Source organism: Felis catus, chromosome C1 (assembly GCF_018350175.1).
Source record: "Felis catus isolate Fca126 chromosome C1, F.catus_Fca126_mat1.0, whole genome shotgun sequence".
In the NCBI taxonomy this organism is placed as follows: domain Eukaryota; kingdom Metazoa; phylum Chordata; class Mammalia; order Carnivora; family Felidae; genus Felis; species Felis catus.
The window spans coordinates 114,538,904-114,683,082 of NC_058375.1; positions in this window are offsets into that span (position 1 = coordinate 114,538,904).

Consider the following 144,179-nt stretch of genomic DNA (forward strand, 5'->3'; position numbering starts at 1 on the left):
CTGTGCAATTTAGAAAAAAATATTTTCAGGGTTTCGTATATGTATAGTGATACAGACATTTTGACTGTGTTTTTTCTGTATAGCTCCATTTTAATCTTTATTTTCTTTATAAGTCACATCAGTCACTATCTACTAAGTGTCTTCTCTAGTCTAGCCCTGTATGAGGAACTGCACATACTCAGTTAATTAGGGATAACTGTGATTTTGAGGAAATTATGGCACAGTTATGAAGATAAATGCCTTCAAATTTCAGGGAAACTTGCTATGTGTTAAATACAAATATTCCTCTGTTTTATCATAAAAGAAACTATTTTAAAGATTAAGTTAATATGTATGTATGACTTAAGACATTCAAAATTATTAATATACGGATGTTTGTAATAAGTTAGTTACATCAATTCATTTAAGTGGAATGTGTTTTGATTCAATGCACATAAGATCTCTATTTGGTACCCTATTTAAAAAAATCTCTACAATGTATAACTAGATAGTGGAGGTACAAAGATAGTACCTGCTCTGCTCTAAAGCTATATACAACTTAAGAAAGGATTGGCATACAAGCAAAAAAATGATATAGGCAAGTGTTTGGGAAACCCTAGCTCATAGGTCAAATCAGGTCTACTGTTTGTGTTTGAACAGTACACATATTATGAATTTTTTGTTTGTTTGTTTTACATTTTTTAGTGGCTGCAAAGAAATGCAAATTCCAGTGTCTACAAAAATTTTTGGTCTATAAATAAATGTTAGGGTCTACAATAAATTCTTTCTTCTTTCCTCCCTTCCTGCTCCCTCTCTCCTTCCTTTTTCTTTCTTTCTTTCTTTCTTTCTTTCTTTCTTTCTTTCTTTCTTTCTTTCTTTCTTTCATCTTTCTTCTTTCTTTCTGTCTCCTTTCTTTCTCTTTTAAAATACAGCCACAGTAATTTGTTTACATGTTATCTATGGCTGTCTTTGCATTACAATAGCAGAGTTGAGAAGTTTCCACAGAAATTATAAGATCTGCAAAGCCTAAATTATTTACTAGATGACTCTTTACTGACCCCTGATATAGTGTATAAAGTGCAACACTAGAATAGAATTCAAGGTATAGATGTACTATACATTGGAGGACATGATATTGTTCATTCATCCATTCAGATTTTTTTCTTTTTTATCAAGACCCTTTGATATATCAGATACCATGGGATAAGCTGACTAACAAAAGAATCCCTTGAGGGGTGGATATGTAGATTTATTGGTGCTAATTAGATTGAGTTAAACATATTTCTGTTAAATGAGTTGAGTTTGGATCTTCACAATGTTTCACTTCCCCTAAATAAAATAAAATATAATTTTATTTATTATATAAAATATAATAACATAAAATATTGGTTCCTATTCTTTTGATCTTTGGAGATTATTGAGAAATTTTGATTTTCTTCCCATAAATTCCTGTTGCTTATTGACCGCATGTTTTTATGTATGCTTACATTTTGGTATTTATTGTGGCTTACTTATGACTTTGCATAATTGCAAAAAACTCCTATATACATTTTGCTTTTAGCATTTTTTTAACATTTTGCCCCATTTACTTAATAATTCATACTCTTTCTCTCTCTTCGCTTTCTTTCTGTGGCTGTCATCTTCTATAGTTCCTCTATTTCATTGACTCATCCAACACCTGGGTCAATACAAGGAAAGATCCAGAAAGTGTCAGGCAGAGAATAGCAGTGAAAGCTCATGATATTCATGATTTCATATACAGACAGTTCCTGCCTTCAGATGGTTCTATTTACAATTTTCTTCTACTTTATTATGATCCCAAAGTGATACATATTCAGTAGAAATGGTATTTCACATTTTTATTTTGGAAATTTTCCCCAGGCGGATAAGGTGGTAACATCCTTTCTCATGATGTTGGGCAATGACAGTGAACCACAGCTCCTAGTCAGCCACAGATCATGAAGGTAAATAACCAATGCATTCTGTACCCACACCACCACCCTGCTTTCCACTTTACTACAGTATCCAATAAATTATATGAGATAGTCAACACTTTATTATAAAGCAGTCTCTGCGTTAGATGATTTGGCCCACCTGTAGGCTGATATATGTATTCTGAGCATGCATAAGTTCAGCTGGGCTAAGCTATGATGTAGATTAGATGTATTAAATGCATTTTTTACTTACAATATTTTCAACTTATCATCGGTTGGTTAGGACATACCCCCATAATAAGTTGAGGAAGTTCTATATTTTGTCCCTGTCTGACAACTAATTACAATTGAATTACATGCCAAGGGAAACAAATCCAACACAGTGGGGACTCACACCTAGAAGAGGACTTGACCTCTTCTTGCGGCCCCGGAGTTTCCTAGAGAACATAGCTTATGTGTTGAGCCGAGAGAGATGGGAGGAGAAGAGTGTGTTTGAGGAGTTTGAGTGAAGAATGCCCAGGGTGAAGACAACCAGAACTACTAGTGGTCTCCAAATAAACAAGTGATTTAGCTAAGGGTCAGACTATAGGAACATTGTTGAGGGTTTGCTATCTGGTAAAGGAGATAGTAAAAGGTATTGGAGGGAATTTTGATTAATTTTTTAAAGGAAGGAAGTGACTCGTGGTTTCATATTTTGTAGTTCTTTGGTTTCAAATGTCAGTCAAGCCACTTTTCATAGATGCATTTATACTTGCAAGCAAATAATGTGTACTCCTCCTTTGAACATTTGTTGTCACTTTAGATGTGTCTACCACCTTTTCAAAGAAATAACAGTGTATGGGTTTGAGATTTGGTGTTCAGGATGTTGGACATATGTTAAGATTTCATCTCATGTTAGGCATATGATAGAAAGGACAAATTATTTAAAATCTTTTTAACTGTAAAATGGGAGAATGTCAGGGTGCCTGGGTGGCTCAGCCAGTTAAGCAACTGACTTCAGCGCAGGTCATGATCTCTCGATCTTGAATTCGAGCCCCACATCTGCTATCACCGCAGAACCTGCTTTGGATCCTCTGTCTCCCTCTGTCTCAGTCCCTCCCCAGCTTGTGCGTGTGTGTGCACTCTCTCGCTTTCTCAAAAATAAACATTGAAAATTTTTTTTTAAAAATGGGATAGTGCCAAAGGACAAGGTGGTTGTGCAAATCCCAAATGAAATGCAATACTTAGTACTTGAAGCACTCATGAAATGGTTGTTATTCATAGTTTGGTGCCATTAAATATGACAATTTAACTTCCAGCAAGTCCTGTTTGGGACCACTCGGTTTCACTCACATAGCAAAGCTTCGTAGGGATATCAAGATCCTACTTATCAAAGACGATTATATTCCCCTGGGGGAAAAAGACCTTAGAATATGGCCAATGCAAACTTTCTGTGTTTGACATTTGTCTGACAATTTGTGTCTAGTGGACTCTGGCTTATGTTCCGAAGCGTTAATAGGAAGTTTCAGAATCTGAATGATGATACCTCACCCTCAAAAAGAATTTGTTTTCAATACAGCCAAAATGAGTTGGCATAATAAAGTCTGTCTTAAAAATTTATAATGGGAAAAAGACAGATGGAAAGCAATTTATTTAAAGACGATTTTAAAGTAAAAGCAGAAAGTTGTAGCTCAGTGATTTTGGTCTGAAATGATTAGAGATTGGGTAAGATTAGATTTATAGATGCTGAAGTTCAAAAGTTTGGTGCTAAATTTACTAGACAAATGCTTCTCAAGGATATTCCATTGCTCAGAATTTACTGACTCTGTACCTCCAGTTCCCAATACGAAACTATCTTTTCTTGCTATGATGTTATTTCCTGGTTTAGGAAAGAGTCATCCTGCCTTTACAACCCCAGAAAGCATTTAGTACATAGCTGCATTGAGAATGGAGAAACCTCAGTTGGTTTCTTAGGAAACCTTAGTTGGTTTCTTACTATATTCTTGGAATTCTATATAAAATGATATTTCCATCTTTTGTTTTGCTTCTTATTTGTCAAAAAACCTGATTAATGGGTTTCAAAATCCGCATCTTGGTTTCCTGGCAATTTTTCATTGGATTAAAATGAGAACTTGATGCAGCATGAGTCTATGAATTGCTGGTGTGCAACTTTAGGTTTATAGGATTGGATAAATTAAATTCGATTTGGGGGAAAAGGTATGTGTGAATAAAGTATATATACAATTTAATCTTGATCAAGCTTTTCATATGGAGGGTTTTAATTACTTCAGCTCACCATCTTTGAACCATTTGCATATCTCCTTAATGACATTTTTTTTTCTGCTATTAAACAGAAAATAAAGCCAGCCCCAACCAAATGTGTTAGAGGGAAACAGGGGAAGATGATAGCATCACTTAATAATGTGTTGTAACCAAGAAGGAAATTAAAGACTTTTCGTAACTTTGGTTTATTTCACAAAAGACCAAGTTTCCCCGTGTGGATGGATTTAGGAAGGCAGGCTGTTTGCTGTCTATTTTCAAGACTTTCAATCATGGCTTGCAATTATACCCATTTCTGCCTATGTGAGTTAATTCTGCACAGCACCAGACCATTGGAGACCATGATAAAAACATGACACTGACACATATTTTCTTTTTGGGCAATTTCCATAGACATGTTTGATGTTCTTGATGTATCATTACAGCCCTGAGGATGTAGTTCTATAACTAATGTAGTTCTAAACTTTTGACTGTGAGGTTTGGTCTGTGGATAGGAGGAGTCCAACAATTTAGAGCTTATACATTCAACAAACATATTGATCACCTCCTGGGGGCTTGGTCAGCATGAGAGAGCTGCACTAGCTATTAGACGAATACGCCATGTTCTCGGCCCTCAGAACACTCCCACATGTGGACAGTAAGGCAGACATCACAACCACTAAATATATACTAAATGATGAATTTACCAGCGAAAGCCAGAACAGGAAGAAAGGGACTCTGCCTTCCTAAAACTCAGCAAGATAGATTTTTTTGAATCCAGAGGTGATGAGCAAAACTTCGTCTGTTGTGGGAGCAATGGAGGAATTTCAGGCGAAAGCAAAGCAAAAGCAGAATTTCAGGCAAAACCAAAGTAGAATCCAAAGTCATGAGCCTGTTTGCCATGTGCTGGAGAAAATTTGAACCAGAATAAATGTTATGTGCCTGGGATGAATACAGAAACAATGAGAGGAGTAAATAGTATATGTAGTGTTAAATGTGTCAATGTTGTCTATATTTCAGATTACTCAGAAGGGAGATTTGAATGCAGAAGGCAAACTGGTAATCCGAAGCAGACCATTTTAACTTTTAGGCTTAGAAAAGATTATAGATATTTCTATGAGAATATAGGAATACATGACCTGATAATATTGTAAGATTTGTTAAATTTTATTCTATTTTATTGTGGTAAGAACACTCAAAATGAGACCTACCAACTTAATAAAATTTTAAGTGCACAAAACAGTGCTGTTAATCATAGACACAATGTTCTACAGAAGATCTCTAGAAGTTACTCATTTTGTGTAACTGAAACCTAATACCCGTTGATTAGCAACTCCCCATTTTCCCCTCCTCCCAGATCCTAGTAAACACCATTCTACTGTCTGATTCTGAGTTTGACCATTTAATTAATTAATTAATTTTAATGTTTATTTATTTTTGAGGGAGATAGAGCACAAGAAGGGGAGGAGCAGAGACAGAGGGAGACACAGAATCTGAAGCAGGTTCCAGGCTCTGAGCTGTCAGCACAGAGCCTGACACGGGGCTCAAACTCATGAACTGTGAGATCATGACCTAAGCCGAAGTTGGATGCTTAGCTGACTGAGCCACCCAGGCACTCCTGAGTTTAACCATTTTAGATGCCTCATGGAAGTGGAATCATGCAGTTCTTCTGTGGCTGGCTTATTTTATTTAGCATAATGTTCTCAAGGTTCATCCATATTGTTACATACTGTGAATTTTCTTTTCTGTTTAAATGCTAAACAATATTCCAGTGTGTGTGTGTGTGTGTGTGTGTGTGTGTGTGTGTGTGTGTGTGTATTTATCCATTCATCCGTCAATAGGCATTTGCTTATTGCCCCATCTTGGCTATTGTGAATAGCACTTTAACATGAGTACTAATATTTCTTCAGGATCATGATTTCAGTTCTTCTGAACAAATACTCAGAAGTGGGACTGCTAAATCATATGATAGCTCCATTTTAAGTTTTTAAGGAATTTCCATACAATTTTACATGAAGGATATACCATTTTACAGTTTCATTAAAAGGGTACAAGAATTCCAATATCCTTGTATCATCATCAAAATTATTGTCTTTGGACGGATTTTGATAATAGCCATCTTAACAGGTGTGATATGATATCTCATTATGATTTTGATTTGAATTTGATTGATAGTGACAGAGAATCTTAGCATATATCTATTGGCTATTTCTATGTCTTTGGAGAAAGGTCTATGCATGTCTTTAACCCATTTTTTTGCTGTTGAGATGTAGGAATTTTTTTTTTTATAAATATTGGAAATTAACTATTTATCAGATATACAGTTAAAAATCTTTTCTTCCATTCTACAGGAAGCCGTTTAACTCTGTTGAGTGTTTCCTTTGCTATGCAGAAGCTTTTGCTTGATTTAGTCCTACTTATCTATTTTTGCTTTTGTTGGCTGTGGTTTTTGTGTCCTATCCATGAAATTATTGTTAAGGATAATGTCATGAAGCTTTTCCACTATGTTTTCTTATAAGAATTTTACAGTTTCTTCTGAGAGTCTAACATTTAGATCTTTATTTTGATTTGAATTTGTGTGTGGTGTGAAATAAGGATCTAATTTCTTTCTTTCTTTCTTTCTTTCTTTCTTTCTTTCTTTCTTTCTTTCTTTCTTTCTTTCTTTCTTTCTTTCTTTCACTTGTGCATATCCAGTTTTCTTAGCATCATTTGTTGAAGAGACTTATCTTTTCCCCATTGTATAGTCTTGGCATACTTCTCAAAAATCAGTTTACCATATATGTGTGGACTTACTTCTGGGTTCTTTATTCTGCTCTGTTGATCTATATGTCTGTCATTGTGCCAGTATCATACTATATCATAATATTTTAATTACTTTAGTTTTGTAATATATTATGAAATCAGAAATTGTGATGCCTTCAGTTTTGTTCTTTCTCAAGTTGATTTGGCTATTCAAGATCCTTTGGGTTCCCTGTGAATTTTAAAAGTGTAGAAGAAAGGAAGTTAAAAAAATTTCAGAGTAAAAATAGAGAGCAAAGGGAAGAAGTAGACAAAATAGAGAATAGAAAAATCAATAAAACTGAGCTGGTTTTTGGAAACGATAAACAAAATTAGTAAACCTTTAGCTAGACTGATAAAAATAAAAAAGAAAACTGAAATAATACAATCAGAAATGAAAGAGGAGACATTAAATTTGATGCCACAGAAATAAAAAGGATCAGAAGAGACTAATATAACCACTAATATACCAATAAACTAGATCATTTAAAGTAAATAAATAAATTATTGGAACTTCAACCAGCAGATGGAATTCTGAAGCAATAGAAAGTTTAAACAGATTGTACTATAACTAGTAAGGAGATTAAATCAGTATTAAAAAAATTTACACAAAGAAAAGCCCAGGACTAGATAGCTTTACTGATAAATTCTATCAAACATTTATTTTATTTTTTATTTTTTCAACGTTTATTTATTTTTGGGACAGAGAGAGACAGAGCATGAACAGGGGAGGGGCAGAGAGAGAGGGAGACACAGAATCGGAAACAGGCTCCAGGCTCTGAGCCATCAGCCCAGAGCCTGACGCGGGGCTCGAACTCACGGACCGCGAGATCGTGACCTGGCTGAAGTCGGACGCTTAACCGACTGCGCCACCCAGGCGCCCCAATCAAACATTTAAATAGCATTAACAGCAATCTTTCTCAAATTCTTCCAGAAAACTGAAGAAGAAAAAACACTTTCAAACTTGTCTTATGATGCTAGAATTAACCTGACACCAAAGTCTAACAAACACCTCACAAGAAAAGAAAGCTACAGGCCAATATCTTAATAAATGTAGATGAAAAAGTCCTCAACAAATACTACGAAACTGAATTCAACAGCACAATAAAAAGATCACATAGCATGACCAAGTAGAATTTATCCCTGAGATGCAAAGATGTTTCAACATATAAAAACCAATGCACGCAATATACTGCATTGACAGAATAAAGGATAAAACTAGCATGATTATCCAATTAGATGCCAAAAAATTGATGAAATTCAACATTCTTCCATGTAAAACGTCAAAAACTAAAATAAAAGAAAACTACTTCAACATAATAAAGACCATATTTGAAAGCCCACAGCTAACATCACACTCAGTAGTGAAAAGACTGAAAGTTTTTCTTCTAAGATCTGGAACCAGGTAAGGATGCATACTCTCATCACTTCTTTTTAGTGTAATACAGGAAGTCCTAGCCAGAGCAAGTAGGCAAGAAAAACAAATAAAAAGCATTTAAGTCAGAACAAAAGAAATAACATTGTTCCTGTTTGCAGATAACATGGTCTAATATACCGAAACCCCTGAAAACTCCATAAATAAATAAAATTTAAAACATGGTTAGAACTAATAAGTGAACTCAGTAGTGATGCAGGCTACAAACCAAAATACAAAAAAAAAAAATCATTTGCCTTTTTATACACTAACAATGGGTTTTCTGGAAAGAAAATTAGGAAAATAACCTCATTTATAATAACACCAAAAAGAATAAAATACTTAGAAATAAACCTAAGTAAGCAGGCAAAATACTAACATACTGAAATCGACAAAACATTGATAAAAATAAAGAAAACACAAACAAATGTATGAGATCCTATTTTTATATATTGAAAGATTTAATGTTAAATTGTCCATACTACTGAAAGCAATATATGGAATCCATTCAATCCTTATCAAAATTCCAACAGCAGTTTCTAGAGAAATAGAAAAAAATTTTTTTTGAATGTGTTAACTTTTAATTATCTGTAACCATATTTTTGGTTTCCTCCCTTTCAAATGTGCTTAAAGTAGTTTTACCCTGGAAGGGAGCAGGGTCACCAATGTTTGGCTAGTTCAGCAAGCTACTCAAACAATAAAGTAATTCCAACTATGTTTTCCCTAACTTCTTAAATTCCCAAGGCAACAGAACTAGAGACATTGACCAAATATGAAAATGATTTTGCAAAGAATCAAGTCACTTCTTTGAAGAAATTTTAAACTTCAAAGAACAACCTACAGATCTTTTCACTCTTTCTAACTACATAACACGTTTTAACCTCAAGTGAGTTATTTAACCAGCAAAATTTTCTTCCTGCTGGGAATGAAAGAGAATTGCAATTTGCAAAAAGCAAGCCAAGGTAAAAACATAGGCATGTCCAGCAGACACTGGAAGAAATGCTATTTTATGGAGAAAAAGGAGGAGGTTGGGAAGAGTTGTTTTGATTGAAAGTTCACAGAGGAAAGCAAGAGTTAAGAGAGATGATGGTTTCTTACCAAGTGAATCAGTGGATTTCTTGTAGAAGATTCAATGTACATCTTATCCTGTTGGAGCAATTGATTGATTAGTCTTTCCTGTTGATGATTCTTCTGTTGGTATCTGTAAGTGACAATCTTTTCATAATTGATATTGAGTGGCACTGCTATCTCTTCCAGCTTTCTCTTCTAGCTTCCTGAGTCCATTTGAGTGAGATTTCCCTTATTAGTTTTCACAAAACATTCTTTTGACCTGAAATGACTTAGGACTTGATCTTTTATCTAAGACTAATCAAACACTTATTGTCCCGAAACTCCATGATAATTAACATGTTACAGAATTCCAAATAGACTGGATATAAGAATGTTTAAACAAATATGTGAATGGAAACACAGCCACAGAAATCTCTTCTTCAAAACCCACTTAGGAAATAAAGGACTGTGTATATAGTTGTCAACAAATTGGCAAGACTTGGTGTTTACTCCAGATTCTAGCATCTTCATGGAAAGAGGGTATATTGTTCCTTGAAGTCTTCATATACTTATCAGGCTTTCTCCAGTCTCATTGTGCTCAGAGTGTGAGAGGTTAGGAAAACATATAGTTTGAGATGGCTTTCTCTTATGAGTCACGATATCCTGGGGGATCAGTCTAGTGAAAGTGGGGAAGGAGACAACCAGGGACCTCTCGAAAGCTCTGACCTGACTTAAAGCTTCAGTCTAGTCTGATTCTTCCCCACTTTGCCATTTAGAACTGGAAAAGAGAGACCAAATATCAACTCTTCCTGCCTTAAGATCTTGTGGAGGAGAGGAATCATCTGCTACAAGCCATACCCTAACACAGGGACTTGTGTTCCTCTAGTACATATCTCAGTAGGCTTTTCTTATTATGTTAGATAGCTGACAACTTTAAAACTCTACTATGGGGCACCTGGGTGGCTCCATCAGTTAAGCATCTGACTTTGGCTCAGGTCATGCTCTCACAGTTTGTGAGTTCGAGCCCTGCATCAGGCTGTGTGCTGACAGCCCTGAGCCTGGAACCTGCTTCAAGTTCTGTGTCTCCCTTTCTCTGTGCCTCTTCCCCACCCCTGCTCACACTCTGTCTTTGTCTCTCTCTAAAAAACAAGTAAAAATTAAAAAAAAAAATTAAATCTAATTAAATCTACTGTAAAATGGGTTAACCATGGTCTACAGCTTCAGAAAGCTTTATAAGAATCAGTAGAAATATTTTGATGAAATCTCAATAGTTTATTTATTTATTTTTGTTTTCTTTGCCTCGGGAGACATATCAAGAAAGAACTGTTCTCCTATGGGATTGTAATGGTTTCCTGTCTCAGTTCTAGGCCTTAATCTATTTTGAATTTGTTTTTGTGTATGGCATAAGAAAGTGGTCAGGTTTCATTCTTTTGCATGTTGCTGTCCAGTTTTCCCAACACTGCTTGTTGAAGACATTACCTTTCTTCTATTGGATATTCTTTCCTGCTTTGTAAAGATTATTTGACCATACAGTTGTGGGTTCATTTCTGTCCATTGACTATGCACACACACACACACACACACACACACACACACACACACTCTAACACACTGGAATATTACTCAGCCATAAAAAATAATGCCATCTTACCATTTGCAATAATGTGGATGTAGCTAGAGAGTATTATGCTAAGTGAAATAGAGAAACACAAATCCATATGATTTCACTCCTATGAAAAAATGGACAATACATATGAATATAGGGCATAAAAGACAGGAAAACCAAGAAGCAGACTCAACTATAGAGAACAAACTAGCGGTTACCAGAGGCATGGTGGGTGGGAAATGGGTGAAATAGGTGATGGAGATTAAGGAGTGCCCCTGTTGCGATGAACACTGGGTATTGTATGGGAGGGCTGAATCACTAAATTCTACACCTGAAACTAATATTACACTGTGTGTTAACTGACTGGAATTTAAATAAAATTTGTCAGAAAAAGAATCAATAGAAATAGCACTGTCCTCTGGGAAGGTAATTGTGATACACGCATCAAGAATTGCCAAATGTATACACTTTGTAGCCCTCTGAGGTCACTTTTTGGGAGTGATCTTAGGGAGATTCTTCTCAATATAGAATTAATATGAGGAAGTGTTCCTCAATTTAGAATCCTACAAACGCACAAGGATATTTATTACAGCTTTCTTTTTAAGAGTGAAAAAATATTATAAATACCTCCCTATTCCATATGATGTATAGCGAACAAACTTTGTATATGCATACAATGAAATTTCACACAACCATTACAAACCATAATTATGGATAAAACATAGACCCCAAATTGCATGACATATGAAGGGAAATTCATACAACATAATTTCAAAATTTAATAAATATATGCATATTATGCATATGGACAAATAATACATAGAATAAGCAAGCATTGAAATAGATGTGCTAGAGTAAACATTGTGAGATTTTTCCTTTTAGAACATTTTCTTTAGTGTTGTTATATCCATCAGTGGTCTAAAAAATAAGTTCAAAATGTAGCAATGGATATCATAGAGCAAAAGAAAACAACTGATGATGGCTACATTAATTAAAATGTTAGCATTCTAATTATCACTGGCTAATGATATAAAATCAATCTGCAAATGAGGTAGCCTGCTGTGAAAAGTGAGAGGTAGAAGTGAGATTTCATTGCATATTTCTGATCTCAGAATAACAATGTGTGGCCAAAAAGAAAATATGAGAGGGAAACTGAGAAAACCAGTAGGATTGGCTTTCTGCCAGGCGCTAGGGCACACACATGGATTTGTGCTATACTCCTTCCACGTACACAATAGGTTTACTGACAGTGATGAACATGAACCAGTGTTCTGGGTGATAATGAATCTGGCACATGTGTCTTCCTCAGTTTTCTCTTTCTGTAAATGGCCCAATAATTTAAAGAGTGATCCCAGCTCTTAGCAGCCTTTTATACCAATATGGCCCTAGACATAATCTAAAAGGATTTAGTGGGACCCATCATAATGGATGTGTTTGACAGAAAAAAAAAATGGTAGCTAAATGGAAGCCGTGCACCTGTCCTCATGCTGTAGGAAAGTGTCACTCTGTCTGCATGAGTGCACAGAGGGACTCATTCAGACAAGGCCAGATGGGATAGAAAGAAAAGGACCAGCCTGAGGGTTGCAGAATGTGACCTAGACTCTCAGCTCCTCCATTGAGTGACCGTAGGCATTTTATTTGACTGTAATTGGCCTCAAATGCTCCACTTACACAAGAGTCTAATAATAGCTTATCCATCTTTTTTTTGCAAGTCTTCCTGAATGAGATATTGTACGTGTAAGCATTTTAAAAATACCAGCACTTAACAAAGTGCTAAATACAACAGATATGCTCACTATAAACTAGTTATCAATGAAAGATTTTCTAATCAATCTCAGTGTTTGCTAGAGTGAAGTGACTAACAGTTTTTCACTGTTGAAACCCTAAAATTGTACAAATGTTTTGGAAAACACCCTCACAATGTGTACTCGGAGGCTTGAAAACATCAGTAAACTTTGACCCTGTAATCCCAATTTTGGGGACAAATTGTAAAGAAGTAACACTAGAAAGATACCCATGGCAGAGTCGTTTATATCCCACAAGAATATAAAGGACAGATAAATGCAGAACCATAGCAGATTGATTAAGTAAATTAATGCATGATGGATTAGAATATGATACTCATCAATGATACTTGTGAAGATCTTAGAAATGCCATTTTGTACTGTTAAGAAGAAACTCAATATTCATCATATGTGCAGTTATATATAAACAGTACTATAAATATATGAACATAAAAACTGGAAGTGTTTTTCTTCAGGTGATGGGATTTTTCTGGTTTATTGAATATTCCGTGTTTTCTATAAATTTATATTATTTTAATCCAGAACAAAACTTTTAAATCTGAAATGACCAGTTCTCGTTAGTTGCAAAACAAGGGCTGAATGGCTCAATGATGTGATCACTGAGAAAATCATGGCTCGTATTATTTGGTTTCATTTATAAACATCACATGTGTGTACTGTATTTCAGACACTGTGAGTGAGCCCAGATTGGTTGATTATTTTGTAATTTTTATTTGGGGCCATTTATTTTTCATAAAGATAGTCACTGAGAGATTAAAATTCAAAAGACAAGGTAGAGCACATTAAGATCTAAGACATATAATGGCAGTTTTAAGCAATGTTTTTCTGGAAGTGTGAAAGAACTGGAAAAGAGAGAGTGTGAATTGAGTGTTCCAAACAACAGCACTGCCTGTTAAAAAAAAAAAAGTCTAAAAGTATCACAGTGTGAATTAAGAAATGAGAAAAAAAAGTAAGACAAAATTGCTACATTAAAAAAAATTAAAAAATAAACACCTATGTGTGATTTCTACTAGTTCTTTAAATTAAGGCTTTTTTGATAATGTGGTCACCAGGCTGTAGTTTGAGGTGTGGTGTCCTTGGCAGTTTTTCACTTGAAAGAGGTTTCCCTCATTTCACCCACACTTATCCTTGCCAGATTTCTATTAAGGAGAAAGTGAAAAAAAAAAGCTAGCAAAAAAAAAAAGCCTAAAATTTGACATTCTAAATATGTCTGGAAGATGTGTTAAATTGCAGTGATTTCTTAAGGACACCAAGGTGCCTGGGACTCAGACATTTTAATTCAGACAGACCTTATCTATAGTGTGCAAAATCTGAACCATTCACTGGACTCCAGCTGGCTTAATTGCTTGCAGTTTATGGACTGCACCTATCATTTTAACTCTTTCAGGGATAAGAGTGGGAGGGAATGAGATGAGATTTGGAATCCACACAATCCATAACCATAAGGCTAGGTCTGCCAGTTAATATTATCTAACATGGAAAAAGTTGCTTAACCTCTCTATGTCTGAAACACTTACAAGTTGGATGGGGTGATGATTTATCATATTGCTGCAAGGATTACATGAGACAACACATGAAACCATGTCTGGCACAGAATGTGTACCCCTTACATCAACACTCTTCTTGTTATATATGAAGGTACTTAAAAAAATAAATGGGATCAGAGTTGTGGTTTCATGATCATAATCGGGTAGGAAAATGGAAGCTGCATCACAATAAGAGAGATTAGTTGCCTGGAAAGAAGTCAAGAGTATTTTTAATGATCCATATACGAGCTAATAAATATCAGAGGGGAACTAATGTTTACAGGGAGCATTTGGAAAGGTATTACAAGAAAAACATCATCTCAGGAGGAATGGTTCTGATGTCAAGCAGAAATAAAACAGAATGGAGTGATTCCAGAAATTCATACTTATAATATCGGAGGAGCAGATATCCTTGAGACCCTAAAGACTAAGAAATAAAATTGAGGAATCTTTGAAAGACATGGATTAATTTAAACTCAGCTTCTTGACAAATATCACATAGGTATGGCATTCACACCTGCTGATAAAACTTCCCAAATGAAAAAGATCCCACAGGGCAAAGACGAAGACATGACCCGTAGTAAAATCTTTCCTAAAAATGGAATTAACTGGCAAATGCAAGGATTATTAAAGCAACACCTTTTAAAATAAACTATTTTAGTATTAAGAGATCCCCCCTCAAATGGAAAGGGGAGTGGGGGGTCATAAACAAATATAGACATTGACTTTAATCTATATTAAATACACAAGAAACATACTAATTTTTTTTGAGAGAATTGTATTGCTAGGAAACTGGGAACTTGAGCTAAGTTTTAAAGTCTTTGAGACTCAGAGCAATTCTTAGATCTTTCAACTTTCTCCGAGAGCTGCATAGCTCTCAAGAAAGACAAGAGATTTCTAAATACTGACTTCAGATGTGTCCAAGAATGAGAAGAGAAAAGCAAGAACACTCCAGAGTGTCAAACTCAGGGCTTTGAGTTTTTGGGCACAGAATCAGGTACAGCCCAAAAAATGTTCCCTGATCCAAAGCAGGAAACATTCACAATATTCATCCAATGAAAATTCAGGTTTCTTTAGATCTATGCCTGTCTCTCTTTCCTTCCCTTCCTGAAGGAGATAAAGGTGCTTATGGTGGTTACTTTGTCTCTGGTCCATAGTATAATTTAAGTATAGAGGTTTAGATGATTTGTATTTTTGCTTTATAGGTCTCCAGTCTAAAACAAGTTATGAAACTATAAAACATCAAACTGAGATTCCAGACTTTGAGTTTAATGTCCTGGATGCATGAGACTTTGGGTTGTTTAATTTGGTAAGGAGTCAAGTGTGTTATATGTGTGGAAAAAGATATAAAGAAATGTTTAGTGACTAGAGTGGGGGGATTGTGGCAAAGTTGGTGATGTTCACCCAAAATTCCAAGCCCCCTTCTAGTTAGGTAGGGCCAAGGGCCTTGTTCAAACCACCATAACTGTGGGAGGAAATAACAGGTTTCCAGGCTGGACTGACACACACAGAAAATGACATACACATTTTCAGCTTTCTGTCTCCTGCCCCATAGACTGGGAGGCTGTGCTTTCAGATGGTGTAGTGATAAGACAGTGGATCATTAGTTAGCTTGCGACTACTTTCACCCTTACAGCCTGAAATAAACACGGAACAAAAGCAAGAAATAAACCATGGAGATAGTTGTTTTGGTAGCATAACCCTAGCCTATCCTGGCTCTGAGAGAGAATATGTAGTACAGGGATTACGAAATAGAGAGTGCTATTCTCAGAAACTCTTTTTCTTGTTTGCTGTTTTCCAAAAGAGAACACTCTAACCCTTCATTAAGTGAAACTACTGAGAATACATCTAGGTAGGGCACCAAAGTCAAACTCTGAGATCTCAGGGGGATACGCACCTGTCTCTACACCAGTTCTAGACACAGATTACTTCGTTTCAGAGACTAAGGAAGCAAACAGACAAGTCATATGCTCTACATATGTTCAAATTGCAACAGTGGAACTCGCAGTGGGAAGTCTGCAAGGAATGATAGAAAACTTCTGCTAGGACTTTCATGTATTTGTACATTCTCCTCTCCTGGTAAGCTGAAGGATTTGACGGTATGTTTTTCCCCAACTTAAAACCAATACCTCCACTTCTCAGTTCATTTTGCTTTCTCAGGAATTCTGAGACATGGATCAATCTCTTTCTTTTCCCTTTATACTAGATATCTTCCTTCAGCCTTTCAAGGTACAACCTCATATAACATTACCGTGACCTCCATTCTCCATCAAACTTTCCCATTCTTTCTCCTCCCTTTCACCGAAGAACATGATGAATTCTCCAGATTTACCATCTAGGTATCATTACTTCCCAGTCACATGCCAACTATGTCAAGGCATCAGAATGGCTCGAGGTATGATCACCAATGCTCCCTGATGGTAGAACCATTGAACGTTGCTACTCCCCAGCACACTTGACCTCTCACAAGCATTTCACACTCTACCATTCCCTTGTTGTGAGGTATTCTTTCCTCTTGACATCTACAGATTATTCAGTGTCTCCCGCTTTGCTCATAGCTCCTTTATAGTTTATTTTCTTCCCTTGAGTCTTTCAAGTTTGCAGTACCTCAAGGTTCAATTTTAGATTATTTCATTTTTTCACTGGATACAATTTCCCTAGGTGAATTCTTATACTCCCATGGTTTCATTGCTGAAAATTATATCCAAAGTCAACACCACTCATCTGAACTCCAGATCCACATATTCAGCCATCTTCCTGACATCTCTACTGAGATATCCTTGAGACCCTCAAACTCAGCATGTCCCAATTATCTTACATCAGGGTTGCCTACACAAAACACAACTTTTCCTGAATTTTCCAGAATACCCTCCACATCTCCTTTCTCATACACATCTCATCAATTCTAATCCCTATACATGTCCAAAAAGTATTGACTTGCTTTCCTCTCCTCTTCTAGCCCTTCAGCGAGACCCACCATAATAGTTTACATGTCTACTTAAAGGAGCATCCTCAGTAGACTCACATCTATTTGTTCCCTAGCCAGACACCTCTATATTGCAGCCAGACTGATCTCTTAAAAACAATTCTGAACTTTTAATTACTCTCGTAAAAACTTTTCAGTGATTTTCCATTGCTTTCATGAAATATTCAAATCTTTAACATAGTCTCCCAGGCCGCAAATGAGCTGGTTCTGCTTCTCTCTGTTTGCTCTGTCTTCCATTCCCTTCATGCACCACACTATTGCTTGTTATGTTCTCCTTCACATGGCCTCCCTATACATTCTCTTCTGAATAGAATACCTTTTCTCTTTATTTCAACCTGTCAACTGAAACTTATCTCTCACATGTCCAATTTATATGTCCTTTTCCCAACTTCCTATTTTATATTTTTTAATTTTTAAAAAAAATTTTTTAACGTTTATTTATTTTTGAGACAGAGAGAGACAGAGCATGAACGGGGGAGGGTCAGAGAGAGGGAGACACAGAATCTGAAACAGGCTCCAGGCTCTGAGCTGTAAGCACAGAGCTCGACGCGGGGCTCGAACTCACGAATCGTGAGATCATGACCTGAGCTGAAGTCAGCCGCTTAACCGACTGAGCCACCCAGGCACCCCTCCCAACTTCCTATTTTAGAGTACCTCTACTTTTTCCTCATGGCACTTATCATATTTTTGATTGTTTAATAATCGGGTTTTTTTTTAAACATATATTGTTGGTCTCTTGACTATCAAGAATCCTATTTGTCCTTTTCATCAATAAATCTTTAGTCCCAGGATGGTACCTGTCACAAAGTTGGCTCTTACTAAGTAGTTATTGACTTCTCAAGTGATACATAGTTCACTCACATTAAAATCAATAGGAAATAGGGGTGCCTGGGTGACTCAGTTGGTTAAGGGTCTGACTCTTGGTATTGGCTTGGGTCATGATCCCAGGGTCGTGGGATTGAGCCCATCATTGGGACCCACACTGAATGTGGAGCCTGCTTGGGATTCTCTCTCTCCATCACTCTCTACCCCTTTATTGCTCGCTCACTCTCTCTCTCTCTGTGTGTGTCTCAAAATAAGTAATTAAACATTAAAAAAACCAATGGGGGATAAGTTAAATGGATACATGGAGAATGGAAGTCACAAATGTACCACCAATGAATATGTTGGACCACACTTTTCATTGGTGGAAGCTATAGGGGACAAGGAGACAGTTTTCTTGCTCTTCCACTGGGGCATCTCTTCTCACATTGCAGGGCACTGGTGAGGGAAGATCAGGAAGGATCCTTCTAGCCTGGGTGGAGACTGGAGAAACAATTCTAGAGCAGATCGCTCAGGACAAGATTCTGCCAAGTTTAAGTCATAAGGGTGAAAAGGATTCTTGAGACTTCCTTAATTTTTCAACATGTTATAAGGACGTTGGTCATGATGGGGACCAAAGTGATAAACAGGAATTAAGAGCTTGGATTTGCAAAGATTGGCCCCAGTTAATAACCCTCTGGGGAAAAAGCCTATTGGGTAATGATGATAACACTTACCACTAACATTCCATGATAACTGAGTGCCAGAGCAGTATTCTAAGCTTGTTGTTTGCATGATTTCATTTATTCTCCACAGAAATCCTGCTGAATAGGTAATATTTTAATGCTTTATAAATAAAGAAACTAAGGCAAGGGGAATGAATCTGCTTGCCCAGGGACTCAGAGCTTAAAGGTGGCAGGCCATCATTCCAGTCCAGGAAGTCTGTTTAGAACCTAGGCAACTGAACCATTGTCCATTTCTTCACAGAAACTAAAACACTTGTGCTTGGCCTTCCTGGTCAGGTTTGACGCGAACTTTGTAAGATGAATACTGGTGACAATATTTTCCTTTAAATTTTGTCTCTGCCAGTAATGTTATCTTCCAATTGTTTTCTATTCTGCACACAGGAAAATCCTCAGGCATTTGGTCTTGATGTTGCAAACATTGTTTAAAAAATCAGGAGTGCCCATTCAGCTTTATAGAAAAAAAGTGCATCACATCATTTTCAAATGTGGCTACCTGTGGTTTTGACACTTACAATCATATTTCCTTTCTAAACATTTCAAAGATGCACATATTTCACAAGGTTCTAATTTATTCTTTAGATTTGCATTGCGGAAAAATCAGACTTCATTGTCATAAAAAGCTAAGGTGTAGGGATGCTTCTAATGGGGGGAAAAGAGTAGCCGGGTTGGTAATAGCAGAAAGGGCTAAATGGATTTTTGATTAAATTTTCAAAATTCCTTTTCATGTGGATGAGGCAGAGAGATTTTTAGCCTAGTAGCTAAATCTTCTATACACATCAAAGTATTAAAAAATAAAGCCCCATTAATGCACTTTCTTCCATGATGATATGATGTGATTTAGTGTGTCAGAAGCAACCCATTGGCCCCAAATATCTCTACGCTAGATTGTGCACGTTGCTCAACAGAGAATAAGTCTTTCAAGTTTAGGTGATATATCTAGTTAAAATGCAAATACTCTGCCTGAGGAAATACATTATGCCCAAACTAGTTATTAACACATAAATATTAATTGGTTCACAGATACTGTCTGGTGAGACACAGTTGAGAATAGTTGTGTAGGAGACAGAAAAGGAGAGATGGCTGGGAGAACGGGGTGCTAGTCCCTGGAGCAGACACAATGGGTAGTCTATATAAAGCAGAAGCCACCTTTGAGCCAAATAACAGCAAGAGGGGAGAGCAACTGAGACAGAGTGGGGACATGTAAAGGGCAGTTTGGGCAGGATATACGAATAAACTTGTTTGTCTTCTGATTTTTTATGGGGCTGATCATGCCCTGGGTACGCCTTCTGGCTGTTGTACTTTAACACCTTCAAAGGAACTTTGGAAAAAAACCTGAACCCTTGATTTTGTTTCTATCTATAACCCAAATCTAATGATACCTTAGAATCACAGTCAGATGTGGCCAAGGTATCAGAGATAGACAAGACTGCAGGGCCCATTTGCCTAGAGTGTTCTGAACTCTTCTGGCCATTAGGTCACACCTTAGGTGACCTCTTCCTCTTTGAAGATTCAGATTTAGTTCACCCCACGTGGGTCCTGGAAATCTATTTTTGACAAGTACCTTATATAATCCTCATAATTAGGCAAGTTTGGAAAACCCCGCTCATTTAATGAATCAGAAACTTGAACCCTAGAAAGGGAACGAACTTGCTCAAAATGCCTTGTGATGAGAGTCTCGCTGAGTGACATATCTAAAAATCTCCATTCAAAGTGCAGTGTTCACTACACTAAGTCCTCCACAGCTGTCCTTTGATTTATCTAGTTATGAAAGTAGCCTGATGCTTTTTCCCTTTTCCTTCTGTGTGATTTCTCATGTATGCTACAACCCCAGATAAATCAGATGAGAAGGGTGGGGAGTGAAGATTAGATTGCTCTGGCATTAACCTTTTAATTAAATCAATTGCTTGTGCTTCTAATAAAGAGAGTGTTTAAATGGAAAACAGAAGAGAATTAGGATGACATATTAAATGCCCTCATTTGTGAGGAATACAGAAGACAAGAAGGGCCAGGAAGCCCTTCCATTGGAACAGAGGAGTGTCCAGAGGTTCCGACGCTGTAGGGTCCCGTTGTTGTTACACACGATAGTTTAAGTCCATAGATACTTCGGCAGTGGCTCCACTCAGCCGGAGGAGGAGGGATGAGACCGTCCCCAGAGAGTACCTATTAGCAGGTTGAAGCAGGCCCAGGAATGCAGGCTGTCTTGTTATTAATGGCAAATGAACTGTGGATGATGCTGTCAGATGACCTCTCTCCATCCGGCCCACGTTCTTCACTCCACATCATTCCCCTTATGGTCTTGTTTTTGGAATTATGCTCAGGCTGGGTCTGAAGTCTGCTTCCCTGGTTCTAGAAATGGCTGGGGGCCAAAGTGCTTTTGTATTGAGAACTAATTGGGGGTGAGGAGAGGTAATGTGGTCAGCTCCTGGAGCTAGAGCAAAGGAAAATGTCTAGAGGGCCTATTTTTAACTGCATTGGCGCCTAAATTGGCTGCTCAGGGGGGAGCTGCGCAGAGCGGTCAATAAGTCTATCCCTAATGTAGCACTCCCAAAACAAAAGTGGTGCTCACTACTGTGCACCTTATTATAGCAAGGGCGTGTTTCTCGCCGCCTTCTAGTTCATTTTCTGTACCTACCCGCAACTTCCTGTTTATGGACGACTCTGGAGCAGTAGAAACAATAAACAACCTGAGGGTGGGAAGGTCTTGGGTTTCAATACCAAATCCACCTCCTTCGGGTATAGGATGTATCCCTTAAACTCCCTGAGTCTTAGTGCTTTCCCCTAGCAATTGGAGATAATACTTTTTCTTCTTTGCTTTTTTAAATAGGAATCTATTTAAATTAATATGGCATTGTCCAGCGGATACAATTTTAGCTTGTACATCCTTGATGACATATCCCTGTCCTCAAGGGTCTCCCTTATTCATTACTGTAACCCTAGGACTCACTATGGGATTTGGTATGGAAAAGAAACTTAATATATGTGTTTGAGTGAATGGATAAATGAAGAATTAAAAAATGGAACTCAAAATGCCGTTTAAACTTAAAATGGATGAATATAAATTCCTCACAAATCTTTAATAGCCAATGTATTCTCACCTCCTTAATATGACCTTTCTAACTTCATCCCACAGTGATTACCTTATCCTCAAAATTTTGTGCGCAGTTAACGTCTCTTACATTTATTCAACCTTGAGTTTATTTTTTCACTTGGATTTTTTTCTTCTATTTCTTGGGCACAACCTGTGTGCCAAATCTTGTGTGATTTTCCTAGGGAGACTTCAGGTGAATAAAACGTAACCACGCTCTCAAAACGCAGGAGCCCGTGCAAATTTACACTAAAATAAATGATAATTAAATATAATGTCTTGCTTTTGATAGAAAAAGGCAAGAATGCTAGGGAAGCACTAGAAAAGCACGTAAGCTCCTACAGGGGACTCGGGACAGTTTTCAGAGCTGAATCCAATATTGTCATAATATCCCACATGTAGTATTTTCAAATACTTTCTATTTGAATATGTGTGGGGGGATGGGTGTGCACGCATGTGCATGTGAGTACGTGTCTTTATGTATTGGAATTTGGGGAATGAATTTTTCTTGTACTTTTGTATGAACTCAGTATATTGGGGGAGAGACAGAGATGCAACTCCAGGTGATGATTTCCTCAGCTGTTTAATATATTTATAAAGTGTGTTAAACTTGTCAGAAGTTTGACTCAGAAGCTAGAAAGTTTTTTAGTAAATCCTAAAAAATGTATTATTCTAATAGCAATAATAACCAAAATCTTATGGAAGTTAGGAAACGTGTTTTGCTAGTGGGCTATTGATTTAATAAACATAACAGGTGATGGAACAGAGTGTGTCCACGTTACCACATGGCTCTCCTGGGAGGCTGATAATTGTGGTGGACAACCCCAAGTACACGAACACCCCAAATGCAGATAAGTTGATGTTGTGCATGGAGTTGCCCTTTCAGCCGAGCTGGGGGAATGGGGGCAACTTGGCGGACACATTGTCAGATTCAACTGCACCTGCATCATGCCTTCCTAACAACTGCACAGAGTGCAGGCCTAAAATAATTTTTGATTGACTTGTATTTGATTTTGAGGTGGAACAGGATATTATGAGCGCCGAGCTCGAGCTCAGGCCAAACCAAACTCCATCAGCAGATTTCTTAATAAAAAAAGCAGGGCCCTTGCAGGACCTCTATGCTTCAGCCTTACATCCGGCAGTTGTAATTCAACCTTGGGGACATTTTCTTCCTGCGCGTTGATGTCAGAGTTTCTTGGAATGTAGTCTACTTCTTTTGGACAGTAGATATATCCCTGTGCTGAGGCTGCACATACCGTTTAAGTGCATTCAGAACTTAAATCAGGTGAAATTGAAAGGGATTGTAGAAAAACAACTATTTTTAACTGTTAACTTTCCTCCCTGAAATGACAGAGATGGTGGGCAAAACAGCTCTAAGCCTCATACATAGAAGGCCCCCAATAAATGTGGAATATTCTGAACTTTCTGTGCATATAATTAGCCAGACATTTTAGTCAGCAAAGTGTGTGGGTTCCAAAACCCAATTAACAAGGAAATGTTCCCCTTCTTTTCCACCTCAAAATGCAATGAACACCCCAACCCACATGCTTTCTCTAAAATCACCCACAATTGTGTGTTTATTGGAAAGCTTGGGAGTAATCTGCTCAACACATTTGATATAGGAATAGCATGTGGAAAGTTCGGGTGGTCAAATGCATGAACAACACACAAGGAATGGATGTTAGCATCTATTGTTGGCAAGAAGTTGGAAAAAATATCAGATAGATTGCTGAGCACATCATGAACAGCCTTGAGCACAGGGCAGAAGGGATTTATACTGTAGCATTTATTGAGTTTCTGCTGTGACTCCAACATCATGTAAGGCATGCATCATGTGTGTATCATAGTCCAAAGCAACCCTGCAAAGCACACAATGTGTCCCCCTTTTTTCCATTATGAAAGATGAAGCTCAGAGAGTATGAATAACTTTCCCACATTCAGAGACCTCAGAAATGGAAGAAATCGGATTTCAATTCGGATTTAATGGAATCCATGTCTGTATTTTAACAAAATAATCCATTTTAGGTCCTCGAGCAGGAGGAAGATATACTGATAAGCAAAGCTGTGATGTTATACCTGTTTCTACTATTTTGCTACTTTTGCTTTTTCATATTCTGTTCTCTGTATGGTATTTTCGAGTCCCTCCTCCCCATGTTGTTCTGCTCCCAAAGAACTTACCTCCAGCTGCCTGTCACTGTCAATAAGCACATTTAACAATAACTAATGCCTTGAAAAGCAGCCCCCCCCCTTTCCAAAGAGGTTAGAATTTCAATGGGATGTGGCACAAACACCTTCATGATATATAAAGTCTCAAAAGTGTATTTTCAACAAACATGATAAGTAAAATAAAGTTTCAGATGGGGTTAAGGCAGCAGTATTTTCTCCCCATTGACTTGAGTTCAAACCCCATCCTTTTGGACACTTTTTAGTAACTGAGGCCTATTAAAGGGATTGATATCCATTCATTGAACAGTTACTAGCACACAGCTCTGTGCCAGGAGTGGCTATGGCACTGAGCATGCAGAGAAGAAGCAGTTAGTCTACACCTCAAGGAAAACACCACCACATGGGAAAAGCTGCCAAGCCAACAGGCGATTAGAGCACAGAGCAATGAATCCACTGGTAACATACTGCTATGAAAGATGTGTGGACACACTGAGGGTGCCCTCTCGACCAGACTGGGAGACCAGCGGCTGCTTTCTGCTTCCTCCAAAAAAAGCAAGATTCAAATCTTTTCCACTAAGTGGAAAAAGTCATGGAATTTGCTAGGTATAAAAGTAAGGGATTTACGGAGGAAGAAGATACTGTCTCAACTCTGGTTGGCCCTCTCCATTGACTGTGGTACCCAATAAATGCTTAAATTGAATAAGATCATTCTTTTGACACAGAAACCAATTTGACAAATTTCTATATGGCGACGCTATCATCTTTGTTTAAATGATGCTCATGTCAAGGTGAGTCTGTCCCAGATTATATAGAGCTGTTCTGTCTGATGTGGCCCCATGTGGCTATTGGGCATTTAAAAGGTGTCTGATGTGACTACGACACTACCTTTTTAATTGTATTAAAGTGTTCTGTAAGTGTAAAACTGTACATTGGATTTTGAAAACTTCGTCTGAAGAAGCATGTGCAAAATAGCTCGTGAAGTTTTGCCTAGTGATTACATGTTGAAAGATATATTGGACTAAATAAGATGTGGCATTAAAACAAGCAGGGGAAAGGTCACCCATGAAGAGGAACTAGGACATGCAAAAGAAGAGAAGCATGGGAAAGTATGGCTCAATACAGAAACCGTCCTACTCGGCTGGGGCTGTTATCACATGATACTGTCCCTTGGGTGGGTTAAGGAACAGACATTTATTTCTCACATTTCTGAAGGCTGGGAAGTCCAAGATCAAGGTACTGGCTGTTTTGGCTCCTGGTGTGCGCCCTCCTCCGGCTTTGCAGATGGACACATTGCTGTGGTCTCATGTGGCTGACAGCAGAGAGAGAGGAAGCAAACACTCTTGTTTGGTTATCTCTTCTTAGGAGGGCAATAATCCCCTCGTGATTACTTTACTCTTGTTACCTAATTGCCTCCATACTGATTAAATGGAAAAGACCCCATTTCCAAATACCATCACATGAGGGATTAAGTTTTGAGATATGAATTTTGGGGGAATCACAAACATTCAGTCCATAGTAGGCAATTACGAATTGTATACTCTAGCTATTGGAACCTATGGAGGATGCATGTAATGAAGTTTGAAAATAATGATGAAAAATGAGGATGGATGTATAAAGAGGATCTTGGACAAGGGTGACAGGGCTAGTTTGTGCTTTTTAAGGAGATTGGTGTCTATATCTATCTGTATCTATATCTATATCTATATCTATATCTATATCTATATCTATATCATCTATATATCTATCTATACTCTGAACACTCTGGTTCTACCAGAGGATATAAAATAATTTCAAAAAATCAATAGGTAACATTTAAAAAAATTTTTTAATGTTTATTACCTTTGAGACAGAGAGAGACAGAGTGCGAGCAAGGGAGGGGGAGAGAGAGAGGGAGACACAGAATCCAAAGCGGGCTGCAGGCTCTGAGCTGTCAGCACAGAGCCCAACGCGGGGCTCGAACTCATAAACTGTGAGATTATAACCTGAGCCGAAGTCAGCCGCCTAACCAACTGAGCCTCCCAGGTGCCCCTCAATGGGTAAACATTTTTTATTTAAAGTTACAAGAAATGCAGATTTCAGTGATAGTGATCCACTGGGTAGTATTTAGAGTCTCTTTGAGAACATCTAAGAAATTGTAACTGCCAGGCAACTAATTACTTAGTGAATATAGATTTTTTTTCTCCCAAAGTAAAGATAATCACATGTACTTATAACTGTCCTCCTATCAGTAGATCTCTACTCGCTGGCAGAAAACATAACCAAGGAGTTAAGGTTATTGATCAGAGATGCTTTTAAAAGCAAGGATTTGAAATTATTTTGCAGTGATAGCAAGTGTCCACCAGGTGGCAAACAGCAGCGAATCCTGGTCCAACTGGGCCCACTCCCAGTTCTTCCTACCACCTCTTCAGCACAAAAGGTCTAAGGAAGCATGATTTCATACCTGGGAGAGTATCATGTTGTCATTTGACATGTGACTCATTACTTCAGAAGAAGACACTTGAAGGGGAAGAAAATAGGAGACCTTTATTTTCGCAAGGGGAAAGGAGGCAGCTTTACTTGGAGCTGTTTTTGAATTGAAATTTGAAGAGAATGTTTGTCATATGGTAAAGGAGATTGGAAAAGAGAAATGTGAATTTGCCATGAGAACTTGGAACAGTGATTTCTACAAGGGGACATTGGGGATCCACAACCTACTAGTGTCAACCTCTGCTTGCCTCCTCAAAGTTTCCTAAAGGAAAAATAAGACAAATTACAGATATTCAGAAACAGTCAACTTTATGAGAAGCTTGCACTTGTCTTATGGGCTGTAAGACACATACCAGGAAATGGCTGTGTGCCTCGGGCAAGACATCTGCCTTCTCTGGGGGTCAGTTTTCTCATCTAGAAAGTGAGGGTGTTGGATAAGCATTAGTATTAATAATTCTCATTAATGACTACTAATTAAGGGTGTGCACTAAATGATCTGTGACAGTATCTTAATTATTTTTCATAACAGCCCTGTGGACTGACAAGAGTTTAATCCCTGTGTTGGTTATAAGGAAACAGGAACCCAAAATCAGGTAATATGTTCAAGTCACCTGGCTGGTACGTGTTGGGAGTCAGGATTTGAATCCAAGTTTGGTCAACTCCAAGTCTGAGTTTCTATCACCACACAGAACACCTTTATGGATGATCTCAAAGTGTCTATTTTCTGCAAGAAAAATAACAGAGGATTTGAAAGAGTATTTGGAAAGTGGTAAAATAGCAGTTGTATAAATTGAAATGAAATGAGAAATAACTTATTTTGCTTTAAATAAATATATGATTTCCCTATTGATGCTGCAACAAACCACCATGGACAGTGGCTAAACACAACTCAAATTTATTGTTTTGTAGTACTGATGTTCAGAAATCTGAAACGGGTCTCGCTGGGCTAAAATCAAGGAGTCAGTGGGCGGTGCTCCTTCTGGAGTCTCCAGGGGAAAATCCATTCCCTTGCTTTTTCCAGCTTCCAGGGGTCACCTCATTCATTCCTTTGTGCTTGCACTTTACTTCATATTGAAGACCATAGCATCTTCTGAACTCTCTGACTCGGGCCCTCAGACCTCCCTCTTTCATTTACGAGAAAGGACCCTTGCCCTTACACTGGGCCCACCCTGGCAATTCAGGATAATCTCAAGATCCTTACCCTAATCACATCTGCAGAGTCCCTTCTACCATGAAAAGTCGCATATCCTTGATTAACATTGGGCGATGCACATATTTGATAGGCAGTATTCAGCTTACCATAATAGCCAACACATATTGACTTCTTACTGTTTCAGGCCCTGTTCTAACCGTTTGATACAGGTTTAATTTTCTCTTTCCTACAGCTCAGTGAAATAGTTACTACCATTAGCCCCATTTTTAAAATGAAGAAGCTAAGGCTCACGGATTTTATAGAATAGTTTGGGATCGGAGGGGCGCCTGGGTGGCGCAGTCGGTTAAGCGTCCGACTTCAGCCAGGTCACGATCTCGCGGTCCGTGAGTTCGAGCTCCGCATCAGGCTCTGGGCTGATGGCTCAGAGCCTGGAGCCTGTTTCCGATTCTGTGTCTCCCTCTCTCTCTGCCCTTCCCCCGTTCATGCTCTGGCTCTCTCTGTCCCAAAAATAAATAAACGTTAAAAAAAAAAAATTTAAAAAAAAAAAAAAAAAAAAAGAATAGTTTGGGATCGGAAGCTAGTAAGCAGTGTATTCTGTTTTCTCCAGCGCCTCCATTCTTATTACTTTATACATAAATAAGGTCTCTGCAGTGAGAGTAATGGGTGCTTTCACAGGTGTATTCAGTGCACCGATATTTTGATGATTAACATTGTCATTTTCAATTTACTTTAGGCCTTTGGGTCGGCTTGTAATCAGTTAAAGCTGCATTATAGCACTGGAAGATCGCTCCTTTGGCCACTTCCAGTGGGGTGATGTCTGTATACTGTGCTCTATAGAGACTCAGAAGTCCATACAAAGTGATAGAGCTACCAGCTAAAAAATAAATTTGTCCGTGATGAATATATTTTTTGCCTTTTTGTCTACACTGGCTATGGTTCTTAACCTAACCTTTTTTGTTATAAATGTTTACATTTCTGTACCACAAAATTGATCATCTGTTTAGACTCTATAATTCCAGTCACATCCCCCACCCCCCACCTCCTGCCCCAACTCCTCTTCCCGACTGGTGGATTATGGAGACATGTGTTGTTTTTCTTCCAAATATTTGGAGATTTTCCATTTCTCCTCCTGCTATTAGTTTCCAACTTAATTTTATTATAATCAGGCGGTATACTTGAAGTACGACTTTGAGTCTTTTAAATGTACTAAAGATATTTTATAACCCAGGATATGGTTTATCTTTGGTAAGGTTCCACGTACACTTGATAATAATTTGTGTTTTGCTGTTATATGGAGTGTTCTATGAATGTCAGATTCCAAATGGTTGATGGTGTTCTCTGGTTCTTATGTATCTTTTCTAGTAGTTTATATATTTGTATCTATCTATGAACCTATTTATCCATGTATCTATCTATCTATCTATCTATCTATCTATCTATAATATATACAGTTAATGAGAGACAAATATTGGTGTTTGCAACTATACTTGGACACCTGTCCACTTTCCCTTTTTAGTTTTACGGGTTCTTTTTCATGTATTTTGAGGCTCTGTTATTCTGTATCTAGGCATTTCGGATCTTACTGAACAGGCACTTTGTCATTATGTAATATATGTCTCTTTATCCCCAATTTTTCTCATTCTGAAGTATGCTTTGTTTCATACTAATGTAGGCACTCCACGTCAAGAGCTGTGAGAGTCTGAGACTTTATTTTACTCGCAAGCTAACAGCCTGTCGCAGTTCCGTGACTGTTGATGGAGGACACGGTATTGAGTCAGAGCCCGAGGGCAATTTATGCCTCTCAGAAATAGCAGGATCCAGAGGATTAGATTCAGGTTCCCAAGGCCCCATTCCCACAGGGAAACGTGAGGGGAACCAGGGGACTCATGCATAAGCAGCAGGTTGGGTAAAGGTGAGGAAGTCTGAGTGGAGACACTCTCATTTCAAAATTGGAAGACATTAAAAAAAAAGTTGAAAAAAAAAAAAAAACAGGAGTTCACCTTGGTGCCTCAGTTTGTTAACCATTCTATTTTGGCTCAGGTCATGATCTTGTGGTTTGTGAGTTCAAGACCCAAATAGGGCTCTTTGCTGTCAGGGCAAAGTCTGCTTGGGATCCTCTGTCCCCTTTCTCTCTGTCCCTCTCTCCTCCTTACACACTCTCTCTCTCCCTCTCAAAAATAAATAGACATTTTTTTTTAAAGTTTAAAATTGGCTACAATAAACCTGTCTTTTGGTTCAGAGTAAGGTACTGTGCTTACTTCCAAGACCATTGACTATTGAAAAAATCCTGAAAAAAATAGTTTGTAACAGAGGTCAGTTAGTGCCTGGATTGCAAGACACCCAGGGAAATTATCTCCCATCATTTCTATTTCCTTTTTATTAGTGTTTACATTGTGTATCATTTTCTATCCTTTTACTCTCACATTGGTAGTGAATTTCTTGGAAACAGGGTATAATTTCCTCATTTTATTTATCCACTAGGACATATTATTTGGTGTTTAGACCATTTATATTTAACACAACATTTGACATATTTAGATTTAAGTGGATGCTGTCATTATTTGCTTTTTCTTTGTTTCCTCTGTTTTTCTGTGGTTTCCATTTACATCGTATTTTGTATCTTTTTAAGTTTGTTTATTTTGAGAGAGAGAGAGAGAGAGAGAGAGAGAGTGAGTGTACATGAGTGGGGGCGAAGTAGGAGGGGGTGGATAAAGAGAGGGAGAGGATCCCAAGCAGGCTCCGTGCTATCAGCACAGAGCCCAACACAGAGCTCCATCCCATGGACCATGAGATCATGACCTGAGCTGAAATCAAGAGTTGGACGATTAACCAACGGAGCCACCCAGGTGCCCTAATTTTGTATGATTTTAATAGTATTTGCTATGTCTTCTTAACCTATTAGGTGTTTGGCTTTCTCTTTGCGTACTTTTTAGCAGTTGTTCTCAAGATTATAATACACACACTTCATGTTTCACAGTCTACTTTGAATTCATAGTTTATTCCTTCAAGTGACGGGTAGATGGAATGTTAAAACCTTACCAGCACAGAGGTTTTTGTGCCCTCTGCTTTGTATGCTGTAGTTGCCTTTCCTATTATGTCTACATAGACAACAATATTGTAATTTTTGCTTTCAAGTGCCATATAAATTTTACAGAACGTAAGAGGAGAACCCTAGTTCTTTGTGCATGCAACCAACCATTTACATGTCTGTAGCTCTTCCTTCAGTCTGGAAGGTCCAAGCTTCCATCTAGTACAATTTCCCTTCTCTTGAGCAATTTCCTTTAGCATTTCTTATAAGGCTGATCGGCCGCTGACCAACATTATCACCCTTCTTTTATCGGAAAATTTCTTCATTACCCCTTTATTCCTTAATGATATTTTTTCTGAGAGATCTAGAATCTGGATTCACAGCTCTTTCCTTTCACTACTTTAAAAATGTTGTTTTGCCGGGTGCCTGAGTGGCTCAGTCAGTTGAGCGTCCGACTTTGGCTCAGGTCATGATCTCGTGGTTTGTGAGTTTGAGCCCTGTGTTGGGCTCTGTACTGACAGCTCGGAGCTTCAGTGTCCCCCACAGCTTCGGATTCTGTGTCCCCCTCTCTCTCTGCCCCTCCCCCTCTCATGCTCTGTCTCTCTAAACGTAAATAAACATTAATAAAAGTTTTTTAAATGCTTTTTTACTATTTTTAGACCTTATTCGCTTTTTTTGAGATATCCACAACCATTTGAATTATTTTTCCCCATAATTAATGCTTTATTTTTCTTTAGCTTTTTAAATCTTTTTAAATCTTCTTTAAAAAGTATTTAGCTGTCTCATGATGTATATTTTTGAATTTGTCTTGCTTGGGATTCACTGACATTTTTGCACCTTTTAATTTATATATGTGGGGCACCTGGGTGGCTCACTCGGTTAAGCATCGACTTCGGCTCAGGTCCTGATCTCACAGGTTGTGAGTTCGAGCCCTGCATCAGGCTCTGTGCTGACAGCTCAGAGCCTGGAGCCTGCTTCAGGTTCTGTGTCTCCTTCTCTCTCTGCTCCTCCCCTGCTCATTCTGTGTCTCTCTTTGTCTCAAAAATAAATAAAAAAACAGTAAACAAAATTAATTTATATATTTGTCATCTTGTTTCAGACATTATTGTTTTAATTTTTTTTCTACAAGCCTGCTTTCCTGCTTTTTATCCCCTGTTTCTGGGACTCTGAGGGCATAAACCCTAGATCTTTGGTTTTATCTCATGGGTCCCTGAGGCTCTGTTAATTTTTTCATTCTCCTCCCCCCCCCCCACCACTTTTATTCATATTTGTAAATTTCTGTTGATGTATCCTTAAATTAGTAAATTATTTATTCTGGTATCCCCATCCGCTACTGAGTCTATCCAATACTTTTTATATATATATATGTGTTATTATGTTTTTCATTTGTAAATTTTCTATTTTGTTTCTTTTTCTATTTTCTGCCTTTTATTCTGAGATCCTAGATCTTTTCAGTTGTTTCAAAAGCACTCAACCTTACTTCTTAGATCATGTTAACAATGGCTGCTTCAAAGTCTTTTCCTGACAATTCCAACATCTATGTAACCTCAGAGTCAACATTAGTTATTTATTTATTTATTTTTCCTTTTGCAAGAATCCAGATTTCCTGTGATGTCATATGTTGAGAAGTTAAGGATCACATAACATCTGTGTGTTTTGGGTACTATGTTATGAGTCTCAGAGTCCTAACGATAATGTTGATCTTTATGTTTTTTTTTAAGTTTATCCATTTATTTTGAGAGAAAGAGAGATGGCGTGAGCAAGAGAGGGGCAGAAACAGAAGGAGAGAGAGAGAGAGAGAGAGAGAGAGAGAGAGAGAGAGAGAGAGAATCCCAAGCAGGCTCTGCACTGGCAGCACGGAGCCTCACAAAGCGCTCGAACTCATGAAACTGAGATCACGACCTGAGCCCAAACCATGAGTCACACACTTAACTGACTGAGCCACCCAGGTGCCCTGATCTTTATGCTTTAGTAGACAATCGACCACGTTATGTTCAGCAGCTTACATACCTGAGGGCTCTATTGCCAATCTCAGGTCAGTTTTCAGAACCTGAAAATAAAAGTAATTTAAATAAAAGTAATTTTATTTAGGTCTTTTCCATGTGACCACTCGATGGCCAGCCTAGGACCTGAGTAGTGGTCAGTGCTTTAGTTCAGTTCCCAAACTATTTGGTGTGTTGGATAGATTGAGTCATGCCCAGATTTAGGAGGAGTTCAGGACTTCATACACAACTATAAGGGGTCATCTTCTTGAGTTGTCTGATTTCCTTGAAACTTCCTTGCACCAGGGGATCTGTGTTCTGACCTTCTGAAAGCAAAACCTGGACATAATCTTCTTATTCTGTCATGAACTTTCTGTGGCTATGGCTGTCTCTAGACAGACCACCAATAACTTTTCTCTTGGAATTGTAGGTGTCTTTCTGGTTACTTCTGCTTGCGTGCCACTGTGCGATTGCCCAGGGACCAGCTTGGGAGAGAACAACAATGAAAAGTTAGTGGGCTTTCTCTTATTTTATCTGCCCTATAAATGCTCCCTGTCCCACATCTTGCACAGAGAGATTCTTCTGAGGTTCTTTCTGGCCACATACAGACTCTAAGTAGCATGTGGTCTTTGATTCCAGGCTAGGAAAAAGCGAAAGGAAATAAAAAGGGAAACTTACTATTAGTTCAATAGTTGCTCAAAAAAATCTTTTTTTTTTTTTACCATAACCTTTCAGCTATTATTTATTTTTTGGATTCCTCAGATTGTTTCTTGATACGTTCAGTTCAGAATTCTGGTTGCATTTAGTGAGAGACACATTGACGTCTCACTTACTCAGCTTTACCAGGATTAGAATCTCTTAGTTTACTATTAACTATTTTTAAATTATAACTGATATGAGCTTCAGTCTAGCTTAAAAATCCTGCACAGAAAAGAAGGGAATATCCATGGCATTATATGCATTCCTTTGTTGTTGTTGTTGTTTTCTGTTAGTTATGACATTTTAAATCACCAAAATCGGAAATCAAAATTTGGCTTGATAATTTGGGCAAGCTCTTTTTGTTGCTGCAGTCCAAAACTGAGGATCTAGAACATCAATATCCAACTAACTCAGAGTATTAAGACCAGCTCACAATAGTCAAATTCATGGAAGACTTAATTTTTCCATTAAGCCACAGGGGGCAGCAAGAAATAGCAAAAGACCGCTGGCAGAAAAGAAGACACCAATTTGGTTACTTAATAAGCTGTAAAGCCTTGGGTAAGTTATTTAACCTATATTGGCCTTCATAACTGAATCTGTAAAGCAGGCTATAAGAAAATTCTAGCTAGATTTGCACTTGATGCATGGAGACAACACAAATGAAAAGTGCCCAGTAAAGGGAGGCACTCCAAAAAGCAAATTAATGACATAGGATACAAGATACTTAAAAAAAAAGAAAACTTATTAACCACAAAGACCACAAAATTAAATATGACATCCAAAAAAGGCACATTATGTAAGTTTAGGGATAGTTATAGCTATCTTGAGAGGTTGTAAAAGGACTTAGAGATAATGTAGGTACATGCTAGGGAAGAATGATAACAGTGGCTCTTAATACGTGTCTAACGCTTTCCATATTTCGAACACAGTTCTTGGTCCTTCACACATGTTATCTCATTTAATCAATTGCTTTTGAAATAGGTGCTATTATTCTCTGTATCCAACAGATGATAAAACTGAGGTAGAACAAGTTCATACAGCTAGAAAGTGAAGGTTAAGAGTCTAACCAAGGAACTCCCATTCTATTAACCACTGTACCATGCTATGGACTTCGATAATTATAACTCACATCCTCATTATTGTTATTACATGACTGTTATTCCTATCATTTCTGTTCTGTATTTCTGTATTCTTGTTATTTCTAACATCTCCCTTTGGAATAATAGCATACACTCTTCCATGGTTTGTTTTGTTTTGTTTTGTTTTGTTTGTTTTTTGTTTTGTTTTTATTTAGAGCCATGCCTGAGTAACTAAATGACTCATTACAGGACTTATATGTGTCAAAACACTCTTTAGCTGTCGATTATCCTCAGGTAAGGATGGCATTCTGCCACCTTTTAGAGAATCTTTAAGAACAAGAGAGTTGGCAGAAATCACATCTTTGAGAAGGACACAAATTTTGTTTTCATAAAATGTAGCTGATGCCAACTTTCCTAGGGAATCATGTGCTAAAGCCAGATCATCAAATAATAATGTATTTGTGAAGCCATTGTGTTATGGGAAGGGAGATGAAGTTATAATTGATAATGTCACATAACTCTAGGTAAGGAATAAAATAGTTCCCCAACATATGCAAAAATATTTATAGCAACACTAACCATAGTAGCTGAGAGAGAGAGAGAGAGAGAGAGAGAGAGAGAGAGAGAGAGAGATCAGCTTAAATGTCTGTTAAAAGTAAACTGGATTAATACCTTTTCTACTTATGGAGCAAACTGTTACAGTGAAAGTAAATGAACTACAGTCACACTTTACAATATGCATGAATCTCAAGAAAGTACTTTTGAATAAAAGATATACCGTATGCTTTTATTTAACATTTTTAAGTTCCAAAGCAGGCAAAATTGCCTATTACTTTGGAGGGAAGATAGAAACCTGGGAGAGGCGGGCCGAGGGGACTTTTCAGGTACTGTTGATGTTCTTGATCTCAGTGCCGATTGGTTGAGTGTGAGCATGTTGTGTGATTGCCCAGCTGTACCTTATGATTTGTTTGTGTCACTGTGTGTATGTACTACTTCGTACAAGGTTGCGTTTGTAAAAATGGAATGAAACGAGCATGAGGAATTCTGGGAAATTGGGTTCCCTCTCTGGGATCTTTTTTATATCTGCAGAATAAAGAAGCACAGACACACACAATCTCGATGTTCTGCTCCATTTGTGATATTCTATGATTTCTTTGTGTTCAATTTTAAACCTTGGGTTCTCAGTTAACAAAGGATCAAGACTTACATATGCCTCAGAAGAGCACAGGGAGTTTAGTCCTCGCTTCTCCTCTCTGCTCAGTCCACACCCCTCCTTTTCCTTCAACTCCACATTCAGTGCATCAGATATCCTGTTGATTCTGTCTTTACAGTAGATCCAGATGCCAGTCACTTTGTAGCATGCCCACACGTCTATGCCTCTTGTTCTGAGCCACAACCAGCACTATCACGAAAGCGTCTTGGTTGGAATCAGTTGCCCTTTAACATAGCAGTCAGAAGCTTTTATATCAGAAGTTAGATAGGCTTCAAACTTTGGCGAGTAAGAAAATTCTCAATAATCTGAATGTTTTCAGAAATCTGTGTGTTTATAGTAAGTAAACAATGGCATTGTAACACACTCTTGCTAATTTGAGTGTCTACCATTAAAAGGGATTTTTGTCTGTGGTATTATATTTCTTTTTAAGTTTATTTATTTTGAGACAGAGAAAGAAAGCACAGGTAGTGGAGGGGCAGAGAGAGAGAGAGAGAGAGGGAGAGAGAATCCCAGGCAGTCTCTGAACTGTCACTGCAGAGCCCACAAAGTTGGATGTGGGGCTCGAGCTCATGAGCTATGGGATCATGACCTGAGCTGAAGTCAGATGCTTAACTGGCTGAGCCACCCAGGTGCTCCCATAGTATTATCTTTCTGCTCCTTCCTTCTTCCCTTCTTTCTTCCCTCCCTCCTTCCTACCTCCTTCCCTGTCCTCCTTTCCTCCCCCCTCCCTCCCTCCCTTCCTTCCTACCTCCTTCCCTCTCACTACCAAAATACAGAACTTGAAGCTCCATGGTACAACACTTATTTCCAGCAATGCAAACAGCCAACGATAAACTTTTGTCAAGTTGGTCACAAGGATGGAAGGTAGAGGGGAGTAGAAAAAAGTTGAAGTGGATATATTTCCCAACGTCCTTTTTCCTCAAAAGAAAAAGAAAAAAATAAAGATTTGCAAGTTGCTTTTCTTTCTCATTGTGTTTGACTCTGTGTTGGCAAGAAAACAACCCCTTGGGATGTCTGAAGGGCCTACTGGATACGGATCCTCTTGGGCTGGTGGATGTGACTAAGACACATCTCTCTTTTCAAAGCGAGTGATTCAAGTGATACTTTTAAGGTTTTCATTTTTTTCTTTTAATTTATTTTTAGATCACCTGGAGACGCAGTTGGTAAACAATGAATGCAGTTTGGGGCAGACACACTTGGGTTCAAAGTTTATGCCTCTCCTCCTCTAACCGTGCTGCTCTGTATGTGTTAGACTAAAAATGGTTACCAATAATCAGTGTATTGACAGAGAATGCTTCAGCTGGCACTTGTATTCTTAGCAGGCTTTCACTGTTATGAGCATTTCCCATGAACATCAGAGTGTGAAAGACAGTGTGTCTCTTTTGAGCCCTGAACCTGATTTTGGTGGGCTACCGATCTCTGGTGTGGGCAAACAAGTAGGGCAAATCAACGGCAAAGTGCATAAAACCATCATTAATTTTAATTTACTTGTAACACAAAGGTCCTTATGGGTATCCTGGTACTTTGACATCTAAGTAGAATCAAACGGACCAATCCCAAGCCAGAAAAAGTCTAAATTCTCCTCCGTAATTTCTTAGAAGTCCAGCTGGCATCATATCACAGACTCCTGGGCCTCAAATTTCCCCACTTCCTCCTAATGTAATCTCTTTATGTCTCGCTCTCTTGTACATGCTGCTTCTTCCTGCACTGCCTCACTCCAGGCAGGTACTCCCCCTCTCCATATTTTATAAAAGATAAAATGACAGGACATAAAAGACAAATGCAACAAAAATAAAGTGTGGCACCCGTGTGTGCTGTAGACTTTATTGGGCTCGAGGTGAGGCAGCATGGAGGAGGGGACAGATATCTCCACAGCTGTGCAAAACTCTCCAAATTCAACGTCAAGCTGCCTCTGGTTTAAAATGTCCCGTAGGGGGCTGCCTGGGTGGCTCAGGGGGTTAAGGGTCTGAGTCTTGAGTTTGGCTAAGGTCATGATCTCGCAGTCATGAGTTCAAGCCCCACTGGGGCTGTGCACTGACAGTGTGGAGCCTGCCTGGGATTCTCTCTCTCTCTCTCTCTCTCTCTCTCTCTCTCTCTCTCTCTCTCTTTCTCTCTCTCTGTCTCTCTCTCCCAAAATAAATAAACATTAAAAAATATCTTTAAAAAGGTAAAAAAAAAAAATCTCCTTTGGTCAACCTTCCACTTGCCTTTTCCTACTTGCTTCTTTCTGTAGGGAACCTGGCTTCCAAATGCCTACTTTTCCTACCTTTGCACACAAGCTTCCCTCTCAGCGTCTCCACAGCCTCTTTCCCTCACTCACTGAGCACCCAGTCTGCCAATGTGCTGAAGCAGAGCCCTTGAACTTTTCCCATGCTTACTTGCTTCCTGCCAACATTCACACCCTCCGGCTTCCCCTTTCCTCCCCAAAGCTTATCAAGGTATTTTCCCAAACAAAACCATTTCCTTTTCTAAGAAGTTATATTTCCTGCAGGCAAGAGGATGTTTCAAAATTTCCTCCGCACATATTTATGCTCTGTTGTCTCTGGCAGAATCCACGGACTTAAAGAAAGAAAACAATAAAATAAAGAAGCTCCTCTCTTAACTCTAGAGAACAAACTCGTGGTTACCAGAGGGGAGGTGGGTGGGGGGTGGGGGAAATAGGCGACGGAGATTAAAGAGTAACTTATTGTGATGAAAAAAATAATAACAAGGGGCGCCTGAGTGGTTCAGTCAGTCAAGCGCTTGACTCCGTTTCATGGTTGGTGAGTTCAAGCCCCACATTGGGCTCTCTTCTGTCAGCACAGAGACCACTTGAGATCCCCTGTCCCTGTTTCTCTCTTCCCCTCCCCTGCTCACTGTCTTTCTCAAAAAATAATAAATAAACATACAAATAATAATAAAATAAAATGTAAAAAATAAAAAGCAGTGTCTGATCTGTGGCATTAGGGGGCTAGCAGGGCTGCATGAGGGCTCTCTCTCCCAGTGAGATCCAGTGGCCATCTTAGAGAATCTCTGTTCTCTCCTAATCCAAGGGATGATATGAAATCTTCAGTGTAGAACCTGGCAAAGATGATGGTGGGCCATGTTGAGGGACTGGAACCTCACCATACCTTTACTGGTCTACACCATCAACACCAGAGACTGCAGAAGCTTGCCTCCTCTGTCTTTCTCCTCCCCAAACAGGATTATGGAGCTGCCTTTCTCATGGACTTTGTCCCCAGATTCAAGGCTCCCAGCTGTCAAGTAACCATGAAGTACTGTTCCACAGGTGAATTCATTGCCAAGACTTTCTGGGACTTGGGCTTCTAGTGTTCTGATCCACACGCCATCCTTCCTCTCCCAGCAAAGGCTCTGGAGGAGTTAAGTACATTGGAGCAGTGAGAGAGTCAGAGAGGTTTAAGTTCGGATTGGGGGAAAGAGAACCAGAATTCTGATTTTCTGATGGTGTTGGGTTTTTACTGGAATTACTAACTGAGAGTTACTATTCATATTCCAGCGTGGCTAATGTGCCACCCTAGATAAGTCATTTAACCTCTTTATGCCTTCTGTTGTTCATAGTATTTGTCTCTAAAGGATCACGTGGCAAGCACTCAGGAAAGTATACTCCTTAATAATATTAGTTGGCAAATTCTCATACTCATTTGCAAGTATTTGTTACATGGTGGATACGGAGAAACACTACCCCACATCTAGAAAGACAAAACAGACAAGTTTCCTATTTTCAAAGGGCTTTCATTCTAGGGAGGAAGAGAGATATCACAATTATTATGTAATTACAATTCTTTTTTTTAAGTTTATTTATTTATTTATTTTGAGGAAGACAGAGACAGCAAGCGTGGGGGAGGCGCAGAGACAGAAGGAGATGGAGAGTCCTAAGCAGGCTTCACACAGCCAGCATGGAGCCCAGTGCAGGGCTTGAACTCATAAAACCGTGAGATCATGACCTGAGCCAAAACCAAGGGTTGCTTGACTGACTGACACAGATGCCCCAATTACAATTCTTATCAATTAATTTATGGAAGAGGAAAGCAAGAGAGAGAGAGTTCAGTGGAAACATATACTAGAAAGACTTACCCTATACTGGAAGGAGAGAGGTAGTCTCTCTCTCTAAGGAGAGGACATTGAATCTGAGACCTCAAAGATCAGGGAGATGCAGGTGAAGCCACGTGGTGATTAGGCAAATGGTAGAGTAGGGTGTGTTTTAAGCAGAGAAAGGCACGTGGGCAAAGGTCCATGGCAGGGGAGGAGTTGGACTTGGACAGCCAAGGAAGAATGGTGGCAATAGTCTGTGCTGTGACAGAGGACAGTCTGAATCTGGAGGCAAGACTTATCATGGGGGAGGGGTTTGGGGGAGGCAAGACTTATCATGGGGAGGGGTTCACCTTAGACCTTGTGAACGTGGTTCTAGGAGCCGCTGGGAAGTCACTGAAAAGTTCCCACTACTCCTTTTCTAAAAAATAAATATTTTGGTACATTTATCTCCCTAAATCTGGTCACCAAGATGTTGAGAGAACCTGAAGTGTAGGGCACACTTAAAGACATTGGATTAGGGGCGCCTTGGGAGTTCAGGCAGTTAAGTGTCCAGCTTTGGCTCAAGTCATAGTCTCATGGTTCGTGAGTTCAAGTCCCGCATCACGCTCTGTGCTGACAGCTTGGAGCCTGGAGCCTGCTTCGGATTCTGTGTCTCCCTTTCTCTCTGCCCTTCCCATCCTTGTTCTCTCTCTCTCTCTCTCTCTCTCTCTCTCAATCTCTCAAAAATAAAGGAATAATCATTAAAAATTTTTTAAAAATTAAGACATTGTGTTAGTTTAACCCTAAGGAGTGCTCAAAAGTACATGAAAGATTTGCATTCCTGCCATCTGTAAGAAGGAGTTCGAACATGCTAGGAGGCCTATTGTGTCCCTCACTTCGCCCTGACCCATATCCATTCTCCTTCTTTCCAGAATGTACCCTGATTTTTGTTCAGGGAATTTGCTCTTTCCTAATTAGCAACCACGTGATTTAGGTGGGATTCACTGGAGACAGTTCTAGGAGGAGAATGTATGAAGCTCCAATAGTGTGCACATCCCACAGTTCTCTGGTAGCATGGTTAGATTAAGGAAATGAAGCTAATTAAACCAATAAAAAATTGACTGGAGATTTGAGGAATGGAAAATATTGCCTTTTCTGTGAGATTTAACAGCATTCACTTTCCTTTTTTAGACCTATTTAATTTGAGATTTCTTGCTTCCTTTTTTCCTTCCTCTCTCTCTCCCTCCCTCTGCCTTACCCCCCCCCTTCTCTTTCCTCCTCTCTCTTCTTCTCTTTCTCTCCCTCTGTTTCTCCTTCTCTCTTTTATTTTGGCCAATAGTGATGATAAAGTCCCTACTTGATATGGGTCCTCACAAGTAAAGCTAGGATCAGTGAGTGGAAGCTATAGAGAGACCAATATGGTCTATATCAGATGGAGAGAGAGAGAGAGAGAGAGAGAGAGAGAGAGAGAGAGAGATAGCTTTAAGTTCCTATACACCAAATTTGCTTGTAGCTTTGCAAGTACTGATTTAAATTTTCATATGTTTAATTATGCTGTTTGTTCTGCTCAGAACAGTCTTTTTTTCCCCCAATCATATCTGATTGGTTCCTATTCTTTTCTTGAGACAGCTTCTGGAAGCCTTCCCCAAGCCCTCACATTTCTGGGCTGGGCTGAGAGCCCCTTCACACACAAATCGGACTTACTCACCTTTGTATCTCCTTCACCCAGCTGAATGCCTGACACACTGTCTTCACTCTGTCAAGGTGCAGAAATGCAATCTCCTTGTCTCAAGACAGAATGATCTTTGCAGTGATGCTGAAGGTGTTCAAACATACGTTACACTAGTGCTGTAACTTTGTATTACAGCCCAAGATGAGATAAATAGAGAAAGAAAAAGTGTTTAGACATTTTGCAGAAATTGAAATTAACAAGCTTTCCAGGTTGTCTTATATTGTACACAAGGATCCATCTGCGAGGATTGAAATTTTTCTTAAACAGTGGGGGTTCTTCTCCACATCTAGTTTGCTAGTTGGTTTGGGATGATGTGATTGAGTAACTTCAAACATCATTTGAGGAGTCCTATGACATGACTTGTTGAGTCTCTCTTGTTTTATTGTGAAAGGACAAAAGAAAAATAGAAAAGCCTATTGTTCACATTTAAAATGTTATGACATATACATGTTTTCCATCATGTCCTCACGCCTGTCCTTTCTTTTGTCTCCTTCTTGCCAAATGGAGTTCATGTTGCCTGAGTCTGCTGTCCCAGGGAGACCACCCATTGGGATTTAAGTAGCATACCATTGCAGGGTCGATGTCTACCCCAGGGGGTGGCTCTTTATACTTCAGTGATGGGGCAGTGGGAGAAGTGTGGGTGAAGCTGGAGTCCCTGTCCTCGCTATCTCCCAAAGTGAATGCCTGTTCTGTCACTGTGGGGGCCAGACCCTAGAAGTAGTTCTTAGTTGAGAAGTATGGGCAAAGCAGAGGAACTATTTCTAAATAGAAATATTTTCCTCCTAAAGTCTTGGCTTCTAGTCTACTTCTGCCTTATTCCCTTTAACAAATGTTGAATATTTGTCACATATTTTCCACTTGGCTCTTGAGCATTGGGAATAAACTATTTTATATCTTAGGGGCTGTGAGGTAGTTGCGAGTGTGTGTGTGCATGTGTACTTAATCCAAGATTGGCGCAGTCCTAATGGAGAGAGGAAAAAAAAAATCCACCGTAGGTACTTATCCTGGTATTAAACTCACTGCATTAAGTACACCATGCACTTCTTCCTCTTTTTATTAAAACTCACAGAGCCTTAATGAGCTACGGTCTCACCTCTGCACAAGGATCACAGTTCTAATGACAGCACTGAGTTTTATAAAAATGCTTTAAAACAGCAGTTGTGAAAACATCTTCAAAGCGAACTGCCTAACCGAGCCTGCATTCCCATTTCAAGGAAAAGTCAGTCACCCTCCCTGGCAGGCATGAGAAATTCTGGGTAAAAGGTGGAAACTCTTTCTTTGCTTCTCTGTGAAATGCTTCCGTGGAGAACTCCTGCAGATTCATGAATACATTGTTCATCCCCTGGAGAAGACCTAAACTTTTCATGTTTTTAATAGCGCTTGCACAGGCTTTCAATCTGGGCAAGTTAGTGTTGGAATTCTGTCTCCAACACTGAGTAGTTCTTGGATTTTTGTTAATTAATTTCACCTTCTTGAGCTAGTCTTTTCCAATCTGCAGGTCACAACCCATTAGTGTTTGTAAAAGTCATTCAATACTCGCAACATATGCAAATAGGAGAGAAACTATCAGCGTCAACCATATGCCTTAGGAATGAAACTTTTTATTTCTACACAATACGACATATTCCTTTGTGTCTCTGAGTTTCTGAAGTTATTTTTAAAACAATGCCCTGAGCCTCAGTGGTACTGTCTCCACCATTTTAACTGTTCAAGATCCATCGAAAATCAGAGTTGACTGTATCCCCTTCTTTCTGCTAAGGCAGGAGCTAAGTCCTTTCTTCAGTATTTGGTTCTTTGTTTAAGGAAATGCTCTAAGAGGCTGTGTAGTGACTGGAAGGTGAAAATTCATTAGCATAAGATCTGGTAGAGACACTGAAAGCAAGACGGGGCTCAGTGTTTCCACATCAGAGATGGATACGGGGCTTGGGAAGGGTCAGCGGTAGCGAAAGACTGGCAGCAGGATTGAGGAGAGACAGGGAGGAGGAGACCCTGATGAATAACAGGGCTGTGCATATAGAGGCAACTAGTAAGGAATTCTGAAGGGAAAGAATGGCCAAAAGATTTTTCTAGAACACTGATGTCTAAGCTTTAGTTTTCGATATTGTTTATTTTATGAGCTGTGTACACAGTGCCAAAAAAAAAAAAAAAAAGAAAGAAAGAAACTAAATATAATTCAGTGACATTAAAACAAGATAGATTTTGGATTGTGCCATAATGTAGTGACTCTTTATTTTCATCATGTTTTCTGTCCAAGTATAGAATACTTATACTATTCTGTACATGTCTTATGTAGCGATATGTTATGAGTCTTATGTAGTGATATGTTATGAACTGAACTGTGTCCCCTCTAAAATATATGTATTGAAGGCCTATCCCCCAGTGTGACTGCATTTGGAGATAGCACCTGTAAGTAGTAAGTGAGGTTGAATGAGGTCATTACGGTGGGGCCCTCATCAATGGGAGGGGTTTCCTTATGAGAAGAGGAAGAGATCTCAGCAGTGTTCTTGCACAGAGAAAATGCCATATGAGGATACAATAAGAAGGCATCTATCTGCAAGCAAGGGAAGGAGGGCTCAGGAGACACCAAACCTGACAAGGCCTTAATCTTAGACTTACAGGCTTCAGAACTATGAGAAAATAAATGCATTTTGTTTAAGCTGCCCAGTCTGTGGTATTTTGTTATGGTGGCCCAAGGAGGCTAATGCATGTTATTTGCAAGTGATTATACAAAAGGGTCAGTAACTATGTTTGCATTTAAAAGCATTATCGTTAGGAAGTAAAACAAAAGAAAGATGAAAAAAAATGTAAGATAGAGAATTAGAGTAAAAAGGTCCCTGGTGGATTGTAACTATTCACTCCTATCCCAAATCTCCAGAAATATTTGATGGTATGCTGAATTTTTGCTGGTATGTCTACAGCGGGACACTCCTTAAAACTGTTAAAAGACAGAATGGAAACTTGAAGCTACCAGGCAATTAATACCTGGTTTACATTCAGATGATACATAATGAGACTTATGTATAAATATATGTAAATGTAAATGACCAAAAAAAAAATGAGACTGACATTCTCATGTGAATGAAGATTAGACAAATGTATCGATTATTTTAATATCCTTGAATATCTGTAGACCAACTGTTGACAAAGTAATTTTTAGTGCCCCTTAGTGAGATGTAGCTAAAAGGTCACAGGCTAATTAGAATATCAGAGTTTGGGGGTGCCTGGGTGGCGCAGTCGGTTAAGAGTCCGACTTCAGCCAGGTCACGATCTCGCGGCCCGTGAGTTTGAGCCCCGCGTCGGGCTCTGGGCTGATGGCTCGGAGCCTGGAGCCTGTTTCCGATTCTGTGTCTCCCTCTCTCTCTGCCCCTCCCCCGTTCATGCTCTGTCTCTCTCTGTCCCCCAAAAAAAAAATAAAAATAAAAAAATAAAAAAAAAAAGAATATCAGAGTTTGATGTCAGAGTAATTCCACTTCATACTGTAGGGATTTGACCTGTTACATGTCCAAATTTGTATTTAAAACAATAAAAAAAGGCATCCTGTATTAGTAGTTTACCGCATAGTTTCAAAGTAACTAGCACAAAATGATCCTCAATAAAGATCAAATTCTAAAAGAGAGAAAAAAAAGAAGGAGGAAAGAGAGGAAGAAAGGAAAGAAAGAAAGAAAGGAAGGAAGGAAGGAAGGAAAGAAGGAAGGAAGGAAGGAAGGAAGGAAGGAAGGAAGGAAGGAAGGAAGGAAGAAGGAAAGAAAGAAGAGAAAGAAAGAAAGAAGAGAAAGAACCTACTGAAATTTTCAGTTTGCTTCTAGACATTGAGATAATATACACGCTGCTTTGCAATAGGTTTGTGTGTATACATACATGTGCACACAAGTATGCTTGTGTATGCATGTGTGTTTGATGCCTAGTTTTGGAGTCAGTAGGGTTTTTCACCAGTATTGTAGTTATTACCATGGTTCATTTGTATAATCCACTGCTCTGAAGTTGAGTATGCCATATGGCTTGATTTGGCCAATGAAATGTGAGGAGATGTGACATCCATCACTTCTGGGTGACATTAAAATATTTATCACACTTTCTTCTCATTTTGGTGGCTACCATTTCAAGATGGTGGAGGCCTTGAATGAGTCTGTTGTGGACCAGATATATTTTTATATGCCTTGAAACAATCCATTGACATTTGGAGATGAGCTGTTATTAAAGCGTAACTTAATCCATCCTGATTGACACAGATGGTGATATGGGTAAGAGGATACACTGTAATGTCTGACCACCTGAGTTATAATTCTGATTTGCCAGCAAGAACTATGTGATATTGGGCAAGTTACTTGACCTATATGTGGTAAGACCTTCTCAACTGAGAAATGAAGATCAAGTTATTATCTACCTCTTGGAGTTTTGGGTTGATGTGAACACCACCTGTGTTAATATATGTGAAATACTTAAAGCAATGCCTAGTACCTAGGGTGCATCTAATATGTATTCAGATATTTTATAATAATAATTATCACCATGACAAACATAGTTTTAAATGAAATCAATTTGGCTTCAAGGTAGAAAAACAATTTTTTATTAAGGTTTTTCAAAACACTGTTTTTAATTTCCCCAAAGGAATTTACTTGGCACGTTAATATATTTTTAAATATGTACAGTACATAAGGTATGTTTATATGTTACATTTTATTTTTTGCAGCCATCTTGGGAGGATGATCATTGTGTTTTTATTTTGTTGGTTGACAAAAGTGATGTTCATTGAGCATGAAACACATAACCAGTTTTTTTGTGATACTTCGGTCAATGCCATCCTTATCCCACCCCATGTCCAGATGAAATGCTACAGCTATGAGAGTAACATGATTTTTATGGTCATTCTGATAAGAATTGCATTTTATTATTTTTTTTTTAATTTTTTTTCAACGTTTATTTATTTTTGGGACAGAGAGAGACAGAGCATGAACGGGGGAGGGGCAGAGAGAGAGGGAGACACAGAATCGGAAACAGGCTCCAGGCTCTGAGCCATCAGCCCAGAGCCCGACGCGGGGCTCGAACTCACGGAGCGCGAGATCGTGACCTGGCTGAAGTCGGACGCTTAACCGACTGCGCCACCCAAGCGCCCCAAGAATTGCATTTTAAACTAAGCTTATTACTTAACTCAATTGAATAGTGGTAAACAGAAAAGTATCCCTTGGTGGCAAAAAAGCCTAAGCATGAGAAGAATGGACATTAGTGGATATGATGGGGTCTCCCGCTCAGGAATCTTCCTTCCGTAGTTCTTGAATGTAATTTGATATTCCAAGTTGGCTTTTTTTTCCAGAAGACAATAACCAACTAGTCAACATGTGGCCTTGTAGAAAATCCCATCACTGAGAACTGTTAATTAAATATCTCACTCTGACCAGTCTATCTCAAGGTTGAGTCTTTTCTTCAGGACCTGATTTTTTTTTTTCTCCCAGTGGACTCCTTTTCTTGACCCAATGTCTCTGGTCCTGGGGGAGTCTCCAGCCCTTTGAAAACTTTTCTAACTTTTCTTCATTGTCTTAATTTCAATTTTTTCATTTACTTAGTTTAAACTTTTATTTTCTGCTATTAGTGGACCCCGTAACACAACAAAGGAAACATGTCATATCCTGTGACCAAGACCAGAAATGGTGGTTCACTGTTGGTAGTAATGCATTTTCCCTAGCATCTCAATGCTTAAGATATTTAGAGTCTGAATGAAAGTGGCAACTGTTTACATTATTCATTCATTAACAAGGGTTTGAGATGTTTGGGTGCATGTGTGAATACATTTGCCCCAGACTAAATCACTTTGGCTGCTGTGAGTCATACAGGAAGGTATGAAAAATCATCTGCCCTTGTGCCATGGTTATGTAGAATGAGTTTAATAGAATAAGCTGATACCTGGAAGCCAAGAGGACTGGATTTTTGGCTATACTTTGTCACATCTGTATGTGATGTCATACTTGCTACGTGACAATGAGAATAAAACCAACATGTGTTTGGTCTTTGCTACTGTGACAATAACATGACGGCTTAACACATGCAAACTGTGAATTAGAGTTTTGAAAAAAACCTTGCAGCTTTAAAGAAAAAGTCCAAATTGTAAAAAAGCCTCATATGCAAAGGTACTCATGATGTTACTAATTATATAATACAAATGTCCTAGGAGGGGAGGAGGAGACAGCTGATGGATGAGACAGGGCATAATTCATTAAATCAGGACAATAATTACTACTGTCATTTATTAGAAGAGTCCTATGAGTCAGCAATTTTACTATATTTTTGAAGTGTACTATTCCGTTTAAATACCCCATGAATCCTTAACTTGTAATCATATACTACCCACATTTTAATGTGAGAAGACTGGACTTCCAAGAGGTAAAAGCAATGAATCTTCATTCGTAGAAAGTTTCAGTACACTTACCACACAATCTAGCAATCACACTCCTTGGTGTTTACCTAATGGAGTTGAAAACTTATGTCTGCACAAAAACCTACAAACAGGTGTTTATAGCAACCTTATTAATAATTGCCCAAACTCGGAAGCAACCAAGCTATCCTTTCATAGATAAGTAAACTGTGGTTCACTCAAACAATGCAATATCACTCAGCCCTAAGAAGAAAAGAGCTATCAAGCCATGCAAAGACATGGAGAAACATTAAATGCATACTTAAAGTGAAAGAAGCTAATATGAGAAGGCCACATACTGTATGGTTCCAACTGTATGATATTCTGTAAAATATAAAAGTACAGAAACAAAGGACCAGTGTCTGCCAGGGGTTGGGACCACACAGGAGAATGAATATATAGAGCATAGAGGATATCCAGACCAGTTAAAATACTTTACGTGACACCATAATGATGGATGTATAACGTTATACATTTGTCCAAACCCATACAATATACGACACCAAAAGTGAACCCTAAAGTAAACTATGGAGCTTGGGGCTTATAATGTCTCAAGGTAGGTTCAGGAGTTGTAACAAATGTGCTACCCCGGTAAGTGATGTTGATAACAGGGGAGGCGTTTGTGGGGCAGAGCATATATGGGAAATCTCTGTACCTTCCTCTCAATTCTGTTCTAAACCTACAAGTTCTCTAAAACCATTAAGCCTTAAAGTTAAAAAAAGAGCAAAATGAAACTATAACACACACACACACACACACACACACACACACACACACACAAAGGCTGAAAAGTGTTAGCAGTTACATTCTTCAAGTTGTGGGACTCTAGAATTTTATCTATATATTTTCTCTGCACTTGTGTGTTTTTTGAGCAATTTGCTTCATGTGAAATGAATACGTCTCATAATCAAAATTACTATTTTTGAAACCAAAATAAGGGTGATCAGGCAAAAGGCTCACTCATGCCTTCAGCTCTCACAGCCTGTATTTAGTCATGTCATATTATGTACTCCATTGACTACCCTTTTTGACATTGTCCAAGGAATGATAGTAAACACAGCTGACATTTCGTGAATGCTTTGCATGTGCCAGGGATTGTGCTAAATGCTTTATATTTGTTCTCTGTTTAATTCACAGGATCACTTTCTACTAAGGGTTCTGTTCTTCCTTTCATCTTACACATGAAGTTCCTGAGACCCAGAAAAGGAAGATAACTTCTCGAGTTCATTCAGCTAGTAAATAGTGGATCCAGGACTCCACTCAAAATGTGTCTAATTCTGGAGTAGGCACTGCTAACCATTTACATAGCCTACCTGTCCAGCCACAGAGTCATAAAACCTGGCAGGTCACAGCTTACACGAGGTAATTTCAGTCGCCCTTCTTATATGAGCTGAGAAAATGGACTGTGAACTTTTGGATTCATAGTCACAAGGAACATTAGGAATTTTAGAGTTGACTTTTAATGGATTACTTTATCAATTTCTCATTTATACTAATTTATTTGGTGGAGAAAAAGCAACCCCTGTCCCAGTTTACCCCCCAAGCTATTTCCTTTGTTTGGAAGCATTTGAGACAAAACATACACCCTTTAATTATAAAAGCAATTTTGGTAAAAAAAAATGTCAGCATTTTTATTCATTGATGGATTGATTTTTAGAATGCCCATAGCTAGGCAATCTAAGACTCTGCGATAGGAAAAGAAATTAACATTCAGAAATAACACAAAGTAAAATGTCTTGTGTATGGATCCCTGCAGTCGCAGGTAACTGTAATGTTTCAGAAAAAGGTAAACACAACCAAAGTTTAGCCCAGGAATTGTTTTGTAATTATATCCAGGCATACCACAGTCAGGTTTACTTATTCATGTAATGATGCAGCTGGGAGGTGACCTGTGAGCATCTTGTCAACACTTACTCACTTGCCCCCAAACACCTGACCTACTCTTCTTTCCAAGCCTTTGATAATATGTCAGCTCTGCTCATCATACATGCATCCAAAGCCTGCCATGAGCCAGTAATTCTCCTGAGGACTGAAGAGGTAATCATTAAGACAAAGTCCCCCATCCTTCGGGCCCACTGGCTCCCACTCATAGACTGCTTTGATTAAATCATCTCCGAGTACATTTTATGCACTGGTTAGGTTTCCAGAATGGAGCCACTGCCCAAATATTATGAAATTGCAGGAAAATTTAAGCCCGAAGCAAAGCAGTTGATGTCTTATAAGTCAGAGTTAATGGAAATGTCCAGCGGAGTGGAGACACAAATAGGGAAGAGAAGCAGAGTGGACATTTTTGTTTATCTAACTCCCAGGGGGAAGTAAGACTCAATGCACAAGACCTCACAAATACTCCAGTCTATTAAAACTTGACAGGGAGGTAACCACAGAGATAGGAGTGGTGGTTTTCTGAATAGAAGGAAAAGATGAGGGACAGCAGCCAGCCTGCCCTCTGGCAGTTTGTAGGGCCTTCTGGTCAGGCTTCTGCAAAGAGCTCCTGGTCAGGCGGGCCTCTGAAGGCCACATCAATGGACCATGGGACCCTCATTTCACACAATACAAGCCAGTGAGCCCATGCAATCAACAGGGTCAAGTGTGGCAGGTTAAAAAGGTAGGTTCTTCAATCTCCAACCTCTACCCTTACTTAGCAATCATCAAGATCAAATACCCCTTACGTGGATCCAAATGACACCTCCTAGACACCCTCAACACGTTCCCCTTCTGAGTCTTCTGAACTGCAAAGGTCATCTGAATTCCAAAGCTCCAACTAACCACATAAGCTAACGAAATGTGCAATGGTGTAAGGTAACTGTGTTTGCTTAGGCCTCTGCTCAATTCCCATCACAGCCAATATTTTAAGCACTTTACCAAGATGTGATCCACATGCCATGCATTGCATCCATGTAAAGTGTACAAATCAATGATTTTAGTATATCCACAGAGATGTTCAACTTTCACCACGGTCAAATTTTGGAACATTTTCAACACCTCAAAAGAAACCCCGTGCACTTTAGCTATGATTTCCTTATCTCACGCCCTTGTAGTCCCACAAACCGCTCACGTGCTTTCTTTATCTACAGACTTCATATTTCATATGAATTTCATGCAACTGGAATCATACAGTATGTGGTCTTTTGTGGCTTGCTTCTTTCATTTAGCATAGTGTTTTGAGGCTCATGTATCAGTATTTCATTCTTTTTATAATTTTTTTAACGTTTTTTATTTATCTTTGAGAGAGACGGGGGAGGGGGTACAGAGAGAGAGGGAGACACAGAATCCTAAGCAGGCTCCAGGCTCTGAGCTGTAGCACAGAACCCAATGTGGGGCTTGAACCCACAAACTGTGAGATCATGACCCAAGACAAAGCTCAATGCTTCACCAACTGAGCCACCCACGTGCCCTAGTACTTCATTCTTTTCATGACCAATAATAGTCCTTCATGTGGACAGGCTACATTTCTTAAATCCATTCATTCATCAGCAGACATTTGAATTGTTTCCAACTTTTGGATATTATTCATTATGCTGCTGTATAATCTTTCATGTAAAAGGTTTTGTGTAGACATATGACCCTCCCTTTGGTGTAGAGTTCTCCAGGAGTGAACATTGCTGGGTCACATGGTAACTGCATTTAGTTGTTTGAAGAACTGCCAACTACTTGCAAAAGTTGCTGCAACATTTTGTGTTTCCACAGCAGTGAATGGGGGTTTTTATTTCCCCACATCCTTGCCAATACTTGTCATCGCGTCACTGTTTGATCCTGGTGGGTGTGAAGTTGTTTCTTACTACTTGTGACAAATAAAGCCAAGCTTTCCGTGTACTTCCTAACCATTTGTGTATCTGCGGAGGAATACTTATTTAGATCTGCTTATTTTGTGTGTTTGGGTTGAAATATTTATTAATTTTTTAATGTTTATTTGATTATAGTGGAGACACAATGTTACATTAGTTTCAGGTGTATAATATAGTGTTTCAACAACTATGTATATATTATGTTGTGCTCATCACACATGTACTATCATACGACACTACACACACACACACACACACACACACACACACACAAGGCTATTGCAATACCATTAACTATATTCTTTATGCTGTGCTTATTTATTTATACTGACTTGTTTATTTCATAACTAGAAACTGGTATCCTTGTCCTGCAACCTTATGGAACTCACCTATTAATTCTAATAATGTCTTAGTGGATGCTTTTGGATTTTCTTCACACAAGATTCTGTCATCTGCAGATAGAGATAGTTTTACTTCTTTTTCAATCTAGATGCCTCTCAAGTACTTTTTATTGCCTAATTTGCTTGTCTAAAACCTACAGTGGTTGTGTTGAATAGAAATGATAAGTGCAGACATCCTTGTCTTATTTCTAAACTCACTCGGAAAAGCCAGTCTTTCACCATTAAGTATGATTTTTGTTGTGTTTTTTTTTTTTTTCTACACACCCTTAACCAGGTTAGGGATGTTTTCTTCTTCTAGGATTTTGAGAGTTTTAATCATAAAAAGATACTGGATTTTGTTGAATGGCTTTTCTAAACCTATTGAAATGATCACGTGTCTTTGTTTTGTATTCTATTGATATGGTATATTATATTAATAGATTTTTTAGACATTAAGTCAATATTTCGTTCCTACTTAGTCATGATTTATAATTCTTTTTTATAGGCTACTAACTTCGGTTTGCTGATACCTTGTGGAGAACTTTGATAAAATCAATGTCTTTTTTCAAACACTGCAGACTCTTGATTCTTTATAATTACTAGGTATAAAGATTAAAACTGGAGAGAGAGAACTCTTTTGAGATTTTGATGAGGTAGTTGCCACCATGGGGCTGGCTGTGCAAAGCAGATGAAGCTGGGCTTATTTAAATTTAAGACCTGGAGCGGGAGCTGTACTGAAACTCAGATATCCAAGAATGGGGTCGGCTGGGGTCGGTGTCTCTGAAGGTTCCCTTGGGGGTGAGACTTCTGAGGAGGGCATCTAAGGGGACACCATGACACTAGTCTTGCAAATGCTGGAAATACTAAAAAGTGAATTAAGTGAGTCTTCCTAGTGTAAACCACAGCCACCAAAGTGAAGAAGCAAGGCTGGTATGATCCTCAAAGGAACAGGAAGTGGAGAGGTGGGGCAAGGCCCTCCTCCCGCTCTACCTTGCCGGGTCCTCTGCACTCCCCACGGGCAGAGCCACACGGAAAGCACCCGACAAAGTGGCAATGTGCTTTTGAGTCTCAGCCCCAGCATCACACGGCAGAGTATAAACTGCAGGTTTGAAGCTGCGAGACAAAACCTGTAGAACTGGCACACTTTTCATGGAGCGGATTCTAGGGTCAGCTCGGAGGGAGGTGCCCAGGAGAAGACAAGGACCCACTTCAAGGAAGGCACGATCTTTGCAGAAGGGCTGCGGGGAAGGGGAAACACATATTCCGAAGCCATAATCACGACAAAATGAAATTAAAACTCATACGGTATGAGAAGTAAGCACTGGAAAGTGAGGTGGGTCTGCCAGGAGAAGACAGGTTCTTGGCAGAGGGGTTGATCGCAAAACTGCAAACACTGGAAACATGGTCCAGCTATAGAATCAGATAGTGCAAATGAGGGCTCTCAGGAGTCCATAGCAGGAGGGAGTGTGCAACTTGTGACTGTTTCCTTTTTTCTTTTTTCATAGTTGAAGAGAATTATATGAGAATACCATACGATTTATAAGCAATCATAAGTGAGAGGTAATAATTATCATTCCACGTTATTACTTAAACAGAATTATGCCTACCACTGTTTTTATTTATTTATTTTTAATTATTTTAACTTATTTTAACATTTCCTTACTATTTTGAGACAAAGAGAAATTGAAAGTGAGCAGAGGAGGAGTATAGAGGGAGGGAGAGAGAGAGAATCCCAAGCAGGCTCTGCCCTTGCCTATGCAGAGTCCAATGCGGGGCTCAAACTCACAAACCCTGAGATAGTGACCTGAGCAGAAATCAAGAGTCAGAGGCTTAACGAACTGAGCCACCCAGGTGCCCGGCAACTGTTTTTAATTTAAAGTACAAGAAATGGTGCCAGCGTTACCAGGTTATTGTCCCTGCAATCATAATGTCAACGGGTGATATGCAGTGCAGCTATGAAGCATCGTTGTGTGTATGCTTCTTGTCCTGGATGTACTTTTGTAGCACCACAGAGAGCGTGGCTGAAGACGATGAGAAAGCAGGGAGCAATCTTCACACAGTGCAGTAAGGATATATGATTTCAGCAACATTATTATTATTTTGGTCACTATGAGTATAAGCATGATCTCCTTTTTACACTGAACTTTGTGCCTTTTAAAGCAATTCCACTTCCATTGCTTCATTTACTCTTTGACTTAACCGTATCAGTGGGATACAGGGAGACCGTGTATCCGTTTACAAAATGTTTTTCGATACTTTCTTTGACCCAAGGCCAAGGAGGTAGATTTCAATTATATAATTCCCGTCCCTGTCTTTTACGCCACATTAGGAAGACCCAAGTTCCTGTCGTGAGAGAGATTTCTGAATAGTGACCTCCAGGGAGTTACATCCTAGCATTTCAGGATGGATATGGAAATATCTTTGAAAATATATTTGAAACATTACAGAAAGGAAGATACAGATGAGTGGCGTAGAAAAAATTAGCACTACTGTGTGTTTCAAAACACACCAAACAATACTGTAGTGATTGTGAAAACTTGTATGTGGAGTAAAATCATTAAACATATAGAGACATGGTAACACCAGCTCCAGAAACCTGCTATTCCTGGAGAGGATGGGCAGATGTCAATTGCAAGAATTAGAGGCTTTCAACTGCTGTTTCTTTAAAAGAAGAATGGGAAGCATGATTAATAAAAGCAAACACGTGTCACATCAGCCTGGTGTGCACCTGTTGTATTATTTCCTGTAACTGCATGTTTGAAACAATTTGCCAATTCTTCTTTTTTTAACTTTTTTTTTCTATATCAGGGAGGGAGTGTGTAACTTGAATTGGGTTTAGGGGCCAGGGCAGTGAAATTTAAACACGGGAAACAAGTAGGAGGAGATGATAGGGGTTAATGATTTTTGACAGAAGAAAAAAATGAAGATACAGTATCTTCACTCTCTGACTCACAGTTACTGTTAATGTATCCCCCACCCCCCCTGCTGCTGCCGCTGCCCCAGTTACTGTTGCAACAACTCCTGCTTTCTGAATTCTAGTTTGTTCCTCCAGTACTCATGGACTCAACCCTGGACAGCCTCAGTATTTTTAAAAAAAAATTATTTATTTTTTTGAGAGAGAGAAGGGGAAGGCCAGAGAGAGGGAGAAAGAAATCCCAAGCAGTCTCCACGCTGTCAGTGCAGAGCCCAACATGGAACCTGAACTCATGAACCAGGAGATCATGACGTGAGCCGGATGAACCCAAGAGTCGGATGCTTAACCAGTTGAGCCACCCAGGCGCCCCTTGGCCTGTCACAATTTCTAAAAAAATGACAGTCTCCCCTTCCCACTCTCATTTCATGTTCTTCTCAGAACAACCCATGTCTGGTCCAGCTTCAGAGCACAGGAAGCGATTATCAATAATACGGCAACATCGTGGCAAAAATAATACCGATATTTTCTCATCCTGTTGCAAGCAATCCTTGCAACGATGGCAATTTTGATTGCTAAGGAAAAAGCAAGAATCATCTGCTTGACTAGTTGTCTGCCTCAGGAGATTTCTAAATGAGATTGTGGGCTTGATTTCTTAAATGTATATTAAAGAGACTGGTTACCTCAGTCCAATCAAAGAATCCTGCTACTCTGCTTTCAGTGCTGGAATAGCAAAGAGAGCAATCATAGCTCTCGGCAAGCAAGTCAACACGTCTCCTAGTTGAAGAATGTTATAGGGATGATGTATGGTGTGCCCCATGGTTATGGAGGAATGGAGATGGGAGCCCATTGTGCAAGATGTAGTGTGCTGTTCAAATGGTACGTGTCTGTATATCCCTCCAGGGTATGTGGTTTCATGGTGTAGTGCCACCAGGGTGCCTGTCCCTTCTTCTACTTGTTCTTCGTAGGACTTCTGTGAATATTGACAACTCACCTCTGGAAAAATTAACTTGAACAAACTTTTAATTTAATTTTTAATGTTTATTTATTTTTGAGAGAGAGAGAGACAGACAGAGAACGAGCAGGGAAGGGGCAGAGAGAGAGAGAGAGAGAGAGAGAGAGAGACAGAAACTGAAGTGGGCTCCAAGCTCCGAGCTGTCAGCCCAGAGCATGACGCGGGGCTCGAACTCACAAACTGTGAGATCATGACCTGAGCCGAAGTCAGACACTCAACCGACTGAGCCACCAGGTGCCCCGCAAACCTTTAATTAATAAAAAAAAATAGCATCTAATAAGTGTCAAGGCAGTTATGCCATATGGAACAAAAATTGTTTGAGGCTGACAACTGTCCTGTGTTCAAAGCCAGCATAAAACACTGACTAAAGAAGGAAGGCTTTGGATGTGGGTACAATCATCGATCACTTTGGAAAACACTATCATAGGATAGTCTATGGCAGAAAGTCCATGTGTCCCACCTGCAATCTCTTTTGGACCCACCTACTTCTAGACAAGACTTAATGTGACTCACAAACTCATCCCAGGTATAAATTTGCTTATATAAAGCAGAGATTTACTCTTTCATTCAAAATATAAATAGAACCTATCACCCTATCAATCAATGATTTTATCTATCTATGTATCTATGTATCTATGTATCTATCTATCTATCTATCTATCATCCATCCATATAGCTATCATTTCTTTATTATTTATCTCTCTATCTATTGAATGACTTCCAAACACATGCTATTCTGAGTATTGGTGATAGGGTATAGCATAAACATGCTCACTGTATCTGTTCTCTCAGGATGCTTCATTCAAACCAGGCTCTGACTGGAGAGGATTTATCTTGGAATCACATGCTTCCAGGGATATTCATTCCAGCCAGGAAGTAGGACACTCTAGGAATCATGTCAAGGCCAAGAGAATGGTGGGCCTCAGGTGCTCAGAGCCTCTAAGAGCATCACACAGTTCCACTCGCAGCCAACTTTTTTAAATTAATTTTTTTTATGTTTTTTTTTTTATGTTTGAGAGAGAGAGAGAGAGAGAAAGAGCATGAGTTGGGGGGGGTGGGGAACAGAGAGAGAGGGAGACAGAGAATCCGAAGCAGGCTTCAGGCTTTGAGCTGTCAGCACAGAGCCCGATGCTGGGCTCGAACCCACGAACCGTGAGATCATGACCTGAGCCGAAGTCAGATGCTTAAATGACTGAGCCAGCCAGGTGCCCCATCACAGTTAACTTCAATGGGAAACTTACAGCACTCCATTGCCTAGATGCGTTCAAACAAGATAGGGATGAAGGGGTGACCCCTGGAGAACTGAGGGTGGGAACATCTTCCATGTGAAGAGAATATTACAGCTTCTGAATGAGTGACTAGTCAGGATCCTGCAGGAAAACAGAACCAATAGAAGATGTGTGTGTGTGTGTGTGTGTGTGTGTGTGTGTGTGTGTGTGTGTGTAAGAAGATTTAGTATAAGGAATTGATTCACAATTGTGGAGGCTGGGGAGTCCTAATATCTGCAGGGTGGATAGGAAAGCTAGGGGCCCAGGAAATCTGATGGTGCAGTTCTGGTCTGAAGGCACCTGGTCCAGACTCAGAAAGAGTCCATGTTTCAGTTTGCGTCCAAAGGCAAAAACAAACAAAACAAAACAAACAAAACAAAACAAAACTGGAGATATACCAGTTTGATGTCAGGCAGGCAGGAAGAATTCATTCTTACTTGGGAGAGGATCAGATATTTTTTTTTTTTAAATTCGGGCCTTCAACTGCTTGGGTGAGGACCACCCACATTAGGGCAATCTGATTTATTCTGTCTACTAAGTTAAATGTTAATCTCCTCTAAAAACACCTTCACAAATATCTAAGAGCAATAACATCTAGAACAGCATATGGCCAAGTATCTGGGCATGCTACAGCCCATTCCAGTTGACACATGAAATTAACCATCACAGCTACTCAGATCTTAGTCATCTCTGTAACTTTTTTTTTTTTTTACTAATTTTAAATGTTTATTTTTTTTGGAGGGGTGGAGAGAATAAGTGAGGGAGGGGTAGAGAGTGGGAGACAGAAAATCCAAAGCAGCCTCCAGGCTACCTGCTGTGAACACAAAGCCCGACCCAGGGCTTGAACCCACAAGCCACGAGATCATGACCTGACCCGAGGTCAAATGCTCAACTGCCTGAGCCACCCAGGTGCCCCACTCATCTCTATATCTTAAAAAGCAAGAATATCACCTGGCATAATAGGTATGTTTTAGATACTTATTAAAGGCTCAACCAAAGGAATAAATTAATTATAGCCTGTTGCTACCTTGCGATGCCTGTAACTTCAATGTAACTGTAATGCTCTGGGCTCCAGTTATTTTCTGAATACAATGAGGCATAATAGTGATTCACATTATTAAAAAAATACTATTTATTTTGAGATAATTACAAATTTACATGTAGTCATAAGAAGTAATACAAGAAATAATTCATAAACATACATGTATCCTTTACCCAGTGTTATAGGATTGGTTGTGTCACTCAGAATGCAAATGTTGCAGCCCTAACCCCCAGTATCTCAAAAATGTGTCTGTTTTGGAGATAGCATTGTTAAATAGGTAACGAAGGTAAAATGAGATCACTAGGGTGGGCTGGAATCCTATCTGACCAGTGTCCTCATAAGAAGAGGACATTAGGGCAAATACATAGAGGAAAGACCATGTGAACCAATGGGGAGAAGGTGGCGATCTGCAAGTCAAGGAGCAAGAAGGTTCCTCGGTGAAACCACACCTAATGACATCTTAATCTCAGACTTTTAGCCTCTAGTACTGAAAGGAAATAAATTTCTGTTGTTTATTTAACTCATCAAGTCTGTGGTATTTTGTTACAGCAGCCCTAGAAAACTAACACACCAAGTTTCCTCTCATGGTACCATGGTGCAACACTGTAGTAAAATATCACAACTGGAATATTGACATTGATCGAGTCAAGATAGAGAACAGATCCATTGCTATGAGGATTTTTCCTGTTGCTTTTTTAGCATTGTATCTGACTTCTTCCCACCTCTGTCTTCTGGTCCCTGAACCCTAGCAGCTACTAATTTTTAATTTCAAGAATGTTCTATAAATGAATCATATGATACATAACCTTTTGGGATTGGCTTTTTTCCCCTACACAGAAAGTTACCTAGAGATTTATCCAAGTAGGTGTGTGCATCAAAAGTTTGTTACTGAGTAGTACTCCCTGATGTGGTCGAGCCCCAAGGATAGTTCACCAATCACCCATTAAATAATGTCTGTATCATCTTCTGTTCTGGGCAATTGTGAGTGGATCTGCTTTGAATAATTGTGGACAGGCTTTTAGGTGAACCTAAGTTTTCATTTCTTGGGGATAAAGGCCCAACTATGCAATTGGGTCCTATGGTGGTTGCATAATCAGTTTTATAAGACACTAACAAACTGGTTTTCAGAATCACTGTACCAGTGTATAATCCCACCAATAATGTATGAACAATCCGGTTTTCCTGTATCTTCTTGGTATTGAATGATTTTTAATTTCAGCTTTTGTGAAAAATGTGTGGTGAAAATTTATTGAGATGTTCATTTACATTTCCACGATTGATGATGCTGAATATTTTTCATGTGCTTATTTTATATTTATATATATTCTTTGGTGAAATACCTATTCATATCTTTTGCCCATTTTCTGATTGGATTGTTTCTATACTGTTCAGTATTGAAAATTCTTTACATGTTAGACAAAAGCCCTTTGTCAGATACGTGATTTGCAAATAGTTTAGCCCATTCTGTAGCTTCCCTTTCTTCCCCCCCTGTTAACAGGATCTTTTATAGAACAAATATATTTAAGTTTGATGGGCTACAGTTGCTCAATTCTTACTTTTATGGGTCAAGTTTCTGGTGTCAAGTCTAAGAAGTCTTTGCCAAAATTTTGGATCCTAAGTATTTGTCTAGTTCTTTTTTTTTTTTCTAAGAGTTTTATGGTTTTCTATTTTACATTTAAATTTAGGATACATTTTGAGTTAATTATTTGCACAATGTGAAGTTTCATTTGAGGTTCCTTTTAAAAATTTTGCTTAAAGGGGCGCCTGGGTGGCGCAGTCGGTTAAGCGTCCGACTTCAGCCAGGTCACGATCTCGCGGTCCGTGAGTTCGAGCCCCGCGTCAGGCTCTGGGCTGATGGCTCGGAGCCTGGAGCCTGTTTCCGATTCTGTGTCTCCCTCTCTCTGCCCCTCCCCCGTTCATGCTCTGTCTCTCTCTGTCCCAAAAATAAATAAAAACGCTGAAAAAAAAATTAAAAATTTTGCTTATGGATGCCCAACTGCTCCAGTACCATTTGCCAAAAAGGTTCTCCTCCACTGAATTGTGTTTTGTTAGTTTTGTTTTGTTCTTGTTTCTGTTTTGTTGTTTCATTTTGACAACAAACCATCTTGGCCTTTTTGTGTGGGTCTGCTTCTGGGTTATCTTGTTTTGGTTCGTTGATCTATGTGTTTTCCATTCTTCCACCAACCCGCTGACTTGATATATATCTGTACTTACATATCAGGCCTTATATTAATAAAGTGATTCTTGCCACTCTATTTTGCTTTAAGTCTGTTTGAGCTATTTTAGGATGTACGCCTTTCCATGTAAATTTTATTGTGAGTTTATCTTTGCAAAATGCTTGCTGGGGATTTGATAAGAATTCCATTAAATATAACGATCAGTTTGGAAATAATTGAATCTTGGTCATGTTTATTTAGATGTACTTTTTTTTTTCCCCGTCAGCACTTTCTGATTTTTACCATACATATTCTATACATATTTTATTAAGTTTATGACTATATATTTAATTTGCTATGCAGCAATTACAAATGGTATTGTGTGATTAATTTTTGTTTTCATGTTCATTTTTAGTATATAGAAATGCGACTACTTTCTGTTTGTTGGTCATGTATCCTATGGCCTTGCTGAACGACTCATTACTTCCAGGGTTTTTGTTGTGGTGGTTAGTTTCCTTTGGATTTTTAAATTTTTTTCATGATTATTAATTTTTGTAAAAGAGACAGAGCACGAGCAGGAGAGGGACAGAGAGAGAGGGAGACACAGAAGCTGAGCAGGCTCCATGCTCTGAGCTGTTAGCACAGACCCTGACATGGGGCTCGAACTCACCAGTCATGAGATCATGATCTGAGCTGAAGTCAGACGTTTAACTGACTGAGCCACCCAGGTGACCCTCCTTTGGATTTTTAATAGACAATTGTACCATCTGCAGATAGGGGCAGTTTTATGTACTTATTTCTAGTCTGCATATTTTTTTTCCCTTTCTTTCTTATCTCATTGCAGGGGCTAGAACTTCCAGACTTTGTTGAGTAAGAATGGAGAGAGTGGATCTTTGCCATGTTGCCAAATTTAGAGGGAAAGTACTCAGTCTTGCATTATTAAGTACAATGTGGGTTACAAAGGGTTTTGTAGATGCTATTTATTAAGCTGAAGAAGCTCCCATCTATGTCCATCTTGGTAAAAGTTTTCACATGAAAAGGTTTTGGATTTTGTAAAATACTACTTCTATATCAATTGATATCAACATATGATTTCTCTAGTCTGTTCATATATATGGTAGATTATGGAGATTGGTATTTGAATGTTAAATCACTTTAGCATAACTGTTGATAACTGAATAAATTGTGCTTGGAAATGTTATATAATTTTATGTGGGCATGGCTGGATTGGATTTGGTATATTTTATTGAAAACTTCTGCATCTAGGTTCCTGAGAGATATTATCCTAGGCTTTTTTTTTTTCTTTTTGTTTTGTCTCAGTCTGGTTTTGGTATGAAAATAATACTAACCTCATAAAAGTAACTTGGGGCATGTTTTCTCCTCTTCTGTTTTCTAGAAGTAATTGTATAAATATTAATTTCTCTTTAAACATTTGGTAAAATTCTCCAGAGAAACAATCTGGGCCTGAAGATTTCTTTTTTCAGCAACTTTAAATTAAACGGAGGTCATCTGAGAAACACCCTGCCTGCTTGGGAGGATGGGAGAAGGGGGAGGAGAGGAGAGGTGAGGTGGAAGAAGAACCATCAGCTTCTTGCTAGGTCCCAATGAATTCACAGTGGGGAGGGAGGGCAGCATCCTGGTTTTTCTGCTGGTATTTAGTTGGAGTAGAAAGTGTATTACCAGAAAACATCTCCTAATGCTGGGCTGTCCTGTTTTGGCCATTTGAGAGAAAGCAGGCTATCGTGGAGCTTTTTTGGTTTGTACTTGTTGGTGGGTCAGGATTGCATGCCGCTGCGGGGCAGAAGAAACTCAGAGAGCCCCCTGCCATGCTGTCCCTCGAGTCCTCTGGTCTCAAAGCCACATGCTTTCTTTTTTCTTCTTACCTTTCAGACACTTCCCATGCTAGTTTGTTGCTTTATGTGCAGAGCTTTTTGGTCGTACAGGGCAAGACCAGTGAGGATTGGGACTACTCCACCTTGCCAGATCTGGAAACCCATTCGTTTCACCCTATTTTTCTGAGAATAAATTGAGATAATATTTGTGAGGATGAAATGATATGGTTACCTCAATTCCTGAAGTATTATAAGCATGTAAGGTGAGCTATTGGGGGTCTTCTAAAGCTTTTGGGGAGAAACAAGTTCAGAAGCAAGAGGGTGGGGAAGAGATGAGGAGAATGGAAAGCAGGGAAGGCCAAGGTATGCAGGCTAGGTAAAAGCTGCGAGGGAATGAGGTGACAGAGGCCTCCCCATCGTGTTGCCAGAGAGATACTCCACCTGGTGACCTCAAAGGGCTGGGCAGGACTGGGCAACACTCCCTCCTATCTTTCAGGGTCAGTCCACTTCCCTGACATCAGACATTTCTTGGTGGAAGAGGAATCTTGGGATAGCTAATGGGGAGAAAGTGATAGTTCGCTTTTATTTTCATCTGAGGGTAGATAGAAATGAACTATTTTAATCATCTGCACTTTTTTTCTTGGCTTTAATACAAACTCACATTCAGGATATCAACGACAATCTAGCAGTGAAAAATTCAATTTTTTAAAAAAAATTTTTTTCAACGTTTATTTATTTTTTGGGACAGAGAGAGACAGAGCATGAATGGGGGAGGGGCAGAGAGAGAGAGGGAGACACAGAATCAGAAACAGGCTCCAGGCTCTGAGCCATCAGCCCAGAGCCTGACGCGGGGCTCGAACTCACGGACCGCGAGATCGTGACCTGGCTGAAGTCGGACGCTTAACCGACTGCGCCACCCAGGCGCCCCGAAAAATTCAAATTTAAAGTGATGTGAACAATAATGCAATAATTCATAGAAGCAGGCAAAAAAACTGAGGCTGGAAAATAAAATATTAATGTTTGGTGATTTAGAAACACTACTAATGAGTAAAAGGAAGCAAAGTCAGGAAATGTAAATATAATCTCCGTATCTATATTTATTCATGATATTTTATCAATCCATAATTCTTTTCATTTCTTTTGAATTTTGATTGAAGTTCACTTGAATCACAAAATTATCATCCATCTTTTATAAACTTCACTAATGTAAACAATTCAAATATTGATAGTGAAATTAACTTTATTTTTTTTTAACATTTTTTATTTAGTTTTGAGAGATTGAGAGAGACAGAGTGTGAATGCAGGGGAGGGGCAGAGAGAGCGGGAGACACAGAATCCAAAGCAGGCTGCTTAGAGTCTTCTAAGCTGTCAGCACAGAGCCTGACCCTGGGCTCGAACCAACAAACTGTTGAGATCATGACTTGAGCCCAAATTGGATGCTTAAGCAACTGAGCCACCCAGATGCCCCAATAGTAAAATTAACTTTATAAGTTAAAAAAAAATTTTCTTTCCTGTTTTTTTACTCTTGTTGAGATTGTTTATTTATTTATTAATTTTTGTTTACTTTTCAACTTACATCCAAGTTAGTTAGTTAGCATATAGTGCAATAATGATTACAAGAGTAGATTCCAGTGATTCATCCCCTATGTATAACACCCAGTGCTCATCCCAACAAGTGTCTTCCTTAATGCCCCTTACCCACTTAGCCCATCCCCCCAATTACAACCCCTCCAGCAACACTGTTTGTTCTCCATATTTATGAGTCTCTTATGTTTTGTCCCCCTCCTTTTTAAAATATTATTTTTGTTTCTTTTCCCTTATGTTCATCTATTTTGTACCTTAAATTCCTCATATGAATGAAGTCATATGATATTTGTCTTTCTCTGACTGACTAATTTTGCTTAGTATAATACCCTCTAGTTCCATCCACATAGTTACAAATGGCAAGATTTCATTCTTTTTGATTGCCGAGTAATACTGCATCGTATATACATACCACATCTTCTTTATTCATTCATCCGCCGAAGTATTTGGGCGATAGCACTGCTATAAACATTGGGGTGCATGTGCCCCTTTGAAAAAGCGCATCTGTATCCCTTGGATAAATACCTAGTGGTGCAATTCCTGGGTTGTAGGGAAGTTCTATTTTTAACTTTTTGAGGAACCTCAATAGTGTTCTCCAGAGTGGCTGCACCAGTTTGCATTTCCACCAGAAGTGCAGAAGAGATCCTCTCTCTCCGCATCCTCACCAACATCTGTTGTTGCCTGAGTTGTTCATTTTAGCCATTCTGACTGGGGCAAGGTGGTATCTCATTTTGGTTTTGATTTGTATTTCCCTGGTGATGAGTGATGTTGAGCATTTTTTCATGTGTCTGTTTGCCATTTGGATGTCTTCTTTAGAGAAGTGTCTATTCATGTCTTTTGCCCATTTCTTCACTGGATTATTTGGTTTTTGGGTGTTGAGTTTGTTAAGTTCTTTATAGATTTTGGATACTAACCCTTTATCTGATATGTCATTTGCAAATATCTTCTCCCATTCTGTCAGTTGCCTTTCAGTTTGGCTAATTGTTTCCTTTGCTGTGCAGAAGATTTTTATCTTGATGAGGTCCCAATAGTTCATTTTTACTTTTGTTTCCCTTGCCTCTGGAGACATGTTGAGTAAGAAGCTATAGCCAAGATCAAAGAGGTTTTTGCCTGGTTTCTCCTCTTGAATTTTGATGGCTTCCTGTCTTACATTTAGGTCTTCCATCCATTTTGAGTTTATTTTTGTGTATGGTATAAGAAAGTGGTCCAGGTTCATTTTTCTGCATGTCGCTGTCAAGTTTTCCTAGCACCATTTGCTGAAGAGACTGTCTTTATTCCATTGGATATTCTTTCCTGCTCTGTCAAAGGTTAGTTGGCCCTACGTTTGTGGATCCATTTCTGGGTTCTCTATTCTGACCATGGATCTGAGTGTCTGCTTTTGTGCCAATACTACACTGTCTTGATGATTATAGCTTTGTAATACATCTTGAAGTCCAGGAATGTGTTGCTTCCAGGTTCGGTTTTCTTTTTCAAGATTGCTTTGGCTATTTGGAGTCTTTTGTGTTTCCATACACATTTTAGGATTGTTTTTTTCCAGCTCCTTTAGGAAGAAATGTTACGAATATATCTGTTAAGTCCATCCAGTTCAGTGTGTCATTCAAAGCCATCGTTTATTCGTCGATTTTCTGTTTAGATGATCTGTCCATTGTTGTAACCGGGGTGTTGAAGTCCCCTACTATTATGGTATTATTAATCAATGAGTTTCTGTATGTTTGTGATGAGTTGATTTATATATTTGGGTACTTTCATGTTTGGAGGATAAATGTTTATGATTGTTAGATATTCTTGGTGGATAGACTGCTTAATTATGATATAATGCCCTTCTTCATCTCTTGTTACAATCTTTATTTTAAAATCTTGATTTTCTGATAAAAGTATGGCTACTCTAGCTTTCCTTTGGTAACCATTAGCATGATACATGGTTCTCCATCCCATTATTTTCAATCTGAAGATGTCTTTAAGTCTAAAATGGGTCCTTTGTAAACAGCATATAGATGGATCTTGTTTTCTTATCCATTCTGTTATGCTATGTCTTTTTATTGGAGTGTTTAGGCCATTGACATTTAGAGTGAGTACTGAAAGATATGAATTTATTGCCATTATGTTGCCTGTAGAGTTGGAGCTTCTGGTGGTGTTTTCTGGTTCTTTCTAGTCTTTGTCGCTTTTGGTCTCTCTCTCTCTCTCTCTCTCTCTCTCTCTCTCTCTCTTTCTTTTCTTTAGCCTTTTCTCCCCTCAGGGAGTCCCCCTTAAAATTTCTTGCAGGGATGGTTTAGTGATCACAAGCTCTTTTAGTTTTTGTTTGGAAAATTTTTAATCTCTCCTATTTTGAATGACAGCCTTATACTCTGCTTTCTTTTCAGATCACATAAATCTTTCACCTTTTTTTGAATGGCAGTCTTGCTGGATAAAGAATTCTTGGCTGCGTATTTTTCTTATTCAGCACATTGAATATACCCTCCCACTCCTTTCTGGCCTGCCAAGTTTCTTTGGATAGGTCTGCTGTGAATGTGATCTGTCTTTCCTTAGAGGTTAAGGACTTTTTCCTCCCTTGCTGCTTTCATGATTCTTTCCTTGCCTAAGTATTTCGTGAATTTGACTATGATGTGCCTTGTTGATGGTCGGTTTTTGTTGAATCTAATGGGAGTTCTCTGTATTTCCTGGATTTTGATGACTGTATCCTTCTCCAGGTTAGGAAAGTTTTCCAATATGATTTGCTCACAAAAACCTACACTTTTCTCTCTCTTCATATTCTGGGACTCCTATGATTTGGATGTTATTCATTTTTAATAAGTCACTGAGTTCTCTAATTCTTATATCGTCCTCTTTTGCCTTACTTTCCCTCTTTTTTTCTGCTTCATTATTCTCCATAAGTTTGTCATCTATATTGCTGATTCTCTGCTCTGCCTCATCCATCCTTGCCACCATAGCATCTATTCAAGATTGCAGTTCAGTTATAGGATTTTTTTTTCATCCTGATTAGATTTTACTTCTTTTATCTCTGCAGGAAGGGATTCTATGCTTTTTTCAACCCCAGATAGTATTCTTATTATTGTGGTTCTAAATTCTGGTTCAGACATCTTACTTATATCGATGTTGATTAAGTACTGGCTGTCATTTCTTCCTGTTCTTTCTTTTGGGGTGAATCCCTTCATTTCATCATTTTGAAGGAAGAAAAATAATTTAAGAAATTTAAAAAATAAATAAAAATTAAAAAATTAAAAACAACACACAAAGATCAAATAAAGAATGCTAGATCCTGGGTGTGTTTTGGTCTGGTTGTTGAAAGAAGCTTGATAGAATAGAGAAAAAAAGGAAAGAAAAGACAAAAAAAGAAAAAAAGGAAAAAATTTGACCATTTAAAAAATTGAGTACAGTAAAATAGAATAAAACAAAATGATGAAAGTAAAATAGAATTTTAAAAATTTACAAAAAAGTAAGAAATATAGTAGAAAAATGAAGAAAAATCATTTTTATAAAAACGGAAATTAAAAAAATTTTTTCTTTCTGTATTCAAGAATAAGAAAAGAGAAACAAAAACTAATTTAATAGATGGACCAGCGAACAGAATTAAATACAATTGAAATTGCATCCAGTGTCCCCTGGAAGTCAAACCATGAAGCACTCTATAGTCCATAATCTAAGCTGATTTGTGGTGGTCCTCTCGAGGGCAGTTGGCCTCATTGGGCCAGGGTTGTTGTATCGGCTTCATTCTCCACTAGATGATACTGCTTAGTTTACTGGGGTGGATCATTGTGGTGCATGTAGGCATGTACGCCCATGCGTGGGAAGGGTGAAAATGGCGTCACCCAGCTATGCTGTCTCTAGTATCAGAACTCTCTGCTCTCGCCCACTGGCAATCAAGCACCCCTCCTTTGTCTCTGGCTTCAGTCCACCACCTGCTTCTACACTGTGACCAAGCCATCTGCCTGCCAGGAGACACTTCCTTGTAGAGTTTTTTTTTCTCAGAAGGGGCTATGTTTCCAAATCCCTCACTTCTGAGGGCCCTGAGACTTTGACCCACTCAGACCCTCTGGGGAAGGGTCTCACCAAGCAATAGCTGGGTGCTGGCCCACCCCCAAGAATATTTGTTGCAGATGCCCAGAGACTGAGGCTGGGTGCCAGCCCACCCCGGAATAAGTTTGCAGGATCTTATAGCAGCAGCATTTAAGGGATTATGGTAAATCACAACACACATCTGGCACCAGGCTTCACCCTTAATGTCCTTGTTCCAACACCAGTGAATGTGGCTGCTCTCCAGGGTCCTCTGAGACCTTTGCCTGTGTGGAGGCCACACAGCCTCTACCTCATGTCCTCCTAGAAGGGGAACTACCTCTCCCCATGTGGCCCGAGGATCCCTCAGACCTTGCTGTCTGCTCCTGAGGATTCACCCTTCCCACCGGAGCACTGCGAGGTATGCGCTCCCCTGTTTTTTAGAATCTTGATCGTGTTGAAACCCTCTCCTTTCTCCTTCCTCCTTTCTCCTTTCTCCCTTTCTTGTTCAGTCTTTTATGGGTGTTTCCACTCTTTCTCCTTCTTTCCAGCTGCTTTCAGGGGGAGTGCTTTTTCTGTACTCTCCCCTCTGTCTCTATCCTCTCTCCTCAGGCAAAAACAGGTCCCTCCCCTCCATGGCTTCTCTCTCCTCCAGTTCACCTCTCCGCACACATACCTGCTGAGTTCTATGGTTCAAGTTGTGCAGATTGTTGTGTTAATCCTCAAATCACTTTTCTAAGTGTGCAAGATGGCTTGGTGTTGATCCAGCTACACTTCAGGGACGAGAGAGGCAAAAAAACCTTCGAAACTGCTCCACCATCTTGGCCCCTCCCCCAATGTCATTTTTCTTCTTCTTCTTTTTTTTTAATGTTTTTATTTATTTTCGAGACACAGAGAAACAGAACATGAGCAGGGGAGGGGCAGAGAGAGAGGGAGACACAGAATCTGAACCAAGCTCCAGGTTCTGAGCTGTCAGCACAGAGCCCAACATGGGGCTAGAACTCACGGACTGTGAGATCATGACCTGAGCTGAAGGGAGACACTTGACTGAGCCACGCAGGCGCCTCCGCTTGTCATTTTTTTCAACAACATAGTGGACATTTTTTTTCAATAGCTAATCTGACATGTTATAAGTTCCCTGTTAACAGCAGGCCAAGAAAACTTCTTCCTCAAAGAATCATTGAATTCAACATCTCTTCTTTTCGGAAGGGACCATTATCCGTATGCTGCTAGATAAATTATGTGTTCCTTTTTATGTTTCCCTTTTTCTCCCACTTTTTTTTTACAATATTGTAAACATTTTTATTTTGAAATAAATCTAAACTTATATAGAAATATCAAGAAAAAACCCAACAATTTCTTTATGCCCTTCACCCAGATTCAGCAACTGCTGACATTTTGTCCCATTCGATTTTATTATTCTCTCTTCCTGAATCATTAGAGAGCAATCATTGGACCCCTTTCCCACTAAGTACTTCAGTGCAACTCCCCACATCACCACAAAAACTGGACATTTTATATTGATGCAATTGGCTAACGTGCCGATTTCAAGCTTGGTCCATTGTCTCAATGTCTGCAGTTTATATTCCTGCTCCACGGTCCGATCAGGAATCTCATACTTCACATTTAGATTTCGCATCTTTTTTATTGATATATAATCCACATTTAATGGCCGTCACTCTCTTAAAATGTATGGCTCTTGCACTTTTTAAGTTTCTAGTATATTCACCATCATCAGCACCAGTATTTAATGCTGAGAATGTTTTTATTTTTTCCAAAAGAGGAGCCCCATAGCCGCTAGCAGTTACTCCTCATTCTCTCCTCCCCCAGACCTGGTGGCCACTAGTCTGATTGTGGTCTCTTAGATCCGCCTATTCTAGACAATTCATTTATATGAAATTATATATGTGGCTTTTGTGTCTGGCTTCTTTCACTAGAATAATGTATACGTTTGGGGTGTCTCAGTCAGTGAAGCATCTGACTTCGGCTCAGGTCATGATCTCACGGTTCATGAGTTCAAGACCTGGTTTGAGTTTGGGCTCTGTGCTGACAGCTCAGAGCCTGGAGCCTGCTTCGGATTCTGTGTCTCCCTCTCTCTCTGCCCCTCCCCCACTCATTCTCTCTCCCTCCCTCCCTCTCTCTCTCTCTCTCAAAATAAACTTAAAACAATTAATCCACATTGTACCATATATGAATATTTTCTTTCTTTTAATGGTTGAGTAGTGTTCCATTGTATGAATATACCACAATTTGTGTATCCATTTCTTAGTTGATGAACATTTGTGTTGTTTCCACTTGGGGCTGTTGTGAATGATGTTGCTATGAACACTCATATACAAGTTTTCTGTGTGTGAACATACGTTTTTAAATCTCTTGGATATATACTTAGTAGTGGAATTGGTGAGTATATTTCACTCTATATTTGACTTTTTTGGGGAACTGGAAAATTGCTTCACAAAGGAGCTTCACCAGGGCACCTGGGTGGCTCAGTCAGTTAAGCGTCCATCTTCAGCTCAGGTCATGGTCTCATGGTTTGTGAGTTCAAGCTCCACATCAGGATCTGTGCTAACAACTCAGACCCTGGAGCCTGCTTCAGACTCTGTGTCTCTCTCTGCCTCTCCCTTGTTCATGCTTTCTCTCTCTCTCTCTCAAAGAATAAACATTAAAAAATAAAAATTTAAAATAAAAATAAAGAGCTTCACCATTTTATGTTTCAACAAGGAATAGTTAAGAGTTCCAATTTCTCTACGTACACATCAAGAGAGAGTGTGAGTAGGGGAGGGGCAGAGAGAGAGAGAGGGAATCCTACGCAGGCTCCACAATGTCAGTGCAGAGCTCAGAAATCTTGAGATCATGACCTTAGCTGAAATCAAGAGTTGGATGCTTAACCTACTGAATAATCCAGCCACCCCTATTTTTTTGTAATTTCATTTCCAGATCGTTCATTGCTAGTATATAAAATTACAACTAATTTTTGTATATTGGTATTGTATCTTGAAACCTAGCTGCACTTATTAGATTGAAATTTCCTTATATATTTTTATATGTTTCTAAGAATTTTCTATACACAAGATCACATGATATGAAAATAGATAAAGTTTTATTTCTTCATTCCAATCTCAATGTCCTCTTTCCCCCCCTTTTCTTGCATAATTGTCTTGGCTACAATCTTTAGTAAAATATTAAGTAGAATGAGAGTGGCTATCCTTGTACTGTTTTTGAATTTAGGAGGAAAACTTTTAGTCTTTTGCCATTAAGTTTGATGTTAGCTATGGGTTTAATCAAGTGGTTTATCACTATGTATAGATATAATTACATTTTCTCCTCTAATCTGTTAATAATATGTATTACATAAATATATTACCCTTTCTTGAAATACATCATACACTTGGGATAAAGCATTTTTGGTCATAGAATATTTTTCTTAATATACCACTGTGTTTGATTCAGCGTATTTTATTTAATATGGAGGTGAGATATAATGGAATAAATAAGAATACAGATATATTTTCTAGACTACCTGGTTTTATCAAAAGTAGTTGGGACCATGAACAAAAGTAGTTAATTTCCTTATCACTCAGGTCTCTCCTTTATAAAATGTAAAATAGTAGCATTTAACACATAGTGTATTTTTAAGGATTAAATAAACTAATATAGATGAAATATTATATGTTTTATATTTTTATAATTAGTTATTATTAATGCATTTTTACAGAAAAGAGTTGGTTTAACATTTATATTTTTTATCTTTTGTTATTCTGTTTGGTTTTAATCTTATTCTATCTTTATAAAATTTCTTAGCTGTTTCTCTTTATTTATTAAACAAATATTCATGTGTGTTTCTCTGAAAAAAAATGTACAATGTAGAAATTGTTACTCCCTTGATGGTTTCCTAACACTTGCTTGTTAGTTCAAAACATTTGTGAAGTAATAAATAATATTTTGTGGTAACTTTTATGGGCTGACGTAATTTCTCTTACAGTTTTGACGATGTTTAGGTTTTATATTTTGGGGATAGTTAATTTATGATCTTATATATTCATAGAAACTGTCATTTTTACCTGTTTTCTTATGTATTCATTTGAAGTTGTTCATAATTTTCTTTTGATTTTTAAGTCTCAATTATATATCTATAATTATTGTCAATTTTTCAAACCCAATATTATTTGGGAGTTTCTTTATTCTTTGCCTTTAACCAGTTCTGACAGTGTTTTGCCTGTGTCCGGCCTTCAGTCTTCAAGGTCTCATACTTCTGTGTACAAATGAGTTATAGTTGTATTCTTTACCTTTAAATTGAACTCACACATGTGTGAGTGTATAACTTCTATGGAGTCCAATAGAAGGTGTGCTCCTTATTAACTCTAAATCCATAGTCTCTGGTTAAATGACAAAATATTTTTAAAATATGCACAGCGGGATATAATTTTTATAACATCTATGCTTATATGATTATAAAATGCGCTATATGCATGGAATGAATCTAAATGTAAGTGCACCAAGGCATTAGCACTCATTACCTCACTGTAGTTGAATTGGAGATGATTTTATTTACCTGATCTGCCATTTAGCATTTCTCAGTAGCAACCATTACTAATTTTCTTTTTAAGTGGAAAACAATTCTTTTGTATTGTACTGGTATTTTCCAAAATGATTCCTTTTAATTATATCAATCATTTTCTCCAAATGCCTCAATGATTTGTTGCTGCCTAGAGGGGAGAGTTTAAATTCTTTATTCTCGTATTCAAAGTCCTCTGTCAGCTGGCAGCAAGCTGCATTTCCACACTTATCCTCATTCTCACACTCAATACAATGGCTCCAACCAAATGCTGTTACCAGCTGTTCCCACAAATTTCCCTGTCCTATCTTTGCAGTTTTTGTTCATTCTGTTCCATCCCCCCAACTGAAAATATCTCTATGACTTTTTCTACGAGTGCAAATACCTAGCCTTCAAAATGCAATTACTCTTTTTCATCATTCATAATGTCTTCTTGGGTAAAAAAAAAAAAAAAGTCCAAAGGGAGCTTTTCTGCTTGGAATATCTTAAGGCTAATATCGCTCTACTAATTTTCTAATTAATATTTTACTACTCTGGCATTCATTCCAGTGGCACCAACTCAGGATCCCACACCCTCCCCTGTGTTTTGGGACCTGTCCAAAGCTGTCCAACCAGCGGGGTGAGTGGGGAAAGGTATCCAACACATTCTGGCTACTCAAGCTGTGTGCTCTGGTATAAAGCTGCGTCTGCTCAGAGGAAGGAAGGATTATTTTAAACAGTTTCCATCCATAGGGGAGGTCGCGTTGCCATTATAGTCTGTCCAGAGACTGCATCCTTGTATATGCTACAGTGTTCTGGTAAAAAAAAATAATTTCATAGCTCCTCATAATTGACATTTTATTTCCTTTTTCAACTTTTTTTTTAAAATTTTTTTTATTTTTTTATTTTTGGGACAGAGAGAGACAGAGCATGAATGGGGGAGGGGCAGAGAGAGAGGGAGACACAGAATCGGAAACAGGCTCCAGGCTCCGAGCCATCAGCCCAGAGCCCGACGCGGGGCTCGAACTCCCGGACCGCGAGATCGTGACCTGGCTGAAGTCGGACGCTTAACCGACTGCACCACCCAGGCGCCCCGACATTTTAAAGGAATTCTATCAGTCCATCAAATTAGGATATGGAGTAGGTTCTGTAATTTTTTGGTATATATTTGATCAGCTAGCACAATGCCGCATGAATTGTTTATGAAGAGATATGCACAATTCAGATATATCTTACAAGGAAGTGAAATATCAGGGGCATCCCTCAGACAGATTCCTACATTTCAAGCAAACTGTAGCTGCAGAGATTTTGCCATCTACTTTTGCAGACACCACTGAGCAGAGAAGGAGCTTGGAAGGTAGTAATCACATAACCTTTACTCTTTTGCAGACCTAATATCTCCGTTATTCCTTATGTTTAAATTAAAACATAAGCATTGTCTATGAGCAATCACAACAATACATAGGATTTAAAGACTCTTACAGGTTTCACATCCATCATCATTAGCCAATAACCATGTCCTTTCCATTTCTTCTTTGATGCCCAGGCTGGTGTCTGGAATAGTAGCCATCCAGCAAGTATTTCTTAAAAGAATGAAACAAATTCATGGGGCTCCTGAGTAGCTCAGTCGGTTGAGCGGCCGACTTTGGCTCAGGTCATGACCTCGCGGTTTGTGAGTTCAAGCCCCGTGTAGGGCTCTGTGTTGACAGCTCAGAGCCTGGAGCCTGCTTCGGAATCTGTGCCTCCCTCTCTGTGCCCCTCCCCAGCTCATGCTTTGTCTCTCTCCCCTTCAAAAATAAACAAACATTTAAAAATTTTAAAGAATAAAACAAACTCAGTATTAATTATCACTCCATTTATAAGTCAGCCACCATTGACTTTTTAATACAGATGAGCATCCTCAGTTGGGAGTGTGAAGGGTCAGTCACATGGCCAGCAACTAGAATGTTCTCCGCACGTCCACTTCCCTACTAGAACAGGGAGTGTGGAAAGCATGTTTCCTACCAAGCGTAGGTAATAAAGAGTATACTAAGCTATATAAGTCACTTAAACATTCTCTTAAGTGTACACAATGGTGTTTAAAATCAAATCGTTTATTTTCCTCCACACAGAAGCTTTTGCTGATAGAGGCCATGCTGTCTGTGGTTATTTGCGCCACAAACACAAATTAATATGCGTGTAGTGAAGAGGCTTCAGCCAGTGACCCTGAAAAATTATAATGACCAAAGATAGAGCCGACTTTTGTGATCAATGTTCTTAGAAATAGCCATTTTGAAAGTTGTGTCTGGTGTATTAATGGCGGAGATGTCGTCACGTCCGGCAGGCGTCTTTATGATGGTTGTTAAAGAACACGGGTGGAAGGGCAGTCCACCATGATGCAGGATCAAGCTCCGCTTTCCAGCTGTTGCCAGAACAATGTGTGCATTCCCTTGCAGAGAGGCTACGCTAGGTTTATTCCACACACTGTCACTAAAAATGCCTTCCCGCTTCTAAACACCAGGAAATCGTGCTCTTTGACAACATGACACTTGTGACCTCTCATCTTTTGTGGGGCATTAGCTTCTAGGGAATTCTGAACTAAGCTTTAATTGTGCAAGTCCTTGCTGCATGCACGGGCTTCTCTGCGCTCATTTTCACTCGGGACTTAATCCTTCCTTTTGATTTTTCTTTGATTTTAAAACCAGATTTTATCTTAATTATCCACGTTTTTGGTAGGCTGCTTAAAAGTCTTTGGAAAGAACTGGGGTAGACTTGCAGACAAGGGGTTCTGTAGTACAAGCTATCAAGTTAAACGTAGAAACAGAAAGATAGGGGAGCCCATTTTACAGATAAGGAGCCTGAGGCACCAAGCTGTAAAGTGACCTGTCCAAGGACAAACACAGTATTCTAAACTTGTAGCTGCCTGAGTTTTCTCATTCCCATCCATTTGCCTCTTCTCACAGGGACAGGGGGCTAGTGAGCACAAACATGCAGTTTCCCCTTCACTGCTCTCCACTCTGCCCCCCCCCCCCCCCCGCTGGGGTTCTCTCTGCCTCATTTGCAACAGAGGCTAAAAAGATAAAGAGGGAGACTATTGACTTAGCTGAGACTGTGACCTTAAACACCGAGTGGGTTTCCAGGTAGAAAACTGGGTGACGCAAGCTTTTTAAAAATTTTGGTTGTATTTTATTTATTTTGAGAGAGAGAGTACGAGCAGGGGAGGGGCAAAGAGAGGGAGAGAGAGAGAATCCCATGCAGAGCCTGACTTAGGGGTCCCTCTCCCAAACCATGAGATCAGAACCTGAGCAGAAATCAAGAGTTGGATGCTAAACTGACTGAGCCACTCCCATGCTCCCCCCCACCCCCACCAGGCTGACTTATTTTAAGCTTCACTTTTCCTTTGTAAAATTTCCACTAGGAATCTTAAAACAATTCCACATCTTAAACCTTTAATTTGGAATCTTTTCTGAAGATTTCTCATTGATAAATAATGTTTGGGACAGGGTTTACTCGGTGGAAAATACTGTACTGTTATACCCAAAGCCTGCAAGTTAAAGTTCCTCAGTGTGACCAATACTGAAAAGGAAACACAAAATTACATCTACATCAGGACTCTGTCAGAAACTGTGCTGAGGAAGGTCTGAAGTGGATGAAGATATTACCAGGTGCCACAAAGCTAATTAGTGTGTCAAATCTTCCCGTAGAAGGAAATTTGTTGGCCTCACCCTCGGGTCCTAATTTGAGAATGACCTCAAGCCATACTCCCCAAGGTACTTTTAAAGAAATACCATATCAGGGGCTCTTGATAGATACACAAAGGAAATCTATGTTCTCTCCATACATAAATAAATTTGTTTCTTTAACTATTAAGGCCAAATGGTTTATTTTTATTAGGAGTTTCTTTATTACAGAGAGCCTTAATATGTTAATAAACACTGTCCATCTCCAAGAAAGAAATGCTGTGATCAGTCTTCAGTCTGTCTCTAGCTTCTCTGGCCAAGGGTGAAAAATTCCTGGAAAAAGTGTCCCACGGGTCCCAGTTTGTGAAATATTAAGACACATAAGAGGAGATGTATCACTTCACTTATGCATTTCTAAACAATAAAAATGCAGGTATGCCAATAGTCTTAAGTGAATATTTGGTTTTCAGGGTGTGGAGTCCTGCTGCGTGGGTTTGTAACCTGGATCCACCACCTGCCAGTTGTGTGAACTGGGACAAATAATTCCGGTTTTCTGTTCTTGGGTTTACTCATAGGCAAAATAAGCATGATGACAGAAACCATACCGTGGGTATGTTATAAAGTCAAATTGCAATGATAAATGTATTTAGAGGCTGTCGCTGCACATTTTCACCCTCCGATTCATTTTTCCTCTCTCTTGCTCGAGCATATGTGTAGTGTGCGTGAACTTGGCACAGCCTTCTTCCCCTCTTCACTGCCTTCCACTGCCTCTCCAAGTGTGCCCTCCTCCCTTTTTGTTAGGCAGAACTGGTTTGGTTTTTTTTAATGTTTATTTATTCCTTTTTTTTTTGAGAAAAAGAGGGAGAGTACGAGCAGAGGTGGGGCAGAGAGAGGGAGACACAGAATCTGAAGCAGGCACCAGGCTCCGAGTTGTCAGCACAGAGCCTGACATGGGGCTCGAACCCACGAACCGTGAGATCATGACCTGAGCTGAAGTCAGACGCTTGACCAACTGAGCCACCCAGGCGCCCCAGAATTGGGTTGCTTTAATGATTCCTATTTATAGAAGAGTCTGGAGAAAAGAAACTCAGTGAATATTAGCTAATGTATACATGATTTCTTTTTGTTATATATATTATTACATATGAAATATATTATATACCATATGTTATAAGAAATATATACTTTTGCATGTTATTATACTTATATATGACCTATATGATTTATATATTTATGTTTATTTATAGGTTAGCTTGTTATAATTTTTATTTTATAACACATATTTTAATATTTATATATTATTATAGTTATATATTGTATAAATACTTGTCTAGTCATGAATAAAATATTTTTAAATGATATTTAAAATCATCTCCAAGTTGATAGTTTATATTTTCACTGTTGTAATAAAATATACATTCAGTCTCGTGCATCTTCAGTCCTGTAAAGTCTCTCTAGCGTGCCTCCGAGACTCAGAGGTCCTTCAAGAGTTGGAGAAGTCTTGCAGCCAGAATCTTTGCATATTTAGCCTCTAGGTGCTGTTCTGAGACTATGTCCAAGCATATGCCTCCTTACAAAGCATTTAGCCCAGCATCGACTACCGTCAGCCGAGTCCCTGTTGGGTGCAGGATCCTTGACACCTGCTGTTTCTAATCCTCATATTAGTCCTATACTGTCAATAGGTTCCAAGTTGAAAACCCAAGTTCTGCATTAGTAGTAACATACGGAAGTGGGGTTATAAACCAGGACTTACTGGTGTTAAAGCTCACATCTTGGAGCTCCATCCCACAGCTCTATGAACTCTGAAACCACATCTAGCCACCACCTCTCACACGCAGAGGCTAGGCGGCGAGGCCACTGAGGCAGAGCCCATCGAATTAACAGCAGCAAAATCCAGAGGCAGGAATTATCCCAACGAATCAGAATACTTCATGCTGTCCTGTGGGTTTAATGTAAAATGTGGGAAAAATGACTAAAGATCATTTTCCTGATTTTTTACTTTTCTATTCATTAGAGTTTTGAAAAGTCTGTTTAAGTTCTCATAAATAAATTGTATGACTTGGCTTGACTGTGAGGCTTGTTTACTTGGTTACATTACTTGGTTTTTTGTTTGCTTGTTTATTTTTTTTAAGTTTAGTTTTGAGAGAAAAGACAGGGTACAAGTGAGGGAGGGGCAGAGAGAGAGGGAGACATAGAAGCCGAAGCAGGTTCCAGGCTCTGAGCTGTCAGCACAGAGCCTGATACAGGGCTGGAACCCACAAACCGTGAGATCATCACCTGAACCGAACTTGTATGCTTAGCTGACTGAGCCTCCCAAACATTCCATAAATGAGCTAAATTTCTAAAAGGACTAGGCTGTTCCTGGGAGTCTAGAGACCCATGGATACCCTATCACTGGTCCAGTGCTAGAAAGGGCAATCAGAAAAGAGTATGGAAGAAAAATCCCAAATTCAAATCAAACTAAATGACCCCCTGAGACCTGGCATGAGGAATGAGAGTTCCCAGATACCCTGATCATTGAGTGAATCTACAAGAATCAGCACTTTTGTTTTTCCCATGGGCCTTTCACCATGGGCAGCAGTACAGAAAAGACTCAGGAGTAAGCAGTAAAGGGGGTAGACATTCTCCCCAAACATACACAAGACCATTGCCTGTATTCCTGCTAAGCGGCAGCCTAATGAAGGGTCTTAAAATAACAATGATAAATACATACCAAAGCCAGGTGGAAAAGGAAAGTGATCTATGGGATCAGCTGAGGAATTTCAGCAACGTGAAGGAAACTACAAACAGGAAGTCATGGAAATTTTAGGATTTAAAAAAATACATTAGAAATTAATAGTCATTTGATAGACATGACAGCAGAGCGGACACCACAAAGAAAACTGACATGCAGAGACCAAAATAGATTTTAGAAAACTGAGCAGACCATCCGAGACTTGTGGGAGAATATTAAATGGTCTCATACACATGTAATTGAATCCTAGAAGGCGATGTGAGAGGGGTTAAGATATAATTTTTTTAGCAATGAAAGAAACAAACCCACAGAATCAAGAACAGCAGTCAACTTCAAACAAGATAAATACAATCCTAGCCACACTTAGGCACATCAGAGATGAACTTCTAAAAATCTAAGAGAAAACAAAAATCTAAGAATCATCCAAGGAGTCGGACATATGACATCCAGGAGAGCGAAAATAAAGATGTCTGACTTCTACTCAGAAATGGTAGAAGCCAAAAGACAATGGTGTGGAATTTTGACCCAAGACAAGAAATATTCGATGTATAGACAGTGGACATGTCTTTCAAAAAGTAAGATATATATAAAATTATACTACAGTCATAAGCCAATATAGTAATTGCCACACTAAAGAAGAGTAATCATGTGAGCATACGGATTAATGTGGAATTTTTTTTACAAGATTCCAAACATATTTATAAACAACAACTCTCCACCAATTAGGAATGGAGAGAATTTACCTCCATTTTCTGAAGAGTCCCCACAAGAATCCTAAAGATAGCATCCTACTTAATGCCAAGAGATTGAATGCTTTCTCTCTAAGATTGGGAACATGGTAAGGATGCTTGCTGCCATCATTCTCATTCAACACAGTACTGATATTTCTAGCCAGTGCATTCAGAGAATGAAAAATAAAAGCATACAGATTAGGAAGGAAGAGATAAAAAAAGAAACTACTTCTATTTATAGATGAATTGAATATCTGCGTGAAAAATCCAGAAGAATCTGTAAAAACAACACATCCTAGAATGAATACATGAGGTTGGCTAGGTCACAGGATCCAAGACCAGTGCACGAAAGTCAGACACATCCCTATATACTAAAAATCAACATGTGGAAATAAGAATTAAAAAACAAAATACCATTTGCAGTCATTATAAGAAAGTGGAACAGCCCGGTATACCCTTAACAAATCATGTATAAGATACGTATGCTGGAAAATATGAAATGCTGATAAAAGAAATAAAAGACATAAATACATGGAGAGACATCATGTTCATAGGTTAAGAGACTCCACATAGTAAAGATTCCAATTCTCCCCCACATTATCTATAACTTTAAGACATTTCCCACTTTTTGATTGTGTTCCTATGCAAAGGCTTTAGATTTTTTTTTTTAAGGTTTATTTAATTTTGACAGAGAGAGAGACAGAGCATGAGTGGGGAGGGGCAGAGAGAGAGAAGGAGACACGGAATCCGAAGCAGGCTCCAGGCTCTAAGTTGTCAGCACAGAGCCCAACCCGGGGCTCGAACTCACAGACCGCGAGATCATGACCTGAGCCGAAGTCGGACGCTCAACCGACTGAGCCACCCAGGCGCCCCAAGGCTTTAGAATTTATATGAAATCTATATGAAAAGGCACCAGGTTAACTAAACAGAAAATCTCGTAAAGGGAGGGTAAAATGAGAAATAACTCTACCCTTATGTAAGAGTTAATATTTACCTACACTAATTAAGATAGCATAGCATTGGTAGAATGAGAGGCATCTAGGTCAGCGAGAGCAAACAGGGAACCCAGAAATAGATCCACCTAAATGTGCTCAGCTGATTTTTGACAAAGGTACAAAGGCAATTCAGTGCAGGAGAGATATCCTCTTCTGGAAGTGGTGCTGGAGCAAGCAAAGGTCCACAGGAAAGGAAGTGACAGAGAGAAGCAGCTTCTATGGAGAGGTTGGGGGCAGAAACCCAATTGCAGTAGACGCAAGAGACAACAGCAGAAAGACATTTGAAAACCACACATACAAAATATTGTTTGGAACATATTTGTTACCAGGACCAGAAAGAATTGTGAGAGGGCCGCCTGGTGGCTCAGTAGGTTAAGCGTCTGACTCTTGATTTTGGCTTAAGACCTGAGCCAGTCATGATCTCATGGTTCATCAAATCAAGCCCCCCGCTGACAGCTCAGAGCCTGCTTGGATTCTCTCTCTCTCTCTCTCTCTCTCTCTCTCTCTCTGTCCCTTTTCCCCACTTGTTCTCCCTCTCTCTCTTTCTCTCAAAATAAATAAATACACTTAAAAAATTGTGAAAGTGTCAGGAAAAGCACGTGGGATCAAGAAAGTAACACTGACACAACCTCTATTCTCATTTAGAAAAGGGACTATAGATACTGGGCTACAGTATTCATTAAAAGTAATGCTTATAATCCATTTAATTAATATAAGCTATTTGCCCCTACAAATTTCTGTTATTGCACATCGTCATTATAATTGGATTTTTACACTTTTGGCTGATTGTCTCCTCTGATATACTAAAATATTATTTAACAACCTTTACTGGTTTTCTTCCTCATGGTCCCAGTGTCTAGTAACCGCCAAGCTTGTAACTGGAATTTGAGAGATATTCATTAAATGCAATTAAACTAAATGAAGCCAAGTTACTAACTGGCTTGATTTCAGTTTCAAAGCTATTGCTCTTATGCCCTTTACCCCTGAAAACTTTGCTTAAGCGATTTCCCCCACGACTCTCTCCAGGGGAATCTAAGTTCAGCCACAGGTCTTATTCTTTCTTTGCTATCTGAAGAGAAACTCAGCTTAATTCTTTCAAATGCATCTCTTGCAATTACTAACAAGGTTCACTGCATTGTTTTCTCTGAAATCTAGTACTTATCTTTCCAACTGATATTAACAGCAACTGATGTAACAACTCTGCCCTAGAGTCGGCACAGCCCTTACATTGTGCTTGCTGATTATATCTTTCCTCTCAGAGAGGGAACATGAATCTTCTGTTTCCTTTGTTCCTTTTTGTTCATCCTAACTTCTAGCATTCATCAAATATGAAATCAATGCTGTGGTTATTCCATGCACATATTAGACCACATTTGACTCTATGGTGGAATGTTTTGGAATACAACATTCCAAGCTATGAGTCTAATGAAATAGATTCCTTTCTTGGATATTTTATCTTAGCAATAATCTTTCTATTCTAAATGTCTGTAGCTTATCTTCACTAGATCACCCAATATTTACATGAAATTTCTAATAGTTAATTATAATCTGGTTAAGATAAGTAGCTCTAACAGTTTTTTTTTTTTCTTTTTCTTGTCACTAGCTACATGTCTCTTGATTGAGTAGAAATAGCTATGGGCTGTTTAAGCCCATGGCTCAACAATGGCATGGATTTCTTTCTAGGGACAGCAGATCTCAATGAATGTGTAGATTGTTTATAGATCAACTGTTTTTTTTTTTTTATTGTTGATAGGGGAAGTACAAGAAGAACTAATTAGGTCTGCATAGTAACCAAGAGGTGTTTATGAGCTATGTATTTGTAGTTTGAGATGGTTGATGAGAATCTAAACAGTGAATGTAGAGAGTACTTCAGGGACAGCAAGATCCATACAAGGAAAAAGTGATAAATTAGATCTCAAAAAAATAAAAAATTCTTGTTCTGTGAATGATCTCATTAAATGAACAAAGGCAAGATTAAAGAGTAGGAAAGAAAATATTTACAAACTACATACCCAAGAAAAAAAGAACTAGTATAAAGAACTCCCAAAAGTCAACAGTATGGAAAAATAAAGGAAATTTTAAAAAATCCACAAATAATCCAATTAGGAAGTTATACACACACACACACACACACACACACACACACACACACACACACACATTTCATTGAAGAAGATATAGAGCTGGTGAATAAACACTTGAAAAGATGTTCAACACCATTGGTCATTAGGAAAATGCAAATTGAAACTACAATGAGATATCACTACACACCTATAAGAATGGCTTTTTAGGGGCCCCTGGGTGTGTCAGTCGGTTAAGCGTACAACTTCAGCTCAGGTCATGATCTCATGGTTTGTGAGTTTGAGCCCCACTTCGGGCTCTGTGCTGACAGCTTGGAGCCTGGAGCCTGCTAGGGATTCTGTGTCTCTTTCTCTCTCTGCCCCCCCCCCCCCAACTCACACTCTGTCTCTCAAAAATAAATAAATGTAAAAAAAAAATGAAAAAATGGCTTTTTCAAAATAGCCACTAAAATGGCAACCAAATGTTGCCAAGGAAGGGGAAGATCTGAATCACTCCTGCATTGTTTGATGAACCAAAATAAATTCTTAGTGGATCAAAGATTTGCATAAAAATAATATATGTTGTATAAGGTTTTTAGAAAAAAAATATTCTAATTATTTTGTTCCCTTGGTATCCGGAAACGAGAAGGAACCAAAGATTTATAAAGCACAAACTATCAGATTCTCTTATATTAAAATAAGATGTGAGACAAAGAGATCATCTTATCAGTCTACAAAGACCCCCTAAAATTGTGAATAGCCAAGAGAAGTGACTCATACACACGTTGTGTCAACAAGAAAATAGCCAATCAATATATGAAAATGTGGCTTCATAGAAGTACTAGAGATAAAATGATTAGACATCAATGTTTGCTCTTTAGCTATTTTGCTTTCTATCCTGCAAATTCTGATTTTGTCACATAGAAAGCCTACAAGCCATCCATTCAGCTTCTTGGTATATGAGAAAAAAATGGATATGTGAGGAAGTTGGTACTCAAGTGGACACTTGAACATAGGCAATAGGAATTGGTAAATAAATAACCCTCTTTTCTGTAAACTGGTAGATAGTTCTTGGCTGCATTCTCTACAGGTTCCTTGGCAGAATCTAGCCATAGCTACTCATGGTGGCCATCAAGTAGGTAACATATCTTTGGGTAAACCTCCCACATGTAAGGCTTTTCTCAGTCTTTGCTTTTTTCACAGAACTTAAATTAACTTCTGTCTTTACTACATAGCAATATACATTAATTTTATAACTATAAAGTCATTTAATCATCTATAAAACTATCTATATACTTTACTCACCATGAAAGACTTCTTGAATGCCTGTAAGTCCAGAATTACGTGAGGCATGGATCTAACAGTGAGTAAAACTAAAAAATAAAAAAAAATAACAGGGAAACTTTGTTCTCAAAGAGTTGATAGTCTAGTGGAGAAAGTGCACATTTAACCAAGAATCACACAAAATAAAATTAATAAATGTGAAAAACAAGCATAAGGGACTATCAACTGATAAAATAAGGATAACAGATCTAGTTGGGGAGACTGGGGAAGGTTTCTCTGAAGAAGTGGTGATTGGACAGAAACCAGAAGAGTAGAGGTTATCGAGGCAATGAGTATAGGGTTAGGGGAAGAAAGAATATTCCAGAAAGAATGGCAGGTGCAAAGACCTGGAAGCTGAAGGATTCATGATACATATATCGTGAATGTACAGAACATGAAAAAATCAAAAGCATTTGGGGCAAGATATCAAGAAAAAGCTTTCTACAACCTAAGACAAGGGAGATAAATAGGGCCAATGCCAGGCGATCCTGTGGGCCATGTTAATAAATATTTTTTTTCTTTCCCTTAAGACCCATGAAATTGATTGAAGCATATTTTTTAGTAAAGACTTGTCATTATTGATTTGTTTTCAAAAGACCATTCTATTATGGCTAATATTCATTGAGAGCTTACCCTGTGCCAGACACTGTTCTGAGCACTACCCGCCTGTTACCCATTGGATGCGCATGACTTCCCTACAGGGTTTGTATTGCCATCCCCACTGTAAGAGTGAGGAGACTGAGGAAAGGAGCAATTATCTGGTCCACGTCCACCCAGTGAATATGTGGCAGAGTAGACCCCAGCTGTCAGACTTCAGCACTCACACTGTGAATTCCCAAACGAAACTGCTCCTACAGTGGAAGAAGAGGGGGAGAGGAAAAGAGTAGATGTGGGTGCTTGGTTAGAAGGCTATTTCTGCCCTCCAGAGCGAGGGAAATACAAGCTTGGTCTATGTGATTCAAGTGAGATGGACAGAGACGGATGGATAGATTATGACTCTCAAAGGGGAGCTATTTGCTCTATACTCCCAATACAGGACATTTGGCAACATCTGGAGTAATTTTGATTGTCAGAACTTGAGAGGGTCATACAACTAGTATCAAGTGATAGAGGTCAGGGATAATACCAAGCCTCCTACAATGCATAGGATAGTACCCCATAGTGTAGAATTAGCCAGCCCAAAGGATCAATGGTGTTAAGGTTGAAGACTCTGCTATAAAAATATTTTAGGAGGAAAGTTAACAAAGCTTGATGGTGGACAAGGTATGTGGGATAAGAAAATAAGAGGTATCAAGGATATCGTGCAACAGAAAGACTGTAACACTATAGAAAACACAGGAAACATACTGGGGTTTGAAGGATACAATGCCAGATTAGTCAATCAAAGAGAGGCGTCATGTACTCACTAGGTTTTAGTTAGTTCTAGAGCACAAAAGAGAATTGTGCATTAAAGTCATATGTTGTAAGTCATCTGGGTACAGACGATATTTGAAATCATGAGCAAAAATAATGTCTCCTAGGGTTAGAACACAAGGTAAAAGGAAATAATGCCTTAGGACTGAGCCTTACAGAGGTCCATTGTTTAATGGCTTTTTACTGAAGGAAAAAGGAAAAGCAAGAAAGAGAGAGCAAAAAGGGAGAGAGAGATCAGAGAAGGAACAATAAAAACAAAATAATCTGGTATTTAAGAAACCAAAGGAGAATAATTTTTTTTAAATAATAGTACTGAGAATAATAAGGAAATGGAATAAATAAGGAAAATGGAAGAAAAAAGTCTGTTTCAGGGACATGGAGGTCATTGGGCCTCAATCAAGAGCTAATTTGGAATAAGAGCTTTTTTAAAAATGTTTTAATTATATATATATATATACACACATTATAGTATATATTATATTATATATATTATAATATATTATATTATAATATATATACATATGTATCATAATATATATTATGATATATATGTATATATAATATATGTAATGTATATAATATATACATATATGTATATACGTAATATAATATATATATGTATATATATTATTGTCAAGTTAGCTACTATACAGTGTGTACAGTGTGTTCTCAGTTTTGGGGGTAGATTCCTGTGATTCATTGCTTCCATACAACACCCAGTGCTCATCCCAAGAAGTGCCCTCCTCAACGCCCATCACCCATTTTCCCCTGTCCCCCACCCCCCATCAACCCTCAGTTTGTTTTCTGTATTTAAGAGTCTCTTATGGTTTGCCTCCCTCCCTCTCTGTAACTTTTTTCCTCCTTCCCCTCCCCCATGGTCTTCTGTTAAGTTTCTCAGGATCCACATAGGAGTGAAAACATATGATATCTGTCTTTCTCTGACTGACTAATTTCACTTAGCATAATGCCCTCCAGTTCCACCCATGTTGCTGCAAATGGCAGGATTTCATTCTTTCTCATTGCCAAGTATTTTCCATTGTGTATATAAACCACATCTTCTTTATCCATTCATCAGTTGATGGACATTTAGGCTCTTTCCATAATTTGGCTATTGTTGAAAGTGCTGCTGTAAACATTGGGGTACATGTGCCCCTATGCATCAGCACTCCTTTATCCCTTGGGTAAATTCCTAGCAGTGCTATTGCTAGATTGTAGGGTAGTTCTATTGGAATGGAGTTAGTCATATGCATAACACACGCACAGACACACACACACACACACACACACGCACGCACGCACACACACAGAGATCATTGCCAAAATAAATCTAAATACCTTATTGAATACTATGTAGGTTACCATGTTTGAGATCCTATACATGCAAAATAATAAATGTTCAGCCAAATAGCATATGAGATGTGTTGGTATCCTCATGTCACAGAGATAAAACGAAGGCTCAGTGATGTGAAGTGATTTGTCAGAGGCTACGTTAAAGGAATAATCTGGTCCCTAATCCAAGACATACAGTCTCTAATGCCCACCTTCTTTCCCTTAAACAACACATTAAGGAAAAGCTCTAAACTCAGTGGCATCTGCATCCGTTGACTGTAATCTTATTTGCAAAATTTGGATTCATCTCACTCAGATACGAAATTGTTTTCACATGTTTTCTCCCTTTTTGTAAGCAAGGTGGACCAGGGAGCTATTAATCATTGCTGAAACAGATAAAGCTGACTCGTAAAAACCAATCTCCATTATTCATTTGGAACCATATTGTGGACTGAGATACTGTATCACCCAAGGAAACAGATGGTCCATGTTCCTGGTAAAAATGCTTTACAAAGGCATTCCTATCTGCAGTTCGCAGGTTCTGAATCCATTCCTATCAAATGTGATACTCACAAGGTCATCATATACAGTTGACCTTTAATTACTTCACAATGGAAAATATAGCATAATTGTAAATGACATCAGAAAAAAAACACAGTAAGTTTAGTGTAGATACATAAAACTAATAACAGTGTATTCTGATTTCAGATCTAACAGTGAGAAAATGCTAATGAAATTTGTTCTATAACTCCTCCTAAGTTATAATGATTTTCTGAAACAGGAGTTGATAAACTATGTTCTGAGGATGGAATCCAGCCTGTTACTTGTTTTTTATGGCCTACAAGCTAACAAACTTTTCTACATTTATAAATAATTGAAAAAGAAGTCAAAAGAAAATACAATTTCATATCACATGAAAATTACATGAAATTCGGATGTCAGAGTCCATGAAAAAAGTTTTCTTGGAACCCAGCCATGCCCATATGTTTATGTATTGCCTATGGCGGCTTTCATGCAACAACAGAGTTGTGTAGTCCCAACAGAGATTGCTTGGCTCACAAAACCTAAAATATTTACTACCTGGTCTCTGATAGAAAAAATATGCCTACACCCAAATTAAAGACTATCCTTAGGGAAGAGAGAAATAGGAAGCTAGAGAGATAAGTGAAGTTATAAAAGTCAAATTGCTTCATCAAGAAATTTGGACTTATAATAAATCTGGGCTTTATGCATCAAAATATATCCTTTTGAATTTTTACCTCTTTTAGATGCACTTGTATGAGACACATAGATTGATGTATATCATAATGTTGTATATTACAGTTAAACGTGTCTGAAATATGTATGGGTAATCACTTGGGTGCATTTTGCTGTTTTATATCTTTTGCCTTCAAAGCACTATTCTTCATTCCTAGAAACTTCTCCTCTACTATCTCATTAACACTGACTTTTTTCAAAATTTATTTAGCCATCACTTCCTCAAAGAAGATGTCTCTGACCCACTCCTTCCCTTACTGTTAGGTGACCCTTTTATATGCTCTCGTAGTTTATTCTTCTATACAATGGGCATTTTCAGATTGTTATGTTGTGATTAATTTTCATAACTGAGCCTGAATTTTCATAACTGAAAGCCTAGGATTCTTCCTTATTTATCTTTTTTATCCCTTGTGCTTAAGAAATTGCCCCATACACAGTAGACACTTAGTAATAGAAACTTATGGATTGATATTCAAGAAAAGAAAGGCCACACATCTTTGATCCAGTGTGATCCTGTTTCCACCCAAAGGCAAAGACTGGGATCCTTCTTTGATAAAAACCCTGGAGATGTCAGGGAGTCCTAGTGATCTGTTTGCACCTTTGGGAAAACTAGGAGCCCCTTGGGAGACTTAGAAAGAATCTTCATAAGGGACTTGAACTTTGTTTGAGCTAAAATACCTTTACATGTGGAAAACAAAGTTGTTAATCGTACCGGATATTCTCTAGTGGCCATCAAACGATAAATAGATAAAGAAGATGTGATATTATATATATATGTGTATATATATATATATATATATATATACACACACACACACTTATAGATAGATATTTATAGATATATATAATAATATAGATCTATCTATATATAGCCATAAATTATCTATATATAATGTATACAATATAATCTATATATGTATATATAGATATATATACATATATGTGTATGTATGTGTGTGTGTGTGTGTATATATATGTGTGTATATATATATGTGTGTGTGTGTATATATATATATATATGTATATATACATACACACACACACATATATATATATACATACACACACACATATATATATATATACATACACACACATATATATATATACATACACACACATATATATATATTCCAGTATATTATACTACTGGAATATTACTGGAATATTACTCTGCCATAAAAAAGAATGGGGGCAGCCGGGTGGCTCAGTCGGTTAAGTGTCTGACTCTTGGTTTTGGCTCAGGTCATGATCTCATGGTTTGAGGCGTGAGCCCTGCATCAGGCTCTGTAGTGACAGTGTGGAGCCTGCTTGGGATTCCCTCTTTCTCTCTCTCTCTCTCTCTCTCTCTCTCTCTCCCTCCCCCACTCCCTCTCTTTGTCTCTCTCAAAACAGAGAAATAAACTTAAGGAAAAAAAAAAAGAATGAAACAAACAAACGAAGAAACAAAATAGAACAGAGAAAGACTCATAGATATAGTGAACAAACTGAGAGTTGCCAGAGGGAAATGAGGGTGAGGAGATGGAGAAGAAAATAGGGGAAGGGGATTAAAAGGTACAAGCTTCCAGTTATGCAATAAATAAAACACAGGGATACAATGTACAACATAGGAGATATAGTTAATATTGTAACAACTTTAGTAGCAGATGGTAGCTAGACTTACAGCCGTGATCACTTCATAATATACATAAGTAAACTATATTGTACACCTGAAACTAATATAAAATTGTATGTCAGTTAACTTCAACAAAAAATATAGTCACCAAAAGCTTACTGCATAGGGATAAAATAAACACCAAGAAGAGTGCTTGCGGTATCATAGGCATTCAATATGTATGTGGTAAGTGGATTTCTTCAATCAATAGACAAGTAAATCGCTAATAAGTGATAGAATAGAGTTATCATAGGATATCATCAAAGTTTAGTCACAGAGTTAGAACATCTTCATGAAACTCTATAACTAACAATATACTAATGATTTCTATTATTAGCACTATTGCACTGCCTCTTTGGAGCAAGGCACCATTCTAAGTGTTCTACATGCATTTCTCGAATGTTTGAAACCTACTTATGAGGGAGGTACATGTATCACACCCACATTGCAGGTGATTTCTTATAATTCATGGCATATATACAGCTTTTTTTCCCCATGTATATTTCTGGCTTCTGCCTCCAACATCAAGCACTCTCCATATATCTTACACTGAGACTCCTGAGACACATTTCTTTGTTCATTTAAACGCAATCCTCTTGGGGTGGTATGGGTGGCTCAGTAAATTAAGCGTCAGACTTTGGCTCAGGTCATGATCTCACAGTTTGTGGGTTCGAGTCCCACATCAGGCTCTGTACTGACAGCTGGAAGCCTGCTTCAGATTCTGTCTCCCTCTTTTTCTGTCCCTCCCCCACTTGCACTCCGTCTTTCAAAAATAAGTAAACATTAAAAACAAACAAACAGGGGTGCCTGGGTGGCTCAGTCAGTTAAATGTCTGACTTAGGCTCAGGTCACGATGTCGCGGTCCGAGAGTTTGAGCCCTGCGTCAGGCTCTGTGCTGATGGCTCAGAGCCTGGAGCCTGCTTCAGATTCTGTATCTCCCTCTCTCTCTACCCTCCCCCATTCACACTTTGTCTGTCTCTGAAAAATGAATAAACCTTAAAAAACAAACAAACACACAAACAAACACAATCCTCTTGCTTTTACCTATCTTGGGCTAAGATCTCCATGCAGGACCTCTTCACAAGCTCCTGCTTATCTTACAGATTGGCTATAGATTTCTCTATGGAAGACATCAATGAAGATGATCTTTTACTTACCCAGTGCTTCCCTCATATTCCATTTATTTAGCTTTTACATGCCAGACTGTGGGAATTCAGGAATAACATCATGGTGGCTCACAGCCACGGCCTTCCTGAGCTCATAGGCAGTGAATATGGTAGCAGGTACGCTCCGATTGAAGCATCAGAGATCACAGCCCACAACAGAAACTGTGTCTAGGCCAGCCTGAGGGGCCAAGAAAGTCTTTAGGGAAGCAACAGAATCTGAGTAGAGAAGCATCCAAGGAAATGAAGTGCATTGGGAAGGGTGGCAGGAACAGACAGCAGCACAAGCAGAAGCACAGAGGCATGAGCCAGCCTCTTGTGGAAGAAGCCCTGCTAGTTTATTGACCACGGAGTGAGAAAGGAGAGCAGTGGGAAGGAGCCTAAGGTGGACGGGTGTGGTACCCAATGGAGCTGGACTGGTAGACCTGGGGGTCGCAGCAAGGAACCTGACAGGTGGAGAGAGTGTGGCCTGGAGACAGGGCAAACAGCCTGGTCCAGCTGACTATGGTGCCACGTGGGAGACGGTCATCTTAAGTGATTTTGTGTTTTGCTGCCCTGGTAAACAGTCAGGGCTATATTCCCCACGGGAGATGTGAGTTCTATCTAACGTGGTAGGTGCTGAAATAGCATGATTAAAGGTGTGGTAAGATTATAGAAATGGGATTTGAACAGCGACTCTGGGATTTCACAAGCAGTTAATTAAAAGAATGTGTTGGTTCACTGCAATGTTTTCTTTTAATTGTGTGTGTGTGTATGTGTGTGTGTGTGTGTGTACACATGCTTGCTACCAATTTTGCATAATTTTCTACTTTTTTTCCTCTTATTCTCATTTGGTATATCACTATAAATTGAGCAGACATTTCAAACTGTGGGTGGAAGATTAGTCAACTGATCATGGAAAAATTAAGGGACACTTTATCTTATAGGCACGTGTTTCCAAATGTTGAATTGTTAAGAAAAAAGAATAAGGTATTTTAGTTAATCTAAGGAACATTCTCTCCTTTGAAACAACTTGCTTTGTTTTTAAATAAAAGATAAAGCATTCTTATGAATGAATGAATGAATGCGTAAATGGATGAATGGAATGAATGAATGAATCTTAAAAAAGTACACTGGTTTATTTCTTTGTTGTAGAGCTTCCTGAAAAGACCTGCGCATAGGGAGGGGGTACCCCTAATGAGGCTTTCCAACCTCAACTAGTAGGAAATTTAATTAAAATGGAAAGTTCTGTAAGAGAATATTTTTACTATGACATTTCATCCTTATAACAAACTTGGAAGTTAGATCATATTACATCTATCTCATATAAAAGTAACCAAGGGAGGTCCAGAAAAGTGAACCATGCTGCCCAAGGTCAAATGAAGGTCTATCTCCAAAGTCCAGGACTGCTCCTGGGTTACCCAACCTGCTGGGAAATTGGTTTGAGGCACAGATACCCTGCTTTCCACAGGCACAGCTTGCATGTAAATGCGATTACTTCAGGGCTTTTTGAGATTAAAAAAAAGGGGGGGTTGTATTTAATGCTGGAAATAAATCTTCAGCTATCAGAGGTATATAAGTGTGTGTAAAAGAACGTTACCTGCACCTTGCACAGGATTATCAGTAGTAGCATCATTGCACCAGAATTGTACGGAATTGAAGTCTGTTTTAAGAGACAGCTTATAAACCTAGCATTGTTTTAAGGTGAACCTCGGTGATTTTTTCAAAGCTGCAATCCATAAAATCAGATCATCTTAAAGCCAGAGAAGACCTCTGAGGTCATCTGCTCCTAATGCCATCATTTTCCATTGCTGATGAAACCAAGAACCAGAGAAAAGGAGAAATTCTGGAGAATATTTGATTTCAGTGGCCCCTGGGTGACTCAGTTGGTTAAGCCTCCCACTCTTGGTTTTGGCTCAGGTCATGATCTGATGGTTCCTGAGTTCGAGCCCTGCATCAGGTGCTGACAGCCTGGAGTCTCCTTGGGATTCTCTCTCTCTGCCCCTCACCTGCTCATGCTCGCCCTCTCTCTCTCTCTCTCTCTCTCTTTCTCTGTTTCTCAAAATAAATAATAAAATAAACTGTAAAAAAAGAATGTTCGATTTTAGCCTATTTGGTCAAAATATGTGCTACCATTCGCTCAGTCTTTTATGAATGGCATTTATAATAGCACAATGTGTCAAGATTGATACCAGTATCTTTATAACAGAGATAAGGCCCCTAAAACTGGAAGAAATTGGATGTCTTTCTCAGGGATGCACATCTAGTTTAGATGTTGCACAATTCATGCAGTGACAAGACTATACTGAAGCTGACTTTGTTTGGTTCTAATTTCTGCCTCATCTGATTAAGATGAGGACCACAACACAGACGATGTCACATCCTTCAGTGTGACATCTCCTATGTCACCTTCCATGTGGCTATCCTGCCCTCATGACACTGCCCCAGGATAGGGCAGGAGAGATGAGCAGGGGCAGGGAAAGGACATGAAGAATAATTCTAGTTCATTGTAATTGTGATTATCCTCTATTTCAAAGCTTCCGCGAAATTTTATCTCCCATAATCCCCTCCCCCACCCCAACCCTCATACCCTAAGTACACAGAACTGTACCGCTCACCAGTAGTAAGTTCTGTGCTTGGCTTCACGAGTGACTCATTTCATGACCTTGATCAAACCACTAAGCCTTTCTTTATCTCAGTTTCTCCATCCATAATGTGATTATAAATAATATATGCCCCCTAGCTACTTCACGGGGGTCACAAAGGCATTAATAATGTAATTATTTCTAAAGTACTTTGAAATCCTTGAGTGAAATATGATATTAAAAATATCACTGCACTCAAAATATGCCCTGACAGGCAGACTTAAATGAGAAAACTGGTGCTCTCTGAGTGGAAAATATGTCTCACAGGGTACATAATTTTCCTTGAAAAAAAATGCCTTTCTTACAAGGGTCTCAAAACCTCATTAGTTTTGTTTTAGGTGCTGCCACTCTGTGGTTTGGGCACCATGGGTAGGTAGGCAGTGCTCTTTTCTGTTCACCCTTATAACTCCATTAAAACCAGAAGAGGGAACGAGATTGTAAAAGCCCCCAAACGAGGGTTGCCAGGTAAAATGCAGGACACAGACACTCTTGAATTTCAGATAAGCAAAAAACAATGTTTTATGTAAGTACAGCCCAGGGATTATATGGGACCTACTTATACTGAGAAAATTCATTACTTCCATGAAATTCAAATCTATTGCACGCTTGTTTTTATTCACCAAATCTGGCAAGCCTACTTCTACTCCTTTTCATTTAACTAACTCGATTATTTGTCAGTCTGAATTGGTAACAGCCCTATGTTGAATGGCTGTAAAGACAGATAACCTCATCAGCTTTAGATAACCTAAAAATTAAACACATATCAGGAGTCTCACCAAGTTGTGATTTCTGAAAGGCAAAGACTATGCTTCATTCTTCTTTATATTTCCTGGATTCAGCATAGTTTCTGTAACATTGTAAGCAGCAGACATGCGTTTGTGGAATAAATGAATGAATAAACAGCGGAATGAATGAACAGCTTGAATTTAACTGAAGGAATTTAAGGCATTTGGAATTAAACTGAAGGAAGTTGTTTTAAAAACATATTTGGGTTATAATCAGTTACCGTAATCATTCTATAAGGTGGCTTCTCCTAAGATAACTGAATTAGTTTATTCACTCGCTTTCCTTACAAGCTTTTATTAAATTCAGCAAACATTTATTGAAGGCCTTTTTATACATACAGTGTTTATCTTGGTGGTTGATTGTACTGTTTATTACTTATCAAGTCATTTGTTATGAATTCTGCAGCAAATTTTACCATCTTCAATTATAGAAATAATTACATTATAATAACTGCATGCTTACTTGTAATTCATTGCAGGGTGAGGCAGCCCTAAACAAAAACAGGAGTGGTGAGAATAGAGAATATGGAAAGATTTTTGAAAAACTGTATTTTCCAGTTTTTACTGTGATGTAACTGACAAAAATTGTATGTATTTACTTTGTAAAATACTTTGATATATGGGTACAATGTGGAATGATTACCACAATCAAGCTAATTAACATTTTCTATCACGTCACATGGTAATTTTTGCGGGGGTGGTGAGAACATTCAAGGTCTGCTCTCTTGGTAAATTTCGAGTATATAATATAGTATTGTTAAACTATAGTCATCATGCTGTAAATTAAAGCCACAGAATTTCTTCATCTTGGATAACAGAAACTGTATCTTTTGACCAACGTCTCTCATTTCCCTCACCCACAGCCCCTGAAAACAGCCATCCTACTCTCTTCTATGAAGTTGTTACTTTTAAGATTTTTTTGTTTATTTATTTATTTTTAGAGAGACAGAGGGCATGCAGGGGAGGGTCAGAGAGAGGGGGACAGAGGATCCAACTAGGCTGACAGCAGAGAGCCCTATGAGGGTCTCAAACTCACGAACTATGAGATCGTGACCTGAGCCAAGTCAGATGATTAACGGACTGAGCCCCCCGGCGCCTGTGAAATTGCTTTTTTTTTTTTAGATTTAATACATGAGGAATATAATGCAGGGTTTCTTTCTTTCTTTCTTTCTTTCTTTCTTTCTTTCTTTCTTTCTTTCTTTCTTTCTTTCTTTCTTTCTCCTTCCTTCCTTCCTTCCTTCCTTCCTTCCTTCCTTCCTTCCTTCCTTCCTTCCTTTTCCCCTGTGCCTGGCTTGTTTCACTTAGCATAATGTGCTCAAGTTTCACCCATATGGTTGCAAATGTGACAGACACTTAGGTTGATCCCATGTCTTGGCTATTGTGTATAATGTTGCAATAGACATGGGAGAATTTATGTCTCAAGATACTGATTTCATTTCTTCTGGAAGCAGTGTTGATGGATCATAAAAGTTCTATTTTTTTTTTTTTTTTTTTTTTTACTTTCTGAGGAAATTAAAAAATTCCCCATACTACTTTCCATAATGGCTGTACTAATTTACATTCCCATCAACAGTTTACAAGGGTTCCCTTTGGTCAATATCTTTACCAACACTTATTTTTTTATGTTTTTAATAATAGGGATTCTAACAGGTATGAGGTGATCTGTTATTGTGGTTCTTGATTTGCATTTTTCTGAGGATTAGGGATGTTCAAGATTGTTTCATATGTGTAGACCATTTTTATGTCATTTAAGAAATGTCCATTGAGGTCTTTTGCCTATTTTTAAATTTTTTTATTGTTATTGCGTTATATGAATTCCTTATATGTTCTAGATATTAATTTTTATCAGCTGTATGATTTACAAATATTTTTCCCCATTCTCTAGGTTGTCTCTTCACTCTTTTGATTATTTTCTTTACTGCGCCGAAGTGTTTTAGTTTGATACAAAACCATTTGTCTATATTTTTGCTTTTGTTGCTTGTGCTTTTGGTGTCATATCCATAAAATCACTACCTATTCCAATGTCAAAAAGATTTTCTCCAAAGTTTTAGTATAATAGTTTTAAATATTTTAGGTCTTATATGTAAGTCTTTAATGCATTTTGAGCCAATTTTTGTATATGGTATGGGATAAGAATCAATTGCATTCTTCTGCATGTGGATATCCAGTTTTCCCAACACCATTTATTAAAGAGACTGTCCTTACCCATTGTGTGTTCTTGGCAACTTTGCTGAAAATAAATTGACCATAGGGATATAGATATACTTCTACATTTTCTACTTTGTTCTTTTGGTCTATTTGTCTGTTTCTATGCCAGCACCAAGCTGGTTGGATTAATAGAGCTTTGTAGTATATTTTGAAATCTGGTAACTACAGCTTTGTTCTTTATACTCTAGATCCATTTGGCTTTTGAAGGTCTTTTCAGGGTCTGCATCAATTTTAATATTACTTTTTATTTAATATTTTATTCAATTTTATTTAACATTTATTTTTTCTGTGAAAAATCCCATTGGGATTTTGATAGGGATTCCATTAAGTCTTTAGGTTTCTTTGGGCGGCGTAGATATTTTAACAATGTTAATTTTTCCAATCCATGAACACAAGGTATCTTTCCATTTATTTGTGTCATCTTCAGTTTCATTCATCAGTATTTTATAGTTTTCAGTGAACAGATTTTTCACCTCCTTAGTTAAATTTATTTCTAGTTTATTATGTTTGATACTATTATAAATTGGATTATTTTCTACATTTCTTTTTTGGATATTTTCTTGTTAGTGTATAAAAGGGCAACTGATTTTTGCATATTGATTTTTTATGCTGCTAATATTCAAACTGTAGTAACTTTGTTTATACGTGCTAACAGTTTTTTTGTTTTTTTGTTTTTTTTTTTTGGCAGAGTCTTTAGGGTTTTCTATACACAAGATCACATCATCTACAAACAGGCCCAATTTTACTTCTTCCTCTTTATTTATTTTATTTTATTTTTCTTATCTAATTGCTCTGGCCATGACTTCCAGTGCCATGTTGAATAAGAAGTGGTGACAGTGAACTTATTTGTCATGTTCCTAATCTTAGAGGAGAAACATTAAGCTTTCTCACCTTTGACAATGATGTTAGCTATGGACTTGTCATAGACGGCCTTGATTATGTTGAGGTACATTCCTCCTATACCTAATTTGTTGACAGTTTTTATCATGAAATCATGTTAGGTTTTGTCAAATGTTTTTTCTGCACCTGTTAAGATAATTGTGTGATTTTTTTCTCTTCAATTTGTTAATGTAGTGCATAATATGTATTGATTTGTGTATGTTGAACCATCATCATTGCATTCCAAGAATGAATTCCACTTGATCATGGTGTATGACAATTTGAATGTGTTGTTCAGTTCAGTTTGCTAGTATGATGAGGGTTTTTGTACTGTGCATCAGAAATATTGACCCATAGTTTTCTTATATCCTTGACTGGCTTTGTTTTGAGGGTAACTCTGGCCTCATTAAATGAGTTTGGAAATATTGTCTCCTCTTCATTTTTTGGAGGAATTGAGAAAGATTGGTGTTAATTCTTTTATAAATGCTTGATAGAATTTACCAGTGAAGCCATCAGGTTCTTGGCTTTTCTTTGTTTGGAAGTTTTTAATTAGTGCTTTAATCTCCTCACTTGTTATTAATCTTTCAGATTTTCCATTACTTCATGATTTAGGTTCAGTATTGAGTAGAAAATGGGTTGTGTTGGGCAAGGAGAGACCAGGGACCTTCCAGGAGGTGGGGTGTAGCTACAAGTGGGAGGCTGAAGAAGCAGCAATGGCAGCGGAGTTTGGGGAAGAAGAAGAGAAGATCAATGTGTTCTGGACCTGCCTGGGCCAGGTGTCAGGCGTGGGGTCTCACCAACTTGCTGATAAGGTCCCAGTAAAAAGCCAGGGACAGAAATCCCCAGCGGCAAACCAGTCGGGACCCCTCTCACTCTTGAGAGCTTTACACTTTCTCTCAATAAATTCTATCGCTTGGCTCACTCTCTCTTGTCCACGAGTTTCATTCTTTGACTCCATGAGACAAGGACCAGAGTCCCTCCCACCCTCCAGTAACAAGTATGTTTCCAGGAATGTATCCATTTCTTCCAGGTTATCTGGTTTGTTGGTGTGTAAATTATTCATAATAATTTTTAATCATCCTTTGTATTTTTGTGGTATCAGGTCAGTTGATTACTTATAGTTTTATTTATTTCAGTCTTCTCTTTTTTCCTTAGTATAGCTAAAAGTCTACTTTCTTTATCTTTTTAAAAAAATGAAAAAAATTCAAAAATATGTGGAAATTAAGCAATATGCTCATTAGGAAAGAGAAAAAAAATCTTAAGACAAATGAAAATGGAAATAACATACCAAAATTAACAAATGCAGCAAAAACAATTCTAGGAGGGAAGATTAAATCTGTAAATGCCTATATTAAGAAATAAGATAGATCTCAGACAACCCAATGTTATAACGCAAAGAACTAGAAAAAGAACAAACTAAGCCCAAAGGTAGCGGAAGGAAGGAAATGACAATAGAACTGAAGTAAATGAAATAGAGAATAGAAAAACAACCAAATTTTAACTATAACTTGGAAATAAACATGTGGAGGTGAAGAAAGAAATCAAAGTCTGCTTTCCAGTTGGTTTTTGTTGCCATTCACTGTAATTGAAGCCAGGGGGTGAAGGTAGCATATCTCTGATTACTTATTTGCTTGCATTAAGTAATTTAAAAAATATATTTTAGGAGTGCCTGGGCGGCTCAGTCAGTTAAGCACCTGGCTCCTGATTCTGGTTCATGGCATGATCTCACAGGTTCCTGGGGTTGAGCCCCACATCGGGCTCTGTGCTGACAGTGTTGAGCCTGCTTGGGATTCCCTGTTCCCCTCTCTCCCTGCCCCTCCCCAGCTTGCTCTCGATCTCTCTGTTTCTCAAAATAAATACATAAACATTAAAAAAATAGAAAATAAAAAATAGATTTTAATAAAAACAAATATAATTATATTCCAGAGTTACATTTACAATTCACATAGAAATTAACAAAAAATGTGTTCATACACATTTAATGCTATTTGTTGACCACATCAGACTCTGTCCTTGGATTGCTGTGGTATCATTTTTACCTCCTCTGCTATTAGAGTTATTATAATGGTATCTCTGAGAAGCTCCAGGGTGAACTTAAAAAAACAAACAAACAAAAAAAACCCCTAATTAAGCATATTTTAGTGTAGAGTAGGTGCTCAATAAAAAGCTGACCATTATTTTATTCCATACTGTTTGTATTTGGTATCATGTTTAACTCCCATGAGCTATGGTTATGTTAGGGTTCACTATTCCCGATGTATATATGAGAAAAGAGAAGCTCCAAGGAACAGGAAACTGCTTCAGGGGAGCCTAGTCTAGTTCATGAATGGCTAGAGACCTACATGTGCCCGATGCCAAATCTCATTGCCTTTTGATTTTGTATCATCTTTTAAATGGAAAAGTGTGGCCAGGGTCTGTGTTATGGGGGCGAGTGGCCCTACCTGAATATATAGAAAAGGATCCAAGGGGGAGCTCTTACATTTATTTTGCTCCATAATGAGCTAGGCCATTCAGACATGCTCTCTTTCCTAGAACCAACCTCACGAACCAGCAAAATAAACTCATAAACTGAAAAATGATCGTTACCGACCTTGACAAATAGCACTGATAATTAAATGCTAATGACTTTAGGAACCTCACTGTTTCTGATTCTCTCTCACAGCTACTCCAGGAGCATCACCACTGACAGACGGGTGTGAGGGTATTCCCTGCAAAAGAACACTCCCTGCTGGGGCTGGAAGCCACGTCAGGGAGTCTCGGTCCGATGGCAGTGTTAATTTCAAGCTCTAGTAAATACATCAAATAATCAGTGTACAATATCCTATTCAGAAGAAAATTACAACACAATTAACTGCTTCGCTAACAGTGGATAAATTACCCTTTGACACGGACTTTGCATTGATCGTGCAAAAAATGAGATGCTAGAGGAAAAGCAGCACTGATGTGCCTCCAACTGTTTTCCCCAAAGCCTGCCTTGCTCTTCTGTAGGTTCCTTGTTTTTCTTTCCTGCAGCCTCACGTTTTAGGCTGGCTTGCTCCCTGCACTTTCCTTGCTCCTTCAATCCACATGATTACTAATTACCTCCTTAATGACCTCTCTCCTGGCCTCCCTCGGAGCCCAATTTTGTCTCCAGTCCAGTAGTTGAACTTCAGCGTGCATCCCGGTCTCCTGGAGAGTTCGCTAAGATAACGACCGCTCTGCTTCACGAGAGTTTCTTTCTCAGGCCCAGAGTTTGCATTGGTAACAAGTTCCTAAGTGCTGCTGTTGGGCCAGGGCACAGCTGGGAAATCATTACTCGGGCCAGAGAGATACTGTATGGCCCAGAAGGGCTTTGGGCTCAGTATTCAGCTGTTTGTTGCAGGTAACTTACTCTAAACTTTTGCTATGGGTAACAGATTCTGAGGAATCCGTTGTTAGAATCTAAAACTCTTGCAGTCTGGACCTTTGTAACTCCTTGCCTAACTCCTACTACCTCCCCACCGAGCACTCATTCCTTGACTGATTATACAATACCTCTCTCTCCCTTGCATTCATACCAGATATTTATAGTGCTTATTGGGAAACAGTGTGGGGAAAAAAAATCAGACAGGAAGCACGTTCTAAAGTGAGACCCATCTGGGTGTGAACCTTAGCCCTGATGACTACATTTTACTGGTTCCCTAATCTCACTGAGTTGCTTCCATATCTTAAAAGTCAATCTAAACAATACTCAGCATGCAGAGAGCAGGCCAGAGACCATGTTTTGAGAACCACTAAACAGGGTCTGGCCATGTGTAGGGAGTAAAACTACGATTTTCTTCTCTTCCTTTCAATTTTGAGTGGTCCTTCAAGTCTTTATGATTTGGATAGATCTGTCAAACATCCTTGTCCTCAAGTTTGCCTCGCTTGATTTCTCTAAATTTGCCATTCCTGGGATGCCTGGGTGGCTCAGTTGGTCAAGCGTCTGACTTCGGCTTAGGTCAGGATCTCACGGTTCCTGAGTTCGAGCCCTGCGTCGGGCTCTGTGCTGACAGCTCAGAGCCTGGAGCCTGCTTCGGATTCTGTGTCTCCCTCTCTTTCTGCCCCTCCCCTGCTCATGCTCTGTCTCTCTCTCTCTCTCCTTCAAAAATAAATAAAAACATTAAAAAAATAATAAATAAATAAATTTGACATTCCCATGTACCAGTTCAAAAGTACATTCTATTTTTATTCTTTACCCTCATGGCCAATCTGGCCCCATGGCAGCACATTTCCTTTGGTAATAAGGCATCTTTATCCAAATTTCAGGCTCTGCATATTCCTCTGTTTCTCTCCATTTTCAGCTCTCTGTGGTCTCACCTCAGAAACTCTGTCCCATAATCAGTCACACACTCTTGCAGCAGTGGAGTTGTGAGCCTGGGTTGTTTTCTGTTCCAGGTGAAGGCAGATCATCTGAACTCTTGCCGTTGGACAGGCTTTGGATGCAGTACTCTGTTAAAGCAAACAGACTGTCTCAATGCAGACAGCTGTGTCTGCCCCCAAACACTTTCAACTGTTGAAAAGCACCAGCAAGATAAAAGAGCATCAGATTCATTCGTAAATTTGTCTCCTGGCAAGAAGCTTCTTGTTCTGTACTCTGGAAAGAAGCTTTTGAGGCTCCACTTCAGGTTTCATCTCTCTGTGCCCCTCCCCCTTTCCCACCCTTGTGAGGGGGTGCGCCCCACACTCCCCCATCCCATCGGGTCTTGCTGAAGAGGTACAGGGAACAAAGATCAGACTGTGCTTTTAAAAGATAAAAGTCGCCATACTCCATCTATAATACTCTTCTATTCTCCTGCATGTTTCATCTTGGGATCTCCACCCACTACAGAAATGCTTGACAAAACTGGCTATCATCCTTGGTTTCCAAAGGGGGCATTGATTGCAAGGCACTCTCTTGATTAATACGGCATCTCATCAGCTCTGGTGGATTGTAGACGAATGCAAAGAGTCCGTGTGCTTGCTGGAGCTGCTATCGTTTCTCTAAAATGTACTAATTGCTTAAATGGCATGGTGGGTAAATATTAAAAGGCAGTTTCTGCGTAAGAGTGGTCTCTCACAGTGCATTTTGGAAAATTGAACTTTAGGACCAACTCCATACGATAAATGAAATGTGACAGATGGAGTGATGATTCAACAAAACTGACTCTTCAATAGCACACAGAAGACAGAAGACAGAATCCACAGAGACTCAAATACATTACATATCTACAGCTCATCATAAAATTAAATAGAGAGATACACTTTAAATGTACACGAGCACACAGATACACACCCACACAGACACACACACAGTGGACACTCTAGATAATGAAGAACAATTTGCAAGAAGAGAATATCATCCTTCTCGTACAGTGTTTCAAGAGGTGTTAGACCTCTGATGTGAGACTCAGCTACTCTGCCTTCCAAAGACCGATAAAATGCTACAGAATGAATCTGGGAGCAAAGTCCTAACCCCAGTGCTCAGAATTTCATTGGCCTTCTTCCTTGCTAAATATCTCCTCTCACTAATCTTTCTTTTTCTCTTTTGTGTGAATACAAATTGGAGTTTCTAAAGCAGATTTTACTCTAAATGATTCTGTCTATAGTTAGTTAGAAGTGGATCAATCCACAGAACTTATTGTGTACTTATGGAGAGGAAGCCATGCAAACACAATTCCTGCAGTCAATGACACGAGGCCCATTTGCAGAAACAGTTATCCCTCATTGAAAGTACAGTGACCTTCATTAGCTGTCTGCTCTGGGGCATGGGATTGCATATATTATTTTGGTACACACAACAATGCTGTGTACCAAATATCAACAACCAGTCTATCAAGTTAGGTCAGAGGCTTAGGGAGGATATGTAACTTGATTGATTGTATAACCTAGTGAGAGAATCAGATTAGAAACCAACCTGAATTAAAAAAACAAAACAAAACAAAAACAAAAACAAAAAAATCCCCCCCAAACCCTATATTCTCTCTTCTTGGCAACTATTTCTTCTATCATTGATAATGGGAGAGATATTGACCTTGGCTTTACCAAATTTCATTGTTTATTCTTATACACACATCATGGTTTTGTGTATGTGATTTATTTAGACTTAGCAATTCAAATTTGGTATTTGCTTAGCTTGAACTGTAACTGGGAAACGACTTGTTGGGTTAAGAAGATTTAACCACACTTAAAATAGTAATTACACGTTTAGATTTGATTTCAAGGATCACTTAGCCAGGCTAGTAGTTTTCCAGATCCAGGGGATGTTTTGGTTTATTGAAGGATGTTGCTGGTGGTTTCAGGGGACAGAGACAAACATAGTAAAGCTGGATGGGTCCCCAAAAAGGAATTACCCTGTATTCTGCATCATTATCAAATAATGGACATTTGTACAGGAGGAAAAACCTGTTTAGAGATTTTGAGCCTAGAACCTAAATCCATTTTATGTTTAGAAAACATGTTTTTTTTTCATGGTTTTAATATTACTATTTTTTTCAAGAATGCAACTAACCTGTAAATTGAGGCAAGCTTTTACTTTCTCTTTCTTTCTTTCTTTCTTTCTTTCTTTCTTTCTTTCTTTCTTTCCTTCTTGGAAAGCTGCCAGGAATCGTTCACTCTTTTGGAAAAGCACATCATGAGCAATATGCTGTAGTATTTGAATTGCTAATAAAATACACCTGTTTCAGACAATTTCTATAGCTGTGGTTTCATTATCATTCTGTGTACAGATGCAAGCATTTATTTCTTTATGTCTTCTTTACTAGAGCTTCCTGGTCATTTGCAAGTTGAAAAGCATATTATTTCAGTATAAATTACTTCCCTTTTGTTTTTCCTTTATATTAGTCTTAGAGCAATAGTTTGAAAATATTGTGTTGGTAAGTTACATTACCTATAAATTCCACTTGCAAATAGTAGAGGGGCATTATGAAACAGTTATTATAAAATGGTGGATCACCTGGGTGGCTCAGTTGGTTAAGCAACTGACTATTAATTTCTGTTCAGGTCATGATCTCACGGTTCATGAGTTTGAGCCCCACATCTGCTCTGTGCTGGTGGTGCAGAGCCTGCTTGTGTACTCTCTCTCTCTCTTTCTCAAAATAAATAAATAAACTTAAAAAAAAACAAAATAAAATGATGTATTGGTCATTGTAAGGTCGAGAGCCACTATGTTAAGCTCTCAACAGCCTACATTAGTTCTTTGACTTTTGCTTCTTTTTATCTTCCAAACCAAAGCAAGTCAAATGCAGGCTCCTACCTTCCCCTTGGCTGGAATCATCCTTCTTTGCTTTACCTTAACTTGAAGAACAGAGTTGTAGTCCTTCTAAAGCTGTAACCTGCATAAATCAGTTAAAAATTCAAGACAGTTAAAATAATACCATTGAAATAATACTGTCTAGAATTAAAATACCTGTTGAAACAGTAGGTTGTAAACAATGTGAGAACAGTGGTGAAAGCCCACTGTTTGCATTGGGTACTGACAGTTACATTAAATATATGCATCTATTTTGAATTGGCAATTCCACTTCTGGGTATGTATCTCAAGTATATCCCTATATATATAATCAATGGGTCCATAAATAAACATATACAAAAATATTAAATACAATATTATGTATAGTGTCTGAAAACTGGGGGCAATGTGTGTGGCCAGAAGCAGGAGAGTAGACAGGTAAACATTTGGAGTTTTATGAGCATTACATTAGCATCACTAATGAAAAGCATTACATAGGAATAGAGATGAAGCGTAAAATCTAAGTGATTCATAAAAACATCGAAGAAAACGTGCCATATAACAATATACTATTCATAGAAATGGGAAAGTATGCAAACAACATATGCATTTTGCAATAATCAATAACAACAAAACTACGTATTAAGTACACTGGAAAAGTGGGCTGTACCAGACAAGGGCAACAGTAATGTGGTACCGGGCTAAAAAGGAATAAAGGATTAATGTTTAATTTTGTTAAATTTATGCAGTCAAATGCAATATCAAACTTATGTGCTTTATTTGTGTTTCTTCATGGAAAAGGTACACAATTTTATAACAACAAAGATAATCCTGTTTTTTAAGCTTTTAAAAATCCAGCTACTTTCCCCTTTATATAAAGCAGATACATGCTTTGCACCAAGTATGGAGTTTACAGGGCATATGGTTTCGCCTGGGCTACTTTCCTCAACATCCCTCCAGCCCTGGCTCTCACACACTCTCAGGGGCCTGCTTTCTTCTGTATTCTCACTCTATTTATTATCAAAGTTCTTGAGTCAATGTCACAAAGTGGGAGCCACTGTGGAGGATGGAGAAAGAGAGGAACAAGCCTGGACTCTCTCAGTGGGTCCAGGAGAGAGCCAGGGGCAGCCTCCCAGTGAATACCCACCCATACCAGCACCCTCTTTCCATCAGGGCAACTCTGTGGACGCCCACAGACTCCTTTCACCAGGAGTGTGAGTCAGCCTTTTGCAGAAGTCATCTGCAAAGAAAATAAAAACCAGCAAAATGGTTCTCAAGTAGTGTTATCATTACAGAGGTAATTATTTATAAAAACATAGGGCATCATTGTGGCCCAGATATTCTGAGCCCTATCGTGGTACATCTTATTGTGGGGCAAACTTTTCAACAAAGCTTACCTTAGATCCAGTAACCATTACCAAGAGACTATCCATTTGCCTTTGCTTCAATATTTTGATTATGAATTCAATCTTCAGAGGCCATGACTTCAAAAGGGAAGGGCCTATGACATGAGACAATATTTCAGTCATAAGAAAGGAAAAAACCCAATTGTAAAAATCACCCTGATATGTAATTTATACATCTGAGTCAAGTAAATTCAGTTTGCAGAAATACCCTTGAATCTAATCATCAGTTCCTTGGATGAAGTCAATTTATGAAATTCCATAATTAAGCTCAAATGGGAAGGAATGGGAGACCCAGCTGGGTGTTGACTAGAAATGAGACTATGTCTGTCTGGTCTCTTTTGGATGTCATCTCTCTTTCTCATCCCATCCACTGTGGCTTAAAGGAGCATCTAGCCCCAAGCAAGTATGCCCATGGTTGAAAACAGTTTGTCTAAATTATGACATTGTCTTTGTATCCCATTCTTTAAATAAAAGGGACGATTTAATTTAACCATGCACTCTACCAACCTACCATATGCCTACACTGTGTACTTCATGAAAATCTGAAATGAATCAAAGGTCATCAGAGTCAAAAATTGAGTTTTCTACCTTTCATCAAGTTCCATATCAAGAAAATCCCCTAGTTATTGTAGATGAAAAGAATATTGGAAGCACTCACCCTAAGAAGGAAAACAAGGAAATAAAATACATAGCTCTAGGGTGTTCTCAAGATATCCTTCATAACTGCCCCCTAACATGTTCTCTAGTCCTTCACTTCTCCCTGTGAAATCATCAATCATCCTGGCTTGGGATGGATTTGATTTACACATTTCTTTCCTGAGGGGGTTTAGAACACCAGGGTCCTGCTAGAGTGAGGGACATGGGGTTACCAGAGGCAGGTCGCCTTCTCTGATATGGCAGGTAAGTCAATCAAGCCGAACCCAAGTTTGGGTAAGAGTATTAACATTCTAAACACATGACCTTTACCTCGTCGTCAGTGAGCAGTTGGTGATGGGTATTTGACTGGAAACCTATATGAGGGAACAACCATGTTTTAGTAACCATAATTGTGCAGGGCTGTGTACCACAAAACTTCTGGGTCTAAGGCCCAGGAAGACATGAACTTGGTCTAGCTCAGCTGGGTTTTGGCTGTACAATATCTGGCAAATTACATAAACCCTTTGAGCCTCAACTTTCTCATTTTATTTATTTTTTATTTTTTTAATTTTTTTAACGTTTATTTATTTTTGAGACAGAGAGAGACAGAGAATGAGTGGGGGAGAGTCAGAGAGAGAGGGAGACACAGAATCCGAAACAGGCTCCAGGCTCTGAGTGGTCAGCACAGAGCCCAACGCGGGGCTTGAACTCACGGACCGCGAGATCATGACCTGAGCTGAAGTCGGGCGCTTAACCGACTGAGCCACCCAGGCGCCCCTCAACTTTCTCATTTTAAAATAGACATACTAACCTTTCAAAATTGTTGTAAGGCTTGAATATGTTAATGTATACAAATCATTTAACAAGTTGCCTCACATGTGGGTATTTTTAACATTTTTAAGGTATTCTTGAGTAGAACCATTGGTGTTCAGGGTATAAGAGGAGGAGAAATTGCAAGCAGGAAGAACACATGGTCTAATCCGGGCTTTGCTCTTTGTTCATATTGTTTTAAGGATTTGGACTGGAAAGGGAGATGTATCTAGCTGAGTCTGGTCCAGTATACATAACTTATTTGGATTCAATGAGTAAACTGTATTGATGACTGTTTTCTGTCATCAACAACTGTGCAATCATATTCATGTCTGTTTCATGCAAAAAAAAAATGAGTGTGCTTTTGAGTGCTCGGTACTTCAGGGACAGAATGTGAGATCATAGTTAGGATATAACTGAGAATGTCAGCCAACTAAGCTGAAAGCAAATGTTCCTACCTAAGAAATAGCAGCCTGTGCCAATAACAGTACATCTGCTAATGAAATGAGGATGCTAATAAAAAATGTGAAAATTTATAAGGACTTTGGAATGTCAAATTTTGCATCCCTTAAAGGGGCAAAAGTTTCAAAATATAATTTTTCTGGAGTCTAGTGCAACAGTCGCTGCCACTTATTAAGCCCTTCCTACATTCCAAGCTCTTTGCACACACGGACCTGTATCAACCTCACAACCCCTCTGTGTGATGGGCATGGCCCCATATTGCTATGCGGGAAAGTATGACAGAAAAGGTGAGTTTAATTCCCAAGGTCACATAGCTGTTAAATGGTAGAACCAGTATTTGAATCTAATTCAGTTTCCTTTTTTCCTCTTAAAGTCCATGTTTACCAAATGGTAGTTTCATTTTTGGCTGTTATTTTTGGAGCCCAAATGATATAGCAAAAATGTTAAGCTGGAGTGATGAGAGAAAAGAAATGCAAACAATTATTCAGTTATTTAATAATTATTTTTTCATAGCATTCTGGTCTATAAGAGCATCATCTGGGAAACTTTTTGCTTCACCAATTCTGATTCTATCATTCTGATTTCTGATGAATATGTATTCATGCCTTCTTTAATTATCCTGACACAGATCTACAGAGCTTGAAAAGCAAAAACATGAAAACCAGTGTTCTTACCCCCACAAGTAAAAGAATAACCTGATATTTAAAATCTCTGGTAGAAATACAGTTGCTTTTCACTGGCGTTAATTTATATGTGTTAATTACACACAGTATTCCGTGACGTCTGAAAGACTATAAATTGGTCTTGATGTGATCATCTTTCTAGCATGCAAATATAGTGCTGCCCTTCAGTGACTGTGGAAGACAAGCTGCTAACAGGAAATAGTGACATCCTGGGATAACTGCCCATGTTGGTGGCCCCTGAAGACCCTCCCCACCCCGCCGGACCCCCACACACCACTTGGACACCTTTGTGAAGAGTCCACTGCTCTCACACTCCTGAATGTATAGGGCCGGCCCTGGGCTCCTGCCCAATCCTGCATTTTCTATTGCTTACATGACACTCATTTACTTCTTCGCCATCACCCCAAGTGCAATGGTTCAGAAACTTACATTATCCTTCTTTCTTCTCTGCCAGTGTGAGCTTATCTCGTGAGTAGTTGACTTGTGTTGGTGAGAGCCTCATTTTGTTTTAAAGAAATCAGTGGAAGAGAGTTTGCAGTTGTGCAGTCACTTGAGTAAATACATATTCTAATTTTACCAGCTCAAAGCAGATTGACACGTTAGTACCAGGGGAGATGAAGTGGGTTTGACAGCCTTCCCTGTGACTTAGGGAATCACCTGAGCTCCATACTGAAGATGGCAGAGGGGAGTTAAGGATTTTCTAAGAAAATAAATTTGGTGCCAGGTGGAATGAACACAAAAGGCCTATATTCTTTTCTTTGTGTTTTTAAAATGTATTTTGCAATAAATGTATTATCTTTTACAAAATTTAAGACACTCCTAATTTTATAAAGCCAGCTACTGCTCTTTATTAACAACAACAACAAAATCTCAACAGTATTGAAAAGTATTTAAAAAAAGAAACAACAAAATTTCATCATCTAGCATAAATGATTATTAACACCCCCCAAATCTTGTTATGGGTATATACTGAAAGAGATATATAAGTACTCATACATAGCTTAATAGGTATTTAGAAATAATTTTATGAAACAATAAAATTATACTGCTTCATATACATCATCAAATTTATTTTAACTTGAAAATAACAAAAGAAAACAAAGATGAATTTTAAAACTGGTTAAACATAAGGCAAATATTTAATCAAAGAAAGAAATACTGATTTCTAAAATGTTTTGCAAGCATTATAAAAAAATTAGTATTTTATGTTTACAATGACTTCACATTAACTACATGTTTCAGGGTTACGTATAGTGATTTTCTCCCTACTTCAGAACTTGAAAAAATAGTCACAAGATTTCTCACTTCTTACATCCTCTGACCTCCATATATATATATATATATATATATATATATATTTTTTTTTTTTTTTTTTTTACTTAATTAAAAAGAAAAAAATTAACCCTGTTAGAGTTCGGAACATCTGCATTCTTTTCCGTAAGAGTAATTACCAGATGGTTTCAGTCCTATTTCAATATCTCAGAAGATGACACATTCATTGTTTGTCATAGCTTTTTCAATCCTCAGCCATTTATCTTGGTTTATATTTTATTCCTAGTTCATTGGAATATATCTATTATAAAATGGATCTGATCTAGCATATTCTGATTTCTGGCATTATTGGCATTATCTGTATGTTGTTTTTTTTTTTAATATGAAATTTATTGTCAAATTGGTTTCCATACAACACCCAGTGCTCATCCCAACAGGTGCCCTCCTCAATGCCCATCACCTACTTTCCCCTCGCTCCCACCCCCCATAAACCCTCAGTTTATTTTCCGTGTTTAAGAGTCTCTCATGGTTTGCCTCCTTCCCTTTCTGTAACTTTTTTTTCCCCTTCCCCTCCCCCATGGTGTTCTGTTAAGTTTCTCAGGATCCACATAAGAGTGAAAACATGGTATCTTTCTCTGTATGACTTATTTCACTTCGCATAACACTCTCCAGTTCAATCCACATTGCTACAAAAGGCCATATTTCATTATTTCTCATTGCCAAGTAGTATTCCATTGTGTATATAAACCACAATTTCTTTATCCATTCATCAGTTGATGGGCATTTAGGCTCTTTCCACAATTGGGCTTTTGTTGAAAGTGTTGCTATAAACTTTGGGGTACAAGTGCCCCTATGCATCAGCATTCTTGTATCCCTTGAGTAAATTGTTTTTATATATCAGGAAAGCCTGGCTAAATATAAATTTATTCAGCCATTTAAAATTGCTTGGATACTTGGCAGTGTGGCTTCTTGTCCTCTGTAAGATATGACTTTTACCACAGCCAGTTGGATTTTGTCGATTTTACTTCTTTTAAAGAAAGTTGCATGCATACTGTTTATATTTCCAAGTTCCTACACATTGATTATAACTTTCACGTCCTCTATAAATCAATAAAAGATTGACTGGGAGCATTATTTGGTCACAGTTTTCTCTTCTCCCATGTCATTCCATTTTCTTCGTGTAAACTACACTTGTGTTTTCCCTCATAAGTGACTCAATTCTTATGATTGGCTGATTTAAACATTTTTCATCACTATTTTAGAAATGCAAAAGCTCATAAAATTTACCTGTACTTGCTGTCTTCGCTTTGTTCGTTCTCCCATGACTGCTGTCCGTTCTGACGCCTTGCCCACCCACCCCCCTCCTCTAGAGCAGCAGCCCTGGTCACTGAGGACCCCCATCATCATCATCACATCCAAGGGCCAATTCTCAGTGCTCTTAGCATTGGAAGTGCCAGGAGCTGGGGATACCATTCTTCCTTGTCTTGACAGCCATTATAGTCTATTTCTATTAATCTCTTTGTATTTTTCTTCTGCATTTACTTTAATCATTCCAAGGCTATTTTTTATTTCATCATTTCCATTTTTAGCACACTATTTAAAAAACTTTTCTCCCTTCACTATTTAAAAAACTTTTTTTAAGTTATTTATTTATTTATTTATTTATTTTGAGAGAGAGAGAGAGAGAGAGCAACTGGGGGAGGAGCAGAGAGACAGAGAGAGAGAATCCCAAGCAGGCTCCTCACACTGTCAGCACAGTGCCAGATGCGGGGCTCAAACCCACCAACAGTGAGACCATGCCCTGACCTGAAACTAAGAGTAGGATACTCAGCGGAGTGAGCCAACCTGGTACCCTATTACCTCACTATTTTTAACTTTTGTTTCTCTTCTAACAATAATGCCTTGTTTTTCACTTTCTATCCTTTCTGCCAAAAAGAAACTCTTTTTTTAAAAAAAAAGTTTATTTGAGAGAGAGACAGCACATGTGCATAGGGGAGGGACAGAGAGCTAGGGAGAGAGAGAATCCCAAGCAGGCTCCCTGCTGTCGGCACAGAGCCCCACTCGGGGCTCCCTCTCATGAACCAGGAGATCATGACCTGAGGCGAAACTAAGCGTCACAGCTTCACCACCTGAGCCACTCAGATGCCCCAACAAACTCCACTTATTTATTTTTTTTCAACTGGAGTGCAATATTTGTTTTAAGTTAAGCACTTGTTGACTGAATTGATGTCACCAATTTCTTCCAAAGCACAAACACACAAATAAAAGGTGGAAAAAAGATCTAACAAGTCAATGATAACCAATATTAATATATCGATAGTAATAAAAATAAGGCAAAATACATTTACAGATGACAAGGGACACTGAATAATAAAAATAATGTACTGATAAAATATAAAAACTCTCAGGGCACCTGGGTGGTTCAGTCGGTTGAGCATCCGACTTCGGCTCAGGTCATGATCTCACAGCTAGTGAGTTCTAGCCCCAGGTCAGGCTCTGTGCTGAACAGCTAGGAGCCTGGAACCTGCTACAGATTCTGTGCCTCCCTCTCTCTACCCCAACCCACTCACATTCTGTCTCTGTCTCTCTCAAAAATAAAAAAAAATATTAAAAAATATATAATTTAAAATATAAAAACTCTAAAATTATATATACATGATAATACAGTATCAAAATACCAAAAGCAAATAGTAACAGAAGTTGAAATAGAAATGAACAAACCCACAATCAATATTATGTCAGTCAATTTTATGTCAATTAATTTAATGACAGCAACCTAGTAGGGCTATAAAAGATTTTAACAACCCTATCATCAAGCCTAATATAACATATATAGAAAGCTATACCAACAACTTATAGAGTACACATTCTTTTCAAACACAAAAGGAAAAATGATCATGTATAGGTCATAAAAAATATCAAAATAACAAAGGACAGTTATTCATATAGATCTTGTGTTCTGATCAAAATGAAATAAAATTAGAAACCAGTAAAAACACCCCTCAAATCTTTAGAAACAACAACCTTCTAAATACTTACAGAGAAAGCTATGAAGCAATCTTTCAATAATTTCAATTAATGGTTTAATTTTTCTTCTTGTTTTTAAATCATTTTTTTAATGTTTACTTATTTTTGAGAGAGAGAGAGAGACAGAGTGTGAATGGGGGAGGGGCGGAGAGAGAGGGAGACATAGAATCTGAAGCATGCTCCAGGCTCCAAGCTGTCAGCACAGAGCCTGATGCGGGGCTGGAACTTACGGACCCTGAGATCATGACCTGAGACAAAGTCAGAAGCTTAACCGATTGAGCCACCCAGGCTCCCATATAAATTTTCTTCTAGGTACTATGTTAGCTATATATCATTGTTTATAGTGTGTGATGTGTTATTGAGCTCTAATAATGTTTTCTAAATACCTATTAGGAAAAGAACTAAAAAGTTGCATTCAATTTGACAATAAAATCAAGGTCTTTCGTTGTATGGGAAAAATAATTCAAAAACAGTGGTTGTAAACATTAGCATGCATTGGTATCGCTGGGAGAACTTATCAAAATATAGATGGTTGAGCCCCACCTTAAAGTTTCTGATCCACTGGTTCTTGACTAGAGACCAAGAATTTGCACATGTCACATGATCACAGGAGAGGTCAATGATGTCTACCTAGGAACCACAATTTGAGAAGCCACAGGAGTAGAATGGTGAATTCGAGGTGATAAAGTCGAGACAACAAATACAAGTTATTCTCCCAAATGATGAAGGATACTTTGAGTTATTAGGAGGATCAAGAAAATGACTTTCTCATAGGGGGAGATTAAGCACATATAAAAGCTACCAAAAAGGAGAAGGTAGGAAGGTCAGATATGTTCCAGGCAGAGACAGGGAATAATTTGTACATGAACAAGCATAGAGAGGGGTCAGAAATAAGTTTTGCTTGTGTGTGTGTGTGTGTGTGTGTGTGTGTGTGTGTGTGTGTGTTTTAGTGATCCAATACATATTTATTGAGAACTTGCTCTGCGTCTGATGCTGTAAAAAGCATAAGACCGACCACAGGCAACCATTCTCTTCAAAGGGATCACAAGTGAGGGGAGCCAGCAGTGTAACAGTGAGTGGTAATTACAGTCGAGTTTGCTAAGGGTCAGCATGTGGTCTCTGGCTGCACAGAAAGGGAGAATCCAAGTCAGCCTGGAGAGTTCAGACAACACTCCTCGGAAGAAATTCCACCTGATTTAAGTCTTTAATCCTATTTTAGGAAATAGAGGAACACTTAGTTTGCGGCAGAAGGGAATTTGCATTAGATTAGAAACCGTGGGATTAATAAACTACAGAACAGGTCCTTATTAAATGTAAATAAAAACGGAAGGAAGCATGGTGGGGGGGGGGTGCGGGGAGAAGAGGAGGGCAGAGAAAGGAAAAGTTGAAGGGAGAAGAAAATGAATAAAGATCATTTTGAAGTGGAAAAGGTATATAGAAAGGTCTTGGGAGTCTTGGGGAAGCACTAGGAAATTTTCATCTGCGGAGAGTAGGAGGATGTTAGCACTGGGGACAGTGAAGCACCTTTGCCAGAGGTGTGCTGAGAAGCCAACTGGAGATGAATGAAAAGGGATGCTAAGGTTCAGTGGGGCCCAGCTGCGGTTAGCACAATTTTATGGTGTGTTACCAGTTGTGGATGACATTTTCCAGCACAATCCAATAGCCTGAGGTGCTCGCTGAACTTCCCCTGCGTAGGGGCTGCCAAATGAAAGCCTAATGACATTGGATGCTTTTACGAGGTCAGTGGGCAGTGTGTGATGTTGCTCGTTAAATTTCTGGGTCCAAAATGGAACACGCTGTGGTCTGTCAATAGATTTGGCCACTCTGACTGTACTGGAAATCTGAGTGACTATGATGTTGTTTAGCAACTAGCGGGTTTGGGCGGCTGAAGGCAACATCCGGGGATAAAAGTAGTTGCTTTTCAAACTCTTAGAGACAAAGTACATGTTGTTGCCATTTCTCCACAGCAAATTCCTCACACCTAGTAAGAGTCAGAGTTATTTCCTAAAAGGACAGAAACATTACTACGCTATAGTGGTGACTTAAGGTAACCAAAGAAAGACTGTGTTGGGTAGGGGCCTGAAACATTAGGAACAAATAAACAAAGAGACCAAAAACAGCTCAGTACCCTCTAACGTGCAAGAGAGATGTTAAATATGGAAGATATGAGCATTCAAGTCAATGAATAGCTATTCTCCAAGTAGAGACAATAGCTACCTGGGACAATAGCTTGTAGGAAGTTCTCTTTATGACTAACCATTTCTTTTCTCAGGAAGTACAGCCTCAGAGAGAAATTTGGAAAGTCATCATAGATATGCAATGCAAGTTTATACCTTCCATTTGCATATATTACTTGCAAAGGTGCACTAAGCGTAGGCTCTGAGCAGCAATTCTGTCTCACTATCTGACATGTAGGGTTCCCTGGTCCTCTCTCCAGGATGAGGTCCCCAGTGCATAAGACACCCTGCACAAAAGACACCCTCTCTTGACTATATTACTTGCACTAACCAGGTCAGCCTCATGCCCTCTATTTGGAGCATAGGTTGACTTGTAAACTTCCTTCATCTATCTCAAGTCTATTACAAAAACATAGTTTTCTCTTCCTCCAGCCACTTCACCTCCTTTCCCTTAATCTCCAGTACACTCAGCGATAGCCCAAAGATTCAGATCCTGATTTTAGCTTCAGTGATGTGGAGGCACAGTCTTGACTCTGACCCAGCTCTAACTCTGATCCTCTTTTAAATATCCAATAGACACATGCACACTCATGCTTAAATTAACAAGAGGAAAACCCGATTCAGTTAGTAGTCCGTTTTCCAGCAGAGATTGAACCTTTGGGAAGATGAGAATTACACTAGATGCTATAGGACAATAAAACTTGCAGGAATATTTCTGTTTTGAGGATCAACATTGAATTTGCTGCAGGAATTATGATGTGTGTGAAGCCAAATGCATTTGAAAAAGAGAAAAGATATGCTATACTAAGACATCCGTTTACAGGAAAACTAGTTATAGCTTTATGTGTCACTCTCTGTTTAATTTCAGCAACTTCTATCCAAAAATAAAGCAAAACATTTTATGGGTAATGAACAAGAGATTTAATATTGTATGGGTGACTAATTTGGTTATTTAAGACAAAAGTTGGAAATGAACCGGATGTTCTAAACTTGATTAGTGTTTCTGTCATAAGGATGCTGCATTAGGTTGACAACAATTGAAACTCATAGCTCATTATTTTTGTATGGCTTCTCCATTAGCTATACTTCTTAGAGTTTCAGTGCTGTGTTGGAATTGTTAATGTTTGCTTCTTGCAGAAGTTTTTCTTGGGAAAGCCAGTTATGAGAAGCCCAAATAAAACAGAATTGAAGCAATTATATAGATCATTCTAGACCCAAATTCTATCCCCCTCTCTTTTCCTTTAATGTTACCTCAAATGTCATATCAGCTATAAAGACCTAGACTGAAAATGAACGCATGTAGTAAATACTGAAGTTTAGAAAATTCTAGGCAGATACTGTCTTCTCCTTTCTCATATGAAATTCTTTACTTCCACTATCATTTCCAGAAAGGTGTTCATTAAGATGCAACACCCATTGGTGTATCAAGTGAGTTATGAGTCATTCACACCTTAACACAAACTATTTTAATCAACCATATTTCTCTATAACACCTTACCAAAGAAATGAGCACTTGGGAGTGAGGAAAAGGAGAAGGAAATTTTTAAAACAGACACATCAGCAAAGACAAGATGCCTGAGTAAACATCCAAAGCAGAGCAATTTCGAGAGTCGGGGTAGGAGCTAGACCCCCCCCTCCAACCTGAACTAGACATTTAGCAAACAGAGAAGAAATATTAGAAAGGTATCAGTGTCGAATGGTATTTATTTTGCCAACCTAGCACATAAGAGTTTTCTGCCGGACACTTTTGTTTGATACAGTAACACGTCTTAAAGGAAAGAGAAATGGGACATACATGGAAAGATCTGTCTTGTCCCCTGCTTTGGTAGAACAACAATTTGCCAACAATCTATACGTTAAAAAATAATTCTCCACATGACTAAGTCACCATATAACCCCTTCATGAGACACTCTATCTAGGGCAGCTGAGGCAACTTACTCACATTTACCATGGGGGTCTATCTAAAGGAGCAGCAACGGGGTCCTGATTTGGTTTCAGAGTGTGTGTGTGTGTGTGTGTGTGCGCGCGCGCGCGCGCGCGTGCGTGTGAGTGTGCGCGTGTGCGAGCATGTGCGCATGCTCACGTGTACCGTCAGGACCCTAGAGAGAAAAGGCAGAAAGCAGCCCCAAGTGGATGTCCCAGGGGAGTCAAACATTTTGGTCTTATTCCGGGCTTTTCTTTATAATCCTAACCACTCCCACTTCAGGCTTAGAGTCTAAAAGGTTAGTGCTCATTATTCTTGACTCAGTCTGACTTCCCTTTACTCCTGAAGGGTTGACACTCATGGATCTTAGAGCGAATTGATAGGTTTAGCAAATCATTATCGGCAATATTGCCTTGGAAGTATTGACTTAGAGATTTTTGGCTGGACTTTGGTCCCCTACTTGGAATTCTGTCCCCAGCATGAGGCTGATTGACTTTGGATGGAGGTCCTTTTAGGAAATGGCAAGTCAGTAGCCAGGATCTCAATATCGGATCAGCCCATGTGGATCATACACTGATCTTCTTCTCTTGCTTCTGTAACTGGAAGATTGCCTTTCCTGGCTCAGTTGCTACATTTTTACAAAATTAGTTCCCTTTTTTCACTTATTAATATCCTTGACTGGGGTCTCATTTTTCTAATACTGGAAGGCAGAGAATGGGGATGACGGGGCTTTCTTCCTGCCCCCAAACTGCTCCCCAACCCCCGCCACCATCCTTTTTGGGACCACCTTGCCACACACATATCTTTGCTCCTGAGTCTACTGAGCATCACCCTTCTATCCACCTCTGGATTTGAGTTCTCTCTTATTTTCTACAGACAGTCTTCTAAGAGTTGGCACCAAGATCTTACCAAGACCTGCTCTTAATATCTATTGCCCACCTTTTCACATCCTGATACTTCCCTACATTGAGGGAAAGAGAAAGGGGAGAAAAAGAAAGTAGACCATATACCCACCACCAGGCACGGGTCCTCACATGCGTTATTCTCTTTAAGCTTATCACAACTCTGATTGTTCACTGTTTGTGACCCCTTCCCCTATTGCTGTGACTTGCTGAGAGATTATGTTCTCTACTGAATCCCCAGTGCCTACCAAAGTTGCTAGAACATAGTGGGATTGGTGAGTGTAGGCAGTATAAGAAGTTTATGGAATTTACAGTCTTGGGAATTAGTATTTGGGAAATGGCCTGGAGTCGTGAATTGATATCGCAATTGTGTATACTCAACCATACTTCTGACACTTATGGTCAAAGTTACCTGTAAATTAAGAAGAATAGTGCTTCCCAAGTGTGGTTCGTCATAATCCATTTCACTGCACTGCTGGGTAGCCAATGGTTCCATGATACAATAATATTGGTAACACCGAGTTAAACAAACAAACAAAACCATATTCATTTGCTGCAGGATGTCTTGGATGCTGTATTTTGCTAGAGTATGTACTCTAAGAGGAAATATATGTCCTATATTCTGTTGACCCCAGGTCATTATCTGGAATCAGTGTCCCTTGGAACACAGATTAGAAAAGTCTGCTTCAGTGAATAGGTAAAGATCTAGTTCAGTAGAAACTATAATGTACAGGGAAGGACTTAAATTACTGCTGAGGTTGATCTGACTCTAGAAAAATACGCCACAGGCACAAACTGTACTCAATCTTCCAATATTAGACTGCCATCGGTGAGCATAATAGAAGGACTTTCATTAAATTTCCAACTTTATCAAAACTATCTGGATTGTTTGCCGGGCTAAATCTACAGCCAGGATATGACTATGGCTTTGTGATTCAACGATGAGTGAGCCTAGTGGGTGGTATACAGGGAGTGATTAACAAAGCAGTTTGAATAACAAAAATAAATATAGTTGCCCTTCTATGTTTTATTTAAGTAATAATTCCCTTCTGTTTCTTTATCACGAATTATTTTCCCCCCAAAAGTTAATCCTTAATTCTGATGTTTCTAAAAAGAAAACATATGCCTGCTCTCAGGGTTGAAATTGTGAAAGATTTTGGTTATTTAAAGAAAAAACTACCAATGTTATCTATTAAACACCGATCATCATAGAGCTATATCAAGGACAGATAACACTTATGGGTTTAAGGGTTTTTCCTCTAAAAGGAAGATGTGCTGCCTGGTAAAACAATTAATTTTGCTCACCTGTAAATAGAGGTGTGTTTTTTATACTTTGAATATAATCTCCTTATAAAACCTAGAATGTATTATTCTTGCATATTTGGAAAGAGATTGTAACTTACTTCTTTTAGTTGTTGAAGTAATAAGCTGTATGCAGATACGTTCTATATACATCCACATTCAAACATCTGAAATGCATATAAAACGATGGCCAGAACCATAGCAATAATGGAGTGCAGTTATACCACGGAGGATCATCTATTCTACCACTTTAATCCTTTCCAATCGTTCACCAGTCGGTTGAAATCGTGGTTCCAAAATTTGGGTGTGTGTGAAAATCATCGTATGTCCTTGTCAAAAATTCAGATTCCTAGGGCTTGGGACAAGAAATTCCAGTTCTGTAGATCTGGGAAACATTTCACTGGCAATTTTAGTGGAATGTGTAGCCAGACCATCCAGAGTCTTAATCTTTGCTTAGTAATCAAACATTAAATGATGTTACATATATGAGGTGCTTAACATGGTATGGTGCCACAGAGAGACCATTACAAAGGTTAGTTTTTTTTTTTCTATTCAAATATTTATTAACCACTAACTATATGAAAAGCACTCTTTTCTGGACCTCTTAGAGACACAGGTAGAATATAGACATAGGATATGGCCTTTGCAGAACTTGAAATTCTGGGGCAGAGGGTGGGAAGGCATGAGGTCTGCAGAAGACATGATTGTCCTTTCCACTGTTTTCTGCACACCTCTACTGGGAATTCCTTTCTTCTAGTGGTTTTGACCAAAGACCTTGCTGTCATTCTTGATACTGCCTTTTCTTTCAGGCTCTATGCCTAGTATATCTGCACTGTATCCAGAGTGTGATCTGCACTGGTCCTTCCATTGTCCTTACCCTGATCCCAGCTAGTGTCCTTGTTCCCATGTAGTCTGTTTTCACAGGGCAGCTGGAGCTACCTTATTAAAACCTACCAGCGGTCAGGTCACACCACCCCTCTGCTCAGTTCCCTCCACTATTCCTATGTCACCCAGAAGTAAAGCCAAAGCCATTAATTTTTTAAATGTCTGGCTCCACTCTCTCTCTGAAGTCATCTTCAGTTTTCCCCAGTTTTCTGTGCCCCAGCCACGCCATTTTCCTTGCTGGTCTTTAGATGAGGTTTGGCCAACCCCACCTCAAGGCGACAGCACTCTTTTTTTTTCTCTGACTAGAATGTTCTCTCTGACACCTGAACGTCTCCCTCTTCCATCCTTTTAAAAGTGTGTGCTAGGGTTCCTGGGTGGCTCAGTTAGTTTAGTATCTGACTCTTGATCTCAGCTCAGAGCTTGATCTCAGGGTCGAGTTCAAACCCCTCATTGGGCTTCATGATAGGCGTGAAACCTACTTAAAAACAAAGTGTGGCTCGCTATCAGTTTTTGGGGAGTCACTCTCTGACTACCTTCTTTAAAATTGTAACTCTTGGGGCACTTGGCTGGGTCAGTTGGTTAAGCAACAGACTTTTGATTTCAGCTCAAGTCATGTTCTCATGTTTGGGAGATTGTGTCCCTCTTTTGGCTCTGGGCTGTGTGTGGAGCCTGCTTAGTATTCTCTCTCTGCCCCTCTCTTCCTCTCTCTCTCTCTCTCTCTCTCTCTCTCTCTCTCTCTCTCATAAATAAATAAATAAATAAATAAATAAATAAATAAATAAATAAAAAAAATTGTAACTCTTCTGCCTCTGACACTCCCTGTCCTTTTCCCTATTTTAACTCCCTTCCCTAGTAATTACCATTTATATTAGATACTATAAAGTTTACTTCTTTATTTCACTGGCTGTTATTTCTTCTCCCTCTCCCCAACAGAATATAATAAGCAAACGAGAATACGGATTATTTTGTCTGTTTAATTTACTGATACATCACTAGCACATAACAATAGAACTAAACACACATAGTTGTCACACAATGAACATATGAATGGATAAATAGATGAATGTCAATCAGTAACTGAATTGCAACAAATAAAACAAATGAATTATGAAAAATAATTCCATTTACTGGTACCCAATATATTCCGGATACTATATTCAACAATTTATAGGGATTATTTCTTTTAATCTTGACTGCAAACCTTTGATGTGAGTCTCACAAGGTAGGCACTTACAGATAAGAATCAGGCTCAAGCATGTTAAGTATCTTCTGTAATAGTAAGTAGCAAACAGTTATTTGGAAGAAGACTCATCTGGTTCCAATGCATATATGCTGGCTTTTCTGGAGGACATTATCTCTAATATCTTTGGAAATACCCTACTCAAATCATATAGGCAATGTCTAAATCTTCTGCTGTGGGAAGTTTCTCTAATTGACTGCAACAGAAGTTACATGATTGGACTAAAATACCAGCATCTAATTAAGTCATGTTCATGAAACTTTATGTATTTTTAGGTAATATTGCCAAAGAAATTATATTAACTGCTAATCTTCAACATTGCTGTATCTTTTGGATTGTGGAATGTCTAACAAATCTGTACTCCATTTAGTCTTAATTAGAAGAGATTAATGTCACGTGAAGACTGTGGTAGACACTTGTCGTTGCATCAGTATGCAATAACTGTGCTGGGTTGATTACAATGGGAGTATTGATCTGTATTTATTTAATGTTTCTTGTAATATACCATCAAGGACCTGTAAGTTATGGCGTGTGAATCTTGTGTAGGTTGTCTGGTCAGACTTGCCCCACCCATATGGCAATATTCCAATTGACTATCTTCAAATATCCTAAGTTCATTCTTACTAATATGTCTTTATATAAATTATATCTCACTTGAAATCCCTGCCCTCTTCCTCAATCTCCATCCAAAATCTAGGGTCTTTCAAGGTCCAGTTAATGCCTTCTCATTATCTATTAACTTTCTTTGCTGTTGTTCTAGTTAACATGAATTCATCTTTCTTTTTTATTATTAGTTACATATAATGCCTCGCCTCCTCAGTTGACCTCCCATTCATTTACATTTATGTATTAAAATTAATGACTTCCTATTCTGTATCACACTCAGAAGTCTCAGATACCAACATGAATATGACACGATCTCCACCTATATAAACCTATATAAACAGCTGTTGGGCATGTGTTGAATTTTCTTCAGTTAATTATTGCTTGGACATCCACAACACTCTATATTCCTTTATTCAGAATGTAAATAATGTAAAATAAAATACAGTCCCTGACCTGGGCACCTGGGTGGCTTAGTCGGTTAAGCATCCGACTTTGGCTCATGTCATGATCTCATGGTTTGGGAGTTTGAGACCTGTATTGGGCTCTGTGCTGACAGCATGGAGTTCACTTTGAATTCTCTCTCTCCCTCTCTCTCTGATCCCCCCCCCACCATGTTTTCTCTCTCTTTCTCAAAATAAATGAGTAAACGTACATATATACATACACATGTATATGTATATATATATATATACATATATATATATATATATATATATATATATATATATATATACAATCTAATGAGAGAGAAAGGCTCTTATGATCACAGCATGATGCAGTCAATACTACAATTGAAATACATACAGAGTGATGTCAAGAGCAAAGAGGAAGCACATATGAGCCATTTTTGAAACGTCAAGCCAAGAAAAGGAAGAAAAAGTGAAACTTGAGTTGAATCTTAAAGCAACCATTAGAGTAAGCCCAACTAAGGCTGATTGGGGTGGGATGATTTCACAGGCTGAGAGATAGGCTGGTTTTGTTTCTTGGCTTTTCCCACCTTGAACCTTAAGAGATATTAAGCTCCCCATGAAGAAGAACCGTGGTCTTTCTCAATGTAAGACATATTGGTAAGTACTCAATTACTGTTTTCTGAGTGATTGCTTTAACTGTTTAATAAAAGGACCTATTAAGAAGGGCAAATTTATGTTCTATGCAAGGCACTTGCCTTAACTTTTTGAAGACACAACTAACAAAACTAAAACTCTACTTCCGGTAACTATGTGTGTCCCTTAGACAAAAACAGAAAGAAAAAAAAAATCTGTTCCTCTATTGTGCTAACCTATTTTCTAGAAAGAATGAGAGAAGAAACTAATAAGTCAATATATTTGTTGTCTAAGTTTCTATTTAAAACATTCTTCCAACCCTGATATAAAGTTCTGTTTTCTTTATTTAGTGACTTCATAGGTGAGCTGACTTCTTTGCCGTGATGTTTTCTTCTCACCTGTGGGTTTTTCCTAGTAGGGTCAATTGCAGTGTAACCTTCTGAGGATACACGGGGACAGGGAAACGAATCTAGTCCCAAACACATTTGGCAGCACAAAGCCTTGAAAAAGACTCCAGGATAAGAACATGTCCCTAAAATACCTCACCATTATGTTATAGTCCTTTTACTTTCTCTATATGGCTTCAGCTCCTGCCACATGCTGTGGACTTAGGAGGCAGAAAGTCTGGTTCTGACTAAGGAGCTAATTAGTTGTGTAGCCCTTAGCAAGTCACTTAACCTCCCCGGGTCGCAGTAAATCTTTGTCTATAAAATGAAGAATAAGTTGCTGAGATCCTGATTATGAAATTTTATGAAAATTTGTCTAGAAGATATTCCTAGCCTTCTCATTTCCTTGTGTTCTCAGCCCGTCTCTTTTGCTTAGATGTTCAGTGTGGCAAGAGTCCCAGAGAGAATAATGCCATTTACTTCTTTAAGGCCCCCTTCAAGTATCCTTTCCTTTAAAAAGCCATCAGGACTCTCTGTCTAATATAATTTCCCTCCTAGGTGTCTCCTTAAGGACGTTTAATGTACAGCTGTCCCTGGATTGTAATGATATGTCTGTCTCTATGAGTGTACCCTCAGCTCTGTCGTAGACAACTGCACACAGGAAATCGGGCTCTTCATCACATCCTGTATATGTAGATCACAGTAACTTCTCAGTAAATATTTCACAGATGAACAAATGAATGATGTGGTGTTTCCAACACATGGAACATATATTATGTGCACTGCAATGTCTCTCCAACACATTAAACAGAAATATTTCATTACATTTCCAGTTAGTTCCATTCTCAACCTCAGTATCATAATATTCTATTATTGCCAATTTGGATAGTTATTTTTTTTATTTCCAAATATGTTTAACAGGGGTGATTGGTCACTAGTCAGTATAAATGTGTCTATTATCATATTTCATATCAAAACTATGCCAGTTGAGTTGAGTACTATGGACTTTTAAAGAATAAACATGTTCTATAGCTCTTTTTTTCCTTCCTTCCTTCCTTCCTTCCTTCCTTCCTTCCTTCCTTCCTTCCTTCCTTCCCTCCTTCCTTCCTTCCTCTTTCTTTCTTTCTTTCTTTCTTTCTTTCTTTCTTTCTTTCTTTCTTTTTTTATTTTCAGAAGACTCTATGGTTGATAAGAGAGAGAAGTAACAAAGCTCTTCCTTTACCAACTCTCCAGTATGTCATATGCCCACATCTTTCTTTGCCGGGTGTGTGTGTGTGTGTGTGTGTGTGTGTGTGTGTGTCCTATTGGTTTTTGAGCTCCAGTAGAGTCTGTGTGTTCATTTTTTATTCAAATATGATAAAAAATAATAATATTAGGGTCAAACAAGAAACCAAATACTGAGTGTTCTTCATACGTGACATATCTCTGTAGTCATAGACTGATCCAATTCTTTCTCAGAAATCCAGTTAAGAGAAAAAGTCAACTTGGACTAATTGGCTTAATGGCATAACAAGAATCCGATGCTCCTATTGGTAACTTCACTGATTTATGCTGGTGGTATGTTTTAAAATAAAGTGTATTCCTACAAAATTGAGGTTGAGTAAGAACAATTATTGGGAGAGTACTGTTATTGAAAAGAGTTTGCTTACTCATAGATACCAAGAGGGGGAGTACATATCGTGGTGGGGGTAGGGCAAATGGAAATTACCAGGATTGGTTATAAGGCAGAGGGAAAGGGGAGAAGAGGTAAGAGCATCAGCTGTGATTTCCTCAGGAAAAACAGGTGAGGCAGGGTAAGCGGTCTTAGGATCGGTTCATTTGAATAACTTCAATAGGCTCTAAAGCCTACTGGGACTGGCTGTCCCTGCTTCTCTGGTACCTGACTGTGGGGTGAAGAGTACAGGTGTATAGTGGTTGCAGTTTGAATCCCTGATAAAGGAAGTGGTTGGGGTATGAACTCTGGATTGGTCAGTTTGTATTTGAAAATTATGCCCTTGGGAGGAGGGCTCCTGCTGAGGAGGAAGGGAGCTGGAAGGGAGGCAGGAGGTCAAGGGCGGGTAACTCAGGCGTATTATCATGTCCCAGACCAAGTTGGTCCAGCATATGCACGTAGGGCAGATGTTAAAGCATCAGGTTTACAGAAGCTAGAAATATGATCAACACATTGGTGTTCCCTGGAAGTGAATGCAAGTTGGGGGAAGGGCAACAGAGACATAACACACAAGCTTTCAATCAACCGAAAGTTTCCCTTTATATTTGCTTGATGACCATGAAGAGCACCCGAAATGTTTCATTTTATACTTTCTTTTGCTTTGCAAAACTATAGACAGTGAAGAGAAAGAAAAACACATAATTTTAGTTTGATTTCTTTTTTTTTTTTTTTTTTTTTATTTTTTTTTTAATTTTTTTTTTTTCAACGTTTTATTTATTTTTGGGACAGAGAGAGACAGAGCATGAACGGGGGAGGGGCAGAGAGAGAGGGAGACACAGAATCGGAAACAGGCTCCAGGCTCCGAGCCGTCAGCCCGGAGCCCGACGCGGGGCTGGAACTCACGGACCGCGAGATCGTGACCTGGCTGAAGTCGGACGCTCAACCGACTGCGCCACCCAGGCGCCCCAATTTTAGTTTGATTTCTTACCTTATTTTATTCTTAAGACATCACTGAACCATATGGAATGAATTTGGCCAATGGAGACACTAAAGAGAAGAAGAGTTAAATGATTTACCCCAAATTCAGACAGCAAGCAGCTAATAGAACCTAGTTCAAGGTGCCTGGGTGGGTTAGTCAGTTGAGCATCTAACTGTTGATTTAGGCTCAGATCATGATCCCACAGATTGAGAGATCAGTTCCCGTGTCCAGCTCTGAGCTGACAGTGCAGAGCCTGCTTTGTGCTTGGGACTCTCTCTCTCTATCTCTCCCTCTCTCAAAGTAAATAAGTAAACAACAAGAAAAGAACCTAGCTTGAAAGCTAGCATTCTACCTTCTACATTCTGCTGGTGCAAAAGGACAACCAAAAGGAACATTAGCATTGAGAACATTCTCTGCCTTCCATGGTACTGTGTTTAGAGTGCTGCATTAAATGAAATAGAGGATTCAAAGGAGTTTAAAATATGAATATCATTCACAAAGAATATAGTGTCCAATTGAGAGACAAGGTACATATGTGACTTTTATTGTTAAATCATCTCCTTATTTACATACTGTAGAAAAGTAAAACCATATATCATCTTGAAATTAGTGCCGAGAATTTTTCTTTCTTATTATTAAGTGATGCTTAGGGGATAGGTAAAGCTCTAGTAGCCAAAGTCATTTCTAGTCTAGACAAAGGAACAAAGATTCATATATGAACAAATCACCTGATTAAAAGTGGATACTGGAGCCCGGGGATTAAAAGAGAAGTTTAAAACATGGAAAGAGTAAAGGGCATGCAAGAATCTGTAGTCTGAATTTGGGAAATGAGAGTGAAATTTTGATTGAAGTATAATTGGTATACAATATTCTATTAGTTTCAGGTATACAACAATGTGATTTGACATTAAAAAATGAGCACCATTATAAGTCTAGTTACTATTTGTAACATAAAAAAATAATATATTATTACCTATATTCCCCATCCTACACATTACACCCCCGTGACTAATTCTATAACTAAAAGTTTGTACCTCTTGAACCTCTTCACTCATTCTGCTCACCCACCAACCTCTTCGCCTGTAGAAACCATCAGTCTGTTTTCTGTATCTGTGGGTATGTTTCTATTCTTGTTTTGTTTTGCTTGTTTTTGTTTGTTTGATAGATTCCATATATAAGTAAAATCATGTGGTATTTGTCTTACTTTGACTTATTTCACTTAGTATAATATATTCCAAGCCCATCCATACTGTCACATTCTTTATTTTGCCTTTTCGATTTTTTATTTAAATTCTCGTTAGTTAACATACAGTGCCATATTGGTTTCAGGAGCAGAATTCAATGAGCAATCAGTCACTCACATACAACACCTAGTGCTCATCATAACAAGTGCCCTCCTTAGTACCCATCCCCATCCACCTCCCTCCATCAACCCTCCATTTCTTCTCTAGGAGTATTTTATGGTTTATTTCCCTCTATCTCTACCCCCTCCTTCCCCACTTCATCTGTTGTGTTTCTTAAATTCTACACATGAGTGAAATCCTGTGGTATTTGTCTATCTCTGACTGACTTGTTTCACTTAGCATGATACACTTTGGCTCCATCTATGTTGTTGCAAATGGCAAGGTTTCATTCCTTTTGATAGCCGAGTAAAGATTTAATTCTGTTTTATGACCAAGTAGTACTATATATTATACATTTGACTTGCAAAGTTAGTGCTGAAAAATCAGCTGATAGTCTTAACGGAGTTGATCTTGTATGTCATTAGTTATTTTTCTCTTGCTGTTTTTAAGGTTCTTTCTGTAGCTTTTGACATTTTAATGATAATATGTCTTGGTGTGGATCTCTTTGGATTCATCTTGTTTAGGACTCTCTCTGTGCTTTCTGAACCTACATGTCTGTTTCCTTCCTTGGGCTAGGAAAGCTTTTGGCCGTTATTTTTTCAAATAACATTTCTGCTCATTTCTCTTTTCTCCTTCTGAGACTTCTATAATGTAAATGTTAATACACTTGATGACATCCTTCTGACCCCTTAAGCTCTTCTTATTTTTATTATTATTTTTTCTTGTTCCTGTTCTGTTTGGCTGATTTCCATTACCCTGTCTTCTAGGTCACTGATCCATTCTATTCTATCATCTAGGTAGTATTGGAAACATATTTCTCTACTTCTTCATTTTTCTTGATTCTCTGTGTTTTTGTGCATTATATGAAACAACAATCTCTCCCTGTCTTGAAGCAATGGCTCTGTGCAGAGGATGAAGCTTACCATTTAACCTTGCCGTAGTGCTTTGTTGTCTCTTGTGTTCACTCTCCTTCCTTCAGACTTCTGTGTTCCTGTAACACAATTCTCCCTTGTGATCTGAGTCTGGTGCACAAGGGGAGTCCTCCGTGTGGGCTGGTGTACGTGTTGGCTCTGTTGAGGCTGCGCGAGTAGCACACGGAGGCAGGACTTCTCATCTGCTGTGTCTGTCAGGGCTGCATGAGTGGTGTGGGGTGGGGGAAGCATATGTCCCCTCACTTGCTGTGCCTGTTGGGGCAGCACAAGCAGCAGAGGGGGCTGTGGATCTACTCACTCTCCATGCCTGGCAATACCGCACGAGTGGTGGGGGAACTGGGGGATTCACCTGCTGCTATTAGGTCAATAGCGTGAAGGTGCAAAAATGGTGCCCACCAACACGAGTGTTGGTAACATAGAGGGAGCTCAGTAAAATGTCATCGGCCAGCATTCTGTCCCTGGAGACAGCCCCAAAAGGCTTTTGCCCCTTTGGCAGCTGCTTTACGTTTATCAAGTGAATCTCCTTTACATACAGTCTAGGGGCTTTTTGTGTCCTGAGGTAAATGGGTCTGCACACAATCCCTTAAAGAGCAGAATCTTCATTCTCTACAGCTCTGTTTTTACCTTGAATGTAATCCTCAGCTTTTCAAATCCAGATGTTTCAGGGGCTTATTTCTCATGCAGGATTTGAGGTTTGGGGTGCCTGGTGTGGGGTTACTCCATAGAAGAAACCCCATTTATATGTTTGTTGGTTTCTTTGTTTGTTTTGAGATTCCCACAAATTGTGGGTTGCCCTTTCCTCAGGGGTGGAGTTTGGGGCACAAATGTTTCTCTGCTTCTCCTACCCACCTCCGTGTGGTCATTCGATCCTTCGCTGTGGAACAGGTGTTCGGCAAGTTCTCAAGTTCTTTTTGGAGTGAATTTTTCCATATGCAACTGTATTTGATGTGTTGACTGAAGGAGCTGAGTTCAGGATCTTCTTAGTCTACCATCTTACACCACCTGTGAGAGTGATTTCTTTATTAAGTTCATTTTGGGAGAGAGAGTGAATGGGGGAAGAGGCAGAAAGAGAGGGAGAGCGAATTCCAAGTAGCCTCTACACCATCAGTGTGGAGCCTGATGCAGGGCTCAAACTCACAAACCGTGAGATCATGACCTGAACTGAAGTCTGATGCTTAATTGACTGAGCCACACAGGCACCCTAAGAGTGATTTTTTTTAGCTATATAAATGTGTAATATTGAATTTAAAGTTTTTTACATTGCTTTAATATAATCTCTTCATATCACTGAATTTTGAGTATTTCAGTGGCAATCAAAAGGGAGAGGCTAAAATCAGGGCTGATTGAAAGGAAGTCATTGAGAATATAACTTTGAGCTGACATATTAGTAATGGATCCAGCAGGAAAAAAAAAAAGAACTCAGAACCAGGATAAATATAAAACCATTACATTGCCTGACATGTATAGAAATTAGGAACATTTTTATAGGGGATGAAATGAGAGTGTGAAGAATGCCTTACAGGCTATAATGACAGGGACACTGACATCAGAGTTAACCTGTTTCACTATAACTTTGGCAACATGTTTCACAAATTCTATAATGATTTTCAAATGCTTATCAGAGAAATTAAGTTCTTCAGTTATGCTAAGTTTCTCCAAGACCTAAGCATTAGATGAAATGAAATATTTAAGGGGCGCCTGGGTGGCCCAGTGGGTTAAGCATCTGACCTGAGGATCATCATCTTGCAGTTGGTGAGTTCGAGCCCCGTGTTGGGCTCCGTACTGAAAGCGAGGAGCCTGCTTGGGATTTTCTGTCTCCCTCTCTCTCTCTGCTCTTCTTCCACTTGTGTGCATGTTCCATCCCCTGCCATGTCTCTCAAATAAATATACTTTTTTTAAAGGAAATATTAGGAATATAATTTGGAATTCTAGGTGATCTCAGCAGGCCATCCTGGTTCCAGAACTGGTCTACAAATATTTCCATCCTTCTTCACTAAAGCAAATATCAATTGCAAGGAAAAATCTTCACGCCTGTCTCTACCAGAAGAAAGGTTCTGCCAGTGCATACTGTCTGCATAGTCATTGCTGAACCCTCACTGCCAATCAGAATGGCGGATGACTGGCAAAAGACCCAACACCAAATGGTGTTTGAACTGAATTATGTTGGGGTTGGGTAGACTTCACAAAGTGATCGAATTTAAAGAGGTGGTGAGAGGTAGAATTAAACTCTGAGTTTGCTAAGTGTAAACACCCAACACGGATTGTTTTTCTCTGGAACTTTTATTTGAAGGACCGTGTTGAAGCTTATTCAAAAACCGGCCAGATCCTGTTCCCCTAAGCTTTTATTTTTTTTTAATTTAATTCAAATAAACAATTACAATTATTTCCAAATATCACTTGTGACTGTAATTTAAAACTTTTACAACCTAGCCCTTCTTAGTGTATGAAGGGGGATCTTCAGTAATTTATATGTAATTTACTCCATCAATAAGCCTCAGCATTAGAAATACATGCCACTATGTTCTCTAAGCCCTCAGATGTTTCGAACGGTGGTGAAGTCTATTGCAAAGGTCTCTTTTAAGTGTTCAGGGGGTGTGATTTTCCTTTGTTGGACATCATTTTATCACCTCCACCCAGTCTGTTTGCTTCAAGAAAGCTGTCTGTTCCAGCTCAGGGTGGTTCTATAATCCTTTTCTCAGTTGCCATTTATATAAATAGGCTCCTTTGCTTCCTAGATACTCTGCTTGTGTTTCAGAATGCAATTGGTTCTAGTTCTATTTTTAATAGTCTCAATATTTAGGGGCAACTTATAGAAAGAGGCCTGAAAATGAATATTGAATCCATAAAACTTAAATCTATAATATTTAAAGAGACCATTTACTTTCATTTTAAGACAGGTGTCACAAAAAAAGCATGGACACTTCTGCTTTCAAAGCCAATTTCTGCCTTATGTTATCTGTGACAACTGTGCATGGCTGGGTTCATTGTCTGAGCTATGGTTTATCCGTCAGAAAAGCAGGAGTAATAATTATATAATAATGAGCTTCTAAGACTCTACAGAGCACCAAGATGATGTGTGAAGCAGGAAGAGAATGATCAGAAAATGGTGACTATTATAGTCATTAATTTCAAACATAGGTTGATTTTGAAGTGCAAAACATCTTAGCTAATTTGGGTCAAATGATTTGTTTTTTCTTCTATCTGTCACATCTTTAACACAGATGTAAGGCATTAACAAAGTGGAATGTTAGAATATTAGAGACAGAAAACTAATATTTATTCATTATTGACTTCATACCAACCTTTTTTTGAATACATTGTCATCATGCTTATCAAAAGGTATTTGTTATTGGATTTCCACCAGTTTAACAAGATTTTTAGGTACATTGTCTCACTGACTGCCTATATAACCTTTTTGTCTCTGTGTTGCAGATGAGTAAATTAAAGTTCTATGCAGTTAAATTAGCAGGAAGTAGATCTGGAATTTGAACCACGTCTGCCTGATTTCAGAATAAGTATGATTACTGCAGTTAGAAATTTACTGAGCACGTTTCTGTCAAACATCTCTTTAAGCATTTTATCTAAATTACTCATTGGTCCCTTATAACAAATCATTTTATCTAATTACTATTATTATAGCTTAATTTATAGATGAAGAAAATAAGGCACTGAGAAGGAAAGCAACATTCTCAAGGTCACAAAGAAATGTAAACTCAAGGAGTTAATCCTAAACAGTCTCACTCCAAAACTAATATCCAAGCCACATTGTCTTCTGGGGAAAAGAGGCTGGACCCCTAAATCTCTCCAAATCTATGCTGCCTATAATCCTAAACACTCAGTGATTAAATTCCTGGACTTTTTCCTCTTCTTAATTATATTTTCAGGAACTATGTATTGGTAAACACTATATTTCTGTGAATTAGCTGGTTAGACCTCAAGGATACAGGAAGCATGGTACGTGACACCAGAAACCTGTCAGAGAACCCAGTGCAAAGTAAAGCAGTGTCTACAAGGTCCAAATACTTCTTATTTGCATTAGAATATGGGCACAGATGAGGCAGGTAAGGAAGTACCGGGCTGAGAGAAGAGGGACTCTGTCTAGGAATGAGTCATGCATGAGACCCCAGAGAGATGTGGTTCTAATCAACAAAATACGTTTTATATGGATTCTGATGGGCCATGTGGGGTGGGAAGGATACAAGGGCATGCTGTCCCTCTAAAGAGTTTTTCTAAAATGCAAATAAATAAGAACAAGGGACAGAAAGCTCTTGCTAGTCATCTCCAACAGTCACATTGAGAGCTTTGATTTTTTTTTTTCCCTCCTGGAGCAGACAGGAGGCAAGATTGCTAAGGCCCTTTCTATAATGGCCTAATCAGTACATTTCAAGTGTCATTATAGTTAAGCATCAACTATAGAGGGTGTTCTATAATTTTCTTTATTAATGGACAAAGAAATAGGAAAGGTAAGGTTAAAATCTCTGCTTAAAGGATGGTAGAACTGAATGGATAATGGCACAGCTCTGTTCATGCCAGAACTGTATCCCTGGGAGTTTAATTTCACTGCTTTTACACAGTGACCCTTTAAACTATAAACACTGAAAAAAAAATGTCTCTTTATGTTACATTATGAACCCCAGAGAGCTGCCCATGTGAACCCAGAATGGAGCACGGGAGAGCAGGGTTTATGTTGACATTTTTTCGCATTGAAAGATTTTGGGCTGATTTGGGGAACTGTCAATTTAGAGCCTAGGTCTTTAGCTGCTGAGACGTAGGATGAGCTGTCAAAGAATTGAATCGCGCCTGGATGCCAAGAAGTGATTGTCCGGATGGAATTCAATACAGACAATCTAACACATATTACTTGACCATCTAGCAAAAGACTGATCTGCGCTGCATCAGATACAGAGGAGAGCAGGACTGGACAATCCAGGAGCACACAGGGCTGGAAACCGGCCTGGCTGGTAAATAGTGTTTCTTGTGCAGCTACACACATTTCACAACTCTTTTTTTGTTGTTGTCGTCGTTTTTTTAAAATAATTTTTAAGTTTATTATTATTTTTTTTAATTTATTTTGAGGAATAGAGAGGGAGAGCACAAGCCAGGGAGAGGCAGAGAGAGAGAGGGAGAGAGAGAATCCCAAGCAGGCTCCGCACTGTCAGCGCAGAGCCCGATGTGGAGCTCGAACTCCCACACATGACCCGAGCCAAAACCAAGTCAGATGCTTAACCAACTGAGCCACCAGGCGCCCCTGTTGTTGTCGTGTTAAAAAAAAAAATGTAAGCCTAGACTAGAAGGCTTAAATTTAAGGCTGTGAGTTAAATATAATCTACTGACTTATTTTGTTTATGTGTTCTTTTGGTTTCAATGAATTCTATTGGGTGGGAAACCCACTCTTTGTTTATAACATTAGCCTTACTATTCCATTTTCTTTCATCACCCACTCCCCGAAGGTGAGTGAGTTTGCAATTTCCAATAGATTTTAAGCTCTTTTATAGCAGTTTTGGATTGTGATTTTGGGTTTACTATTTTTACATGCTGACTTTTTCTTATTTTTTGTGCTCTTACAATTGCCATCCATCCAAGTGGGTGTGAAGTTGTATCTTGCTGTGGTTTGATTTACATCTTCCTAAGGATTAGTGATATTGAACATCTCATGTGCTTATCAGACATCGACTGATCTTTGGAAAAATGGCTATCCACGTTCTTTGCCCACTTTTGAATTGTTTTGTTGTTGTTGAATTTTAGAAGTTCTCTATGTATTCTGGATATTAATTTATAAAAGATGTGTGATTTGTAAGTATTCTCTCAAATTCTACAAGTTGTCTTTTTTAATCAGTTTATAGTGTCATTTGATGTGTGAGTGTTTTACATTTTGATAAGATCCAATTTGGGTACTTTTTCTTTTGTTGTCTTTGCCTTTAATGTCATATCCAAGAAGTTATTATCAAATCCAGTGTCATGAAGTTTTCCCCTGTGTCTCACTTTAAGGGTTTTATAGTTTTAGCTCTTACATTTACGTCTTTAATCCATTTTGCATCAATTTTTGTGTATAGTGTAAGGTAAAGGTTCAAGTTAATTCTTTTGCATGTGGATATCATACAGCACTGTTTATTAACACGATGTTCTTTCTGCATTGAATGGTTTTGGAACTCTTGATAAGAAGCATTCGTCCATAAATGTAAAGCTTTATATCTGGGCAATCTTTTCTATCCCTTTGGTCTATAATCTTTTTTTTTTATGCCAGCACCACACTGTTTCAATGATGATAGCTTAGTAGGAAGTTTAGAAATCAGGAGGTGTGAGCCCTCCAACTTTGCTATTTTTCAAAATGGTTTCAGCTACAAAACTAAATAAACATTAAAAAAAACTTTAAGAAAACAAAAAATAAATAAAAACAAAAGGTTTGTGGGTTCGAGGCATGCATCAGGCTCTGTGCTGACAGCTCAGAGCCTGGAGCCTGCTTCAGATTCTGTGTCTCGCTCTCTCTGTCCATGCCCCGCTGGTGCTCTGTCTCTGTCTCCCTCAAAAGTAAGTAAACATTAAAAAAGCATTAAAGAAAAACAAAAATCAAAGAAAATGTTTTTGGCTATTCAGGGTTCCTTGAGACTTTATATGAGTTTTAAGAGGTATATTTCTGTTCCTGCAAAAAAATTATAATTTTTGATAGGTTTAATACTGAATCTGTGATCATTTGGCTACTACTATGGATATCTTAACAAGATTAAGTGTTCTAACCTATTAACATAAGATATCTTTCCATTTATTGGTGTTTTCCATAAAAATTTTTCAATAATATTTTGTAGTTTTCAATGTATTGAATAGGCTTCCTAGGTTAAATTTACTCCTAAGTGTTTTATTCCTGTTGATGGTATTGTAAATGTAATTGTTTTCTTAATTTCATTTTTGCATTGTTCACTGTTAGAGTATAGAAATGCAGCTGAATTTTGTGTATTGAATTTCACAGAATTCATTTATGACTTTTACCAGCTGTGTGTGTGTGTGTGTGTGTGTGTGTTTGTGTGTGTGTGTGTGTGTGTGTGTGTGTGTGTTGAATGCAGACTATTTAGAGCTTTCTGCATGTAAGATTATGTGGTTTCCAAGGAGAGATAATTTTACTTCCTCCTTTCCAATTTGAATGTTTTTTAATTAATAAATTGATTTATTTTTTGCCTAAATGATCTGGTTAGTCACCAGTCACCCTTGCATTGTTCTTGATCTTAGAGAAAATATCTTTCACCTCTGATGGCTGTTTGTTTTGTTTTTTCTTTTTTCATTTTTTTTAAATCCCTATTTCATGTTGGGGAAATTTCCTTTATGCATAGTGTATTGAGTTGTTGTTGTTTTTTAAAACAGGATAGGGTGTTTACTTTTGTCAAATGATGTTAGTTCTGATTGGTTATAGTATTGTTCAAGTCTTCTATATCCTTATATTTTTTAACATCCATTTTTTCACTTCATAAGTAATACACATTCATATTCACTGCAGAAAACTTGGAAAACAAAGAAAATTGTATCACTCAAGTATAGTCTTTGTTAATATTTAGGCAGATAGTCTTCTAGTATGTTTTTAAACACAGATAAACATGGCATTATGTTATATATAGGACTGTATAGCATGTTTTTATTGGTCTATCCATTATTGAAAATAGAGTATTGAAGTCCTTTTCTATTACTGTAGAGCTGTCTAGTTATCTTTTCAATTCTGTCAAACATTCTGGAATTCTAATGTTTAGTACAAATATGATTTTAATTGCTTTATCTTCTTGGTAAACTTAACCTTTATCATTATATAATGTCTTTGTCTCTTGCTACAGTTTTTGACTAAAAGTATCTTTTGTCTCATGTTAGTATAGCCATCCCTGCTTTATTTTAATTAGTATTTGCATGGAGTTTTTTTAAATTTTTACAATATCAATCTATACATGTCCTTAGATCTAAAGTTAGACAGCTTATAGTTGGATGCTGGTTTTTTTTTATTCACTCTCCTAGTTACATCTTTTGATTAGAGAATCAAATCCACTTATATTTAAAGTTATTACTGATAGGGAATGACTTACTTTTGATATTCGTAATTTGCTCTATGCATGTCTTTTAGCATCTTGTCCTTCATTTCCTCTACTACTGCTTTCATATTTGTTTAAAAAATTTTTTTGGTGACATTTTGATTCTCTTTTAATTCCCTTTAAATATAGTCTGTAGATACATTCTTTACAGCATAAAGATTACCATAGAGATTTCATATAACATCTTAAAGTTCTATTTTTAAAATGTTTTTTAAAGTTTTAAACCTCTATTTTAAATTGATACCAAATTAACTTTAATTTTTCAGTTTGTTTATTTTGAAAGAGAGAGTAAGAAAGCAAAAGCAGGGGAAGGGCAGAAGAGGGAGAGAGAGAATCCAATGTGGGGCTCGATCCCACAAACTGTGAGATCATGACCTGGGCCAAAATGAAGAGTTGGATGCTCAATGGACTGAGCCTGGGGACCCAGGCACCCCAATACCAAATTAACTTTAATTACATATAAAATCTCTACTCATGTACAGATCAATGTCTCCTGCACTTTATGTTACTGATGTCACAAATTACATTGTTATATATATTTACCCATTAACATAGATTTTATAGTATTTTATATGCATTTGTTTTTAAAATTCTGTATAAAATAAAAAGAGAAGTTATAAATCAAAATTACAATTATACTGGCTTTTATATTTATCTATGTGTGTATACCTTTAACAGGGAACTATATATTTTCATGTGACTTTGAGTAGCAGTCTAGTTTCATTTCATTTCAACTTGAAGGACTACATTTAGCATTTCTATTAGGATAGGTGTGCTGGTAATGAAGACCTTCAGCTTTATTTTGAAATGCCTTAATTTCTTTGTCATTTTTGAAGGACAGTTTGGGCAGATACAGATTTCTAGTTTTATAATTTTTTCCTTGGCTATTTAACATAGATTATCTCTCTGCCTTCTGGCTTCCAAATATGAGGCTTTCAAATATGAAAGCAGTTAGGGAGGAAATGAAGGACAAGAAACTAAAAGACATGCATACAGCAAATAATGAATATCAAAAGTAAGTTGTTCCCTATCAGTAATTACTTTAAATATAAGTGGATTAGATTCTTTAATCAAAATCTGTAACAAGAAGAGTGAATAAAATAAAAAAACAGGATCCAACTATAAGCTGTCTAACTTTAGATCTAAGGACATGCATAAGTTGATATTGAAAAAAATGAAAAAAAATTCCATGCAAGTATTAATTAAAATAGAGCAGGGAAGACTATACTAATATGAGACAAAAGATACTTTTAGTAGAAAACTGTAGCAAGTGACAAAGACGTCCAAGGTTTTGGTAAGAAATCTGCTGATAACCTTCTTGCAGATCACTTTTTTTTTTAAATTTTTTTTTCAACGTTTATTTATTTTTGGGACAGAGAGAGACAGAGCATGAACGGGGGAGGGGCAGAGAGAGAGGGAGACACAGAATCGGAAACAGGCTCCAGGCTCCGAGCCATCAGCCCAGAGCCCCGACGCGGGGCTCGAACTCCCGGACCGCGAGATCGTGACCTGGCTGAAGTTGGACGCTTAACCGACTGCGCCACCCAGGCGCCCGGAAGATCACTTTTTAAGTGACTTGTTACTATTCTTGTACGCTTTATAGAATCCGTCTTTGTTTTGTCTTTCAAATTGTTTGATTTTAGTATGATTTTGTGTGGGTCTCTTTGGGTTTATCCTACTTGAATTTCAGTGAGCTTCTTGGATTTGTAGATTCATATCTTCCCTCAAATTTGGGATGTTTGTAGCCATTACTTCTTCAAATAGTCCCTACCCACCTTTCCTTCTTTTTTCTCCTGCTACCATAATGTATATATTGGTTGACTTTATCATATCCCACAATCACTTAGGTCCTTCTTCTTCTTTCTTTCTTTCTGTTCTCACACTCAGTAATTTCAATTGTCCTATCCCCAGGCTTGCTGGTTCTTTCTTCAGCCTATTTGATTCCTTTCTCATAAATTTTAAAATTCAGTTATTGTGATTTTCAGCTCCATAATTTCTCTTCAACCTTTTTTCTCAAATAATATTTACCTCTTTGTCCATATTTCTATTTTCTTCCTATGTCATTTTCATGATTTTCTTTGGTTATTTATCAATGCTTTCCTTTAGCTATTTAAGCATATTAAAAGTTGTTCTATAGTATTTGTCTAGCAAGTCTGTTGCTTGGGTTTCTTCAGAGATGGTTTCTGAGATTTATTTTTGTGTTTTTTTCTTAAATGGATTATATTTTCCTGCTTGTTTATATGCCTGAAGATGTTTTGTTTCAAAATTGGGAAAACAGCCACCTCTTCAAATCTTTGTAGCTTGGCAGATAGAACTTCACTAATTAATAGGGCATTTTCTGAGCATTGGGATCCACTCTGGGTGAAGGTTTGAGATGGTCTCATGTCTCTTTTGCTGAAATGCCCTGCTTAGAATGTGTGTGTGTGTGTGTGTGTGTGTGTGTGTGTGTGTGTGTTTAAGAAAATTCCATCATATACACAATGGCTTTTAAAGATCTTAATTTCCCAAAGATTAATTCCAGTTATTTCTCAATGTCTTAGGGGTTTTATTGTATTTCTGTCGCCAGAATCTCTGTGCCAGGTTTCCACAGGTGTTCAGACCTCCTGACTCTTACACAAATGGTAGGATCAACCACTTCTTTCTGTGGCCTTTGCCAGCCTGAAATCTGGGCTATGTGGACTTTCCTCATGTTAGCTCCCAGTCAGGCAAAATAAACCAGTCCTTAGGGCACACCATGAAAAGTTTAGACTTTTGCAAAAAAAATTTTCTCTGCCCCTTCCTATCAAGAGTGAACCAGGAACTGGGTTTCTTCTTTATCTTGCCTCATGAGGGAGGGCTTGCAGTTAAGGTGAATGAAATTGCCACAAACTTTCCTATCATTTGCATGTATTTTTTTCTTGACTGAGCATTTGTGTGGTTGTTGCAATCTTTGACTAATTTCCATGGTAGCTATAAAGTATTTTACCCTTCTGTAGCTTTTTTTGTTTGTTTTTATGTTTCCTTTGGGGATTGAGGACCTGGAATTTCCTGGTCTGCTATCTTGCTGATGTCTCATTTTAGTTACATTCTTAAAAGTTGCTTATCTGTATAGCCAAAGTATAGTATCTAAAAAAAATGTAGTTTTCAATTAGTACCTATTTTTTAAGTCAGTAAATGAAGAGTAAGAACAATAATGTGAGAAAGCCATGCATCACTAAAGTCTTAAACAAGAAAAAAACTAGGATCATCAGGTAGATCAAGGCTTCAATAAAGGACCAGGGAAGGCTTCAAGAAGAAGTCTTGAAGAGTGAAAAAAAATATTGGCAGAGTTGTCAGAGGGGTTATCAGTTAATATTATACAAAAAATAAAAAAGAGGATGGAAAATTTATTCTTAAAGGAGAATTGCCTAAAAGTATATTATGAATCAACATATATGAACACTATCATGTGCTCTAAGAGACTTTAAAATTCAAATTTTAAAAAATCTTTATTTATTTCTGAGAGAGAGAGACAGAGTTTGATCAGGGGATGAGCAGAGAGAGAGGGAGACACAGAATCTGAGGCAGGCTCCAGCCTCTGAGCTGTCAGCACAGAGCCCAACATGGGGCTTAAACTCACGGACGGCAAGATCATCACCTGAGCCGAAGTTGGAGGCTCAACCAAAGGAGCCACCCAGGCGCCCTAGGACTTTAAAATTTTAAATTCATTTAGGGGTGCCTGGGTGGCTCAGTCGGTTGAGCATCTGACTTCAGCTCAGGTCATGATCTCACACTCCACAGTTCGAGCCCCATGCCAGGCTCTGTGCTGACAGCTCAGAGCCTGGAGCCTGCTTCAGATTCTGTTTCTCCCCCTCTCTCTGCCCCTCTCCTGCTCATGCTCTGTCTCTCTCTGTCTCAAAAAAAAATAAATAAACCCATTCAATCTTTAGAAGAAACTTATGAAGTAGGTACTATTCTTATTTTACACTTGAGAAACTGAGGCACACAGAGGTTAAGTAACTGGGATTTGAACCCAGAGAGCCAGGCACTTTATCTACAGCACATGATTATCGCAAACACTCTGTAACATTGGTACACCTTTGTATACTTTTTTTTTCTATGTGCAAGTTGGAAACACAGATAAACAACACCCAGTGCTCATCCCAACAAGTGCCCTCCTCAATGCCCATCAGCCACTTTCCCCTCTCTCCCACCCCGCATCAACCCTCAGTTTGTCCTCAGTACTTAAGAGTCTCTTATAGTTTGCCTCCTTCCCACTCTGTAACTTTTTCCCCCCTCCTCTCCCCCATGGTCTTCTGTTAAGTTTCTCAGGATCCACATATGAGTGAAAATATGTGGTGTAAGTCTTCCTGACTTATTTCACTTAGCATAATATTTTCCAGTTCCATCCACGTTGCTACAAATGGCCAGATTTCATTCTTTCTCATTGACAAGTAGTATTCCATTGTATATATAAGCCACATCTTCTTTATCCATTCATCAGTTGATGGACATTTAGGCTCATTCTGTAATTGGGCTATTGTTGAAAGTGCTGCTATAAACATTGGGGTACAAGTGCCCCTATGCATCAGCACTCCTGTATCCCTTGGGTAGATTCCTAGCAGTATAGGCTTTTTGTTTGTTTATGTGTTTGTTTCGGTCTGTGTCCAGAGTCCACATGTTTGGGTTATTGGTAAGAAATCAATTAGAAAATCTGGAGGGAAATTTCATGAGAAAATCTATTTGAATGTGAGGACGAGAAGACTCGATCTTGTTCTCTATGTAATTAGAGACTTTTAATTTTTGTTTTTTGAATGGGCATGCATTGATCTGTGCTTTAGGAAGATTAATCTGACATGATTTTGAGAGAGAAGGGATACTTGTTAAAAGACCATCTCTCTAGGGCTTACGTGGTACAAAGGGACCTAGAAGAGGAGGCAAGCAAAAGGAACAGAGGGCAAAGGGAAAAGACATTATAGCAACAAAGAGCCTTGAAATGCTGGCACATGTTGAATGCCAAATACAGGGACAAATGCAATGGGCGAGATATTGAAGTTTTTCTTTTAGGTTATTTTCAGATTACTGGCCTATATAAGGTAGATACTGTGCTAAATACTATGCTGGGCATGACCAGTGTAGAAAAAGGTGTGAGACACTGAAGACTTTTGCCCTCTTCCTCTCTCTCCTTTCATTGTGTCTGTCCCTTTCTCCCTTCAATCTTCTTTCTTTCCCTTCCTTCCTTTGCTTTTAATTTCCCTTTTTATCTTTCACCTTTTTTTCCTTTGTTCTTTTCCTGTTTCTCTTTCTCCCTTCCCAAAAAATATGTCTATAATTCTTTTTCACCCTGTGCCAGTCACAGTGTTTTAGACACAGGGAGCTTGGTGGTAAACAAGACAAGTTAAGGCATCCTTCCATGTCTTTGTGGTTTGCCTTCTCAGTGGAGATGAGAAAATTAATTAATTTAAAAACCAAATAACCAAATTTCAGGCACTAACACATATCTTGGAAAAAAAAAAAGAAGGATACAAACAAGCATGATGACAGAGGAGGTAGGTGCAGCTTATAGATATGACAGTTAAGAAAGACCTCTGTGGATTTCAGGAATAATTCCCAGCATGTCTAACATACAGACATATATGTGGTAGGTGTGAATAGTGGTTCTTGACCAATATTGTTTATCGTTATTGCTGGTGGTGATGGTGGTGGTGGTGGTGGTGGTGGTGTGTGTGTGTGTGTGTGTGTTTTGTTTTTTTAAGTAAGTTTTTTTTTTGTTTTGTTTTCTGTTGCTTTTTTGTTTGGCAACCTTCCTAAAGCCAGGTAAAAGACTCCAGGATCATTCACTCCCCTTTTCCTATATTTTCGGGAAGAAGAACTCACTGATGCTAGAGAATTAAAAAGAAGTCCAAATATTTACAGGGTAGCAATTACATTGGAACAGCAATAGGAAATCTAATTCTGCAAAAATATCTTAAAATGCATTTATGTATAGCTCCAGGGAGTGATAACCATGACTACCATAAACCAACAGTAACAACGTGTATTTTCATAAACTGCAGTCCTTATATTTATAAATGTGTGTAAGCAAGAGGAAACATACAACTTATCTAACAATTAGGGGTCTCAATGAAACACATCGTTCCAGTCTTCATTATGTGCTAGAAATAATACAAGTTTCAGTTAATAAGTACCAAATTTTAGAAAAGATACCTTAAGAAGTCAATGTTGTTGAAAGGGTATAGACTTCAGGTGTGAGAGGAATAAGTTCTGGATAACTAATATATGGCAGTGTGATTATATTTAACAATACTGTATTAGATCCTTGAAAGTAGCTAAGAGAACAGCAACTTAAATGTTCTCACCACAAAAAGGATTGATAATTATGGGAGGTGATGGGGGGTGTTAACCACAGCCCTACTGTGGGAATCATTTTGCAATATATAAGTGTATGAAATCAACACATTGCACATGTTAAACTTACAATGTTATGTGTTAATTATATCTCAACAAAGCTGGGGAAAGAAAAGACAGTTAATGGTAAATTGCTCTGAAAAGACTCTCTTCTAAAGGAATCCTCATTTGTGTAAAGGATTCAGTGAGTAACACTAGCTCTCCATTTCTAGAACAACACTATCTGTCCAAAAATTTCTCAAACTTGTCTTTGCAGACACCATTTTTAAGATGTGCTAGATGAATTCCCCAAGGAAAACAGTATGGTGGTAATTTTATCAAGGGAAATTCTGAGTGCTATACCCCAACTTCCTAGTCACATGGACTGTTATTAGCATATCAAAAGCTCTAAGAAGTATCTTTAATAAGAAATAAAATAAAGAAATCTGAATAACTCTATTGTATCCAGAGTATCTCATACTGGCATAAACATGTTTTTATTTTTTTCATATATGCCTTTAGTATCCTTTTGAACAATATTCCTAGGGCCATCAGTTTGGGCCAGCTGCTTTAGGTTAATCTCTTTCTTCTCTAGCAGGAATTTTTTTCTTGCTCCCAACTGGTGTTCTAAGGAATGTATTACTTTGTCATTATATTCTTCAAGATCACTTTTTCCAAACACAGGTCTTGTTTATTCTGTATTATCACTCAAGTCTGTTGCCTACATATCTCAATGGCAATTTGCCATTGCCATATCAGACCAATGAAGGAACTATGGACGCCACGAATGCCAAAAAGATTGATACTCTAATCTTTCCCCAACCCACCCCCAAAATACCCAAATGAGTAGAAATAAGACTAAATCAAACTTAAAAAGGAATTTTCCCCTGGAGGTACTAATAACAAAATCCCCACCTCTTTTGGTGCCCCTGCTCAGCGGGTATCCTGTCTGCTTGGTTTGCTAATTGAAAATGCACACTGTCCTCAGGCGCCTGGGTGCCTTGGTCGGTTAAGCGTCCGACTTTGGCTCAGGTCATGATCTCAGGGTCCGTGAGTTCGAGCCCCGCATTGGGCTCTGTGCTGACAGCTCAGAGCCTGGAGCCTGTTTTGGATTCTGTGTCTCCCTCTCTCTCTCTGCCCCTCCCCTGTTCATGCTGTCTCTCTCTGTCTCAAAAATAAATAAACGTTAAAATAAATTAAAAAAAAAAGAAAATGCACACTGTTCTGTGTCTCGTATCTTTAGCATTATTCACTTAGATTCACAGTAAAACAAATGCCAGCTCATGGACTTCCATCCAAGAGGAATTTAGTGGGTGGCAATATAGTTGGATGGTGCAGTTAGATAGTGCTGTGAAGCTAAATTGGACACAATTACATGACAAGGAGATGAGAGAGAGGAGGGCAGAGAGATTATTTGAAAAAATAATGGCATAAAATGTCCCCAAATTAAGGAAAGATATGAATCTAAAAATCCAAGAAGTTCAATGAAATCCAAATGGGATAAACCCAAAGTTACTCACACTGAGACACTTAATCTTTTATTTATTTATTTTTTCAACGTTTATTTATTTTTGGGACAGAGAGAGACAGAGCATGAACAGGGGAGGGGCAGAGAGAGAGGGAGACACAGAATCAGAAACAGGCTCCAGTCTCTGAGCCATCAGCCCAGAGCCTGACGCGGGGCTCGAACTCACGGACCGCGA